Consider the following 107,384-nt stretch of genomic DNA (forward strand, 5'->3'; position numbering starts at 1 on the left):
TGGATGCCATCGTATTACATCCGAGATCTATGTTGAGTGCGCGAGACATTCGAGGAGTTTCGATTGGAGCGGAGAAGACCGAGGCTCCTTAATGGGGAGCGGAGTAGACCGAGGTACAGTGTAATAGCGAGCCAGTATGGAGCGCCAAATATACACAAAAGCAAACAATTGAAGATATTAATTATTTGAAGATACCATTAATTCAATTATTGCGCGCAGTAATTCAATTGATCCACCCGCACTCCTCTCATCCATTGAAATACTGCGCGCAATATTTGTTTTATTCTTTCATGTCTCGTGTACCATTGGAAAACTCTGCCAGACAACGCCGACAAGCTCGCTTTAGCCTTTGGCTCTGGTGAGCTATAAATTGAACAAAAATCACCACAAAAGAGATTCCTCTCGAGTTTCAATACAGTGATTCCGCAAAACAGGTTTACTCTTCTGATTGGTCAAAAATCCTCATCTTTGATTGGTTGATACTATTACGATTCCTTATCACAGATCCACGTCTGTGTAATTATGAACATTAATAAACAATAAGAAATCGTTGTTAGAATTTTACTCACTGAAGGCATTATTCAGAGTAATATTATTTCTAGACATTTAAAAAAACCCAAACGCACTTTAAAGCATATTTAGAAATATCATTTTAACAAATAATGATGGCTTTCATCGTTGTACAAACTGTAATTTACAATCGTGCGTATTAATAATATCAACGGTAAGTAGAAATGTACATTCAGATGTATTATAAGAACTATATATGGAGATAAAATGCTGAAATTCATCGATACCAAAACCTTGAGCTTCAAGGTGTATAGATCTACCTGGATCGATTGACTATCATTATAAAGCAGGTAAGTAGTGTACACGGGCAGGAAAGCAATACTGTGTGTGCTACATGTATAGACATGGATGGGCGATACCGTGTGAGACGCATATATTATTTTAACACCCACTTTGGTGTTGGATAACGGAAGCTGCTGTAATGCTGACCAAGCGTACTCATTGACCGGTAGTCTACCCGTCGATTCTGGCCACGAATTCTTGAAAGGTAATTTTTCCGTCGGAATTTGTGTCGCACTGTTTCAAAATTTCCTCTACCGATGTTTCGGAATCTTTTTCGGCGAACTTTCGGATCTCATCTGCAGTCAATGACCCCGATCCATCAGTATCATTTGCATCGAAAAACTCCTTGAAGGCATCCCTGAAAATATATTCCTGATGTTTTAATGGTGAAATTGATAGTTTTTTCTATTCCGCTAGCATGTCTTATCATTACAGGCATAAAGTATCGATTTTCAAAATAGAGGGGTGGGGAGGGGAGGGGAGGGGGGGGGGGGGCAGAAGGCCGAGTAGTATGCTTCACTATATTGTCCAATATTCTTGACAAGCAAAAAATAAATAAACAAACAAATTAAAATACAACATAAAAATAATATGAAAAAACTGGAGAAAACCCTTTGAATTTATCTTTTCGCCAAACATTTCAAAATCCGATTGGGGGAGGTGGGGGGGGGCATTCTTATTTTATTACATGTGTACAAAGGTTCTGCATCATTAGTTCAATCTTATACATTCTTACCATTTAATACCACTACCTGTATAAAAAAAAGGGGGGGGGGGGCAATGAAACAAAAAAGGGGGTGCAATATGCATGTAAAAATAAGTAATAAAGGAAAATGAATGTAGTCAAAAATACCCCCCCCCCCTTGGCCCGCTTCAATGTGCCTGCATCATAAATCAAATATTATCATATAAACCGGCCCGTACTTTCTGTTCTTCTTGGTCATTGCTCTGATGAACTCTTCTTTGGGAATGGCTTTGTCGTCATTTGAATCAATATCCATAAACATGTCCTAAAAAGAGATTTTTAAAAAGAATTAAACTATATGTTTCATTTTATCTTTAGCTTGGTGCACTTTGTTTTGCAGACGATCTTGCACAAATCTAACCCTAACCACATTGTTGCTTTTATGAATAAAGTTATTACGTACTGACGGTGTGGCGTCAAAATTATTGATTTTTGTGGTCTAGAATACAAAAGAGTTCCACATCATGGCGGCCTCTATAGATAGCGGGAATTTCAATTTTTAACGTTTTAAAATTAGTACTGAGGCTTATTTAGGCCGTATATCAACAGAATAGTATGACAAATCTGTATCATATAATTAATCCTATCATTTATCACGTAAAAATCTTTTGGGTTGCCTTCCCCTTAAAAAAAACATATTAAAGGGGAACTACCATACAAAGAACACGTACATTAACATCGATGTCACGAAGACCAAACTCGTGACCAAATAACAAAGCCAGACCCCCAAAGTTCGCACGACATTCGCCGAACAACAACTGTTTATTCAAAATCCGCTGAAATATTTCTGTCGAATGAAGAATACTAATGGAGATCGGATCCAAAGACTCAATAATCAAACAATGACGCTGCAGATGGCTAGGTCAGCCACAGGGGCAGCTTATATAAATACAGTGTATTGTATTTATGTAACAGAGCGGATAAGATGCCCCTGTGGGTCATCTGTTGAAAATGCCATTGAACTGCTAAACACTAAACATACAGGAAACTAAAGGATGGAGGAAATCTGGAAGACTTTCTACCACGTGGGTAAGATGCGGTGGAGGATGCTTGTTGCAGCATCATGTTCCACTATAAAGTATTATAGATTATTTAAATTACTCGGACAATCTAGACGAAAAAGGTGGAAAACTAATTCGTTTGTTTGTTTTTATATGTTTGCATGTGCATCATATGCGGGCATTTTCAGTAAACATGTCTAAGATGTAAAACTTATACGGTACCAATTTTGATGCACCAGATGCGCATTTCGACAAATAATGTCTCTTCAGTGATGCTCAACCGAAATGTTTGAAATCCGAAATAACTATGAAGTTTTAGAGCTACATGTATTATAGCGAAAAACAGTGTGCCAAAAAAAGTGGAGTCAAATTCGTCCAAGGCTAAGATATGTACACTGTAGTATACCTGTGCAGACTTATTTATCAGGATCATCTGATGGTGCAGACTTATTGCAGATATACAAGAAACGGAAATGACATAGACAGCTGACAGACATTGACAGGCACGCTATAAGAAAACGCATCGAACGCGGCGGACTATTTTACTTTGGATTGCTGCATCGAAAAGACGATGGGCACTTTTCGTCGAAAATATGATCTTTATTCCGTTTATTGATAATGTTCACCATGTATTTTGTGACTATTTTTTGATATCCTTATTGGCTTTTTGGGCATACACATGACATTTTACATGTATGTACAACAATTGTGTTTCCCCCAACCAATACATTCGGAGATCTGCACTATGTTTCCATGTGCGTGCAGGCATTTGCAGTAAACATTCAAAAATATGTAGCTGAGGCGCCCAACTAGAAAACCGTCCAGGCATAACACACGCATCTGGGGTACACACGCTCGTACACTAACGCAGCAAAACCGCCCAGGCGTAACACACGCATCTGGGGTACACACGCACGTACATTAACGTAGCAAAACCGCCCAGGCGTAACACGCGCATCTGGGGTACACGTATGTACATAGCTGCAATAATATAGCCCTCTCTGATTTTTTTTTTTTTTTTTTTTTTTTTTTTTTTTTTTTTTTAGGGAGAGGGCTACAACTCCTTAAGATCTCCGTAATGGTGCAAATGCGGGAGTGATTCACTCCCGCAACATTTGCGCTAATTCTAAACATTTCCTGACTTTCTTTACGTAAATAAAATGATATTCTATGTTTCTTAGTCAATATATAAATTTACAACCTTCAATTTTAGATTTGTAAGGCTCTATTCTACCGTTTTCAACAATTTCGATAAATTCCAATTCCTCGATTCATATTTGTGCGCCATGTTTGATGTACTGAAGTTTCAACTTCCGATTGTCAAGTCATTTGCATATGCCATATAAGGTAGTATTTACATCAATGGACAAGTATGGAGGCGAAAGCTATTTCGTCGGTATTGAAAAGGTTTGAATTTAATATCAAGTTAAAAACCGAACAGCAGAGTGTAAATTCTTTCTGCAACAATATGATTTTCCTTTCTTTGTCGAAGTGGCTCGAGTAACTACATTTTCGCGCTGATTGTCAATGTTTAGGTTTTTCATTAGATCCACCTACGAGATCTCGCGATAACAAGCATGGCGGAGCAGACGAAGAATTTTGCATGCTGTACATTATATTTAATGAAAAACACCTTTATTAGACATGCCCGAGCACAAAGTTGGTACTCCTTTTGGTGTAAACAACATTTGGGACTAATACACAGAGTTTATTATCGGTTATTCATAAAATTATTTTGCACCATTACGGAGATCCTATGGAATTGTAGCCCTATCCCGAAAACGTCAGAATAAAAAAAAAATGGATAGGGCTACATTATTGCAGCTAGTATGTACATTAACGTATCCCTAGAGTCATTTCTGTAGGGTTACGCAAGATAACATTTATACTTATAAAGAATGACAATCATCTCAATTCCCAACAGAAGCCATTTGCTTCTATCAAACTCAAGATTCAGGAGCATTGCCTGGTAAGCAGATTTCAAAAACAAAAACACTAACATTTTTCTTCTTTCATCATGTTTAAATTCAACTTCTTGGATATACCGGTATTTTGCCATCAGTCCTCAATTAGTCGATCTCGGACAATTAATCCATGGAGAACGTGAGATGTTTCGGGATCCTCCCGAATATGAATATTTCAAAAGACGAGGCGTATAAGAACTAGATACTACAGCGCATCGTATAACTCCACTCCTACAGTGTGCCTTGTGTGTGGGAGTCTGTATAATGCGGCAATCGATCCTAATTTGGTCTAACAGTGTCCAAAACTATTAAGCATGGTCGTACACTAGTATAGTGGTGGGATCCGCCTACGAAAATGGAACTTACACCCATTTAAGCTTTGATCAACGAATAAAAATCACAACCGACGAGGTTGACTTATTCCGCGAGGCCGTACATATTTAAAATGCCAATAAATATTTATGAGATCAAAAACTTGTTTTAAATATAGCTTTAAGCCCAGTGGTTTACACACAAACGTCATATTGTTGAGTAGGAAAACTTTTACAACATGAAATTAATTTATTTATGACTTCGTAAAGTTATCAAAATCATGCTCGACATGGGACATGCAGGTCCGTATGCAATACCATAACTAGCGCTCTAATATATAGCAATTGCCGTGCGCTGTTCACGCTCGTATTTTTCATATAAAATGCAATTAGGTAAATCAGGATAAAATCTGTAAATTACTAGCTTTCGGTTGAAAATAAACTGTTAGACTGTGTGTAGTTGCATATTATGACATTTATGTGTAGTTTAAAGTTACGATGCATGACGTATACACATTCTTGAGCGGACTACACACCTTCTTTTTCCAACATGAATGACCGAATCTCCTGCATACCTTTACGCAATGACTTGATAAACGACGCGCCTGGAGACACGGTGCATGTTTTACAAACCTTGTGAATGAAGACGTTGACCTGCAAATTTTGTTTTCATTGATAACGGTGTATATTGATTTACACATAATTTATCACCCTCTCCTTCGCCCTGCTAGTTACAACTGTACATGTAGTATAGCATTGGTAAGAGGGGCGGGGCGGGGCAGGGCGGAATGAACCGCCGATTGTTAAAGCAATCCGTAAATTTAACGATAGCGTGAAATATTTACTATTGTCCCTGTAGATCAAGTAACGGATCACATACGTTATAAAAATGTCAATTAGGTCAAGCTTTCCAAAAGATTCAAAAAATGAAATAATACTTTACACTTTATCTAAAACTAAATATATTCATTTCTAGCTTCATAACACGTATTTATATTCGTTATACACTTAAAATGCAAGGCTTAAAAACACTTACAACAACTTCTTGGTCGGAGAGGCCAGCGTCCATACCTTCCAGAGCCGCCTTCAATTCTTGGACCGTCAATACACCATTCCCAGATGTATCAAACTTGTCGAAGGTATCAGCCCATTGTTTTCTGACTTCGTCAACTTTCGACATTTTCTCTTCTCAATCGTTCACAACTTCACAAAATTTGTCGGTAATCGATGCGAACTTCGCGCTGCCAAATATCGTCTGCGCGGTTTGTCGTCTGTAACGCCAAGCCAGTGATTCGTGTGAATGGGGGCGCTCGGACTAGTAAGTTGTAAGGAATGTCAAAATTATGGATGTGTGGTGATAAAAGAGCGTTGTTTTCTCTCTACCTGCGACCACATGTAAAATGATATAAATGTTAGACAGGTATTTAAATCTGAATTAAATCTTGATCCTTACGGTCGTCTTCTTTTCCATAGGAGAGTGGGCAGGCATAACCAACATCCATGGATGTAGACTATGTAAGCCTATCCAGTTCTCTAAATAGATCAGGGTTGTGTAAAAGTGGAATACAATAAATTTGTAAATATTATTTCATTATTTTCATTTATCTTCATGCATGAACTCTCAATAGGCAAAAATTCCGTATATGCTGAGACCCGGGGGTCATTTCCATTAATGGATGCGCCGCTGGCATTAGGCTCGTTGATCGATCTTTGATAGCTTTACATCTTTCATTCAGAATACTTCTATATACAAGAAAACTTATTGACGTAAGCGTTAAATTGGGCCGGAAGTACTTGGTAACTATCAAAACTATGTAAAGTAAAAAAAAAAAAAAAAAAAGCAGTGACCAATCTCATAAATTTATACCCTAAAGAATACCAAATTGAGAGTCGGACAAACACGGACCCCTGGAAATATCAAAGGTGGGGTCAGGTGTCTGGGAGTAAACATACCCTGTCAACTATTAAACTATTCAAAGTAAACCAATACGGAAGTTCCGAGTTCCCCAAGAATTATTTCCCTTTGTCGAACTCTTCCGTAAATTATGACGTAAAATATGATGACAGTGGGTACATTTGCTAATTACTATTGTTGCATTATTTCTTAAAAGATGATATCCAGAGTTTCTGAGACCATCCTATCTCAGGGAAAAGGCAACTTTAGTGAGTTTATGAGTATTGGATAACAAAATGGCATAAAAAATACTGTTAATTGCCATCTTTCTTTGATAAAAGCGTCACTCGTGTAGAAGAGGAAACGAATAATGATTTAACAGCCAATTTGATGATCTTATTCAAACAGATTATGCTTGATATGGCCAGAATATTCATGCCAGTGATTGATATAAACAAAAGTTACGCTTTTATTACATTAATCGTACGTAATCGTTATGTACAATGCCAGTCTACGATATAATGTATACATTGTGTACCCACCATACGTCATAAAATGCGAAAGAGTTCGACAAAGGGAAATAATTTTTGTGTAACTCGGAACTTGCGTATTAGAAAGCTTCATGTTTTCATATCGATGTTTTCCCCGTATATCTGTCCTTCACTACATAGTTCATTTTGGCAGGCGAATGGTACGTATGTAATGCATGTTCACTTTTTCATAATATCCTACTGCATTAGATAAAAGCTCACTGTATCAAATACATTTTTTTAAATACTAATGTAGAATGTATTTAACTGGGAAAAAAATAGCCGTTTCAATTTTTTATTGAACATTATTTTTAAAAAGTAACGTATGAATAATGAAAAAAATATACAGCGTACAACAAAGAGAAAAGAACTACTACAAACTCTAATCATTTGAAATAAAACCATGAAGTTAAATATTGTCTCTTTCTGTGCGAAAATAAATAGTACGAGTTATATCATAACAAAATTTATTATTATTATTTTTTTAAATCAAAATGATGATTAAAGGAACATTAGCTGCCATTTTGTCACCAAAAATTGAATTCAATGAAAATTGCTTAAAGAGACACTATACCGCTCTTTTCAGTAATAACACCAGTCCAGTATTCAATAATTTTAAACACTCTCAAAACAGGCACACGAACATGTAATTTTGGTGATTAAATAATTATTGTCATGCAAGACAATAATTCTTCCTTGTAGCCTATATTCTTTACACCAAAGCGGTTATCTAACGTGCTATTATTAGTTTTCTCTTGTTTTTGTACAAATTAAATGTTTTCCTTAGTCATTAATATATATCCCTACAATGCCATTGATAGATTTTGAGAGAACAAATGGTTGCTATCACTTTCACAGCTAATGTTCCTTTAGAGATATGTACAGGTACTGCAATCTGATTTAAAAGAATAATAAGATAGCGATGATCGATTTGGATATGTATATTTGAGTTTATTAATCACCGTCATGTTTCGAAAACTATAACCTTCAAGTCAGCTGTTAAAACAAGGTTTTCATTTTAACGAACAATCGTTTAAAGAAATGTCAAAGAGGCGAATTTAGGAATCGAACGCTCTACCGCTGAGCCGCTGTGACCGTTATACAGTCATTAGGTCAAATGCTGTCTGGCGTGTTTCATACAAGTTGTTAACTCGTTCTTTACATACTGGTTTTGACTACGGACTACTCTGTTTACTTGACCCAGATAGAGCGGATGTGACCGGTCGACAGGGGATGCTTACTCCTCCTAGGTACATGATCCATCTCTGTTGTGTCCAGGTGTCCGTGTTTGCTATCATCTTAATTTTGTGTTTTTTCTGGGATTTTTGAGATTGATCACTGTTCGTTATCTTCACCTTTTCATCACGGGCTATTAGATCCGCTAGTTTGTTTATAAACTTTTGGCAGGTGGCTGTATATCGCTTGGGTTCGAATTTACTACTCTTTGATAGTAAATTCGAACCCGAGCAATATACATGCAAGTGAATGTGTTTTTCATAGAAGGGATTAAAACCTACGGTCCGAGAATAATTCAATATTCAAATCGACAGTCTAAAGATCTATTGTTTTGAAGCTTGTAAATCAAGCAGCAATTTTCAGTAAAGGCACTAGTCACCGAACCACCAACCAATTCAATCAATGGTAATATAGCGTATCATTTAGAATAGCAGGTAACCTTAAAAACGTCTGGTCGAAATTGCTTTCCGCAAGGGATTTTAATCCACTTGGACATGTTCAATTGGAACATTACTCGGCCTTTTCCGGGGAATGAATTATTCCCCGGAAAAGGCCGAGTGATGTTCCGATTGGGATGTATTTATGGCCGAACCTAGAAGAATAGGTTTTTTAAACGTTTGCATTGGAGCTGCCGAAGCTTTTCATCGTACAGTATAGGTGGTATATTAAAAAGCTGCATTTATTCAAATCGTAAAGAATTATATCAATGCAGTTGAATTAATTTGAAAACTTATCAATTTTCCCCAAATCTATATGTCTGAAAACGTTAGCATTTAAAAGAAAATGGTGGAAAGATTATCTATAAACTAAATATCTGTAAGCCATTTCGCATCGTCGGATACCCACGTCTGATCTCTTCTTCTACTTCTCAAAGGCTCTCTGACGAAGGACATTTCAATGTAAATCGTGAAGAATTGATTGAAGAAAGAGATCTGCTCACAACTTTGTTCAGATGTTCCTCGTTGAGGTCTGAAATGGTCACGTGATTGCTACAGTTGTGATGATAAAAATGTTCACTAGATATAATACAACCTGCTAAACCTCAAACATGATAAAGAATTTGGTAATGTAAGCTTGCTATACTGTTTGTTAATACTATTTCTATGAAACTTTGGACGGCAATGGTAAGCACGCCCCTGTGTTTAGAAGGGAAGGAACTGCAAAAATGTAGACCATTGAAAACCGCAATGTGCTGCGCGCCCTCTGTAATCAGGGGGAAATAACTCCCATATCATTGTGAAAAATACAGATTTGTATAACAAGCAAGAAAAGCCATGTACTATGTATTAAAACACATATCTAGAGAATCATGTTTACCTATAGATATATTAATACAGTTTTTTGATTCAATGATTGCTCCCACCTTGATGTATGGAGCAGAAGTATGGGGTTAAGAGGATAGTATCAACAGATTACATTCTGAATTTTGTAAGTATATACTGAAAGTTAAAAATGTACATCGACATATGATATATGGTGGATTTCGTAGAAGAACTATATCAATTCCTATCAGTGTAAGAATCATTGGTGTTTGGGATCGCATTATAAATAGTAAACATGAAAAGGTCAGGATTATACTTTATACAGCATCAACATGTTGATGTAAGCCTTCATTTATCTAAAACGGTTGAACAGTCTTTTGTATGACTTTTTTTGAAACCTGGAAAAATGAAATATATATAACTCGTCTACATGTTCTACTTATAGGATGAATAAGAATTAGATGATGAATTCCATTATCTGTTCAACTGTACTTATTCTATTCCAGATATAGCGCATAACTGATTGGACGAATACTATTAGCAATAGTGAATTGTGAAAACAAATTTACTATGATAAGCCTTGCCAAATTTTTCAAGATAGAACGTCAATACTTTTATCATTTTTATGATATTACCTTCCTGTTGTGGTCATTCATTGTGTTCAACATTGCTTATAAAAGTTGAAATATGACATAGGGAGCATCTTCGCTAGCCAACGGCTTCCGTCTACTCCGTTCCCCATTAAGGATCCTCGGTCTACTCCGCTCCCCATTAAGGATCCTTGGTCTACCCCGCTCCCCATTAAGGATCCTTGGTCTACTCCGCTCCCCATTAAGGAACCTCGATCTACTCCGCTCCCCATTAAGGAACCTCGATCTACTTCGCTCCCCATTAAGGAGCCTCGGTCTACCCCGCTCCCCATTAAGCAGCCTCGGTCTACTCCGCTCCCCATTAAGGAGCCTCGGTCTACTCCGCTCCCCATTAAGGAGCCTCGGTCTACTCCGCTCCCCATTAAGGAGTCTCGGTCTACTCCGCTCCCCATTAAGGAGCCTCGGTCTACTCCGCTCCCCATTAAGGAGCCCTTGGCTAGCGAAGATGCATAGAGGATTAATGTTACATGCATATGATACATTTTTTTTTAATTGTCCAATAACAACAGACCTTAGGGAAAATCCTAATTGTGACTTGTGTCAAATAGTCCTGAAACCACACTTCACTTTTTTCTGAAGTGTCCAAAATATTGTACACAAAGACAAATACTGATACAAAGTCTTAATGATCTACAATTACAATTACCTTTATCTTTGAACTTATTTTGTATTGTGACAATAATCTCAGTTATAACCAAAATGTTGCAATTTTCAGAATTGTACATGAATTTATTTTGTCTACAAATAGATTTGTTTAATTTCTTAAAATCTTTCATTTTCAAATCATAGAACCAACTTGTTTATATCTTTTTCCTGTGTAGTAAATTTCTATATCCATATCTAAATTATATTTGTCAGTCATACATCAAGCTGTAACTTATCATAGAAATGGAAACTGTTAAACATATCAATGTATTTTAAAATATTATGTTGCTTCATTATCATTATATGATAACTATATCTGTATTACCTTGACCATGTATTTGTATGGAGAGGGCTTGAATAGGCAATGCCTGTCGTCCAATCCTTTTATGCATTATACATAATAAAATATTGTTTAAATACGAAAAAAAAAAAAAAAACCAAAGAAAAAAAAAAGAAAAAAAAAAAAGGAAGACCCTGATTGCTTATATTAATATGCAAGTATCCCAAGGTAGTACAGATTAAAGGTTGTTTTTTTCTTCAAATTATGACCCCCTGGGGTAGGATGGGGCCACAATAGGGGATCGATTATGTTTTACATGGTGGATATATAGGATAAAACTTTAAAAATAGGAACAATTGGCCCATGGTTACTCATAAATTAATATGCACTGTACAAGCATTCCCAGGTTGTGCAGATAGCTCCAATGGATAAATTAATATCCCTGTCCTCAACTGTACTTCGCAAATATTGACGACAACACATCTGTGAAAATTGAAAATAGTAGAATATATTAATCATCTGTTAATATAGATTACACATTCTAATACGCTCGCACATCGATTTCATTCATAAATCTAAAGCTCGTGATCGTTATCTTTGTAGCAAGTTCCAGTAAAATTTTATTCGATCTCGGGGCGACATATGACTAATGCAAGCTTACCTCGTGTGTGGGCGTGTTTGCTCTTTCGCGATGGGGACCGCCCAACATCCGTTTTGCATTTAATTTTCAAGATGCATGTACTCGAGCATGGATACACAAAAGTTTAAGTAGAGATCAATAATTCACCGACCTATTCATAAAACACTTACCTTTGTTTTCTCCAGGGGTGAAATGTTCAGGGGCGGACCCATGGTTTTTTGGTACAATAAATCGTAAATGTAAATACCTCAAGACCTGACAGTGTATTAAATATGGGATTATTTAACTAGTTCTGACCATTCAACGATGGTCTTCACTGAAACTACCCCCCGCCACATGATGATATATTGTATAAGATTATTGATTACCATGTACAAAATTTATACTAAACAGTGGCGGATTTAGAGGGGGCACAGACGGCGCCCCTCCCCCCCTAAAATTTTCGAATTTAAGGTAAATCGCGGTATCTTGTTTCGGAAAATGTACTAAACGATAAAAGAAGCAATAATTTCTTCCACTCCCGGAGAAATAAATGATAAAATCCTTTGATTTCTTAAATTACTTTATTGGGAAAACTTAATTTTTTCCAAAACCCCCTTAAAATTTGGGTCATTTTATTAATTTCACCTTATTAAAATGATAGAAAATAGTACAAATGACTTAATAGGAGAAATATTTCAAGCCCCATAAAATCTGTAAAATCCAGGAGCTTCCGGGGGCTTCGCCCCAGACCCACTGCCTCATAAAGTGGCGTCCCCCGTAACCGCAATTCCTGGATCCGCCCCTGCTAAATCCATATCTCGTAATCGTTATCACTTTTACCTGGCTCCAGTAAAATTCATTCGATTTCAGAGTGACCCCAGACTTTGTACGTGGGTGTGTTTGTTTGTTTAGTTTGTGTTTTGGTTGTATTTTTTGGCGATGGTTCCATTCATCGTCGCTAACCACGCTTATTGAGGGTATGTACTCCCGGACTCAGTCAGTGTGGCTAGCAACGATAGGGACAATCCGACATCCGTTTTGCCTTTCGTTTTCGAAATGCATGTACTCGGACATGGATATGTAAAAGTTTAAGTAGAGATCAATAATTCGCCGACCTATTCAAAAGCCACTTATCTTTAATTTGTCGCTTTGGTACACGTTGTGCGCTTCCAACAATTGCCATGAATCTTAAATATTGCTGCATGTTGTTTTATTATTTTAATGTTGATGTATATGTTTTATATTCGGTAAAAAGCTCTATAGAGCTTATGTTATTTGTGTTTTATACATGACGAATTGAAATAAAGTTTTCTTATCTTATCTTATATATTTTTTTCAGAGGAGAAATGTTAAGGGGCGGATCATTGATTTTTTTTTGTTTTTTGGTACACGTTGTGCGCTTCCAACAATTGCCACTTACCGCACAACAAAATAAAAACAAATAAACAACAAAAGCAAGGCCTAAAAGACTTCACAGTGCATTAAATGTAGGATTAATTAATAAAGAAGCACACCCCAATCACACAACCATGATATGTGGGTGTTCGATACTAGTTCTGACCATACAGCAACGCGCTCAACAAACTTACAGGAATCATGGATAAGGAAGTATGACACACATAAGAAAATGGTGTTAGACAAAAATGAGAAGACATGCACAATGATATTTTGACATTGAGAACGTAAGTATTTACAGTATTTTGTGAAAAAATGCTGTTTTATCAAATGGTCACATGGACCCTCTTGATTTAGATATCGACAACCTTAATTAAAGCAATACAAGCCGTATAACTGACGGTAAATAAATTGAAAATAAAAGAATAAATAGAATAATACATAATAGTGTATAATTTGGGATTGAATATATATATATTTTCATCGAATCAGAGTGAATCTGAAGCAGGAAACTCGTCAAATCAGCAGAAAATGTAGATTCATGAATTACTGTTTCCCATTAGGGTCTGTAACAAACTTCTGCCAGAGTTAGTGTAATCTCCGAAGTCATTTGGCCAACCTCGGCTGATTCCGGAATCTACATCAAATATATTAGTATGAGGTATGAATATTCCGAGGTTGGTCGAATGTCTCCGATGTGCATTGGTCTCGGAGGTCACCAGTTCCGAATAATGCGAAAGAGAGGCACTGCGCACATGTCAAATATGTTAACAATTTAACACGCCAACTTTAAAGAAAATTCATTATCAAAATTTCATTTGAGTAGTACATTTGCGTAATCATATATTTCTTACACTTATAATGCTTCACATTCGTGCAACGATGTAATATTTTAAAACATTTGTGTAGTTACTCACGTCAGTTTCCATCTTCGTATGACCTCCGTCACAGCAACCCGATTGTGTTCGGTAATTGTCGTTCCCGAGTCCCGAGTACATAACGATTTCGAATGAGGCTGTGGCGGTTTATACGAAACGCTCATTGTAGGTATGCTCTCAAGCAATATTCCCTTGTTTATTTTGCTGAATTTTTCGACAGATCTTAAGGATTTATATTAGTTATACCGATAGGTGTTAATTGGTACATACTTGGATAATGTCCCGTGGGGATCCGGGTTTGAATAGGTCCTCAGTATTCCTTGCTCGCGCATACGGCCTTTGAGCAGGGAGGGATCTTTATCGTGCCACACCTACTGTGACATGGGGCATCGATTTTTGTGGTCTCGCCATGTACATGCATGGTAACAGTCGAGTTTTTACTCCTTCGTAATGTTGGTAAATATTACAGTTGGTGTCCCCCCCCCCAGTACTTTGGGGTTGGGGCCCTTAGAATTGGGAATTTCAGCGTCAATTCAGCTAAATTTGGAAGTTTAAAAAAACCTAGTCACATAAAAAGCATTGTCAAAAACATTCTTATTGTCTATGAATCGCTTTCACAAAGAATGGTTTAAAACAAATCAAGACTATTCTTGTTATGAATTTTCTAATTACTTAAATAACAATAACAATAGTGGTATGAATTAACTAATTATGAAGGAAAATCCAACATGGCTGATCAACATATCCCGCTTCAAATTTACTGAGAAACATGCAATAAAGAAATTGAATTTGATCACATATTTTGTAAAGATTTTCTTTGGGAAAATTTCCGCTTTATTTTGGGAAAATACAGGAATATTTTCAATTGGGACTAGGGCCGAATAACGGCCCTTAAAAATCACTGTATTATTATATAGTGAAATATGGATAAAAAAAGAGAGAAGAAAAACAAATAACATATTTCACTTTGTTGATTCTTCGTGTCTTTGCTCTATAAAACGCGACGGAGCGAAAAAGCAAGCGGCCTGAAGAAAATCCCATGCACGTTTGTAAACCATGTACATGTATATTGATATCAATACCTCTGTAACCTCAAGTACTTTGCCATCGATGTTGATTGCTGGTGATAAGAGGGCGTCCTGGAACATGACGTTTTTTAATATTCTGATAGTCAGCTTTAATTCTCTGCAGGCGTAAGAAAATCTGTCCAACATCTGTTAAAGGACTTCATCGGTATGCGTACTTGGGGCCGCACCATCTGCGAATAGCATTTCCTTAATGAGAACTGTACGAATCTTGGTCTTTGCTCTCAGACGTTTCAAGTTAAATAGCTTCCCATCACTTCTGGTGTGCAGGTGGACTCCTTCAGTGAACTCTCCAAAAACGAAGTTTAGCAGCAACGCGAGAAATGTGCCAATCAGGGCCGGTGCGAGTACAATCGTTGTTTCACTCTGCTCTCTATCTGGAAGGGTTCTGAGGCGGGTCGGTGCGAGGACAATCGTTGTTTCACTCTGCTCGCTATCTGGAAGGGTTCTGAGGCGGGTCGGTGCGAGGACAATCGCTGTTTCACTCTGCTCTCTATCTGGAAGGGTCCTGAGGCTTCGCAGTCACAGCTAATGGTGCCTTTCATGTTGTCATGGAAAGAGACGGTGATGCTGAGTAAATGGGGTGGACAGTCGATCTCCTTTAGCAGCTGGAACATACCTTCCCTGCTGACAAGATCAAACGCTTTCGTTACATCAATAAAGGCGATGTAAAGGGGAATCTGTTGTTCTCGACATTTTTCTTAGAGCTAGTTCACCGAGAAAAGCATTTCCACTGTTGCCCTATTAGCTCTGAAACCACACCGTGACTCTGAATATATACGTTCAGTAAGGACTTGCAGGGGAGCAAGGACCACGTGTGCGAAGACTTTGTCCGCAATGCTTGACAGAGAGATGCCCCTGTAGTTATTGCAGTCATTGCGATCACCTTTGTTTTTATGCAGGGTGATGATCTTGGCGTCACGCATGCCCACGGGTACTTTGCCTTATGATGATCTTGGCGTCATGCATGCCCTGGGGTACTTGCCTTCTCTCCAGCAGAGACGTTAGCAGTTAGTGTAGTACATGTGTAGTTCCAATGGGGCATGTTTACCACATTTCATGATCTCAGGCGGAATATTGTCTGCCACAGGCCAGAGCGTCGATGGATTTTGCTTAGGTCTACCGAAGTAGGTTCAGAGTCCAGCTCTTCCATAATGGGCAGCTCTTTGATTTTGTCAAGCGTATCCTGTGTGATAGTTTTCTCTGGAGTAAAGTTCCAGGTAATGCTCTACCTATCTCTAAATTTACTTGTCCGGGTCCGTGATGGCATCCCCTGTCTTAGATTTCAAGTGTGCAATCTTCTTTGTTGGTTTACCTGTTGCTTGTTTAACACCCTCGTACATGCTTCTGATGTTGCCGCTGTTAGACGCTTTCTGGATGTTACCTGACAACTGTAACTCTCGTACATACTTCTGATGAGCTTTCTGGATGTTACCTGACAACTGTAACTTTCGTACATGCCTCTGATGTTACCGCTGTTAGACGCTTTCTGGATGTTACCTGACAACTGTAACTCTCGTACATACTTCTGATGTTGCCGCTGTTAGACGCTTGCTGGATGTTACCTGACAACTGTAACTCTCGTGCATGCTTCTGATGAGCTTTCTGGATGTTAGCTGACAACTGTAACTCTCGTACATACTTCTGATGTTGCCGCTGTTAGACGCTTGCTGGGTGTTTATGATCTATGATTGGTTCCATCTCAGTGATACTGGCTTCAAACCAACACGTGTTCTTGTGTTCTTTGTTGTCGTTGGTCAGACCTGCAGCACCTTAGATGGCTTTCCGTAGAGAGTTACATCTATTCTCTGCATTTTGTTTACCATCACTGTGGGCTGTCGTTCAGCCGTCCATTGGGGTCGCGGTTCTTGTCTGAGTAGGCTGTTTTGCTGGTGTTGATTCTGGACTGGCCTTTCCTCTTTGAGTGACGAAACTTCTTTGGTTTCAGATTCACCTTTGGTGCAATTAGGGATTGGTCAGTGTTGGAGTCAGCACTGTGGTAGGTCACATTGTTAAGAGAGTCACGCTTGGTGATGGTCAAGTCCAATTGATGCCAGTATTTTGACCGTGGATGTCCTCATGATACTTCGTGACATGCATTGTTCTGAAAGTAAGTGTTCATCACACATAGATTGTGATAGCAGCAGAGTTCAAGAAGCATCTGGCCATTTTCATTCATCTTTCCTATGCCGTGGTACCCAAAAACGTTTGGACTTGATTCTCGGTCTGCACCGACTTCAGCGTTAAAGTCACTCAGAGGGTAGATCTGCTCTGCGTCTGGGAATTTGCTTATGACAGTTTCCAATGACTCGTAGAACTAGTATCCTTTAATTCGGACGAGGCTTGTAGTGTTGGGGCGTAGGTGCACACAAAATGCACGGGGTCTTGTATCGATGAGAGGCGCAGCGTAAGAATTCTCTCTTACCATCTGTTGGAGCTCAATCATGTGAAGCAGTGTGTGCTGTACTACAAATCCAACACCATGTTCTCTCACTTTCTCCGTGCCTTTTCCTTGCCAAAAGCATGCGGAAGGCCGGGGTTCGAATCCCGGCCGCGACAGATCTAAGTCGTTAAAACAGGAAGTGACAGCTCCATCGCCAAACACTCGGCACCAGGTGTGAATGTCACGGGTCCTTGGAGATGACCTTAAAAACGGATGTCCCGTGTCACAGTAGGTGTGGCACGCTAAAGAATCCTCACTGCTCAATGGCAGTAAGCGCCGAGCATAGGCCTAAATTTCAAGCCTTTCAACGGTCTCGGTGACGTCTCCATATCAGTGAAAAATTCTCGAGCGAGACGTTAAGCAAGATACAATCAATCAATCAATCAATCAAAAGAAGGTACGTGTATAATGTTCTTCCCTAGGGACCCAGTCTCTGGGAGTCGCGTCTCCTGCAGGGATGTTCAGTATATGTACAGCTCACGATCGATCACTGCTGTCTTCCGAGCGTCGTCAATGACCCCTAAGGTCATCTGTCAGTCCTATTCGCATGGTTCTGGCATTCCAGTTTGCAATCTGAAGAGCTGGGGTCTTATTTTTTAATTTTTCCTGGTGCGTAGTTGACGATCTTGTTGAGCTATAAGATTCCAGGCATCCACTTAAAAAGGTAGATCGTGGCAGGTCAACACCTTACTGACCGGGTCTGCCCGGCTTGAGGCGGTGATAGCTGACCAGTGGAACTACGATGGTTCATCCCGGAGACAACCTTTAGCGTCCATCTCTACGCCATTCGAGCAAGGACTTTAAAATTAAAACTCGTAAAGTTTTGCGGTCTGCTGTGTTGTGATCTCGCCGCGTGGTGAGGCTGGAGTGACTTCCCCAGGGCACGGGACTGGACAACTGTGTATGGAGACCTTGTGCTGCCCAGAGGACATGGTCCCCCTCTCTGTTGCACCGACGAATTCCAACAGAATGCAAGGCATTGCATATGGAACCGGCTTAGCTGCAGATGTGGGACTAGTAGTCGACCCGACTGCCTTATAATAGGGGCTCCACTCAGGATTTCTGTAGGGTTTATTATGTAGCATCTCCTCCTCCCAGAGGTATCCACAAGGCAGTGGAGCCATAATTTAATAGCCCGGGCCTGGTTACTGGGTGGTCGGGCGACACTGGACTCTGTGTCTGTAGCATTGTCCACTCCCATGGCCTTCTGGATGTTATGTACATGTATCATAATTAGTCCGTAGATGGATTCACTGTGAAGGATATAATAATAATAAGGGTGTCTAGCTCCATCTGGAATCAATCGATATACAACATGCATAGGTTCACTGGTTAGATGATTAGCATTTCAGAAATATCAACACTTTCCCCTATTTCAGTTAAATATGCTAATATGGCGCCCCATAAGTACTAAGTGCACAAAAAAGTTTAGGCTAATATACAGTAAGTAGCCTAGATATACATGGGCTATACTAGGTGTACGATTAACTTAAGTACAGTACTAAGTGTACCGGTAATTAAGTAGTAAAGTACTAGTTTTACGAGTATTACGTAGTGAAGTACATGTAGGCCTATTACAAATGCATTAATTACATGACAGATCTAGCACACGAGTTATTCCTCTTTGATACTGTTGATTAGCAACAAGATGGCCGTCGTTGCATCGCGCTTCGATCCAGCGCGTGAATTTAGTCGTTCAGAAGCAGAATTACAAGATCATGTACTTGATATTTATGGTACTAAAGAGCATGAAGTGGATTTATTCAGGTTAGACAAGTGTAGTTTTCATTGATATCCGACGGGGTACTTCGCTTCGTTACTTTTTTGAACAGTTGAAGTTGACAGGAATTTGATGAAATACATGTATGAATGTTTTACCGTGGTAAAATGTTTTGTTGCTGTCAGAAATGAAAAGAAAGAGTATTGAACAAAACTTCCATCATTTTATAGATTCATTTGATCTATTCTCCGTATGCACTCTATTCTTTCTAAAGAACTAATGACGGCTTGCTGTTTACATTCCGAGTTTCCTCCATATTGAACAAGATGGAAGGAAAATGCACGCGCATCACTCTTTCGTAAATGACGTCAAAACAAATCATAGGCTTACATTCTTTATCATGTTGCGATGTATTGAAGCTTTCCCCTCAAATCAAAACCAGACAGGAATATACGGGGGTTCTTCTGATGGAAGTGGAGAAGATTCATACTCGGAGTAGGATTCTTGCTAGACCTAACGCAATGAGGGATTTTTAGTGCTACTAGTATCTTCTTTTAACAAATATATTCTAGATCCTTGTCATATTTTACATAAGGGACATAGCCTATCTATCACCCCCCCCCCCCAACAGTGTGTTGGTTGGGGGGGGGGGGGGTGTAGTGTGAAATTAGATAAGGGATTCTTTTTTCAGCCAAAAATGGGGTTACATTGTTGACGACCCACAAAATGATGTAAAATAAATGAATCATTTTTAATTCCTGATTAAAAGTTCTCCAACTATTGAGGGTTTCAACATTTCTTGCAGAAAAACATGACGGTAACATTACCTTGCATGTGGTTGGCCTATAATACTTCATAGGAACCACTAATTTTGTCTGTAATGATAATAGTAGGGGTGTATACCATACCACTGCCTAATATTATTTTTATTAGGGGTGGTATGATATGGTATAGACCCATACTATTTTCATTACAGTCAAAATTACCATGCAGTTTTTGTGAGTAACATGTTGTTAACTTGTTATAGTAAACTTATTTTTTATTGATCAAAAGCATGCCCTATGTTGATTCTTGCTTCTGTTATGCTACTGAAATATATAGATGGCCCCTTATAATAATATTCATGTCCTATAATAGCATGAAATGCTATAATTACAATTAATTTAATGCGATTATTTTTTTGTTAGACCAAATATTGCTGATCAGCACAAGGTGGGATTCTTTACGCTGGATAGATGTTCCCAGACAGAAGTATCCGAGGTTGTGGACCTCAAGGAAATGACCGAGGTCCTACAAATCCTGCTGCAGGTTAGCGCTATATCTCTCTGTCAGTTTCATGGCAATTCTTGTTGAATCTCAAAACTTTCTAGTATATTGAAAGAAAAGCTGGAAAAATGATCAATTGTCTCCCTTGTTTATATGCCTTTTGTTAACTTTTTTTGACATCATCTATTGTTATACAAAGGCCAATATTCACTATATTGTACCCTTTGGTATATATATACAAGTGACTCTCGAAAACTCGGAAGTTATTTGTAATTTTTTATATTTCTAATGGTCAGCAATAATTTGAATGTCAGTAAATTGTTGAGTTACATTAAGTGAGATACAACACTCACAATTTTTTTGTTATGTAAGCAACGCTCGACTATGTCATGTTTTTATTTACATTTAGATTGCTTAATAGAAAATATCATGTTTAAAACATTTGAAATGAGGGGTGGCAAACACTAGAAACTGTTTAATTGTGTTCAGAATTAATACGTAATTTGAAAAATCTGCTTTAAACAAAACTTTGACTAGTGTATTAAACCTATGAAAACTAAAACAAGACACAAGCCTTGTTTACATAACAAAGAATTGTAAGCTCTGTATCTCTCCCTTAACTCGACAACTGACATTCAAATTTTTGGTGACCATTAGAAGTAACTTAGATTTAAGCATGCATTGTAAAGGACAGAACAAAATACATTTTCGAATTTTGGTTTATTTCTGTATTTGCATTCTATAATTTTCAATTCATATTGCATTTATCATTTATATTGTATAATTTTCATATAATACACCATTTGTATTCTGTAATGTTTCAGTTTATATTGTATGTGAAGCCCAAAACTATACAACATGAATGGGAAAATATAGAATACAGATGAAAAATTATACTGTACAATACAAATAGAAAATATACAATACACATGATCATAGAATAAATATGGAACGGGTGTCCGGGTAGCGCAGAGGTATAGTGCCCATGCTCCTCACCTCTGCAGCCGGAGTTCAATCCCTGTGATCGAAAGAAGTTGTATGTGAGAGGGTATGGCGGTCGCCCGCTCGGACACGTGGGTTTCTTCCGGGTACTCCGGTTTCCTCCCACATGAATGACCCCCTAGCACAAACATCCATGCATCAAAGGACCCCATTGGAAATAAGCTTTCGAGCTTTCATGGATGATCCTTGGTATTTATGTTTGTATGTATGTATATACTGAATAAACATTTATTTATAGAATGCAAATGGATAATCCATTATATTACAAATGAAAAAAATGTACACTACAAATTGTGATGTATACATTACAAATTGTGAAATATACAATACAAATGGACAATTATACAATATGAATGAAAACCATAGAATACAGATGGACAAATAAGATTATGCAAAAGGAAAAGATCGAATATTGCAACATTTTAAATGCTGTAGTACTGTACAGAGTATTTAAAATTGATTTTTTTAACCAGTATATGGATGTTCATACAGCAACTCTGCATTTGAATTATGAATTTATTAGGTCATGGCTCTCAGTGGTAGAGTGTTTGTTTTGTAACTGGGTCATGAGTTTGAGCCCCGTTTGTGCCATGGCCATGTCAGACTTAAGACATAAACACATGGATTGCTCCTTCACCATATGATTGGCATGTAGAAGTGAGAATCACTCGTCTTTCAGATATGGCCTTATAAACATAGGTTCCTTGTCGTGGCAAGCGTTGGCACATTAAAAAAAACAAACACTCTTATGGCCCTCAGAGCACAAAGCAGTGGTCCGAATTTGTGGTACTTTACCTACAGGTGGTGACGTCTCAATGTGAGTGAAAAATTCTCAATGGGACATAAAAGAAACAGTCAATCAATTATTATTTGAATAGCAATGAAAATATTCAATGTTTGACATATTTTATTACATTTCATTTGGTGATTTTAATAAAACATTGTGAACCAGATTGATGGTGTTTTTCTCAAAATGAACATAGAAAACTTCTGCAACATTGAGTTGATGAAGCTGAGAAAAGAAAATTAGAAGTATTTGAGCAATTTCCACTTTCCAGACATAAGATCTTAAAACTTCCAAATTGATTGTAATTATCACTTATAATTAAAGTAATCCATACTCTGTCCTTTCAGGATGTGACAAATCTTCGTCGAGACATTAACCTAACCAAGCATGTCATGCAGGCAGACTACGAGTCCAAATTACAGGAAAAAAGTCTGGAATTGTAAGTTTGTCAGTCTGACAGTCAACTGTAACATTGTATCCCACGAAAGCTGAGATACGATACTCTATGTATGCAAACAATATTTACGTAGTATATGTATTTGTAATTTACATTTATCATACATTTGAATGATGATATGAGACTCTTAACTTTTGGAGCAACAAACTGGTGGAAATTTGACTCAATCTGAGCTGTTAAGTTCTGACAACTGTTCAGCAAAGTTTGCACTCAAGGCCATGCAGTAGTGCAAACTTTTGTCAATCTAAGTAGTGCATCGTGTCACTTGAGTAATGTGACAAAACTGTTGTATATACATGTATATAACATTTGAAAAATTTCAACTTCCTTTTGGGAACTACATGGCCAATGTAGACCAAAAATAGCATGTTGGATCTTTTAGGGGAAAGGGAGCGTGCCATGTAATTATCATGACCCCTGTCCATGAGGCATAATGGGTGGGGCCAAAACTTCTAAAAATGTTACAGTCTCATCTTCACAAGTCAAGGGTTATTGATTTATTACCTTGTACTAACCCTTGACATCAGTCACCTTTCAAAACATGAGTTCGAGTCGGAGCATATGATTGGTTTTGCAGCCTGTAGCGTGGAGCCAATCAGAAAATGGTTTTTATAATCGGTCGAAAACGAAACGAAACTCGCATAGCGATGGCAACATGGTGCAGAATTTGTGGCCAGTTACCAGTAGACAGATACCATTGATTGATTTTCGGAAATTTATTTTCTTTGAAGAAACAATTAGATATAGTTTTATATGCTTTCCGCTTATCTTTTTGTCAATAGATGCCAATTTTTACTTTCTGTTTATGTTCTTAACCAAACTTGCATCTGAATCAAGGAATCTCATTGGATGATTAAATTTTTAGCTTATTGCATCTGTAGCAGGTCTGGTGTTCGTATAGTCTGTACTTCGCGTTGTGTTTGTTTTATTTTATTTTGATATTGGCGACTTCGAAACGACCCAACTACACCATGATTTTAAACTTGAAAATAAATTCAAATAGAAATGAAAATAAGATAAATAACACTTTACAAATTTATTACCAGTATGAATGTGACAAATACACACTCCTAAAGCCTAGAACTTAGCCTAGAAACTATCAAGAAATTTCCCAACCCAAAGGTAATATAATGATTTAGTAGGTAAATAGGGCAAAGTAGACGAACAAAACGTAATTCCAATATAGGAAGAATGGAAGGAGAAGAGTAGCTAGCAAGGCCAGCTGTCTCGCTTCGACGAATAGTAAGCTGCATGGCTTTATATAGCAAATTAAACAATAGAAACTGTCATTAAAGTTATTGGCTGAAAGATAAAGTGGGCGTGGTCAAATACAACGGGTGAATAACTTACATCGGGATCGAAATCCAGAAATAAAAGTAAAAGTAAAACCCAAACTACCACATCATCCTCTGTCCCAAACCCATGTTTTGAATGATATGACTGCTGTCAAGGGTTAGTGTGAGGTAACAAATCAATAACCCTTGACTTGTGAAGATTTTACAGTCTTTGAAAATCTTTTCCTTTACTCCAGAACATTTAGCAGACAAATTGGGTCCATCATCATGGTCAGTTTAATTGATTGCATTGAGTACTCATTAACTTTGATTTGATTATTTGAAGCAGATACTGACTGCTCAGGAACACTGTAGCTTTATCAGAAGAAGTGGGGGAATTTTTTTTTTTGAAATTTGTCCAATGACTGCTCAAATAGACAAATGACTGCTCCAATAGACATTTGCCAATTGAATTTCTGTTGTATACCAGTATACATTTTGTATTTATAGGTATGTCAGAATAAATGAGAAGGTGAAAGAATTGGAGAGAATCCACGAGGATGTAAGCTCATTTTAATTACTAGTACCTGGTACATGTATATAAAGACTTTTATAATGGTATTGAAAAACTGAAAGCAGGTCACGGCTGTAATGTGTTTATATAAAATCTATCATAAACTGAAAGCAGGTCACGGCTGTAATGTGTTTATATAAAATCTATCATAAACTGAAAGCAGGTCACGGCTGTAATGTGTTTATATAAAATCTATCATAAACTGAAGGCAGGTCACGGCTGTAATGTGTTTATATAAAATCTATCATTTTTTTTTTTTGTGGATGCACAGTTATGATATTTACTTCAAATTTAAACTTCAAGTTACAACATTGGAGATTGTAGACTTATGGATGCATGATGTACATTTTACGTGGCCGTTTTATTGGATTGTGATAACTTTATACATGTTTTAGAGGGTGTCCACCGTCAGACGGGCCTTCCGACAGCAGCTGTCAGATGCCATTGCTAGAGTCGCTGTTCTGTACAATGTAAGTTCAAACAAAATCTTCCTCAGTAATTTTATAAACTTGCTGTTCTTTACAATATAAGTTTATGCAAAATCTTCCCCAGTTAAGTTCAAACAAAATCTTCCCCGGTTATTTTATAAGCTCGCTATTCTTTACAATGTAAGTTGAAACAAAATCTTCCCCAGTTATTTTATAAACTCGCTGTTCTGTACAATGTAAGTTCAAACAAAACCTTCCCCAAATATTGTATAAGATGTGTGTGTTTTCCAAACATAGACAGAATACATTTCAATTCTGAATACAGAAAAATCTCGAATCAAAGATAAAGAAAGAGAAAAGAAAGCAAGAGGAAGGTCAGGACAAACACGACGAGAAATACAAGGAAATGCAGGCCACAATCCAGCGGAACGAGACCGTTATACAGATGCTGAAAATGCAGCTGGCACAGTTCCAGCAGCGACGCAACAGTGAAGTAGAGAGCGTAAGTTTGTTGTTGCGTCAATCTGTAGAAATTCAAATTTTTGTGTTTTTATTTATCCCCCTCCTTTTTTTTATTTAAAATTTAAGGTTTTATTTTGGCCCACATAGGGAACGATTTGTTTTTACGCCTGAGTGATCAGCAATTTGTTCAACATAATGAGGATTTTTTGTTCATTACCCGAGAACAGCTACATGTAGTATTAAACAAAATAAAATGGAGTTGTCATTCAAATGTAAGATTCCATGTAGATTAATATCTTTAATAAATTGAAATATAAATCCAAATTTTTTAAATCCAAAATCACACGTTTAACATGTTTTTAAAAAAATATTGAAAATTTATTATGGAGTGCATGAATTATAAAGAGTGTATAGCCCAAACCATATATATTTTGCAAATTTTAAGTTCGTTTAAGTTTTGATAGAACTATTTGCCTAATAATTTTATTTAATACTTAAAAAGGCCACATATTACAAGATGTTGCAGCAGAGTATTTTACAAGAAACAGTTTAAACAGTTTAAACTTTTTTTTTCTTTTTTGTTGTTGCTATTTTGAATTTGAATTATGAATTTGTAGAGTTAATTTGTTTGCTAAATAATATCAGTTGATTTATGTTAGCTAGAATTTGTTAGTATAGTTTTCACCATTTTGATGGAATGCTTGTATTCTGTAATATAGTAATTTGTAGACAAATTAAATGCTTTTAAAGTTCAGACTCTATAGTACTAGTATAGAAAGCTTCGTTGCTGTTGCACAGCCTACATCATGATATCAGAATATGATATACCTTAAGTTATTGATGCATTTCATATCCAAATGCATGTCATTTTTTTTTTAGCTCATCTGAGCAGGAGACTAGTGATTTTTTCTGATCAAAATTTGTCCAGCATCTGTTTTTGTTGTTGGCGTTAACTTTTCATATTTTCATCATCTCCAGAAACACTGAGCCAATTTCAATCAAACTTGACGCAAATCATCCTTGGATGAATGAGATTTAAGTTTATTCAAATGAAGGGTCATGTCTCCTTCAAAGGGGAGATAATCAAGACATGACATGAATAGGGTGTGGTCATTTAAAGATCTTCTCAAGAACCTCCATGCCAAAATAGTTGAAATTTACATGAAAGCTTCCTGACACAGTGTTGATTCAAGTTTGTACAAATAATGAACCATGAGATAGGGTGAGGCCACAGTTAGGGATAAAAGTTTTACATGGGGATATATTGGGAAAATCTTTAAAAAATTTCTCAAGAATAGCAGGGCCATGATTACTTATATCAATATTCAAGCATCCCCAGATTTTGCAGATTTAAAGTTTAGTCAAGTTTTGGTCCCTGGAGGACGGGTGGGGGCTGCAATTGGGGATCAAAGTTTTATGTGGGAATATATATGAAAACTCTTTAAAAATCCTCTTCTCAATAATAACAGGGCCATGATTATATACTAAAAAAACTTATTCTTGGACGAATTTGGCTCCATTTTTTGGCCATCTAGTTATCCTTTTAGCTCTTACAATTAAGTTTATTGTTATTTCGAATTTCCAAAATTTCAGCTTGAGCATCACTGAAGAGACATTATTTGTCTAAATGCACATCTGGTGCATCAAAATTGGTACCTTATAAGTTTTACATTAATATGCAAGCATCCCCAGATTGAAGTTTCTTCAAATCATGACCCCTGGGGGTAGGATGGAGCCACAATAGGGGGTCAAAGTTTCACAGAAGAATATCTTTAAAATTCTTATTCTTAACAACAGTAGGTCTATGACTTGTCAAGCATGCACAGGGAGTGCAGATTCATGTTTACAGGCTTTCAAGCGGGCCCTTATTTTCCTTATTTTTCTACAACAGCCCTTATTTTCCTTATTTGAGCTTTAGAATCCTAAAAAAAGCCCTAATTTCTAGATTATAGGAATCACTCTGTCTGTCTGTCTGTCTGTCCGTCCGTCCGTCTGTGCAGATTCGTGTCCGGGCCATAACTTCTTTGTTCTTTGACTTAGGCATACCATGTTTGGCACACAGGTAGATCACCATGAGATGATGTGTCGAGTACCTTCATGACCTCTATATGACCTTGACCCTTGACCTCAAGGTCAAAATTAAAGGTTTTTTTCAATGGATTCGTGTCCGGGCCATAACTTCTTTGTTCTTTGACATAGACATACCATATTTGACACATGAGTGTATCACCATGAGATGATGTGTCATGTACCTTCATGACCTCCATATGACCTTGACCTCAAGGTCAAAATTAAAGGTTTTTACAATGGATTTGTGTCAGGGCCATGACTTCTTTGTTCTTTGACATAGGCATATCATATTTGACACATGAGTGTATCACCATGAGACGATGTGTCAAGTACCTTCATGACCTCTATATGACCTTGAACTTTGACCTCAAGGTCAAAATTGATTATAGGGTTTTGACACAGTCATACCATAAGACATGGGTGTATCACCATGAGACTATGTGTCATGTACATTCATGACCTCTTTATGACCTTGACCTTTGATCTCAAGGTCAAAATTATAGGTTTATGCCATGGATTTGTGTTCGGACTATATCTTCCATTTTCTTCTACTAAGGCATACCATATTTTGACACTCAGGAAAGAGGTACTTTATACCTATTAACAACACCCTTTGGGAGATTGGGGTAAACGGGGGGTATTCTTAGTGAGCATTGCTCACAGTACATCTTGTTTTTTGATAATTTTGCCCTAAAAATGGCCCTTATTTTTTGCAAAATGTCACTTGAAAGCCTGTGTTTGTACAAATCATGACCCTTGGGTTAGGTTAGGGTGGGGTCACAAATGGAGATGAAAGCTTTATATAGGTATAAAATGAAATTAATCAAATAAATTATTTTCAAGAAGCAAAGCCACACTAAATGATATCAAAATGCAAAAATTCCAAAGTTGTGTGGGTTCAAGTTTTTTTTGTGCCCCCTTGACTAAAGTTGGGTGAGGGAGAACATGTTTGTTTATCCAGTTGGTGTAAAACTTTTAACTCCTAACTTTTAAATGGTTAGTGATAGGTCTCTCATATTTCATATGTGCATTTCTTGTGATGAGACCTTTTTTGTAAAATCTAAAGTTTTTAACCTTGTGATCGTGACCTTGGAGTTTGACCTACTTTTAAAAAAACCTAACCTTGGGCTTTCATATTTTGTATATAGATTCCTTAGGAAGACCTTACATCTCATACTATGATCTTTGACCTTGTAACATGATTGACCTCAGAGTTTGACCCAAATTTCAACACTTTCATGAAACCTTAACCTTGCTCAAAACTTTTGAGTGGTGGGTAATATATCTTTCATGATGTTTACATTTTTTGTGACAAGACCTTTCTCTTGGTTTCAAAGTTTTTGAACTTGTAATCCTGACCCTGGATTTTGACCTCTTTTTAAGAAAATTTAACCTATTCATTATCTCCTACACTGTTTGAGATAGGGCTTTCATATTTTGTATCATCGTTATATATGTCATTAAAATTTTTCATGAGAATAAAGATGGGGAAAAAATCTTTTTTTATGACAAGAAATTTCTCTTGGTTTCAAAGTTTGAACTTGTAGTACTTGTAATTTATATAATATGTCGGTAGGTGATGTTTGATCTTGCATAACTCTATTCACAAGAGCTGAACAACAACAGATCGAGTCAAGGTGACTCAGGTGAGCGATGTGGCCCATGGGCCTCTGGTTAGGACTGCCTGCAGTTTCACTCTCTTGCAATATAAGATTTTCAACTTTTATACCTTCATGCAGAATGATTGACTTTAGGATTCCATGGTGTAATTCACATTTTCCATTTGAAGGAAATTACTAATGACACAATTTTAAGTAAAAATGAAATTGAGGGAGTCCGTCCTCCATCACCTATGCAGATAGTTATACATTACCTTCAGCCTCAGGAAGGCCTAAAATCCTTCAACAACTTAGTATTAAGATGTGTCATTTGATACATGAGAAATTTAAAAGGATTAAAATGTGAAATAAACGTGTGTGAATTGATGCCTGTTAAAAATATACAGATGTGTCAGGTCGCCCTATTCTACAGATGTGTTAGGTTGCCCTGTTCTACAGTATCGCTAATCGTTAGATTGTTATTTACACTTAGAACACACAAATGTAGGCATGATATCAGACACTTTCACATTTTTCGTAAGACATTGATATTCTCATTTTACATGTACATGGTATGTCGGTATTAAAGTGATGTCTGATCATGCATATCTCTATTCACAACCAAATCATCAACATGAAATGCCATAATCTTGCTGAAAATTAAAAAAAAAAGACATGAGGTCATTCCTATGGTTGTGACACCACTAATTACATAATAATAATTACATTTTGAGTATACTATTCCTAAATGTAGTCAGAGTTTTGACAAACTATGCATTAACGACTCAAAGGGGAGAGCACTCTCTGTAACAACCCTGACTTCTATTTTGGCATACTTATACAAGAAATGTAGTATTATTATAATTATAATGCTGACTTTCCATATTTTTTTTAAAATGTAGATGCAATATATAGAAATTAAGGGTGATCACTCGGAATGCAAATCCAATGTTGAGTAATGTGATGGCGATATTTCAAATGTGGTATTGATTACTAAGTTTGACGTTATATTCTATTGGAAAATATAATCATAAAAATGGATGATAACTCATTTTTGTTGAAATCAAATATCTGGACAAATTTTCTCTATGTATATTTGTTAGTGGTAAATTTCAATAGTTTATATATATACATTGTATATGATTTAACCTCGAATAGAGAAGAAGGGGCCTCCGTGGCTGAGTGGTTAGAGCATCGCGCTCAAAATCACATGGCCTCTTGCCTCTGTCGGCGCGGGTGCGAATCCCGTTTGCACCGGTAAGTGAGAAAGTTTCCCAGTTTACGTTCGGAAGGTCGGTGGTCTCTAATTCCAGGTACATTGTGTCTGGGTTTTCTCTTCCACCAATAAAAACTGGGTGCCACCAGATAACTGAAAAATTGTTGAGTGTGGCGGAAAACATCAATCAATCAAATAGAGAAGAGCTGTGGTAGCATGTTTGGTTAGCAAACATGCCCTGGGTTCAAATCCGCAAATGAGTACATTATTTTTCTGAATAAATCACAGGCAATTGTATCGCTTGGGTTCGAATTTACTATTAAAGAATACTCTTTATTAGTAAATTTGAACCCAAGCGATACATGTATAATTGTCTGTAGAATAAATGGAGTTAAATGCAAAAAAAAATTAAGGAAAGCAAAAAAGTAAAGTTTACTCAAAAGAAATAATGATACATTATGTATTCTGTGCTCTGTGGGAAAATAGTAAGGTGTGAAATATACATATGTATAGGAAGAAATTAATAGCAAAGGAAGTGTAATAATTTGTCACATAATGATAAGAATGGATTTTTAATTAACTGTTTTAATTAAGAGAAGGTTTATATGTATATAGCAATTATATAATTCTATCTCAAAATGTACTATGTAATTTAGCAGCTAGGGGACAGCAAATGATTACTGCCGCTCATGGTCAACTTTTCAAATTGACTGCAGAGACAATTAATTAAATATTTGGAATTATTTGTTTTGTAGATTAAGAATGTAGTTAATATTTACTTCCAGTCTATGAACTACTTATGATATTCTGAGCAAGCTTTTCAATAGAAGTGCTTTATTTTTGATTAGCCGGAAATTTCCTCCGATCGACCATCGAACACGACAGCAGCCTCTCCTGTTCCATCACTGGTAATACGCAATGTGGAGAGTAGATTAACATTTCTCTAACCAACGAATGTACACTGAACTTTACCCTCATCTTGATTTGTATATACCCTGTTAATATGTATCTATATGCATTTGGTGTTAATCTTTCTCTAAGTAAAGCATGATAACTACATATGCCTATTATGCAAATCTTGGATATTGTATTTCAAATTCTTTGAACTAAGATTTCAAATAACTTTTTTGCTGCTTTAATGGATGTTTTTTTAAGTATTTGCTTTCGTAAGTAATTTTCTAATATCAATGGATCGATATTTTAATGCATTCTGTAATTAATTTTGTCAATAATTTTGTTGATGACAAAAGGTAATTAACTAATGCATCTGATTTGGTAATGCATCACATTTTCTCACATTTAAGCCATATAACAGTTGTAACCAAAATTTCATTGCTGTATGTATCATATAAGCAAAATCACTATATGATTTGCCCTGTATTAATTTTTATCCTCTCAGGTATTAATTCAAATCTTTGACATAATTCTGAAATCACAGATGTCATCACTTTTTGTTTGTTTTCTCACCGTAACTAATTCTGACAATACAGGACCCGCAGAAGAAGTCAAAGAAGGAGCCATCACCCACAAAGGAACGTGCCCCTCCCCCACAAAAAGCCAAATCACCCCCTCCTTCTCCCTCCCCCAAACCACCCCCAAAACAAGTTGCCAAAAAGATGCCCCCAGTGGTATGTGCATAGTGTTTTACAGCTATATTCCTGGGTTGTCCTGATTCTAACAATAGACTGTGATATGTCCTGTATCCCTAACAACAGCTGTTGCTAAGTACAATGGTGTGTTCGTATTATATGTGAATTTTTATGTAGCTTTCTAACATCTACTAGAAGATCAGAATTTTATTGTGGGTATAAACTTTATTAGTATTTATATTTTGATGTGAATTTCTGGCGATTGACGATCATTATAGGCACATTCCTATCTCTCCATGCAGTTTAAGGCAAACAGTCGTAATGTATTAATGCTGGTTTTTGAATATGCTTACAAAATATTTCATCATTTTACATCATGGATAAACAAGTAGTTCATTTGCATAGTCTTGCAAATTTTTCACTACAATGAGTAATGAAATAATCAAATTATTATTTTTATGCCCCCCTCCCCCCTTGAAAAAGAGGGGGCATATTGTTTTCTTCACCTGTCAGTCGGTCAGTTTATATACCATTGGTCTTGTCCACCCTATATCTAAAGAACCCTTTACTTGACAGTTGTCAAACATTATACAGTGGTTGTCCCAAGAGAGTGGATGGCCCTATTGATTTTCAGGTCTAAGGTCATCATCAAGGATCAGTCTTTCGGTCTGTTGACCAATCTGTTCAATATCTAAGGAACCAATTGTTTGACGGTTACCAAACTTGATATAGCAGTTGCCACTATAGAGAATGGATTACCCCTAATTGATTTTCAGGTAAATTGAGGTCAATGGTCAAACTTGAGATGGGGTCAAACCTGATATAATAAGATATTGTCCACTCAATATCTTGAGAACCATTTGTTTGATGGACATGAAACTTGGTACACTGGTTACTGTTAAAAAATATATGTCCTTTATTGAGTTTCAAAGACATTGTTCGATCAATATATCTTGAAAATGCTTTGCTTGACAGACTTGGTACACTGGTTCTACTTTAGAATTAATTGACTCCTATTGATTTTTAGGTCACTAAGTCAGTGGTCAAACTATTCTGGATATAAGATATTATTCACTCAATATCTTGAGAACCTTTTGCTTGATATAGACATCAAATTTGGTAACCAGTAGATTCTGAGGAGTAGATAAGCCCTATTAATTTTGAGGTCAAACAAAGGTCAAAGGTCAATGATCAAACTACTCTGGACATAAGATAGTGTCTGTTCATTATCTTGAGAACCCTTTGCTTGATGGACATCAACCTAGTACACTGGAACCCCCTTAAGAATAGATGACCCCAATGGTTTTCAATACACAAGGTCAAAGGTCATGGCCCAAATGACTGGTTATTTGGGAATGTCTGCTCGCCATCTTGAGAGATCAAACTTGTCATTATTATTATGGTTGTCCCTGATTAGTAGATACAGTTATATAACTCATATTTATCACTAGAGACATTCAAATCCTTTTTAAATTGCCATACAGGGGGCATATATATTTCTATTAAAAATTTCTTGTTTTTGAAATTGAATGTAATTTATAATGATTTCATTGGACATAATTCTGTAATTCTCTTTGTTTGGCGGTTGGATCTCATTGTACAGGATTTAGTAATAACTTTATCCACCTTCAAATAGAAATCCATTAGCAGCGCACTAGTCATGGACAAGAAGATAATTCTGCCTCTATACCTACATATATTGGATTAACATGATTATACTATATTGGATTAACATGATTATACTATATTGGATTAACATATACTACATTTATACCTACATATACTGGGTTGAATTTTCAGCAAGATAGTGCAGAAGAGGAACCTATGACTTTAGTAACAACAGCAACCCAAACACATAACCTTCAAAATAACGAAGATGTGGTATTAATTAATTTAATGTCTGTAAACTTCCTTGTTGAGTATAGAGCTCATCAATGAATGCACGCATGGTGCAGGGAAACGTAAAGTTTTAATGTCAAACTGTAAAGTGATTTAGATAGTGAAAAGCACGATGGGACTTTGGTAACCGTGTTGTTTATTTCATAAATGAAATCCATGTTGTTTGTGTACTGCTTATTGTAATGTGTATATTATGTGTAATTACAATTAGCTTAGCTTGTCTGCACTGCAGTATTGCTGGAGTGTGTTGTGGTGTGAGGGGTGGTATTGTAGGAGTGTGTTGTGGTGTGAGGGGTGGTATTGTAGGAGTGTGTTGTGGTGTGAGGGGTGGTATTGTAGGAGTGGTGTGAGGTTGGTAATTGTGTTCTACAGAACACTGAATATTATCAAGTACATTAAATGAAAACTTATGTGTATAACAATTGTTATATTGTCAACATTAACTTTAAATTTGAATTGTTTCAACAACAAATATTGAAAAAGAGATGAAAATCTAGGTGATGTACATTTTGTTGATGAGCTAAGTGTTTACATTTCGTCGATGAGCTATGTGTTTACATTTTGTTGATGAGCTAAGTGTTAACATTTTGTTGATGAACTAAGTGTTTACATTTTGTCGATGAGCTAAGTGTTGTTTTGGTGTTTACAGATTGAGGAATTGTCTGTGAAGTCTAAATCCCCCAGTGTGAATGAGGAATTTGAGGCACTCAAGGAAGAATGTGATGGTCTTCACAGGAGGGTGGACCGCCTCGAGGAGGCACTGGATATCAAGGACAATGAAAATGTCAACTTAAGTAAGACTTACTGTGTACAGTAGTTATACCCCCCGAACGAAGTTCTGGGGGGTATATAGGAATCACTCTGTCTGTCTGTCTGTCCGTCCGTCTGTCCGTCCATCTGTCTGTCTGTGCAGATTCGTGTCCGGCCCATAACTTCTTTGTTCTTTGACATAGGCATACCATATTTGGCACACAGGTGGATCACCATGAGACAATGTGTCGAGTACCTTCATGACCTCTATATGACCTTGAACCTTGACCTTAAGATCAAAATTAAAGGTTTTTATACGCCCGTCTTAAGACGGGACGTATTATGGTATGGCATTCATGTCCGTCCGTCTGTCCTTCTGTCTGTCCGTCTGTTAGCTTTTTCGTGTCTGATCCGTAACTTAAATACTACAGGGCCTATAATCATCAAACTTTGTCTGTAGATACATCTTGGGTAGAAGGTGTGTCGCACATTAAAACCAGGTCACTGTGACTTTTCATTAAGAAGATATCCGTCTGTCTGTCCGTCTGTTAGCTTTTTCGTGTCCGACCCGTAACTTAAATACTACAAGGCCTAGAATCATCAAACTTTGTCTGTAGATACATCTTGGGTAGAAGGTGTGTCGCACATTAAAACCAGGTCACTGTGACTTTTCATTAAGAAGATATGGCCATATATGGCAAAAACTTTTCCGGCTCATAACTTGAAAACTATTAGACCTAGAATCACCAAAATTGGTCAACTAATGCATCTTAGGTAGAAGGTGTGTCACATCCTACTTTAAGGTCACTGTGACATTTAATTAAGGTGATATAAAAAAAAATGTTTTAATGGGTGCAATCTATACTGTTAACAATATGTGACGGGTGTATCATGTGCCGTGGCGGTGCACTTTATTTACAATGGATTCGTGTCCGGGCCTTAACTTCTTTGTTTTTTGACATAGGCATACCATATTTGACACATGAGTGTATCACCATGAGATAATGTGTCGGGTACCTTCATGACCTCCATATGACCTTGACTTCAAGGTCAAAATTAAAGGTTTTTACAATGGATTTGTGTCAGGGCCATGACTTCTTTGTTCTTTGACAGGCATACCATATTTGACACATGAGTGTATCACCATGAGACAATGTGTTGGGTACCTTCATGACCTCTATATGACCTTGAACTTTGACCTCAAGGTCAAAATTGAATATAGGGTTTTGACATAGTCATACCATAACACATGGGTGTATCACCATGAGACTATGTGTCATGTACATTCATGACCTCTTTATGACCTTGACCTTTGATCTCAAGGTAAAAAATATAGGTTTATGCCATGGATTTGTGTTCGGACTATATCTTCCATTTTCTTCTACAAAGGTATACCATATTTTTACACTCAGGAAAGAGGTAATTTATACCAATACACAACATCTTTGGGAGATTGGGGTAAGCGGGGGTATTCTTAGTGAGCATTGCTCACAGTACCTCTTGTTAAAATAGACTAGGCTTGGACTAGGGAAGGTTTACTCTGAAATCTTCATTACAGTTTTCATATCCTCTTGTGCTTTGCTTATTTGCATGGCCAGGGCATATAGTGCTGGTCTGTGACATGTCTGCCTTCCATCTTCTGTTGTTCCTGCTCTGTATAGTGTTTTGTCCCTTTCTGAATAAACTATATATAGGGAATGTCATGGATCAAACTTTACACAAAGATATATAAAGTAATATTTTACCTTATGCCATTGCTTTTACTGGAAATAGAGTCCTCTCTATATATAATTCAAATTCCCCAGACCCAATTTTAGCATTAGTGAAAGCATGGCAACTATGACCTATAATCTTATATTACCTTATTATTCATATGACCTTGTGAAAGAACCTTCATATGACCTTGTGAAAGCATGACAACTATGACCTATAATCTTATATTACCTTAACCTTCATATGACTTTGTGAATTAATTAAAGCATGCCAACTATGACCTATAATCTTATATTACCTTAACTTTCATATGACCTTGTGAAAGCATGACAACTATGACCTATAATCTTATTTTACCTTAACCTTCCATATTATCTTGACCTCACATTTCTGGTGTTGCTTTTAGCTCAATGTAATCAAACTAGCCCATTGAGGGTGCTTTCCTCAAACTTCACACACAGATACATGTTTGGCTGAGAGTAAAAGAACTATGCTGTTTATTTGCCTTATATTCTGCATGCATGGCCGTTAATCTCGGTAGTTCTGAAGAAACATGGTGGGCCCTACACGCATGTAATTCTGGTTACCCTGTATTATTATAAGGGCGTGTTCATCCTACATTGTCCGTATGGAATTTATTCATTGCTGCAGTGGAATATTTACTCCTTGTTGCCATAAAATTAATCCACCTTTTGTGTCCGATTTTGGGATTTTTCACTATGTGTCATATCCCCACAGATATATGATGCTCTATGTTTTTCTAAAGTAATATTTCATTTAAGGAATTTTGAAACAGAATTTTAGATTATTTGTCACTAAAAACTTATTGGCCATCCACAATGAAAATTGTAGATTTTGATTTGTAAAATCAATTTGAATCTTTCATCTAGATTATCTTAAACTTTTCAACTAATGCAAGGTTTTAATTAAGGGTGTTCGGTCATCTCAACAGTTACACTGTTAAACATATTAATCAAGATATGAAATGTCATTATTCTAGTACAAGTACAGGTTCATGAAATTATCTTCAAGCTGTGATATGATACTAGGGGGGAAACCCTGATGTATTCTGACCCTTACAAAAGCTACGTTTTAAGGAGGTACTCTACATTGTCATAATGGCTGACTTCCTTTTAAAACATGGATGGAAATATAAATATCAGCAATATTTTTCTATTCATTTAAAAAGTCATCACCTAGATGAGTAGCTTTAGTAGGTTAGTACCTCGACTACTGAACTGTAAATCGCGGATTCGAGTCAAGCAGGGTTTTTAAATTTTTTTCAGATTGCTTTCTACTAAAACTGCATTTTTTGACGAATTAAAGTAAATTTGAAATTTAACTTTTCAATTTTAAAATATTGTTGTGCACATCCTCCACTTTTCATCCATATCAAATTTCTCTGGTGTAGCATACATGTACCTCCTTTAACTATAGGCTTGAAAAATACAGCTGAAGATTTTTAGTTTGATCTCTTCTTTTTTTTTTCTGTAGTGGAGCAAGTAAATCAGCTAAATTCCAATCTAGAAAAAGAGAAAATCATGGTGGATCAGGTATTTAAACAAAGAAAGAAATTTATTCAATTTGTGTCATTTGTGCAGGTAAACTACATGTAAGTGAATTCAGATTTTTATTATATCTATTTGATTTAAGCCAGTATTTTTGAGTGTGTTTTATTCATCTTCAGCTGAAATATGAAGCAGAGGAAACCAAGAAACTGGCAGAAAAAGAGAAAGAGTCATCAAAATCTCAGGTTAGATAACTCAGCTATAAATTTTTAGACTTGGGTTATACCTTTCTTTCAGTTGTTTTAATTTCAACAGTTCATTGTGTTTCTTTGTTTGTCAATATTATGGATGGCAATCGATCAAAAGTTTTATAACTGAATAGTGTTGTAAATTCTTTCAACTAATTAATTGGTTAATCAAACAAAAAAGCTCTTTTTTTTCTCGTTAAATTTATTGAAAATTATTCCAGTCATATTCGGGTAGAATTTTTCATATGAGGGTACTTAAATTTTGATTAGTATTTGTGTGATAATGACTCAGTGGTTTGTTGCGGCCGTATCTCGATAAGTAGCTTCAGTTTTGTAAATTTAAACACGTTACATAGCTTCCGTTTGAAAGGAAAAAATAATATTAAAAAAGTACCAATACTGTAAAAAAGCATCGACTAACTAGTTATGAAAGTTTTACCAATCACGAATTTTTCGACCGATTAATCGGTTAACCGGTTAACTGTTGCCATCTCTAGTGAATAGATATCTATTATTGTAATGCTTGTGTAGAGAATGGCAGTGGGTTATAGTGGTTCAAAAGTGTGAGGCCATTCAGGGATTTGATTTTGTGGACAAACTTTTAAAATAGTATATAGATCAGCTTTTACAGTAGTTGGGATGAACAAATGTGGTTACATATGTTAACAGAAATTTTGATCCATCAATTAAAATCCATCCAACCAAATATTGACTATCTACGAAGTCTTCAGAATGTGTTTGTAAAAAATGAATAAATGTGAAAAGTATACATGTACATAGACACAGCCCAGAAGGACCCATGCATCCTGTTTACATATGTAGAGTCACTCAGGTGACCTATTGCTATTGGTCTGTGTCTATTGTCGTTTATCATGTGTGTTAACAATTGAACATTTATATTATTGATAACTACCATTCCAATTCTTTTCAAATTTGGTATGAAGCATCTTTGGGATAAGGGGGGATTTAGATTTTAATTTTTCAAACTCCTGCACCCCCAGGGCTTTATGGATGGGACAAAAACTGTCATAAATTGACAGATTTTCAAAAATCTGCTCTGCAACTGCTCACATTTGTAATAAGAACTAAATGCATGCATATAGTCATATAGAGCAGGAAGGCTTTTACCAAAATTGCGAATTTTATGATCCTGGGGGTAGAAGTTATGACTTCAGGGCAGGGCCAAACTTGGCATATAGTATTTATGTGTAAAACATTTAAATAACATCTTTAATGGTATTAATATCAAATTGAGACTAAATGGATATTTAGAAGGAACAGATAGCCCTTTTCCAGATATTTTAAATTTCATGATCCAAGGAAGAGGTATTTTGGTATCAGGGTGGGGCCAAAATAGTCGTGACTAAATGTCTTTATCATTTGAAGGACTTCTTTTATATTTTGCTGAAATTTTGCTGTAAAGTCTTTCATCAGTATGGGCACGTCCAGAGGCATATAAGCTTTTTAAAGCACACATCTTGTTTTATACTGCTGCTTGATATTAGAATTTAGCTTAGAAATGCAGAACAGGAAAATCATAGATGTCCCAGCCCTTGGGAGCAGTTATACTCAGGTGATGGATAAGGCTTGTGGGCCTCTTGTTTTTACTACATGTATATATCGTAGCTCAATCTGTAATGGGTATATGTATAGATCGTGTAATGGGTATATGTATAGATCGTGTAATGGGTATATGTATAGATCGTGTAATGGGTATATGTATAGATCATGTAAGGTACAGGTTGTTGTTACAGCTGAAAATATATCTAAAAAATTTCAAGTTTTTATGAATTGCTTTTTGTTAACTCTATTTAAAAATATTAAGCTTTGTTACAGTAAATTAATTATGTATATGAACCTAATTTTAGATGGCAATGGAGGTAAAGATATTTTCACTTTTCATGTCCTCACCACAGTAATCTCTACTGATACTCTACATCTCTAACCCTCCCTCCTAATCCTACCAGCTCCTAAATATAACGGATACCTTAACTGTACAACAGTCAAATGATACTCAACGTACAGGCTGTTTCAATAAACGTGCAACCAATTATTTCATTTGCTTATATTTCCTTAAAATTAAGACAGATTTTGAAAGTCTGCATATCGTCTAAAAGAGTTGGATGTCAAGAATTATTCATACATATATATATCATGTTAATCTAGAAGCTGAGTTGCTCCCTAAATAAAAAAAAAAGTAACATCTTTACAAACCACACTCAAGATGGCGCTGTAAGACATTTCCACTTTTGTCATAAATTGCATTCTGGGTAAAAGTTCATTACTTGAGTACAAGTGTCTTGATAAGTGGTGACTTTCAGGAATGGGTGGGGGTGGCTAACTGGAGTCCACATTTACTCAGAATTTCATTTTAAAAAATTATACCTATGACATCTGAAACACTTTTAAAGATCTTGATTTGCTAATTTGTGGCTATATAGTAATATAAACTCTACTGCTTTTCTTGGACATTAACACTTCTCTGTACCTATTTAAGCCTTTGAAGAAAAAATAACAGTGCCATGTCTTTTGCATGCATTTTTTGCCTGTTAATTGTCTTTTGAAATATATTTCTATATATTATTCACTTCCCTAATTAACTCATTATCCTTTAATGAATATGTACAATGTATTTCTCATTGTCCTGGATTTCATTAGTACATAAATTTGATAAAGAAGAGACAAATTTAATTTGTTGATATATGTAACATTACTTATATAAAAGTGCTGTTTATATTACTTGTAAATTGATGCATTGAAAATTCAAAATTTGTAGTTTTTCATATTTGTTATATATGATGTCAAAATTGAATAACTGAAAGCTAATTTGATAAATTTTATTGACAAAAGAAACTTGTAGTTGTATTCTATAGTTTGATACAAAATATGTTCATAAATGATTGTAAGCTTCTGAAATATTTTTCACAGACAAAAGAAATGATTGCATCTTTTCCTGAAACATCCTGTACATTCTTTAATCAATTTGACCAATTTAACACTCCATGTATATTCATAATTTTGTGACTTCAACTGTAACATTTACACTAATAATTGTAAACTTTGTTATGATTGGTCGAAAAACATAATGATTCTCTCTAATAATTGTAAACTTTGTTATCATGATGATTCTCTCTGTGAGTAACAACCAATTTAACAGGTCTTCCATGGTGATGTTACCTAGCAATGAAACACAAACATTACTTACCAGCAGGTAACATAAAAATCATTACATGCACCAAATTTATTTGTGTATTGCATGTTCACTGTAGTTTTCAGTGAAGAGTCATCTGAGAGCTTGAATTGAGCTGCTATATTTGAAAAGATAAACAGTCACTTTTTACGGTGACTGCTAAAACAAATATAACAAAATAAGATTGTGAATATGTATGTATATGTAATATTTACAGTATGATATCCTCATTAGAAGATGTTTACAAACTTTTTATAAAAGTGTGAATTTTTTTATTTAGCTAGGTAAATTGAAGATTATACATTGTTATTATATTACAATGAGATTAATTAAGGTTACAGTGGAGATTATATACACCAAGTAACTTGCTACTATCTGTGTATGCAATATGATCATTGGTTCATTACTGTAGAGCCAATTATGTTTCTTCTCCAATTGACCAAACTTTCAGTGTTTGCTACTTTGCATGAATATCTGCATGGGTTCATTTTTTAATCGGAAATTGCACCGTAGAGGAAATATTGATATGCATATTTTGCAATGGGACTACTGAGGAAAATTTGACTTGTGGTTATTTAAGGGTATCATTTTATGCCCTGCTATGTGGAGCTTCTGTTGATGTCCTCTTATATGTGCATGAATCAAAAGCACAAAAATTGTCTTTGTTTTCAGAAATCACACTGAAACCATTCTAACACCATGGAATTTTAGTTAGCAAACTAATTAACGCAAACAAGAATTAACGTTGTCACATGACGTACCCTGTAAACCGTGTTCAGACACTCGTTTTATCAATAATACTGAAGTAAAGTTATTCATGAAATTTTCAATTTCATAGAGCTTAACTATTGGACAGATTTAATATCATTAAAATAATGTGATTCTGTTTGTATTATAATGTCAAATTCAGGATGAAAGTATCAAATTTAACCTATTGGAGTGTTTTTGGTAGGGGGGGGGGGGGTTATTTTTGTAACAGAAGCTAATTCACTTAAGGATACTGAGATTTTTGTTTTAAGTGAAATGTATTTCCTTTTTAGTTGACTCTATACATACAATTTATGCAATGATCAAAATTTTATCAGTGTCAATTTCCAATAACTGTACAGTCTTTGTTATAGGTCTTCATGATTATGTTTTGTATTCTTTGCAGGCAGAGGCTCTGGTAATATATGCAAACTTGTGTATAGATTTAACAAGTCATTCCCATTGCAAGAAATTAATCTAGATTGTGATGTGTGCAGTTTTTGTTGTTGTATCATACATGTAGTTTGAACAGCTGTATTTTTACAAACAATTAAAATAGCACACCTCTGTTATAAACTGAAATTCAAATTTTGTTTAATTTAGATAAAAAGTCTGAACAGAAACCTTATAATACATTAATTCACTCAAAATACTGGTGTGGCTTTCTGGCAGTTTATCAATAAATCTAAATACATCTCAATCATATTTTGTGTTGTGGATAATTTTGATATTAACAGTAAATACAAATATATTAAAATATATTAAATAGGTGTATTTCATAGATAATGTGTTGTTTGTAAATAATATGTTCACAATATGCAACAAATTCAGATCTGATTTTTCTTAATAGATGTGTAAAATCAATCCATCTAAAATTAGACTTGTAAATATCACTCCATGAAATATTGTATTACATGGAAGAGCAGATTGGATTTTGATTAGATTGGTTTAAAAAATCCTGCAAAGATGTAATATATTTTATTCCTCTGATTCAAATGAATAATAGATGGAATATCATTGTTATACTGATTAAAATCTTTATTAAATTACATCTTAAGGTTTTAAGACACGTTTTTTTGTTTTTTTTTTAATAGAGTTTTACATTTTATATTTTCAGGTAATCTCTAGAACAGATTTTTATTAAATTTTTATCAAATTTTCACACATTCCCCACAAAAATCTATCCCTGTAACCTAATGATTTTTTTTCTAATGATGATGATAGAAACTATTTTATCATACCTGTAGATCTAAATCAAAAATTGAAATTTCTATTGAGGAGAGGAGTTAAATTCAAACATTATCATTCATTTATACAGTCTTCAAATGAATTAATATCGCACGAGTGGCGCAATAATCATAGTTCGAGAGGATTGTATCCAGCTGTGTTCATCTTAACATTCATCTGTATTCTCTCATTATCACTTCTTACATACAGTACATATGCTTTTAAATTCAGATAATAATTGAACAAAATTAGGAATTCTATGAATTGCATAGATCAAATGATTAAAAATGTGGATAGCTTTGATAATTTTGTTAACTTTGATCTAATTAACTTTGCTGCTAACCATTTGCAGTTCTGAGGAGTTCAAACTCATCTGTAACAGATATTAATATGATCAATATTTCAATTAATGCCTACACCCTATAAACATTTAAATTTCAAGTCAAGCTTCAGATAATTAACAACTTTTAAAATAAGCTTCCAAACTTTTTTCTATTAATACAAAAAGAGCAATTTTCTTGAAAATAAGCTGCTCATCAGATTTTAGGACATATATGTCAATGAGTCGTATGTTTTCTGTACTAAATCTAGATGTGTGTAGTGATTAGAAAGCCCAAATAATCTAGCTGGTAGTATATTATTCAATGATAACCATACAGCCCGTCTTAAATTCTAGATCGGCTCGTGCTGTATGTAGTATGTTATTGATATTGCATGATATGTATATTATTTGTTCATTACAGAATTCTGGCGTAAGTTCCACACAATTCGCTTCAATAACTAATGCTCACTATTGTGTAATCAGAATTGACACTGACTTGTAATCACAACTACTCTCCAAATTATAACCATGACATAACAATCCTCAGTGTGCTTTATAGCTCACCTGAATCTCAGGTGAGCTTTTCTCATCAATAGTCACTGTCTGTCGTCAGTGTTTTACTCTTCCATAGAACCACTCCACCAGTTCAATGTGCCAATTTCGAGAATTTTTGATTTAAAAAAAAATGGCTTTCCAAAAAGGCAAAATAATATTTTATCAATTAAGTCCTCTATAAAGCCAGATTAGGCCTACCATAATTATTTTTGGAAAGTCTTTGTAGTTAACAAGAAATTAAGATACTCTCTCAAAATAATATTCAAGAGGCATCTAAAGTATGCATACATACATACATACATACATACATTGTACATACATACATACATATATTGTACATACATACACACATACATACATACATATATTGTACATACATACACACATACATACATACATATTTAGTTGTCCCATGACAGATGTTGCGAGCCCCATGACAGATATTGCATGTCCCATGACAGATATTGCGTGTCCCATCATTGACAGATGTTGCGTGCCCTATGACAGATATTGCGTGCCCCATGACAGATCTTGGCTTTATCATTGTTTAGCCACTTTTGGTGTTCTAAACTTACGAGTCGCATCTAGATCTTTGTGAGCAAAATGACCCAGGTGAGCATTGTGATCGGAATTCTTTGAGTGTATATATTCCCAATTAATATAAAGATAGTCCCCTACTGGCAAAGCAGCAAAAGGAGACCACTACTGTGTCAGAATCTGAACTTTTTTCTTCAATTATGCTTTGATTTAGGAAGCTGAAATTTGGTACTGTATATGATTTGCTAATGCAAGTTTGTGTTTTGTCACAGTTGACTGATTTTTACAAGATTCGTGCCATATGTATAGTTTTGCAGACTTTTATCTACTGTGCTTTCACTTGTGAAGCTCAGGGGGGACGTGTATTCCATGGTTTTCTAAAAAGTACAGTGTAGATAAAGAGTAAATTTTACTTTTGTCATGGATGATTTATTCTATGAAAAATTTGGTTGATTGAAATTTTCCAGACTTTATTTTACCATATTTGGACTATGTTATTTGCTAAAATTGTACACTACATTGTATAAGTTTTCAGGTCAAGTTTTGTCACAGTTGACTGATTCATACAAGATTTATCAGACTTTGTGCCAACTATAGTTTTCCAAACTTTTCTCCTCTATGTTTGAACTTGGGAAACTTATATTTTGATATAGCCATGTGGTTATCTAATGAGTGATCAGATCATAAATTTTACTTACGGTTGACTTAATTATTCTAACAGAAATTGTAAGTCTTATAGTTTCATGGTTGACTGAACTTCTTTAATTTTTGTGCTCTATCTTGCCCTGGGTATCTTTTATTAAGTGAGTTTCACTTTTATTTTCCTAATTTACATTTTCAAAAAATCATACATGAACTCCTGTCTGTTGACATAAGATTACTTGTACAGAATGATACAGTACTTATAGTGCCGGTAGGGGACATGCATTGCTCTGCAGTATGTACTTACAGAATGATACAGTACTTATAGTGCCGGTAGGGGACATGTATTGCTCTGCAGTATGTACTTACAGAATGATACAGTACTTATAGTGCCGGTAGGGAAAATGCATTGCTCTGCAGTATGTACTTACAGAATGCATGTGTAAATACTAACAACCACTGAATAAGCACACGTACTACCTGAGAAGTCATTGGCCTATATAAGCATACAGCTTTCAACACATGTCTAACATTTAACCTGAATTCAGCAATACTCTCAATGTCCTTCACCCAAGCATGTTGCCATAACTGTTGTTATTGTGAAGCTTGTATAAGGCACATATAATGGTGCAATGTTTGTGTGTATCTAATATCTATACTCTGCTGAGAACCCTTCATTTAAAACAATATTGAATTTGTGACATTTTTTCCATGGTTATTGTAATACACATCACATTATGAAATTACAGGCATGAAAAGAAATGAAGACAATTAGATCATTTTCAAGTGAAATTTAACTTCCATGGGAGATGTCACCAAGTTCAATGTGCTCTCTTATTTTAACAACTGAAGTAATGAAGTTATACGCAACAGTTATGTTGATTATACGTGTACATATATTGTTTGAAAATCTCCACTCATTCTGTGAGAGAAAGAGGGAAATTAGGAAAAGAAATTAGAAGATATACAACTGAACTTTGGTATCTCGAACACCGATACCCTGAATACCTTGGATATATCGGAAAGATTCGGAAGTCCCATCTACTTTTAAGTTTTTTACACTTGATATTTTGAATCCTCAGATATTTCATGAGTCCCATCGAGTTCGAGATAACAAGGTTATATGACTGTATAAGATAAGGAGATATGAGTATGATATTAATGGTTTGACGTTCTAATTCTATATAAATCATATGGACTCTGTCACTTGGACACTGTCAAATGAAAGCTGGATTACTATGATTATGACAGATATAATGGGGTTGAATTTTATGATTTTGTTTTACAAAATTGCTTTAAAGCAGTCATTTGTGAGCTAAAGTGCTGAATGTTAATTAAAAAACCCTCAGTCTTAGAGTTTTTCATGTTTACATTGCTTTGATACAAACTTGAAGACAGCATGCTATACCTCCGTTATATTTAGCTGGCGAAACAGAAACAGGAAATGCAGAGGATGATGGATGAACAGATTCGACGAGCAAAGGAAGAGGTACAAATTAAGGCCACTTCTCCAATGGAGCTTATTCATAATGGGACTTATTCATAATAGCTTATTCATAATGTACTCGACAATCTCTTCTGAGACTTTTATTGTAGCAAAGCATGTTTTATTTGTTTGTTTTGTTGTTTTGTCCCATTCAAGAATGTTTCACTCATATAGGGACTTCACCAGTTGTAGTTGAAGTGGCACATATTCTATGCATGGTGCTCAAAACTGTAGCAGTGAGGGTTCTTTACTGTGTCAAGGCCTTCTTTGACACAAGACCTCAATTTCAATTTTAGATTATTTTTCCTGCTTTAACATGAGTGTTTCATAAGTGTAACATTCTATGATTTTCCTTTAAATAGGCTGAAAATGCCAGACTAGAAGAGGCAAGATCATTGAAAGAAGCAGAAGGTGGTAAAATCAAGTTACTGATGGACCAGAAGAAACAGCTGGAGCAGGAGCTGATGCAGGTAAAGGGCGGACATCAATCATAACACATCACACTTAGTTAATCATCATAACCTAGTGATGATCTGACATAGTCCTTATTGTAGATAGACCTTAACACTCCAATATAATCTGACATAGTCCTTATTGTAGATAGACCTTAACACTCCAATATAATCTGATATAGTCCTTAATGTAGATAGACCTTAACACTCCAATATAATCTGACATAGTCCTTATTGTAGATAGGCCTTAACACTCCAATATAATCTGACATAGTCCTTATTGTCTAGAGGCCTTAATACTCCAATATAATCTGACATAGTCCTTATTGTCTAGAGGCCTTAACACTCCAATATAATCTGACATAGTCCTCATTGTCTAGGGGCCTTAACACTCCAATATAATCTGACATAGTCCTTATTGTCTAGAGGCCTTAACACTCCAATATAATCTGACATAGTCCTCATTGTCTAGGGGCCTTAACACTCCAATATAATCTGACATAGTCCTTATTGTCTAGAGGCCTTAACACTCCAATATAATCTTATACAGTCCTTATTGTAGATAGTCCTTAACACTCCAATATAATCTGACATAGTCCTTATTGTCTAGAGGCCTTAACACTCCAATATAATCTGACATAGTCCTTATTGTCAACAGACCTTAACACTCCAATATAATCTGACATAGTCATTATTGTAGATAGACCTTAACACTCCAATATAATCTGACATAGTCCTTATTGTCAACAGACCTTAACACTCCAATATAATCTGACATAGTCCTTATTGTAGATAGCCCTTAACACTCCAATATAATCTGACATAGACCTTATTGTAGATAGGCCTTAACACCCCAATATAATCTGATATAGTCCTTATTGTAGATAGGCCTTAACACCCCAATATAATCTGATATAGTCCTTATTGTAGATAGGTCTTAACACCCCAATATAATCTGATATAGTCCTTATTGTAGATAGGCCTTTACACTCCAATATAATCTGATAAAGTCTTTATTGTCTAGAGGCCTTAACACTCCAATATAATCTGACATAGTCCTTATTGTCTAGAGGCCTTAACACTCCAATATAATCTGACATAGTCCTTATTGTCAACAGACCTTAACACTCCAATATAATCTGACATAGTCATTATTGTAGATAGGCCTTAACACTCCAATATAATCTGACATAGTCCTTATTGTCTGAAGGCCTTTACACTCCAATATAATCTGATATAGTCCTTATTGTCTAGAGGCCTTAACACTCCAATATAATCTGACATAGTCCTTATTGTAGATAGGCCTTAACACTCCAATATAATCTGACATAGTCCTTATTGTCTGAAGGCCTTTACACTCCAATATAATCTGATATAGTCCTTATTGTCTAGAGGCCTTAACACTCCAATATAATCTGACATAGTCCTTATTGTAGATAGGCCTTAACACTCCAATATAATCTGACATAGTCCTTATTGTCTGAAGGCCTTTACACTCCAATATAATCTGATATAGTCCTTATTGTCTAGAGGCCTTAACACTCCAATATAATCTGACATAGTCCTTATTGTAGATAGACCTTAACACTCCAATATAATCTGACATAGTCCTTATTGTAGATAGACCTTAACACTCCAATATAATCTGACATAGTCCTTATTGTCTGAAGGCCTTTATACACTCCAATATAATCTGACATAGTCCTTATTGTAGATAGACCTTAACACTCCAATATAATTTGACATAGTCCTTATTATAATTGTCTAGAGGCCTAATGCTAGACCTAGGTAATGTCATGTTGTCTTTATTGCCAATAGGCTTAATGTTTATATATATGTGTTTGTTGTTGTCCGTTGATTCGACAAGGACCAAACTAAAGTGCTCTTGAGGTTGGGGTCGGACGATTTTGTGTTTTTAAACATATTGTATTATTCATTCATTTCAGAAAAAAAAATGTCAACAGCAATCTCAATTGCCGTTTTGAATTAAACATTCTACATAATTGAAAAGAATGACATTGATATTTTTGTTCTATAATGCAGGCCCCCAGTTTTACACAGTATCATAAAAGTGTGAGTTGTAGGTGATTACTTGCAGTTGTAAAGGTTTGGTCTCTGACACTCAAACTGTTCTGTCATTATGTGCACAGTCTCTCCATTTGTCTTATCAGACTTGTCAGTAGATACAAGACCCTTTCTTTTGTACAACTTATCTTGTCAATAGATACAAGACCCTTTCTTTTGTACAACTTATCTTGTCAATAGATACAATACCTTTCTTTAGTTCAACTTATCTTCAGTTTTAGAACACTGTGTTTTATTTTCCTTCCACCTCTGTTCTGTCATTTTTATCAATGTATGTTTATATTCATGAAAAATGCTACACTTAATTATTTATTGTTAATACATATTTCTATAATCTCTTTGCTAAATAATCGCAGGAGATATTATAGTAACTTGCCTGTACATTTGTATGTGATAGTAACCTGTCCTTGTGAGGTTGCATCTGGAAAAATAAGTTGTTGATACATTTGCACCATGTGAAGAATACTATTCCATTCTTACTTCAATGGTAAATGGTGGAAATGAAGGGTTGATTTTGAGGTCAAAAGGTTGTAGGTCAAGGTCACAGCAATTAAATGTAACAAAGTTGTGGGTATGCTATGAGGAGTACCTTTCCAGGAGCTGTCTTGTATGTGATTAAATACGTGGAGATATCTTTATATCTCCAATTCTAATTAGAGAGATAATTAATTTAGAGTTTTGAATTATGCCAAGCTTATGCTCTCTGTAAATGAATTAAAGCTCTCTCTGACTGAATTGTTGCTCGAGATCTGTTAATTGTAATGAATGAATGTGTACATTAATATTTAGCTCACCTGAGCTGAAAGCTCAAGTGAGCTTTTCTGATCGCCTGTTGTCCGTCGTTTGTCCGTCTGTAAACTTTTTACATTTTCGACTTCTTTTCCAGAACCACTGGGCCAATTTCAACCAAACTTGGCCAAAAGCATTCTTGGGTGAAGGGCTTTCAAGCTTATTCAAATTAAGGGCCATGTCCCTTTCAAAGGGGAGATAATCACAAAAATGCAAAAATAGGGTGGGGTCATTTAAAAATCTTCTCAAGAACCACTGAGCCAGAAAAGCTGAAATTTACATGAAAGCTTCCTGACATAGTGCAGATTCAAGTTTGTTCAAATCATGGCCCCTGGGGGTTTGATGGGGCCACAATAGGGGATCAAAGTTTTACATTCCAATATATATGAGAATTCTTTAAAAATCTTCTTCTGAAGAACCACTGAGCCAGAAAGCTGAGATTTACATGAAAGCTTCCTGATATAATGCAGATTGAAGTTTGGTAAAATCATGGCCCCCGGGGGTATGATGGGGCCACAATAGGGAATCAAAGTTTTACATACAGATATATAGGGAAAATCTTTAAAACTCTTCTTCTCAAGAACCACTGAGCCAGAAAAGCTGATATTTACATGAAAGCTTTCTGACATATTTTGGGTTTAAGTTTGTTAAAATCATGGCCCCCGGGGATAGGATGGGGCCACAAGGGGGGATGAAAGTTTTGCATACAAATATATAGGGAAAATCTTTAAAAATATTCTTCTCAAAAACTATATATATATCAGACCAGGAAAGTGGAAATTTACATGAAAGTTTCCTTACATAGTGCAAATTAAAGTTTATTAAAATCATGGCCCCCGGGAGTAAGATGAGACGACAATAGGGGATCAATTCTTACATACAAATATATAGGGAAAATCATTAAAAATCTTCTGATGAAAAATCGCTTGACCAGAAAAGTTTACATTCATATGAAAGCTTCCTGACTTAGTCCAGATTCAATTTTGAAAAAATCATGGCCCCCGGGAGTAGTTTGAGGTCACAATAGGGATCAAAGTTTTACATGCGAATAACATGCACAATTTATTCCACTCGATTTAGTTATGCTTCCAAATAGCAATATATTATATATATACCATTTATAAAACCAAAATCAGATAATAAACAAAACAAAACAAAAAAGCAACAACAAAACAAACCAACAAATCAAAGATCAAAAGCATGCATGCCCAGTGTTATATTGTCAACATGAGACAGTTAAATTTCAGATTAAGGAAACTTCTAGGATAGGTAATTCTGTTGTTATGGTAACTGTTGTAGTGTAGTTCTGGGGTATAAATCTTTTGTTCATGCAGTTTAAGTTTTGAAACCTTCACAATTTTAGGAGAGGAAGAAGAACTCTACAAAATCTCAGGAGGTTGTAGACGAGGAAAAATACAAAAAGGTGGAGCAAAAACTGAGGGATGAAATTCTAAGGTACGTAATCACAAATTAAAAGAAGTTTATCAATAATGCACAAAAAACAAAACACGACACTTCTTCGTTAATTATTACAATGCCGTGTCACATTCTTGAAGCTGAAGATTTGTCATTGTTTTAAAGTCATTTGAATTCTTTTGTTTGTAAAAAAAAATCTGAATTGTTTTGCATGTTCATATTTGGAAACAACAAATTTGAACTTCATGAAGATTAATTATTATGCAGCATCAGTGTATATACAGATTAAGGATGAAAAACCTTAAATTTGAATTTTTGCATATAAGAACATCAAATTAATGTGTACATTTTTTGTTATATTCTTCAGTAAATTGAAACAGATTTTTATCTACTGGCAATTTTGGCATGGTCCCTATTTAACTTAAGGAAATTTTTAATTCATTTAGATTATTGAAGTTTACCTATGTGTTAATTACTTATCTGTAAAATGTGATACTGTTTAATATATAAAACAATACACATAAAAAAACCTAGTATTATTTGTACCTCCCAAGCTGAAGAATGCTACAACAGTTATCTTTCTTGTAAAAATATGCACTAAAATGAAATCTTGGCAGACACAATTGGGTGCAAATTTAGCTGCAGGATACCAAACCACTAAATGAACCAGAATTATCACACCACGGAACAACTGCCAATATTATTGATTGAAATCTATGTTGTAGATAGAAATACATGTACTTGTATTTAAAAGTTAGTCATGTTTGGTTGAAGATAATGAAAGGTTTTTGAAATAGGTTGAAATATTATCATTCCATTATTTCCAGACTTAAAAAAGAGATAGAAAGAATACATCGCACATGGGAAAAGAAGTTTGCCATTTTACAGCAAAGGTATGAATCAATTTCTATCTTTGATAATATGTGATTACTGTTTCTGTTGTATGCTCATCAACACTACACACTGTACATACATACTTCACATTGAGATTTATCATGTCAATTGACAATCGTGTGAGGGAAGAACATGTACATGTATGCTAGTATAAGTTTTGAAATTGGAAGGGTCAAGGTCATTATGAATGGTTTTTATATTGAGTTTGTCCTAACCTTTAAGAAAACCTAACCAATGCAATATCTCCTGAATTATCTAAGGTAGAGCTTTTATATTAGGAAAGAAATTTGAATTGATGCCATGATGTTTGACCTTGTGACCTTGACATTAGAGTTTGACCCCCTTTTTCTTATCTTTAACTGAAACTGTAACCTTGCTTATAACTTTTGAATGGTGAGTGATACATCTTTCATAGTTCATGCATTCCTTGTGACAAGATCTTCCTTTTGTACCAAGGTTTTTTGTAATCTTGACTGTGGATTTTGACCTACTTTTAAGAAAGGTTAACTGAGGCAATATCTTCTGAACTGTTTAAGACAGGGTTTTCATATTTTGTATTTAGATTCCTTATGGCAAGACCTTATTTTTCATATACCATGATTTTGTACCATGTGACCTTGTATCATATGGTTATGTTGTGACCCTATATGGGTCTAGGTTTGGGGATCAACATCTTTCCATAGGAATAAAGAATAAGATTGCAAAAAATCATTTAGAAATCACAACAGTTGAACAACAGCAGGGGCCAAGGTGACTCAGGTGAGCAGTGTGGCCCATGGGCCTCTTGTTCAATTTTTTTTGTGTGGAAAAGCATGAGAATTTGTTTCCCATGCATATGAGTGTGAGACAGCTTGAATAATTTTTGTACCAGGCAGAGATTCTTTGTAAAATGTCAGTCATTAGATATTGTAATGTTTAGAAAGACTTAAACATATACAGAGAGAATTGCCTACAGAACTTTATACTCTGTGTGGTTAAATGTGCACTTAATAGGTCAAATTTTAGAAAATAAAATGATGTTACATGAATTATATATTTATTAAGGATAACATGTTGCAGGCAATATTCCCATAGAAACATGTTGTTTTGAAATATAATGAAGGAGACTACCTCATAATTTTTCTTTGTTTTCTTTTTTACAATCAATAGATCATTTGAATAATGTATTTTTCTCTGTGTGTCAGCTTGCATGCCTTGAAGGATGAGAGTTACATCAGACAGACTCTGCAGAGACAGGCTGCAGCGTTGCACCATGCTGCTGTCAGCTATGCTGTAAGTTTCACATTGTTGCACTGTAAAATAAGTCATTGCAGTTTTGAAGTAGTTGTTTTTTTTTTGGGTTTTTGTTTGGGGGTGGGTGGGGGGTGGGGGGGGGATGGGTGATGCAAAACTAGTATCACAATTTACTCTTGCAGTCAGTATAGCACATATAATAGAAACATTTCCATTCATGCCACCCAAGATATTTTTAGCTTCACCAAGGAAAGTCTGTTTTCTGACCTCTGTTTAGGTCACCGGAGTCACTTGAGTGACTTATTACTATTGGTCTGTGTCCGGAGTCATCTGTCGTGTATTAACAATTCTTAACATTCTTCTTGATAACTACCATTCCAATTCTTTTCAAATTTGGTATGAAGCATTTTGTGAGAAGAGGGATAGGAATTGTAAATTTCAGGACTCCTGCACTCCCAGGCTCTGGGGGCAGGGCAAAAACTGTCCAAAATTGACCAAACTTTTCTTCTCTACAACTGCACATTTTTGAAAAACTAAATGCATAGGCATGTAGAGGAGGAAGGTCTCTAACAAATTTGTAAACTTCATGATCCCCAGGTAGAGGTCCTAACTCCAGGACAGGGTCCTGCAACCCTGGGCATTTAGGGGCATGGTAAAAACTACCAAAAATTGACCAAGTTTCAAAAATCTTCTTTACAACTGCATGCTTGTAAGAAAAACTAAATGAATAGTCATGTAGAGCAGGAAGGCCTCTCCCAAAATTGTAAATTTCATGATCCCCAGGGTAGAAATTCTGTCTCCAGGGCAGGACTAAACTTGGCATATAGTGTTTATGTGTAAAATATTTAAATAACATCTTCTCTAATGTCATTGAAAGTGAATGGATATTAATAAGGAGCCAATATAGCCATTTGTACCAAAATTGTAAATTTTCTGATCCCAGGGGTAGGAGTTTTGGTGCCAAGGTGGTGCCAAAATGGTCACAGAGATTAAATTTCTTTAAATCATTTGAAAAGCCTTCATTGATTTTACTGATACTATATACATGTAAAAACTAAATGTATATTGAAAAGCAGAAAGGGATGTACTTAAATTTGGAATTTTACTACCCCAGGGTTCTGGCTCTAGGGCTGATCCAAAATAGTTATACATTGTTAATATAACATTTATATTACCAGCCTATAAATACCAGGTATATTTTGTAAAGTATTTCATCAGTATGGGCACTTGTGTGTTTTTTTTTAAGAACACATTTTGTTTTATACTGCTACTGGATATAAGAATTTAGCTGAAATATGCAGAGCAGGGAAATAGATTATATTGAATCTGCAGCCCTTGGGGCTGGTGATACTTTTAATACTCAGGTGACTGATAAGGCCTATAGGCCTCTTGTTATACACTCTTTGAGGAAGAGCAGTGCATTGGACCAGATGATGTCTGACTGATAATGATATCCTGAACATTTTAGCTGATAAGTCATCAAGCATGAACAGATATATAGCTGTTAGATAATCATCAAAGTCAGGAGTTCAAGGTCACTGGCATTTTACTCTTCAATACATAGATGCATACAACAATTGTGTTTACATAAGTTCTAACCCTTTACCTGATAGTCATCAACCTTCATAGGTTTGTTGTGATCGCATTCAATTTTTAAGTTGAAAGATCGTAAGACATATTACTATCTCTGTTTTACCATCCGACCAGTTGTTGTTACTTACCAGACAGCCATTCAACTTCATAGCTATATTACTTACCAGACAGCCATTAAACTTCATAGCTACATTACTTACCAGACAGCCATTAAACTTCATAGCTATATTACTTACCAGACAGCCATTCAACTTCATAGCTACATTACTTACCAGACAACCATTCAACTTCATAGCTACATTACTTACCAGACAACCATTCAACTTCATAGCTACATTACTTACCAGACAGCCATTAAACTTCATAGCTATATTACTTACCAGACAGCCATTAAACTTCATAGCTGCATTACTTACCAGACAACCATTAAATTTCATAGCTACATTACTTACCAGACAGCCATTAAACTTCATAGCTTCATTACTTACCAGGCAGCCATTCAACTTCATAGCTGCATTACTTACCAGACAGCCATTAAATTTCATAGCTACATTACTTACCAGACAGCCATTAAACTTCATAGCTGCATAACTTACCAGACAGCCATTAAACTTCATAGCTACATTACTTACCAGACAGCCATTCAACTTCATAGCTGCATTACTTACCAGACAGCCATTCAACTTCATAGCTTCATTGTTGTTACTTAGCAGACAGCAATTAAACTTCATAGCTTCATTGTTGTTACTTACCAGACAGCCATTAAACTTCATAGCAACATTGGTAATGACTAGTTGCTGTAAATGAATCCTATGAACTTCACTTTTAGAGATCATAAAATACCTTTTTTATGTCTGGATTTCAATTTGTGGTGAAATGTGCTTTACAATATTTGTCAATAAAATTTGTGTACTGGACAGATGCAAACACAATGTCAAATGAGGGGAACATTTACTTAGATTTAAAAAATATCTGTGAATCCAAGTATAAGATTGATACCTTTTATTTTTACAGGCAGACACTCCGGCAGGAATTGTACCCCAGAAGCCTCAGTCTTACCCCAGAAAACCTGTCATTGTGAGTCAAAGCATTTTTTTCCCTTGCAAAGAAAATTTGATTGCAAATCATGTTTTATATTTATGTATTTTTAAAGCCCCCCCCCCCCCCCCCCCCCCCCCCCCCCCCAAAAAAAAAACAAACCTCTGGTTTCTTCATGAAATAGCATCATCACTCTGATAGTTGATTTGTAATTAATTAACCAACAACATGTTATCAACTTTGGACTTATCCCCAGTCAACATTGTGTCCTTGGTTGTTGCAATGAGATACACATGGATCAACCTCAGTTAGCTAAAGGAAATGTTTGTAACAAATACAATTGAACTTTGGTATCTCAAACACCAATATTTCAAATATCATGGATATGTCGAAGTGATTCGGAAACCCCAATCACTTATTTCTTAAGTATTTTACCCTTGATATCTCAAATCCTTGGATATCTCGACGTGTTTTCCTTGGTCCCATCAAGTTCAAAATTAAAAGGGTTGACTGTAACTGGAAAGCATTGAAAGATCTTTTGTATCATTATTGATAATTATGATAATAATTTAATGTCAATTTTAGCCTGATATCCCAAAGAAACCCCAACCCTCCAATACTCCAGCCATAAACGTTAATGCCTCTGCTGGTGGGATGGGGATGCCCGACAAGGATTATATCTCATACACTGTCTCCGCCCCAAGTGGGCGGGGCACTGCCATGCTGTCCGTGGATGGTAAGATACACCAGTGTTATGTACATGGGCTCAATTAAATCATCAAATATGATAAGGTTAAAATGTTTATATGATTTTTATTTTTAAGGTGGCTCACTACCCTTAGAAATAGTTTTTCAGATCAGTACAAATTGATCTAATTATAAAAGATATGATGATATACAATAAGTATATATGCCAAAAAGGCAAAAAATATACAAATTTGGATAAAAACATGATTTTCAAAAAAAAATTATTTCAACACATCTGAACAAAAGACTGGTGGATTTGAACACGAGACCTGTGGTTCACCAGCCCAATGCTTTAACCACTGAGCTACGATGATAGGCAAGCAAATCGATCGATACAAATAATTTCACAAAACATTTAAATCGCCATCTTGTGGCATAATGTCATAAAGAGTATAAGCTTTAGTGTAGTGAGCTACCGTAAAAAGATTGATTTTCATTTATACAATCAACACAAGTGTGTTCATCTCAGATTTGAGAAAATTTCGGCATTTATGGCCCTGAAGCCGGGTGAGTGCTGTGGCCTACAAGCTTCTTATCTCAAGCCATTATATGTCTGATACTTTCTGATACTTAGAAAATCAAGTGATGTCAGATGGAGAACAAATGCCAGAAGATGTAGACCACATTCCCCCTCCACCAATACGGTACATAATATATTTTACTCAAACTAGTCTCTCTAATAATTAAGATATTCACTTGGTACATGCATATTGCATTCTAAGAATACAATATTTAGTTTTGAGATAATATAAAGAACACTTTCAGAGCCTTTGTTTGTGGAGTGAATGGTTTATCTAAGGAATCTCTGCCTAGTTTGATAGGTATATTTGAGGTATTTAACTACAATGGAAAATGTGATAATTTGCGTAATGGAAAAGCTGTTATACATAGATTTTCATGTTTTAAATTGTAGTTAATGACCTCACATTATAACCAGACAGTGATCCTTTATATTTAGAATATCAGATGAAAGGTTGTGCTGAGACACACACTTCTTAAATGGGGGACACTGTTAGTGAACACTCGTAAGGTTTCCTGTTTCTATAAGAAACTAGTTATATTTGAAATGAAAATGGAAATATAAAATTGACATATCAAATAATACTGCCTAATACACAGGTAAATGTGCCTCACATGAATTTCATGTGAAATTCATGTGAGGCACATTTGCCTGTGTAGAAATTGAAATCCATGTTATTTCCATAGTCCCCAACCTCTGTCCTTTCATTTTGTATGAACTGAGAAGTTTACATTCAGTTGTAAGTTGTGGGAAAATTAACACATCAGAGCTTAAAAAGGTAACTTTGAAAAAAACAGTTGGAAATGTAAATATTTGGATGTCCGGATCCTCTTCTTTAAAAGTGGTTATTTACATATGGGGAGAATTAACACTAATTACGCAGTCATGTAATAAGCGCGTAAATTTCCCCCACGCATATAGTTAAAAATTGTTGATTTAATGTACACATATATATTATATTCAGTTACAGTGTAATTTTTCCCCATGCGTAAAGTTGGACGTGGAAAACTGCGTAAATAACCGTTAGTGTAAATAACCACTAGCGTAAATAACCACTAGCGTAAATAGCCACTAGCATAAATAGCCACTAGCGTAAATAGTCACTAGCGTAAATAACCACTAGCGTAAATAACCACTTTTACAGTATCCTTATTTACTCGTTGCATTCCTGAATATATTGTGGGAGGGGTGTATTTTACTTTGTGAGCAATTTGTTCTTGTTAGATACATGTATGTAACCTTCATGTTAAATTTTGTAAAGTTGATTGTAAAAACATCTCTTTTTTTATTTGAAATGCCAGTCGTCAGGAAAGTCCTGACAATGCTTTCACCAAGACGGAGGATGGACTCTACTCATCACAATCACAACCAATGGCAACCCCAACAATATCTGGCCAATAGAAACAGACGTTACAATAATCACTGGTGACAGACAACCAATAAAAATGAATGTTATATGAGCATCTGTGATATTGATGATGTGCATGTACAATTATTATCCAATGATGGTTTAAAATTATTGGAGCTTCTAGACCCTGGAAAAAAAAGATCCCAGCAGAAAAATAGCATTCTGTCACTGTCAGAGGAAGGAACCAAACATCTAGTTTCTTATATGACAGTAAACTTGCCAGTTCTGCAACGTAATATTGAAAAGTCAGCTCACAGGACAGATTTCTGTGATGTAAGCCATTTTTGAATTTGGAGATTACGATGTATTTGATGTGCAAGATGTTGAAGTGGAACAATGTACTCCAAAGTAATAAATTGTTAATGAGAGGTAGCGTGATAAATCGTCCTGTAACCCAGTGTGGGGATACTGACTGTTGGTCATTTGGGAAAATGATAAAAACCTGTGATATTTCAAGCCTGTAATTTTCAATTCTGTGTAAACTGTAAAGGATTTTATGAAAACTTGTATAGTATATTTCATGAAAGTATTTTGCATTAATGATATGAAATCTAGCTGATCAATCTACTGCTGAATGTCTTGTTGACCCCCTTTTTGTGATACTGATATATGTAATATTGCTGTGATATCTGTATTACAGGTTTTTTGTTTTTACACCATGTATAATGCTACCTTTAATAAATTGTGATATCTGACACCTGTGTATTGTTGTATTCACATGGAGTGTTGTGATATCTGACACCCGTGTACCTTTGTATTCACATGGAGTGTTGTTAGTGCAGCTTTTGTTACTATTGAAGTTCCCCCTGGTACTATTGAAAGATTAGGCTCAGTCTCTCTCTCTCTCTCTCCTGGTTTTGGTTTTTATTTAAACAATAAAATGCTTCCTTTGGTTTGTTAAATGGTATATAAGGTCACATACATTGCAGAAAAATACATAACCCGCATTCCTATTTAACATTCTATTATTTATATTTATGCCCCCCTTTGAAAAAGAGGGGGCATATTGTTTTGCAACTGTTGGTCGGTCGGTCTGTAGAACACATGTTGTCCGCTCAATATCTTGAGAACCATTCACTTGATGATAATGATATTTCATATGTGGGTTGGTTATGAGTGGAAGATGACCCCTATTGTTTTTCAGGTCAAAGGTCAATCTACTCTAGACATAGGAATATAATGTCCGCTCAATATCTCGAGAACCCTTTGCTTGAAAGACATCAAACTTGGCACACTGGTACATCCTAAGGAGTAAATGACCCCTATTGATTTTGAGGTCATATGGTCAAGGGTCAAACTGGGCATAGGAATATACTGACCATTCAATGTCTAGAGAACCCTTTGCTAGACAGACATCAAACTTGGTACACCAGTACATCTTCAGAAGATGACCCCTATTGATTTTTAGGTCACATGGTCAAAGGTCACTGGAAATAGGAATATATTGTCCGTTCAATATCTTGAGAACCCTTTGCCTGACAGACATCAAACTTGTTACACTGGTACATCTTCAGGAGAAGTTGACCCCTATTGATTTTGAGGTCACATGGTCAAAGGCCAAGGGTCAAACTGGACATAGGAATTTACTGTCCGTTCAATATCTTAAAAACCCTTTGCTTGACAGATATCAAACTTGGTACACCAGTATGTCTTCAGAAGAAGATGACCCTTATTGATTTTTTGGTCAAAGGTCAAGGTTCAAACTGGAGATAGGAATATAATGTCTGCTCAATATCTTGAGAACCCTTTTCTTGACCGACATCAAACTTTGTACACTGGTAGATCTGCAGGAGAAGATGACTCTTATTGATTTTGAAGTCACATGGTCAAAGGTCAAGGGTCAAACTAGACGTGGGAATATACTGTCTGCTCAGTATCTTGAGAACCCTCTTCTTGACAGACATCAAACGTGGTACACTGATACGTCTTCAGGAGAAGATGACCCCTAATGATTTTGAGGTCACATGAGCAAGGGTCAAACTGGACATAGGAATATACTGTCCGTTCAATATCTTGAAAACCCTTTGCTTGACAGACATCAAGCTTGGTACACTGGTACATCTTCAGGAGAAGATGATCCTTATTGATTTTGAGGTCACATGTTTAAAGGTCAAGGGTCAACCTGGACATTGGAATATACTGTCGCTCAATATCTTCAGAACCCTTTGCTTGACAGACATCAAACTTTAAATAGTACTCTGGTGTATATTCAGGAGAAGATGACTCCTATTGATTTTGAGGTCACATGGTCAAGGGTCAAACTGGACATAGTAATATACTGTCCACTCAATATCTTGATAACCCTTTTACTTGACAGACATCAAACTTAGTACATTGGTACATCTTCAGGAGAGGATGACCCATATTGATTTTGAGGTCAATAGTTGAACTGGACAGTAATATATTGTCTCCTATATTTTAAGAATTATTTGCTTTGATTGACACATACCAAACTTGGTACACTGGTACAGCATAAGGAGTAGATGACCCCTATTGAATTTTAGGTCACATGGTCAATTCACTCTTGACATAGGAAGATATTGTCTGCTCAATATTCAGAGAATAGAGCTGATAACTCAGAAAGAAGTAAGATCTCGTGTTACAAACTTACCGTACAAATTACACCCGGAAGTCTTGAATGAACTGGGTTCTATGATAGATGTATGAATGGTAAAGATAATTAACAGTGATCATCAATCCCATAACTCCTATAAGGAATACAAAATGAGCAGTTGGGCAAACACGGACCCCTGGATATACCAGAGGTGGGATCGGGTTCCTAGGAGGAGTAAGCATTCTCTGTCGACCGGTCACAAACACCGTGAGCCCTATGCCTTGATCAGGTAAACGGAGCAATCTGTCGTCATTATCAGTGTGTCATGAACGGCCTAACAATCGGTATGAAACTCGTCAGACCACATTTGACCTAATGATAGGTTATATTGGCAAACTAGATCATTACATGTATAACGATCACAGAATTTGCGACCTGCTGACTTTAAATGAGATTGTTGAAACCCCTGCACCATCAACTTATTTGTCATTAGCCTTTCTCGATTTAAAAACTGATTATACGAAGAACAAGCTCGTGCGTACTGAATCAGTTGAGAGATATATACATTATATGCAGGTGATAATGGAATATTGCTACATAAATAAGGCAAGTTAGCGATGGAGAAGCTGAAATCATCCTGTTTGACATAAAGTTGAGTTGTTAGTTTGCCGTTAATATCCATTTTCAACAAAATATCTAAGTACGACGCAGATGTGGAGGACTCCGTGGTGGATATAACGAATCAACATATGAATGAAAATGATTATTATTAATGGATAAAACGTCGTCAATATATCTAAATATCGAGTTGAAGTCCACAGTAAGAAATTTTTTCTTCTGATGTAGAAGCTTTTGAATAAACTCTGCTTCATAAGAATATAAAAACAGGTTGGCTAACAAAGGAGCACAATTCGTGCCCATGGGAATTCCAACAGACTGTTTGAAGACCTGATCACCAAAGACCAGGAAGATATTGTCAATGAGGAACCCCAGCATATTTTTTATTTCAACTTCAGAGTACTTGTGCGTGGAATCAGAGTGATGTAACAGTAACCTATAGTATACATTTTCTTCCTTTGTAGCCCAATGAAGTTGGAGATTTCAGCAAAACGAAAAACGATACCTTAGATGTGGTAATTTTTATTTGAAACAAGCTGAAAAGTCATTCGATTAACAAAACATAACTTAAGGTGAAGGCAAGACATTGTGTTTATAAAAAAAACCAAACTCCACGTCAGTTGACCAGCGAACGGATTTCCTAGATCAAATGATGTTTCGATGTACAGTTCGTACAATGTAATAACGCATGCTACTGGTTATAGCTCTGAAGTTCTATGTAATATACAAAACTAGTCTTTAAAGTTATAAAAAGTTCCATTCATAATTTTGAAATCATTTTTATCATGTACAATGAACTTGGATTTTTTTTTCCAGATCTATTAAGTCTGAAATGTTTCAAATGTATTGAAAATTTGGAAATACCGAAATCTAAACAAGATATGAATGAGCATAGTAAAAACGAAATAATTGCAGCGACCACGTGAAGCTTTACACCGTGACCCCGTCTGTTTAGAAGGGTTTAAGGCACACTACTCTTCAGTAGGTGATATACCAACAATACAATATCTACGTCCAATAGTTCTATCTTATCAAATAATACAAAGGAGGAAAAACCGCACTTCATAAAACCTATAAAAACTATTAAAGCAACTGAATGACTACAACAAATATCTACAAGTTTTAGAACACTATGGTATAATGAGTAGATTGTATAAAAGCAAACTACTTCAGTACACAGCTTTTTCAAATTCTTCACAGTCTAAGACACCGTCTCCGTTTTTGTCCGCCTTCTTGATCATTTCGTTGATTTGGTCCTCCGTATAATGACCAATATCCCTTAACGCAGCCGCCACTTCGTCTCGCTGTAACTTTCCGTCTCCGCTTTTGTCGATTTTCTTGAATGCTTCTCTAACGGCAGTTCTGCAAATGAGAGTGTCAAAACCTAACATATTTACTTCAACAAGACATTGCATGGGAAATTCCATCGTCGGAAACCTACGGTTGGTCGCACTTCTTTTACTTCCCGTGGGACACAACGCCGATATTTTCGCTGGAAGGTGCGCCTCGGCTTCTTTATGTGATTGGTCGCATTGCCATTCCTTATTGCGATATTCAACCAATGAAAAAGCCCCTTTTTCCAGTGTTTGGGAGCATAGAAAAACATGGCATTCGAAGCGAAGATTTGGATTATGTTTAAGTTGGACAAGTTACAAAGCTTTCAGCGAGATGCTTTACAACTTCTTTGTCAGTTTGTTTTGAAATTAAATTCAGTCAAAGTATAAACATACCTAACAACTTATCTCTTTCCTCCTTCATCTGGTCCACTTTTGTGACTATTGACTCGTGTTTGCATACCCAATTTAATTTATTCGTACAAAGGCTGCACGCAAATGATGCGTGTGTTGGGTGAACGTATAGGCACTCTAGCGTATAGCTGTGTTATTCAAATGAAGTTTTTGACAACATAGCCCTGTATTCCTGATCTTTGATAGTGGCACAACAAAACGCACATACTTTCAAGGGTGCCGCCATTACTGCTGACGTTTAGGGTTTCGGAAATACTTCGGCGATTTCCATTGGTCCTCGATAGGTCACGCAAGGTAATGCATTTTGATAAATTATATAAAAATATCGGCGCTGTGTCCCACGGGAGGTAAAAGAAGAGCGACCGACCGCGGGTTTCCGGCGATGGGGAGGTATAAGACCAAAATACTGTAAATTCCATGTTATTCCACGACATGCGACTTGATGGGAACTATATGATACATGTTAGCTACACAATGCATTTTACTACCCCTACATGAGATAAAGCAGCGTGAGCTGGGTTTTTTTTGGTGAAAATTCAATTCGCGTAAATTCATAGCATACACTCTTAGGGTCTGATTCGCGGAAAAAAACATTGCGCAAAAAAAACCCTAATGTACAATACACACTAATGTTATAGTAATAATATTATTACTGTAAGTATTCTATTACTGTGCGCTATTCCGTTCAGATGGCTGACTTCGATCTTTCGTGCGTTTTCAGAGATACACTCTGTACATTTCCTGCAATGTTTTTTTTTTTATACCTCCTTTATTCCTCAAATTACCGATAATCACGAAATTAGGAAATGCCTTTTAAAAGTTGTTTATGCTACATTACAGTTAAATTTTATCTCTTGAAAAGGGTATAACGGAAAGAAAACCCTTGGGCTTGAACTATAGTTGAGATAAAAATTTCTTGCAAATACACGCGTTTCAATTTTGTAAACATAAAGTCTCACAAATCGACAATAAAGTACAGAGACATGGTTTGTTTCACACTCATACTTTCTCTCAGTCTTCATCATTTCGTTCAGGAACTCCTCCTTCGTGATCTGGCCGTCACCATTCTTATCAATATCACGGAACATCTCCTGCAAAAGAAATAATGTAAGGTGAAGATAACGAACAGTGATCAATCTCATAACTCCTATAAGCAATACAAAATAGATAGTTGGGCAAACACGGACCCCTGGACACACCAGAGGTGGGATCAGGTGCCTAGGAGGAGTAAGCATCCCCTGTCGACCGGTCACACCCGCAGTGAGCCCCATATCCTGATCAGGTAAACGGAGTTATCCGCAGTCAAAATCAGTGTGTCAAGAACGGCTTAACAATCGGTATGAAACACGTTAGACAGCATTTGACCCAATGCGATGTTGTATTGACGAACTAGATCGTTATAACGACCATAGAATTTGCGAAATGCTGACTTCAATCGAGACTGTTGAAATCCCTGTACCATCAACTTGTTTGTCAGTAGCTTACCTCGATTTAAAAACTGACTATACCCAGAACAAGCTCTTCCATATCGAATCAGTTGAGATATATAAACACCATATGTAGGTGATAATGGAATATTGCTACACCAATGTGGGAAGTTGACGATGGAGAAGCTGAAATCATCCCGTTTGTCATACAGTTGAGTTGTCAGTTTGCCGTTAATGTCTACTTTCAATAAAATATCTAAGTATGAAGTAGAAGTGGACGACTCTGTGGTGTCCTTTATTTCGAGCTCACAGGGATATATCAAATCGACATATGAATGAAAGCTATCATTGTTAATAGACAAAACGTCATCGATATATCTAAAAGTCGAATTGAAGGTCACAGCAAGAGATTTTTTCTTCTCACGTAGAAGTTTTTGAATTTGTTACGCGCCCATACCACCTAGTTATTCACGTGTCTACACAAATCCCCAAAAATGTTTTGAAATTTTACATTCAGTAGAGCACATCTTGTCTTGTATCTTAATCAAGAATATGTGGTTACGTTTAATACTTGCTGGTTGGTTGTATATTGTTTAAAGACTATCTCAAGAATCTTTTACTCATATGGAGACGTCACCATTGCCCGTGAGGACGTGCAAAATTTAGTCTATGCTCGGCATTTACGGCCTTCGAGCAGGGCGGGATCTTTGTCGTGCAACATCTGCTCTGACACGGGGCTTCGGGTTTTGCGGTCTCATCTGCATGACTGCTACATTTAGTCACCTCTTACGACAAGCAAGGGGTACTGAGGACCTATTCTACCCCGGATTGATTGATTGTTTTTACGTCTCGTCGACAATTTTTCACTCATATTGAGATTTCACCAAGTACCACAAATTTAGACCTATGCTTAGCGCTCAGGGCCGTAGCAGTGAGGTTTCTTTATCGTGCCTGCCGCGACACAGGGCCTCCGTGTTTAGGGTTATATATCCGAAAGATCCGTGATTCTCACTTCTAAATGTCGAGCGTTTGGCGAAGGAGCAAATCATTACCCATTTTAACGTCTTAGGTTTGACAAACCTAAGTAGTTAAAACAGGTAGTGACAGTTCCATCGCCAAACGTTCGGCATGAGGTGTGAATGACATGGGCCTTAAAAACGGATGTCCCGTGTCACAGTAGGTGTGGCACGTTGCTTAACGGCCGTAAGCGCCGAGCAAAGGCCTAACTTTGAAGCCCGTCACCGGTCTTGGTGACGCCTCCATATGAGTGAAAAATTCTCGAGAAAGACGTTAAACAATATACAATCAATCTTTGCAAGTTACACGAGTATGACAGAGGGTATATTTCAAGGCACACACCTACGTGCGGCTCTTACCGTCTTCTAACAGCATCTACTTCAAAGTGTAGTTCAGGGCCGTTACAGCCAAATGTTTCCTATTCTCTTTAGAGAAGTCGAGAGGCATAACCTTCATCGAATAAGGCTATGCCTCTCGACTTCTCTAAAGAGAATAAATGTTTCCCAAACAGCCTCTCATTTACAAAGTGGAGGCATTTGTTTTAGTAAGTTATATTGAATTCTTCAATAGACACTTTCATTACATACAGTAAAAATGAATTTCATTTTATTTCCTCCATATGAGTCAAAGTATGACCCAATCAAATTTGATTAGATATGCATGTACTTCCTGCTCAGTAATTCCTTCCGCCAATTCGTTAAGCGCCTCGGTATAAACATGCTGTGCAATTATTGAGAACACTCGATCCCAGACAAATAAGAAACAGGGTAAAACAAATATGTTCCCAATCTTTGTTTGGGAACATTATCATTGAATGTCATTCAACCCTTGAATTCACGAATCAAGGGTTCTAATCTACTATTCTTGATTTCTTGTAAAGATGAGAGTGGCAGATCTGAACTCTTGACTAAAACAAAGAAAATGCATCATTAAATTCCAGTTCTGTGGGGTAAATGTTTGAGTATTCCACGGTCGACATGGATTATGTTACATTGCGTGGATAAACGAAGCAACACGTTTTGTACTGCTCAACTATAAATGAGATGCCACTTTGTCTTTATAGAGCGTTTTAATATTGTGAAAATTGAATTGCTGAATTATAAAACCTTGACAATAGTGGATTGGTTTGTTTTAAAAGCCATTCGGGATTACTTCAGAATTGGGATATTGATAATCAGGTCCTGTTATGAATAAATTGGTTATCCCCAGGGGTTTTTATTGCTGGTTTTGCCGCCGATGATCCGTTTGTCTTCGTTATTGACATCATTTGTTGCAATTAAGCACATTTGTTTGTTAAGCGTGTTAATTTGGAATTCGTATCGATTATTTACAGAATGATATATATATATATATATATATATATATATATATATATATATATATAACATTGCAAAAATAATTTATATGAGGGTTATGTAATTTTTTTTCCTGCAATGATTGCTACCTTCATCACCCGATAAAACAACCAACAAAAAAAAAAAAAAAAAAAAAAAAACATTTTATTAATTATATTTATATTTTTATATATTTTTTTAAAAGAAATATAAACTGAACTATCGTATCGTTACTTTAAACGGAACAACCTTTGACCTTGTCGACGCTCCATATATGGTAGGGTGATACTAAATATCCGGATCGAGCTAGTTTGCAACAAACAGATGAAAGCAACGTCAATTTCAAAAGAAATATAAGAAAAAAGATTCAGTGAATGCATTCTTTATATCGTATAAACAAAGATGCCGTTTGGTCCCGTAATATATGTCTCCGCAATACGTTTGGCTGTTCAGTTTCCATTTTGTTGCTCGGGCAATATTGGTCCGCGTCATATAAAATTCGTATTTTCTTTAGACTTATTCTGTTATGTTAAACATTTAGTTAACTTTCTTTTGTGATCTTGATTCACAGTGCATAATAAGAAATTTTACCGGGTACCTAGCACAAAGGTCTGAAATTTTGATTTAAGGACCAGAAATTTCAAAAGTAGGTTCAAAATATTCAGTTTAATTGTGTGGTGCCTAGAGCTTTGGACGAATTTTAAAGAAATATTTCATATTCACTATAATCTATATACATGTACCAGTGAGCCTGGCCATACCACCAAAATCCGTTACATAAGGAACTACGAATTTCATAATGTTTATCGAGGCTTTTCTCTCCACATGATTATGTGTACTCATTTTCTTTTTTTTTTTCCTTTTTTTTTTCTTTTTCTTTTTTGGTTTGATTTTTGAATTTTTTTTGTTTTGTCCATGAATAAAGAAGATTTTTGAGGAAATGGACCCCCAAAGCAACAGACAGTGGAGTAGCCTGAGTTAATTAATGTGTACGCCTGTTTCACAACTTGCCGGAACAATAATAGAGAAAAACATGCCGTAACGACAACGGTTTAGACCCGGAAAGGTGTAACACTAACAAGATATCCAAGATATCAGAACCAATAGGGAGACTAATGTACCACAGATACTGCAGACACTAACAAGATATCAGTACCAATAGAGAGACTAATGTACCGCAGATACTGCAGACACTAACAAGATATCAGTACCAATAGGGAGACTAATGTACCGCAGATACTGCAGACACTAACAAGATATCAGTACCAATAGGGAGACTAATGTACCGCAGATACTGCAGACACTAACAAGATATCAGTACCAATAGGGAGACTAATGTACCACAGATACTGCAGACACTTATTTTTCACCTATGTTTGTAGCATTTAATAGGTTTTTTTTATGTGTACGCCCGGGCGTTTTGACGCGCCTGACAGATCTTGCATTTTACATATACATGTATATTATTTCCATAGATGACGAGGGGGGGGGGGGGGGGGATCACACCCCTGATGCAGATCCTAATTTATAATTTAGTCAAATAAGAAAATTTAAATCCCATATATAGAATATTGTTTAAATCTCAAAGGAAATTTATTGTTCCTGTACGAAATTGACAGTTTGTTGGGGTTCCCATTCCCACGGTGAGAAAATTAAAGAAAAGTGCATTTTACCGGAAATTGGTATTTCAAGGACGAATTTCGCGGACCATTCGTCACAGCACTATATCCTCGCTATCTTACACATGCGCCTAAGTGTTGAAACCTGTTTTGTAATTTTCATAATCAATTAAAATAAGTTTTATTCCTATCTTCAGGTAGGCCAAATTGATTGCACAGTAGGAATATAACGATTATCTGATGACATAGCAGGTAAATACATTATATCATATATAGATTTACCTTTAGTGCACGTGAACAGTCGAAGCAATTGTATCCACCCTGAAATTAACGAATTTAAAACACGGAGCAGGCCATTGGAGGAATTTTTAATCAAAGGCTTGAAGGGCCACAAAGAGGTCGAACTTTACGTCTTTCAAGCAAATCTTTTAAGAGACATTAGTGCACAGAAAATAATGTTCTATTAGCGATTCTATATACAATGTTCATGAGAAAAAGAAAAGCAATTCATGCTACAAGGAAAAAGCCCTGCCTGCGTCTTTAAATGTTAAATATTTGGGCCCGAGAAACTAAAGAATGTATCTGTTTGTTTGGGTTTTTTTGTTGTTGTTGTTTTTTTGTTTTTGTTTTTTTTGTTTTGTTTTTTTTTGTTTTGGTGCCAGGAATATGTATTTTCAATATAAATGTAATCTATAGACTTTTGAAATATAATATACTTCGCCAGAATTTCCTTTAATTCACATAGAGACGTTGTTGAAAGCACTGTACATAGAAAACTGATCTGACTTCTCGTGTGATTTTAATTTCCGAGAGCTGTTGACTTATGGTCAAACATTCATAACAGGAAAATGGACGTCACTGTTAAAAATAATTGTAAATAAGATACAAGTACACTGGGTTACATAGTACATTTCGCTAATGATAAAGGTACATATTTTCATTTGTTGTTGGTGTAACCAACAATTGATTAAATAAAACCTAAAAGGTCAAACATGAATGCGAGCTTCCTCCATGGTTAAATGAAGAAGTGGAAAATCTGAGAGAGAGAGAGAGAGAGAGAGAGAGAGAGAGAGAGAGAGAGAGTAGCTTACAGCGATGTCGGAGTCCGTTAAATCGGTACGTTTGTAGTCCTCTACCAGCGCTCTCTTTAGTTCACTAATACAGAGAACACCATTTCTGTCCTGGTCCGTTCGCTCGAAGAAATCCAACCAGTACCTCTCGGTTACAATCTTTAGGGACATTTTTTTCTCTCAATTTTTCTAAAATCCCGGACGTCCGTGGTATCGATATCCGAGCCAGATATAAAATTCTATTTTGAAAGGGTGCCTTTACTTATGTAGCTAATCAAACCACCTTTTTAAGTTTTAGGTATTGCTGAAAACACTTTTCATCCGTAAAACTTTAACGATATATGCGCATTACACCACGATCATTAAATGAACGCACAACGATTTCAAGTCGTCAATAATTCACTGTGTTTTTACATTCGATTTTTGTTTTGCTTTTGAGCGTTGTACATCTGTTACGTAAAGTCGATGACTGATAAACGGCAAATGCAATATTAATACAAAATATTATTTTGATATTTTGTGTCGACATAATACCGATATTTACATATGGAATTATATACTCACGGGATAAAGTTAACTAAGCACTGTAGAAGGTTCATTTCAGGGTAACAAAAGAAGAAAAAACTATTGTGTCGGATGTGGTTTCGAATTGAAGTCAAAATGAAATCGAAATTGGTTTCGTATTTACGAAAAGCCCATCCATATTCCTTCTAGTTTGTGACAAATGCAGTAAGTTGTTTTTCACACATCGCAATACGTTTAGCTGTTTAGTATGTGGATATAGGGGGGAACTTGCTTTATACATATTTTTTCTTGCAACAGTAAAACATGTCGCTGATGCATGATATTGAAATGATAAAATGGAAGTCCGAGGAAGCGTTGCTGCTGTTGTGTAATCAATCTTTCTATACTCAGCATGTTTTTATACGCGGCACAGGTACTCGAGACATTATTGTCCCCCGGAACAAAGTCGAGATGTAGTTCCACTTGATTGCTTTTGTGTGTAGGTAGTGCCACTTGATTGCTTTTGTGAACTGGGAATTTGCTTTCTCATAAATAACTCTTATATATAAAGAATGGACTTGCCTCTTATATTGAATAACAATATACATATTTTTATAGTAAGCATAAAAAAGGTGTTGAAACGGTGAAATTAAAAGAAGTGTTGCGCGAGTTGGATTCGAACTATGACAACGAGCGGAACCCCTGCAACGCACTTGTTTTATCACCCGGGTCAAGCCGCTTGATACTTCCGGAAGCGGGTAAGTAACTTGTTTCAACTGGAAAGTAGCCCGGATCGCCCGATAAATCTAGAGCGGGCACATGGAAAACAATATGGCGGAAAATAGAGATAAACATTTTTTTTGCTCGTTATTTATCCATTTTTCACTCATTAAAAGAGTTTAAATTTCAATTAGCATAAAGTAGTGAGTTAAGAGGTACGTTTTTTGAAATTTTTGTTTCCGTGTGCTTGATGATGTGATCAACACTGCTTCTATGTGGAAGTTAAGCTCAGTCTGAAATTTTTGTGAACAAAATATTAGAATAGAAAACTGATTATCAATCATGATTTATAAACTGACATGGGTTACATTTTATGAAATCTATTTTGCAGATGACCTTTGAAAATACATAATTTTTGTTTTTATATTTTGATAGAAATTCGGCTGATTTCCCACTCGTTTCGCAAGACAAACCGGGTCAAAAAGTCATGTGATAAAAGTTAACCGGGTCGTCGCCCGGATGTCCGAAACAAGTGCGCCCCGCACGACAGCTGACTGAGCTATTCTATAAGATGTACGGAAACGTTTACATGCCTTGTCTTATTCACTAAACATCAACATATCGATATCAAGAAGTCAATAAGTCGCTGATTTTAACAATTTACGGGGCAAAACGACAACAAAACGAAAGGACGACAAAAAGCGACTTTTCGTCCCGAAAGAACGAAAATACAACAAAATACGGGCGAAAAGACAACAAAGAAAACATTTATTGACCAATTTCATCGTCTTTTTGTTTTTGGTTTTTCAAAGCAAGGTCAAAGTGATGTATAAATCCGTTTGGGTTAGGTGTTAATTTATTTACATAATTTGTAAAATGTGAATTTCTGTAAAAACATGTCACTATAACAAATTATTTACATACTGACTTAACCGTCCAGTTTTAGACATCGACCCTTACGTCAGACATTCGACTGTTATACGAAAGAACCAGAGCCACAAAGTACTAAAATTTGCCCTTTCGCCAAAATAAATGAGACTTTCACAGTTGATGCTCTGGGATTTATAGGTTATAGAACAATTTATTTTATAACTATATCTTTTATAGTTTTCGTTTTACAGTTTAAACTTTGTGTTGTTTTCAACAGAAGAACGTTGGTGGAGGTAGTGTGCCGTACATTGTACGGTCTGGGGAGGCATACCTAAACAAGGAAGAACTCCATTGGTGAAAAGCTTACAGGTATTCAAATAAAGGGACAAAATCATTCAACATTGTCCTTTATCTAAAATCTCAGACAACAAATCACTTTGCAACAGGACAACGCACGACCCCATCTTGCACGAGTTGTTCTTGACTTCCCTAGACAACAGAACGTAAAAGTAATGGCTTGCTGTTTCCCCTGACCCAGACAACAGAACGTTAAAGTAATGGCTTGCTGTTTCCCCTGACCTTTTAACTATTAAGCATGTTTGGAATGGAGTGGGACGCCGTCCAAACCCTGCTCTGATGCTGGTTGTTTTGTTTTATTTGTCGTCCCTTCAAGAATTGTTCACTCATATTGAGACGTCACCAGCTGTAGTGAAGTACCATAAATATAGACTTATGCTTAGCGCTCAGGGCCATGACAGCGACGGTTCTTTATCGTGCCAACGCCTGCCGCAACACGGGACATCCATTTTTAAGGTCATATCCGAAAGACCTGTGATTCTCACTTCTACATGCTGAGCGTTTGGCGAAGGAGCAATCTTAACCCAAGTTAACGTCTTAGGTTTGACGTAGCCATGGCACGAGCGGGGCTCGAACTGACAACCTTCCGGTCACGAAGTGAACGCTCTACCACATGCTAGATAGAGTATGTAACACACACCCCCCCCCCTCACTTTCATCAGCGGATCATAAGAAAATATCAATGCAGTGCACTTGCATTTCAATTCACATGTATAATTTATTCATTCAGATTTCTTAAGAGGTTAGCTGGTTGTTCTCTTGGGCGAACATTGGTAGGTAGATATCTATATGTAGGTAGGTAGATATCTATATGTAGGTAGGTAGATATATATGTACATATATGTAGGTAGGTAGATATTTATATGTAGGTAAGTAGATATCTATATGTATGTAGATATCTATATGTAGGTAGGTAGATATTTATATGTAGGTAGATATATATATGTAGGTAGGTATATATATATCTATATATAGGTAGGTAGATATCTATATGTAGGTAAGTAGATATCTATATGTAGGTGGGTAGATATATATATGTATATAAGTAGATAGATATGTAGGTAAGTAGATATATAAGTAGGAAAGTAGATATCTATGTGTAGGTAAGTAGATATATATGTAGGTAGGTATATATATATATAAGTAGGTAAGTAGATATATATGTAGGTAAGTAGATATCTATATGTAGGTAAGTAGATATATATGTAGGTAAGTAGATATAGATATGTAGGTAGGTATATATATATATAAGTAGGTAAGTAGATATATATGTAGGTAGGTATATATATATGTAGGTAAGTAGATATATAAGTAGGTAAGTAGATATATATGTAGGTAAGTAGATATATATGTAGGTAAGTAGATATATATGTAGGTAAGTAGATATATATGTAGGTAAGTAGATATATATGTAGGTAAGTAGATATATAAGTAGGTAAGTAGATATATAAGGAGGAAATAAAGAATATCTTATCTTATCTTATCTTATATGTAGGTAAGTATATATATATATATATATATATATATATATATATATATATATATATATATATAAGTAGGTAAGTAGATATATATGTAGGTAGGTAGATATATATGTAGGTAAGTAGATATATTTGTATGTAGGTAGATTAAGAGAAAAGCATGTGAAGGCCAATATGACTTAAATTGAGCTCTTGTCGCAATCCGAAAAATGGAGACTTTAACTTTCCGAGCGCATTTTAAATTTTACTTAAAATATATATAGCTATATATATAATCTATATTGCTATATAGCAATTTGTTTTGCTTATAATTTTTATACAGAATTTAGTGTTGAATAACGACTATTTGTTTTGGTTATAATTTTTATACGTAATTTAGTGTTGAATAACGACTATTTGTAAGTGCATAATTTCACAAGACATTACTAATTTAATACAGAGAAGAATGGAAGTTGACTTTTTAATGCACACTTACTACAATTTCTTGGTCGGAGAGTTTTTGGCCGTATTCCACAGTTAAAACGTCTCTCAATTCCTCGATGCTGACCGACCCATCAAGATTCACGTCCGCTTTTTCGAAAAAATTCAACCAAGCTGCTTCACTCGCAACCAATTTATCAGCCATTTTTTAACACTTAATTGTATACCAAATGTGTTCCACACTCACAAATTTATACTCCTGTGTTTTTGTAATTAATTCTCTCCTTTTATATGCGGTGATAACTAAAATTAATATAAATGAATAGTTTCCTCTTGATATTTTCTTTGAGCATAGAGAAGTTTTTAGATCACTCGGGCGTCGTATCGCCGGCAATTAACTTCTACAATCAATAGGGGTAACTTATAGGGCTACTGAATCGCGATTTCTCTTATATACTAGGGTATCCAAAATACCAACACACCAAACCCTAAAATATATTACATTTGAAATTCAAAATAAGGAGCAACAAACATTTGATTTGCCAAATTTTCGTGTATTTTTTTTTTAATAAAACTTGGATTACGAAACCAATTTCCCTTTCTCCATTAGAATACCTTGCGTGAAAAATTCTGTTTATTAAACAACATCTTATTGATTGTAAATATTCCCTAGGCATAAAATATGGTTGTCTGTCGATATTATGTTGGGGCTTAATACTTTCCACCAGGGGCAATATATCATGATATAACGAGGGATAAAGGAATATAGACAATGTAAAACCAAACAGTTCATCTCTTTTTTATGGGAGAAGAATAAAAGTTAAACATGTTTGTTTCTGAGATCACGGTGCGGATCGTTTGCCATTCACAACCATTTTTGCGAAATATTAGCTCATCCCGTTATGTGTTCCTGTCAGGGCCGTAAGTAGGGTTCTAAATCAGGGGAGGCAGGGGATTGGGGGCCGCCGATTGACTTTACGACTGAAAATGACACTTTTTAAATCCCAATTTATCATGTTTGTGTTTCATTTGTACTATGTAAAGAATCGTAATATGGTGTCAAAGACAAAGGTGCTTGTCTTCATTTTAAACATATATCCTATAATATAACATTTATATAATTTTATTTTCTTTTTTGCCAAAAAATCAGACGAGGCAGTTGCCTCGTCTGCCTCATCGGCAGTTACGGCCCTGCCTGTGAAGAAAATAAGAAACAATTTCGATAATTTACTCGTTTGTAACCGAGACAGGGCTTATGAAATCAGTTATAACACATTTGTGTTTCTTCTCATCTGAGAAGCTTTGTGTGTATATATATAAAGCACTAAATAATCACAACTAGGTACTGAAAATTTTCGCCCCAGCCCGGGGTCGAACCAGCGATGGCACCCACCGCCTAGCAAGACTGTCAAACCAGTGCGTAAGTCCATGTTTATATATATATATATATATATATATATATATATATATATATATATATATAACTGTATCCATTTTTCATTCTATATATATATATATATATATATATATATATATGACTGCATCCATTTTCCATTCTCAATGACCGTGTAGCTTGTGACAGCGTGGCGAGAATTCCATCGTCATCGAAAGCATTTTTTGTGCATGGTCTAGCGCCCTTGTCGCTCGCTAATAGGAGATTTGGTTCCGCAGGCCCTGAGTCTATCCCCGGACAGAAGTGGGTCTCTCTCTCTCTCTCTCAATGATTTTGATATATTAACTTTTAGTCTGCTAAAATAAAGGCACGGCATCATAGCAATGTTTTAAATCCGTGGAGACACGGTTGAATATATAATTTAATCGCCTTCAGTATTTCTCTTTCTCACGGTATATACTGTATTTGCAATGTACAGACATTTTACATGTTCCGATAGATCTAGATATCTGACGAATATTTGACAGGATTAAAGGATGAAAAGATGACACCCATTTCATACAACGTGTGTGAACGATCGCATTCTCCTGATTAGGGTGACCAAATTATTTTGTTTCGGACACGGGGTTAAAAAAAAGCATTTTTAGTGAATATATAGATTAAAAAATGTGCTGTCCTTTACTACTTTGCAAGTATATGTTAATATTTTTCTTGGTTTCAGGGTAAAATAGACAGAATATGATATATAGATTCAAAGCAAGCGTAGCGTGTACTTGTAAATGTATGGATTTACAGAGGCACTGTTTATATGAATTACGTGGGGGGAAATCGCTCATGCGAATTAACGAATATTGTTGGTCTTATGCAGCATGTGTGAAACTCTGAATTTAATGTAAAACATGTAAATCAAATCTTTATCAATATATATTATACTTTCACCAATTTATCACTCAACAGTTAAATGTTGACTAAGTTTTAGGATAGCCACGTGGTAGTAAACAGTCACGCGGATGATGACGAATCTGAGGCGATGACAGTGTCCGGTGTCATATCTTACCGCCCGACCCTCGGGGGCAGCCAAATAGGTCAGCCATGAAGGCATACGTGACGTTTCTCAATGATATATATAATTTTTCATGACATTTCCGTGCAATTCACGCGTAGTCCATCTTTTCTCTACAAAACATATTGGAGTTATTCCCAAGTCTGTTTTAGAGTAATCATAGTTTGATAGTTCATTGCCGTTGCAAGTAAAAATGTAAAATCAGCTCTTACTTATTACTGTAGCAAAGAAAGAGAGACACATCTTTACATCAATCCAGAATCAAACCCCAGGACCCTTCATTACTAGTTAGGTGATCTAACCATCCCGATCTACAAGGTAACCGAACTACACTATAAAATTTAAACATATTTCGGAAATCATTTATAATAACTCTTCATATCGAGGAGATATAAAGGTGATTTTAGAAGAAAAAAAAACCCTGATAGAAACGTCACAGTCTAATTAGAATTAGGTCCTTTGATTCGCTCACTTATGATCGCTACACATATATAGATAGATATGTAGCGATCATAGGTGAGCAGATCAAAGAATCTAATTGATATGTAGCGATCGTAGGTGAGCGGATCAAAGAATCTAATTGATATGTAGCGATCGTAGGTGAGCGGATCAAAGAATCTAATTGGTGAGCGGATCAAAGAATCTAATTGATATGTAGCGATCGTAGGTGCGGATCAAAGAATCTAATTGATGTGTGACGGTCGTAGGTGAGCGGATCAAAGAATCTAATTGATGTGTAGCGATCGTAGGTGAGCGGATCAAAGGATCGAATTCTAATTAGATTGGAAACGTTGCGTATGTCCTTAAGAGAAATTTTTGAAAGTCTCACTGAAATATATTGTTTTGTTTGTTTTGAACATATTTTATTGATGAAATCAAAAGGATTGGGAACAAGTTCTGACAACTTACAAGTCCCTCTCCTAAAATATTACAATATGTCATGCAAGGTAATTAACGGGTAAAATGTACAATGATTAAACGAATCTACAAGTTTCTTCTATAAATTTATGAACAACTGAAAAAAAAATTAGTTATATTAGTTTGCAGAGGTAAATTGATATTACCGCATAATAACATTTTTGTATCAATATTAACCAAGTTAAGCATGGAAAGGCGATTAAAAAGATTATTTCTAGCCCTAGAGTAATTTTTACAAGCAAAAAAGAGATGTTATACATCTTCATTAATATGTCCACCAAAATTTTACTAACGCATGATGATAGCGAGACAGGTCTACATGTATAATTAGATACTATTGACGATATATGATAAATACATTAAAGGCCACCGGAGAGGTGTTTTTTAAAAAAAAAAAAAGTATTTTGTCTTTACAAGCAGCCAAGGTGAATACGTGTAAAAATACATGCATTACACCTTTAAAAATTTTTTTTGGTCGATATCGAATACCCGTTCTCTGTCTTATCTGAATATTAAATATCTGTCCCGTTTCACAAAACCTTGGCACAAAAAGTATGTCTCTTAAGGTTGGAATTTTAAGTAGAGTGCGCGCTGATGCTTCATGAAACGTGTATATCGTGTGAAGTGTTGCGGTTCATAACCTCATGTGTTTTCAAAAAGGATATTTATTTTTCATATTTACATTCCACTTTCATTTCTGTCGGTATCTCCAGCCGCTAAAATAGACATCTTCATCGATATTCATACGCGCAGCATTGTTCAACACATTTACGAGGAAGTGGCTATCATTAATTTCAAAAGTAACGGAAATATTTACAAGCAAAATTTTCAAAAAGCAATTATAGCATGTATCAGTTATATCCGCGAGTACTTGTATCTATGCTGTGTTCTGAAGATTTCTGAACAGGTGTGTAGAAATCTAACCTTCACCTCCCACCATACAAATAGTTTGCTGTTACGAGATTAAATATTGATTATGGGATCTAAACTTGTCAAACTTGTAAAAACGCATTATGTAAATTGACTATTCTGGGGTGAACAATAGGGTAAACAACTTCTTTTGTAAATCATCGGTGGGGATTAGCTATTACCCTCAATACACGCGTTGACATTTAATCTATATACCCAAGGTCTTTAAATGAATGTAGAATAAACCACTCTAAGATTTATTATGAAATATCACATCTAAAACGTAATACAAAACATCCACTCCCCTAAATCCGCCACTCAGTAACACTCCCCTAAATCCGCCACTCAGTAACACTCCCCTTAATCCGCCACTCAGTAACACTCCCCTAAATCCGCCACTCAGTAACACTCCCCTAAATCCGCCACTCAGTAACACTCCCCTAAATCCGCCACTCAGTAACACTCCCCTAAATCCGCCACTCAGTAACACTCACCGCAATTTCCCGATCAGTTTTGTTCTGGCCCAGTTCTTTCACTAACATTTTCTTCAGCTCCATGATGGAGACATTGCCGTCCTTTTCTCCCATTGCATCCGTCTTGTCAAAAAAGTTCTCGTACATCTTCCTCTTCTCGGCAGCCATTATTCTAATCTCGTTAAACTCTAGAACTTCCACAAACTGTATGTATGTCCAACTGCTTGCACGGTGTCGGTCTATTTTATGAATAAAGTAAATAGTACGTATTTTCCCATTCAGTGTAATCGTATTGTAGTCAGTCGACCAAATCGGACAGGTATGAAGAGGGAAAACCCAGGTATATTAGTTTAAAATCTTATCAGTGCCGAGGACATTGTGTCACACCCAACCAAGCAATAAATTACTCTGAACCATCCTACCAAATACTACATGTTTACATACACCTAGCAGACCAGTGACAACTAGACTGACCCGGGGAAACTGACTCACATTTGCTCAGTGCATCGTATTGCTGGAAGCAATTTATTTTACTCAGTGATGAAACCTGTACGTGCATTAAAAATACGCCATGAAAAAAAAATTGAACCAATTAATCAATTCTAAGGATGAGCAGACTATTCATAAGATCTTGAATACTTGTTTGACACTTCAGTTGCTAGAAGCAATTTATTTCACTAATTATTAGTATACATTATTCAGATTTTCTATTTTCGTAACACTCAAATATCTTATTAAAATCAACTCCTACATCCGTTCCTTCATTTATACTGTTGTTAAACGCCGATTCAGATCCGCCTCTAGCGACAGTATAAAACAAGAGACCCATGGGCCACATCGCTCACCTGAGTCACCTTGACCGTCTTTAGATTTTTAAAAGGCTTTTGTTTTATCAATATCTTTATTTTGGTCCCACATTGTGCCCAACTTAACCCCAAAGGGTCACGAAATAACAAATTTTAAACTTGAATTCACACAACATGGGTATATCCCCAATCCTAGTATGACTAACACGACCTTGTTGTTCTAGAGAAGAAGTCTTTATAAAACATTTTCTTACCTGTATATATATGTTATGTAAAATTTGATCCAACCTTACGACTATAATAGTCTGAAGGGGGAAAATTTGAATCAAACATCGTATTATATGAGTTAGTGTAGCCCAGCTACTCTTTAAAATAATTTGTTTGCATATATTCTCTGTATACGGTATTCTAATATAAAATTTTGATCTCATATTGTGGCCCCACCCCACTCTCAGGGACCCTGAATTGAACAAACATGAATTTGAGCTCGTGAAGATGCTTGCATTAATACTAGATGCTACATAATTAAGAGAGTAATACCCGCACGCAAGTGTTTGCCTTTAAATAAATTTTATACCATATATACTCTTTCTGCTCATGTCAAGATGCATTGAGTATTCTGAGTGTCCTAAGGTCATCCAAAACCATATTTCTTAATTGTTGAAATATATTTAAACAGTTGGGGTGATGACCCCTAAATCATATATGTCCCTGCTGCATATATCGAGATGCATTGAGTATTCTGCTGTTATCTGCTGTGTTCTGCTGTTATCTGCTGTGTTCTGCTGTTATCTGCTGTGTTCTATTGTTATCTGCTGTGTTCTGCTGTTATCTGCTGTGTTTTGCTGTTATCTGCTGTGTTCTGCTGTTATCTGCTGTGTTCTGCTGTGTTCTATTGTTATCTGCTGTGTTCTGCTGTGTTCTATTGTTATCTGCTGTTATCTGCTGTGTTCTGCTGTTATCTGCTGTGTTTTGCTGTTATCTGCTGTGTTTTGCTGTTATCTGCTGTGTTCTGCTGTTATTTGCTGTGTTCTGCTGTGTTCTGCTGTTATTTGCTGTGTTTTGCTGTTATCTGCTGTGTTCTGCTGTTATTTGCTGTGTTCTGCTGTTATCTGCTGTGTTCTGCTGTTATCTGCTGTGTTTTGCTGTTATCTGCTGTGTTCTGCTGTTATTTGCTGTGTTCTGCTATGTTCTGCTGTTATCTGCTGTGTTCTGCTGTTATCTGCTGTTATCTGCTGTGTTCTGCTGTTATCTACTGTGTTCTGCTGTTATCTGCTGTGTTCTGCTGTGTTCTGCTGTATGTCTCTAGCCATTAGTATGTGCATTCTTAAGTAAATTTGGACCCCTATTTTAGGTCCACCCTACCCAAAGGGGCCATGATGTGATTAAACTTGGATCTACACTATGTGAGGAAGCTTTCACATAAGTTTAATCTTTTCTGGTCCAGTGGTTCTTGAGAAGATTTTTAGATTAGACCGCCTTCTTTTGAACAAGCTTGAATTCCATTCACCAAAGGATGATTCATGACAAGCTTCATTGAAGTTGGTTCAGTGGTTCTGAACAGGAGGTTAAAAAGTTGCAAACGGACGACGACGGACAAAAACGGATAGCAATACTATTTTTTAAAAAAAATCATTAAAGTCTGTCTAAAATAAAAACATGTTTACACACCGTGACTTAATTTTTTATAAGCGTCTTTTTTACATGGAATTATTCATGTGGAAAGTAAAAGAAAATGTATCACTTTTTATGTTTAGTATGTTTAATTAATTATGTGTGACTAAATGTCAATGGTACTTCTATTTTCCCATTTGGTTTATTTCTTTATAGACTGCTTTGTATGACAATTATATCGATTTAAATGTAGGGGGGAAATTTTGTAAGGTGAAGAAATTGTTCTTGAGTCCCTCAAATATACCCCCGGGACTGCTCAACTTTTATCCTGTTATCACCCGAAAAAAATCTCTTATATTTTTTACTATTCCATATCAAGTCTTCAGGTAAATGAACCAAACATCCAATTAAAACAGTAGCCATATAAAAAAGACATTTTCATATAAAGTTTAGGCATAGTTATCATAGAATAATATTGACATGGATTACTGTCTGCAGCATTTCTGTATTCACAGTGGTTTCACGAGTGAACGAACAACACCACATACATAAGTGACGGGTCCAAATGTCACCATTTTCCTCTCAGTTGAGCACAAGGAATGCTAATATTTAAATTGAATGAATTTTGTTGAAAGAGAGAAAGTTTCTGTAGTGCAGTAAACCCGCTGTAGGATGCCAAACAAACAACAGGCTAACATGTACACACGGAAGCCCTCCCCAGACGCGTGTCTAAACAATGAAGCTTAATATGCCATCATTTTGGTCCTCGGAGAAATCAGTCTACAGGAGGCTAAATTGTCTTCCATAATCATGATCAATTGCAAACACTTATAATTCCCTGGCCAGATGTGTGCAGTCGCTGTTTAGAATACACTAGGAATCCGTAGAGAGCAGGAATCAAAGTACTGAGAGTACTGAAGGGAAAAATGATGAAAGCCCTACAATGCACTCAGAAGTGTAGAGGCCATGTTTAGAATACACAAGGACCCGTAGGGGACAGGAAAAGTGATGAAAGCTCTACATTACATACAGTGAAATAACAATTGCAGCTTCAAAAATTGTTTTAATTGGCTTGTAGAAACCGCTAATGATACAACTACTCTTAATGATACCGACTACGTTAAGGAGTGCAGTTGCAATGCTAAATGATACAAATTATCGCATTAACGATCTACAGTATAAAATATTAATGATACAATTCCCCCTAATGATACAATTATATCATTAAGCGTTCCACTTGCAGTGTTATTGCAACGCTTAATGTTACAACCACAAATTTGCAATACAAACCGCTAATGATATAACGAGTTGTGTCGCAATAGCAACGCTTAATGGTACATGTACTTTAAATCAGTAAGTGAAATCAAATTTTGATTATTACGTTGACAATATTTAAAAAAAAAAATCAAATCGACGTTCATTTTTAGGTAACCTCAGGTGAGTTTAGTTACTTACAGTTTTTCAATAATCCTCTATGTACAATTCTAAGTATTCTGTAAACTGTAAGTCAACTCAGGTCACCTATTGCAATTGGCAGTGCATTAACAATCGAACGTTTTTAACTTCTTCATGGCTACCATTGCAATTCTTTTCAAATTTGGTTTAAAGCATCATTGGGACAAGGAGGAAAATTTGTAAATTACAGGACTTCTGCACCCCTGGGGCCTGAGGGGTGGGCAAAACCTGCCAAAAATTCACCAATTTTCAAAAATCTTCTTTATTACAACCGCAAATGTTTAAGAAAAACATTATGTATAGTGATGCAGAGTAGATAGGCCTCTACCAAAATTGTAAGTTTCGTGATCCCCGTTGGGGAGGTTCTGACCCCAGGGTTGGGCCAAACTTGGTACATAGTGTTTGTGTGTAAAACATTTGAATAACATCTTGCTTAGTGCTATTGATACTAAATAAAATCTAAATGGATGTTTAGAAAAAGCAGGTAGTCCTTTATCAAAATTGAATATTTAACGATCCCAGGGGTAGGGGTTTTGGTATCAGGGGGGAGGCAAAATGGTCAGTTATTAAATGTTTAACAATAGAACATTTCTAACTTCTTGATAACTACCATTCCAATCATTTTGAAAGTTTGTATGAAGCATTGTTGGGACAAAAAAAAGGGGGGGGGGGGGGGGGGGGGGCTAAATTGTACATTTCTGATTCCTTTACCCCTAAGGCAAAAATTGACCTATTTTCAAAAATCTTTTCTACAACCGCACATGTGTAGGAAAATGCATCTTCCACAATTGTAAATTTCATGACCGGGGGGGGGGGGGGGGGGGGGGGGGGGGGGGGGGGGGGGGGGGCTCTGACTCCAGGGAGGGGCCAAACTTGGTGTGCGACCTTCTAAAATGTCTTATTTAAGATAAATTTTATCATGTTCACCATTAATCATGCATGACTAAAAGAAATGGTCAATTGTCTATTTAAAAGACTTCATTCTTGTCTTACAAAATCACTAGAATACAAGAGCTTCTGGGGACAACACAGTGCATATGTGTAAAATATTTAGATAATATCTTTCTTTTTAATGTTATTGATAATGAATTGAAACTAAATATATATTTAGAAGGAGTATACATTCCCTTGCCAAAATTGAAAATTTCATTATCCTAGGGTGGAACCAAAGTTATTACAGTGATTCTAATGTCTATATCATTGGGTTTACGTCTTGAAGTCTGTTGATATGATATAAAAGCTAAATGCATATTTAGGAAAAACAGAATAGGATGTACCAGACTTGTGCATTTCGCAACCTCAGACTTTAGGATGGGTCCAAATTAGTCATAGTGTGTTAATGTAAGGTACATTATTATGTAATGCCTTTCATCGCTACAGGCACTTAAAAAGAAAGATGTGATCTTAAAGCTTATAGATGTACGTTTGTTGAATATTAGTATTCAAAACAGGAACCCCCCCCCCCTAGATTCCACTGGCTAGTAATACAAGTCGTATAACTAATACTTAGGTGACCGATAAGGCCTGTGGGACTCTTGTTCCTTATATACATGTACTTTTTCCAATTGAGAGGAAAAATAATTTTTTGAAGTATTAAAATGTGTTCATAAGAAAAATAGATAAATTGATGTTAAGAGACGAAATTCTCATATACAGAATGTAATTATCAAGAATTAGAGACAAAAGAACAAATAAGTATGAATTTACGATTTAATTTTCAACTGTTAGAGTGCTGGAGTTATATTGGCTGGATGCCGTACCGGCAGTACATGTGTTTCAACCATTATACGGTTGTATTCAGAATCTATTTTTCTAATACTGGTACACGTAAATGAATGGCGCGGGTCGGGAGAATTGTCTCTTTGCTTGAATATTATACGCATTGCATTTAAATGAAGTTTTCAAATAGGAGCTTATAGTTTAACTTAATCAATATATCCGAGAGGTGAGGATGAAAAAATCATAAAGGAGGGATGTCCGATGAGCAGTTGTGGAATTATGGCGGGACCGCACCCAGCGTGCAACCTTCTAAAATGTTTTATTTTATAAGATAAATTTTATCATGTTCACCATTAATCATGCATGACTAAAAGAAATGGTCAATTGTCTATTCAAAAGACTTCAGTCTTGTCTTACAAATCACTAGAATATAAACTTCTGGGGAGTTCACCCCCTGACCCCTCCAAGGACCATATCCCCCTCCCCCCTGAAATCCTGGATCCGCTCCTGGCGAGGAGAAAATCATTGCTTGAATATCGTATGATTAGATTTATGATTCACGAAATCTGGATGTTGTACACAAACTCCGCAATAAATTCAGTGCAGTTCAAGAAAGAGAGAAGAAGGGAGAAAGACACAAAGCATAACTACATATAAAGATAACTTCTCATTTAAAAGTAATTAAGTATTCATTTAAAATAAGTGTATTTTCATATATGCACATGTATCTTACTTAACACGTGCATGCAAGGGTGGTATCTCGTTAACAATATGAATAAAAACTTAACACAAGAGGTCCATGGGCCACATCGCTCACCTGAGTGACCTTCAACTTGCCGCTGTTCAGCAGTTGTGATTTTTAAAAGATTTCTTTTTTATTAATCTTCATTCCCATGAAAATTTTGACCCCATTTGTGCCTCAACCTAGGCCCATAGGATCACAACATCACTGAAAATAGATTCGCATAACACGGGTATGCCTACACCAATATGACGAAACATGACCTTGCTGTCATACATGTATATCATGGCACAGGGGCTAAGCTCGTTTTGGGCCCGAACTCTGTGATACCATAAATATAGAAAGGGTCTAGCTCTGACATATAGATAAAAAACTAACCACTCGCTTCAAATGCCTAAAAAATCTTAAACTAGGTATGCTATGCGTAATTTGTCGTTTTCCTTGCATAGATTAATGTTTTAACTACTTGTATGCCAAATTTCAAGTCACAGGTTCTTAAAATAACAAAGATATACGTCATCGTTTGTTTATTTTTACTAGGACATTTACCGGTCCAGGTCACAGAGTCGTTTCTCGCCTATGACAGCAGCGAAATTCAGACTAGTGTGGAAGATTTCGGACCTGTCAATTAAAATTTCACATCAATTATACGCTAGTTACTTCCTCATATTTTAATAATGTTCTTCGGGTAGACGTTACACGACTTATACTTCCTCAGCAGCATCAACTGTTGACGAGATCTGCCATTTTAATGAACGCACTGAATACCCAATAGAATTAAAATCTCAAATACCTTAAAACTGACCAAAACATTATTCTTGTGATATTTCACTTGGAGAAGGAAATTGAACATTATTTTTTTGCCTTTAAATTTTTTGTTTTTGCTTATTCTATTTCATTTAGATTATTATTACCCATTTTCCCCTTCTTTAAAGTTTTAGACATTTCAGGTATTTAGTGTTTTCATTAAAATGGCAGATCTTGTCAACAGTTGATGCTATTATAACTGAAATATATAATATAGAACAATTTCCATTGAATTTATTTTTTGTGACAAAAAGACAGCTTTAAGGATTTCCTTTCTATCTAATTTACTTTCATTTCTAGATAAACTGATGTTTTTTCTTGAGAATGTAGAACTATTAAATTCCAAATCATCAATAAGTATATTTCTAAACGCATTTGTTTTCCAGCTGTCCATATTCAATGGAAATAGTGAGAGAGAATTTTAATTAAGAGTAACAGTAAAGAATATGTAAATGATGTCAGGTAAATATTACATGAGAAATGTGACTTATTTCAAAAAGTGTTTCTCTTAGTAAAACATCGAAGCTTCATTTCATGATATACTTGTGATCCGTTCTTGAATTAAAATTGTTTCGATCCAAAGGACTACAGATATGACAATATGTAATAAAAGAGCGATAACTCAAAAGCAAAGTGACAATTCATTCTCCCACACTCACAGTGGGTGAGTGATATATAATATACATGGTATTTAGAAATTAGCAACTTCTACAAAATAACGTCTGCTTACAGGAAAATGGAAGAGTGTAATGATTTTGATGTTGAAATTTTTTTATTTAGTCGAGAAGTTTTAGCAGAATTTGATGCAGTTTCCAGCGAAGATATATAGACGACCTCTTTTCCACCAACGATTATCACTCCAACGTCACTCCAGCGATTACCACTCCAACGTCACTCCAGCGATTATCACTCCAACGTCACTCCAGCGATTATCACTCCAACGTCACTCCAGCGATTATCACTCCAACGTCACTCCAGCGATTACCACTCCAACGTCACTCCAGCAATTAGCACCCCAACGTCACTCTAGCGATTATCACTCCAAGAAAAAAAATGAATAAAGAGCCCTTACTGAAGCAAATTCCGAAAACAAGCAAATTTCTAAAGGATTTTAAAAAAAAAAAACTCAGACAAAAAAAAAAATTACGGGAGAACCGACAGTCAGATTCAACAAACTGCCACACAAAATGGGGTGTTAAATCATTCAAGTAAGTCCAATAATTATATTCCTGTGAAATTAGAAATTCCTTGAATAAATGTATGCTTGTACTTAAAATCTATTGTAACACATGATCATTTTATGAATGGTTTGTGTTAACAAGAAATTTGGTATATTCAATTATTCTCAACTACATTATACCTTGATTAAAATATTGTTTTAAAATGGGGTACCGAAACTTTTAGAGCAGAAATTAAATTTTTCCACCATTGATGGACTCGAAATTGTGCAAACGTTATGCAAAAGAGCTACCAAAAATTACACTGTAGCTTCATATGATGGGATTGGGTAATTTATCACAAAAACACAATGAAAAATATAGGCACGACAATGAACAGACACCTCAGGGAGGTTGTGGCTAAATTTCAGAGCAATACCTGTGACCATACCAAAAAAATCTGGGAAAACTACTTGACCTACTTCTACCGCTAAAGTAGGTCATAGTGTGCCAATCCAGCTGAAATGCTAACTGCACTTCTATACCACCGAGTGGAAACCTTTGACTAAATATCAAGACAATGTCTGTAATCGTAAAGAGAAAAAAAGCTTCGAAAACTGTTTGACCTATTTTTAGCCCAAACGTAGGTCAAGGGTGGACTAATCCAGCTGAAATGCAAACTGAAATTGTATTCCTCCAAGAGGAAGCTTGTGACTATATTTCAATGCAATATCTGTATTCGTAATGAAAGAGCCTGGAAAACTGATTAACCTATTTCCAGCCCAAAGTAAGTCAAGGATGAACCAATCCAGTTGAAATGCAAATTGAACTTGTATTTCTCCAAGAGGAAGCCTGTGACTATATTTCAGCGCAATATCTGTATTCATAATCAAGACAAAACATGGAAAACTGTTTAAAGATCTTTTTTGCAAAAAAGTAGGTCAAGGACGGACAAATCAAGCTGAAATACAAACCGAACTTGCAATCCTCCAAGAGAAAGCCTGTGATTTTTCAGGGCAATTTTGTAGCCCAAAATAAGGTCAAGGGTGCGCCAATCCAGCTGAAAGGCAAAATGAAGTTCATATTCCTCCAAAGGGAAGCCTGTGACTAGATTTGAGGGCAATATCTATATCTATAATGAAAAAAGCCAGGAAAACTGTTTGACTTACTTTTAGACCTAATGTACAATTGTAGGTCACGGACGGACGGGCAATCCAGCTGAAATGCAAACTTGTATTCTTCTGACAGGAAACTTATGTGTAAATTTCAGGGCAATATCTGTATCACCATTTCCATTGAATATAAAATGTTCGAAACACTGTTTGAATTACTTGTAGCCCTAAAGTAGGTCAAGAACGGACCAATCCAGCTGAAATGCAAATATTGCGGGAGAAATTGTGATTAAATTTCAAAGTCGTACATGCATCTGTTACAAAAGTCCGGAAAACATGACCTGGGACGGACGGACAGCCAGACGGAGGGACGCATGGACAGCGCCATAACATAATATGTCCCGTCTAATGACGGGCGTATAAAAATTGTGAAGGATAATTTTTTTTAAAACGGCAAATGACACGTTGGATTCAGATTAAAATGAGATTGATGACTGTTCCTTATCTTCACCTTTCATGATATAGTTCCTCATTGACAATATCGTCGGAGTCTTTGGGGAGGATTATTCCATCAGACTCTTGGAATTCCCTTGGGCACAAATTATGCTCCTTTACTAGCAGATCTGTTTTTATCTTCTTACGATGCAGAACTTATTTAAAATCTTCTACATGAGAAGAAGACAATCTCTTCCTGAGGCGTATTTTGATGTGATGTGTCACAGTGCACTCATACAAAGGACACCACAATTTGTCCACGTCTGCTTCATACTTCGCTGTATTACTGATCATTGATGTTGACAACAAATTAACAACTCAACTTTGATTATAGATATTAAATTTGTCAGGCACTAGAACCAAATAAAGAATTACATATCTATTCCATCAGCTTTATTCAATTTAAACAAGACAGGATTTAATTGTGCCGTTAGTGCTGATGAGGTTGCAGTCGATGTCTCCACGTCACTATGACGTCAATCCGCCCAATACTACGATTCCAGGAAAAAAATCATTTTATTAAAAAAAGCCAATACAAGGACAGCTAGACACAATATTTCACACACAACGTAGACTCATATTTCGTACAACAACAAGCTTCGTCAGTTTAGTAGGTTCCATCACCTCACATCCATTCATATGGAGATCTATACTCCATCAACTTCATTCAGTTAAAACCAGATATGTTTCAGATGTTTCTTTAGCGCTGCAAATGATATTGCATCTAACGTACAGGTTTCCACATCACCATGACATCACCTTTCACAAACTCTTCGATGTGACCCACATTTCCAGAATTTAAAACAAAAATGTTTTGTTACAAATTTTAGTAAATACGAGAAAATTTAGATAATAATATCAAGCACAATAATACACTCATATTCAAAACAATATTTACAACAACAAGTTATTGTCTTCCATTAAATTTTCCAAATACGAACATCACGATACTACGGACACACACCATAGTAACAATAAATCAAAAAAATCAAAACGTGGACAAATTCCATCTTAAATCTCTGTAGCAAGTATTATACCGAATGAAATGTGCAACGGTGTATGTTCTCTTTGTGTCCTGTACAAAGTCATAGTCAGGACGCACGCACCAGTACACCTCCGTGTAACCGCCCACATGGGAAAGGGCGGATCCAGAAGCGATTGGGGTTGGAAATGCCACCCGTTCTCCGTTTCGTTCGGACTCGTGAATTGGATTGTTTATATATTACTTTGTAAGTATTAACAATTGTACAATTCAAGCAACACATTCAATGGGTAAATACTTTCGTTAATGAAGCCTGTTCCCCGTTAAAAAACTTGCTGATGTACATGTGTTAACAATCAATTTCGGGTCTATTTTGCTTTGATTTATTAGTTCCATTTGCTACATAAAAGGATGTACAGTTTTACTAGGGGAGCTCACGTTCTTCCCGTACCCGGTGTTGTTCAACAGTGGAGATAATTATGAAGGAGTAGATCAGGTTTTCATGATAACTGAATCTCCAGTCAGGTAAAGCGAATCTTTGTTACAAATTGAATTGTACGTATTTACCTTGCCCTGTTTCATTTCAGTTCTATTGATTGATTGATTGATTATATTGTTTAACGTCCCTCTTGAGAATTTTTTCACTCATATGGAGACGTCACCATTGCCGGCTGCCAAATTTAGGCATATGCTCGGCGCTTATGGCCATTGAGCAGGGAGGGATCTTTATCATATTACACCCGCTGTGACACGAGACCTCGGTTTTTGCTGTCTCATCTGAAGGACCGCCCCATTTAGTCCCCTCTTGCGACAAGCAAGGAGTACAGAGGACCTATTCTAACTCGTATTCTCACTGGACATTTCAGTTAGAAACATTGCAGTATAGTAGCTTGTGTGTTGTAATTGTATGTATACGGAAGAGTTTTTTCCACGTGCACATGTGAATTTTAATGTCTGAAGGAGGTATTCTACATCGTCATAATGGCAGACTTCCTTCTAAAACATGCTGGGTACTGAGTAGTTCAGTAGGTTAGCACGTCGACTGCTGAACTGTAGATCGCGTGTTCAACTCCAGCAGGGGTTTTAATTTTTTTCTCAGATTGCTTTCAAATAAAACTGAATTTTATTTTTACTAAATTTGAAAATTTTCAATTTCAAAATATTGTTGTACGTATTCTCCACTTTTCATCCATATCCATTTTTCCTCCTTAAGTAGTAACGTGTTTTGATTTTAATGTTGTTACATTAACTTGCTTTGCTACCGGAAACGTTGTAAAACAGTTAAACTTTTAAAAGTATAATTACCGTATGTTTGTTTCTGTACTTTAGTGTTGTACGACAGCCCTGTTAGGTCTTTGCATTATTACATTTCAGCATTTTTTGAAGGTTTCTCTATGTACCTACATAGATTTGTTGTGAAGGTCTGGCGGTGGCAACCTGGTAGACAATGCTTATTCGAAGGCGTAGTACATGTAATCTGAAGCTAGACTGAAAGTTTTCTGACATAGTGCAAATTTAGGTTTGTCAAAAGCATGGCCCCTGGGGGTACGATGGGGGCCACAAGGGGGATCAAAGTTTTACATACAAATATATCGGGAAAATCTTAAAAAATCGTCTTCTCAAAAACCACTGAGCCAGAAATTATTTCAGCTTTTTTAGCTCACTGGTTCTTGAGAAGAAGATTTTCCCTATATATTTGTGTGTAAAACTTTGATTCCCTATTGGGGCCCTAATGAATCCCCGGGGGTCATGGTTTTAACAAACTTAAATCTGCACTACGTTAGGAAGCTTTCATGTAATTATCAGCTTTTCTGGCTCAGTGGTTCTTGAGAAGAAGAATTTTAAAGATTTTCCCTATATATTTGTATGCAAAACTTTGATCTCCCCTTGTGGCCCCATCCTACCCCCCCCCCCTCCTGGGAGATGATTTCAACAAACTTGAATCTGCACTATGTCAGTAAGCTTTCATGCAAATTTCAGCTTTTCTGGTCTAGTGGTTCTTGAGAAGAATATTTTTAAATGACCCCACCCTATTTTTGCATTTTTTGTGATTATCTCCCCTTTGAAAGGGACATGGTCCTTCATTTGAAGAAACTTGAAAGCCCATCACCCAAGGATGCTTTTAGCCAAGTTTGGTTGATATTAGCCCAGTTGTTCTGGAGAATGTAAAAAGTTTACAGATGGACAGCCAGACGACGGACAACAAGCCATCAGAAAAGCTGACTTGAGCTTTCAGCTCAGGTGAGCTAAAAATATACAGATCGACGTTACCTCATCAACTATAGGAAATTACAAAATTACAAAGCATTCTGTATGTAAGAGGGTGAAAACAATCAACATGTAATCATAGTAGGTCTTTTCTGTCTACCTGTTATGAAACTTATTTTCTGAACAAATAATATATCAATATCATTCGTTTTAATTTAACACTTGGAACCAATGTTTTTCATTTTTTCACAGGGTACTTGATTTAATTGGATAAAAACAATCGAAGTAAGACACAAGTGTGTAATTAATCATTCGAGAAGTATTAATGTAACTATATTTACTTAGGTAAGTTCAGAGAATCGCTATAAGTAATCTTGATTGAATGAAAGTAACACTTTCTACCTACATAGTAATCAAATATTGTTTACCTGTTTTCATACCTAACGTGTAATCAATCAGACCAAACAGGACGGGGGTGTATTACACTCTCCTGTGTGTTACTATAGCACATTATGGTTCATTACTATTCCCGAGTAATCTAGGTCTAAGCCATACATGGATGTAATTAATCTCGTAACTAAAACAATGAAGATCAAACGTGTGCAATTGATTTGCAGGTGATATCAAATATGGACGTACATGGCAATACATATTCTCTTTAGAGAAGTCGAGAGGCATAGGCTTCATCGACTTATTCATATTTTGATTCTGGAAAACGTGTAAATGCCGGAGTCGGTGACGGTTTATGCTTCGACCGACGTTTCGACTCAGTTGTGCCTGGATTTACGCAGTCTTAGACAAGTTGTTTTCAAACATTACAAATTTCAAATATTAGAGGGCGAAGCCCTCTCACGACCCGAAGGGTCGTGAGGGCGGTGCTCTCCCTATAGGTAACACGTATATACATGTTTGAAAGGAAAATGTAGAAAACTAATGAAAAATTCAACCATACCTATGGAACTTGAAAATTTTGGTCCCAATGGCGTCGATTCAATTACTAGTGCGTGGACACGTATTTCTCCATTTGAATCTCGTGTACCCAAGTTCACTTCGTTCAGAGATATTACATGAAATCCGTAAAAGCATGTAAATCTTATTTTCTTAATCATATATAATCACTCTTCGATTAACGCGATTGTACCAGGCCATGTCCCCTATGTTTGTGTAATATGTTTTACGGCGTTACCGTGTTTGAGGGCGAAGCAAAAAAGTTTTGGCATTATTATTTATATCCAAAACAGGACAAAAACAACCTGAAGTTAGCACGCGGACGGAGCTGTATCAAAGCATCCTAATTTTGGACATTTGATCCGCCTATATATTGAACGCGGGAAATATAACGCAATCGATGTAAACAGTACATTGTGACGTTATATTCAGCGTCGTTATTAAGCAAATTTACAAACATAGCGTTTGAACCACAACAAAAAACATGGCATAAATCGTGGAGTGATTATATATGATTAGGAAAATAAGGTTTACATGATTTTACGGATTTTATGTAACATCTCAGAACGACGTGAACTAGGGTAGACGAGATTCAAAATGGAGGAATACATGTCCACGCGCTAATATTCGAATCGACGCCATTAGGTACCAAACTTATCAAGTTCCATAGGTATGGTTTAATTTTTCATTATTTTCCTTTTAAACATGTATATACGTGTTACCTATAGGGAGAGCTCCGCTCTCACGGCCCTTCGGGCCGTGAGAGGGCTTCGCCCTCTATAAATTGCTGAACACCGACACTGAATATGACGTCACAATGCACTGTTTTACATCAGTTGCATAGAATTTCCTGCGTTCAATGAAGAAGCGGATCAAAAATGTCTAAAGTTAGAATACTGTGATTGAGCTCTGTCCTAACGCGTTAGATGCTAATATTTTGGGATATTTTTGTCTTGTTATGGATCTAGATACTTATGCTAATATTTTTGCTTCGCCCTCAAACACGGTCACGCCGTAGGGCATAATATGATTACGGTGTGACCGTTGGGGCGAGCACAGCATATCTGAATACATTTTCAAAAAATCTATGTTGAAAACAAGGAAAACTGATCTGGTTCACTGTCAATACGTAGGATTACTGTCTTGCTCTTCTCGCCAATGTAGGAACCAGTTTAGCGGGAAATGCAACGAGCGTGTTGTGACGTAGCCTGGTAGTTGTGACGTGACTGTTTACATTTCTTTAGACAATATTTTAAAAAGAAAAAGAAAGGGGGAAGAATATGATTGTCATCCTTTCCTTTCAAATAAGAAAGGTTTGTAGTACTTCAAAGATTTTTTTTATTATTATTATTTTACGAATCGAACCATCCGCCATTTTGTACGAGGGACTTCTGGGATTGGTGTCAAAAAAAATTCTTGTTAGAGGTTGAGATTTAGCTCGGATTATTTCCCGCGCTCTAGTCATTAGAGCTCGCAGTACGAGCCAGCGCTCCGCGCTGGCTCGCTGCGCTCGCTATTATAGATAGAAGACACAGACTAAGAGAGAAAAACATGAAAAGAAAGAAAATCGGGCAAATGCTCTATGAGAATAAAATAAAACTGGTTACACAAATCTCTTTGTAGACTTAGCTGGAAAGTTATATATAAAAGGATTACCTAGTTCCGATAGCCGAACCATACCATTCATAAAGTCAATCATTTGAATAAAAAATAAAAATAAACAGGTCAAAGCCATGTTTCGCAAAACAGGATATAGTTTTACCTTCACTAAATACAAAACCAAAACCGTACTATTATGAAAAAAAAGAAACGATTAAAGTAGAAATAAATTCGCCTCAATCCACGGTCCATCGTTCGATCACACCTTGCGACGATGGGAGAATGATAAAAATTGTGTCAAATTGAAAGAAATGCAACAAGTAAAGAAAAAGTAAACAAACAGATGTGAGAAAACAAAGAACAAATATAAATAATACTATGCAAGTGCCAGATTGGAGGAAAGTTCTGTAAAAGATGAATATTTTTTGTTCCTCTTACTGTAAAATACTATGAAAGCTTGTGGTTGACATATTTTGAGATCCTTAGATCCTTTCTTTTAAAAAAAATCTTTATGTTGATTCATACAAAGCTGTTAATCTGAAACTCCGGTCGGTAAAGAAAAACGAAGAAAATCACATTCACAGTACACTCTTTTCATAATCACGTACACTCACGTGCTAAAAGTGATGTCAGTATCTACTTTTTCATGTGTCTTAAATGTATGTATTTCAATGATATCCGTCTTTTTGAAAGAAAAAAAAACCTTAATTTTTTGCAAACCGGAAGTAAGCATACATAAAAAGATCGACAAATTAAATGACTTAGGAAGATTTTAAAACACAAAATTTGCACGGAATGGAAGAACCCGAAAAACCCCTATTAATCAAATATGTTATAACTTTACAGTGCTTTTACAGTGCAGCAGTGGTACGTAATAAATTGATTTGAATCAAAAGAAACAAATTAATGTTAATTGTTCACAAATAACATAAAATAGATAACAGAAATTTTCTATATTTTCGATCTATCGAAAATGTCATACTTCTTATGAATATTTGTGATTTCATTTTCAAGGAGGTCCGTACAAACCGGTATCCGTTAATTGGTGGAGCAAAATGTCCAGACATTTTTATAGTTCCTAATTTTCTTTTTATCGTTTTGGATTTCACATCAGTAAAAGCAATACAATAAAAGCCTCAATCTGAATGTATTTCCGTCGAGACTGAATATAAATCAGAGTCATTCGAAATTCACACGACAACTGAATGTAAATTGGTTGGCTATGTTTTAAATCTATTTCGCATCAACTGTTCTTCTTCTGAATAGTCTATGCGAATCTGAACAGAATTGAATTCGCATTACCTTCCGAGTGTGGTCGAGACACTGGTGATTTCTCTCGATGATTCAGGAATCCTGCGTGTACGTCTGCTTCTAAGAGGGGTAATCCAATATATAACGGGGTTGCTGGCATAGTTAATCAGAAATACAATGATGCTGATATGGAGAAGGATGTCGAGGTATTCATAAGGCCAAGCGATTAATTCAAAATGATCAAAAATAGATATGACGTCAAACATGAGGTAGGGGATCTGAGACACGATGAAGATGATGACTATGACGTAGACGATCGTCGTCAAGTGTGGAAAATGTTGCTCATTTCGCGTGTGACGTCCTTTCACGCGTGTCGATTTTCTCAGCTTCGACACTTTGGAGCAGTGAAAGAAAATCAACGAAAGTAAAGAGGCAGAGATCATAGGAAAGGTTACGAACCCATAATGCGAAGGCACCAGAACGAAATCGGGGCATTTTGATATTCCGGTCATAACGACTGTTATGAGCGCATAGGCAAGGTTAACAACAGTGACAAGCATAAATACCACAAGCGCTCTTATGACCACGTCTTTTGGAGTATGGACGTTTATGTATACAAACGGGTTGGTGACTAAAACATACCTCTCATATGCCAGAAAAACGACATTCCAGCACGCACTCAAATATGGCGTGTTGTTGAAAACGAAGAGTGCGATACAAGAGGTGTTAGAAAAGCCGAATTTTTCCACGAAGTAAAATTCGTTTGGAAAATATATGCACTCTCTAGTAATGATCACAAACAGACACAGGACGTCGGTGACGGCTAAAACCAGGATGGACATGTGTGACGTCTTCCTGTAAAGTTTCTCTTTAACCATTGACGCTATGACTGCTATGTTTTCGATGATTCCAAACGTCGCGATGAATATGGCTATGATGGCCACTGAGCAAAGGTATGGAAAGTCTGGCGAACATGGAAACACAAAAAAGGAGGGGAAATTGTCTTCCTCCGTCCAGTAGTTATCCAAAGAACCGTTGTAGTCACTTCCATTGTCGGACGAATTCGCCATGATTACCCAGAAGCTGCTGACTGGTCTAGATGAGAACAGCAACTGAAGTAATGTAATAACATTTATCCTTTGTATACTGAGTGGTGATCAAGCAGCGGTCGTGTCTCATCTGGATTTAGTTTACATGTAATTCCAAATGACTAACCACCCAGAAATGTTTATACAAGCAAGATGAATACCACAAATTAATTTGTTTCACATAAATACGGAATATACGGTGTTTAACTATGAAATTCTGGGTTTGGCGTTGTAACATGCGTATTCATTCCGCTCCCCGTTAATCTACACGTTGCACAGATAATGTACGTTGAAATACCTGAAGAATTATAGCATCACTGAAGAATTATGGCATCACTATTATGGCATCACTGAAGAACTATGGCATCACTGAAGAACTATGGCAGCACTGAAGAACTATGGCATCATTAAAAACACGGAGAGTAGATTGAAAATCTTCATGTTAAAGCAAAGGCTGTATGCGTGGTAGACGGAGGCCAATGACCGAGGTACATTAAGACGCTGGCAATTGTGATTAAATTCAAATAAAAGTACATGTTTAATGGTCGTTATTCACTAATATTTTGATGCGATAAAATCGAGTAGTTTATAATTTCTTAATGGGATATCTCCTCCTTAGCTGGTTTCATATTAAAACAGAAATGTTCTATTTTTGATGATACACCAAAGAAAATCGTCTCAGGTGTATTAGTATTGTGATTTTAATTGATTCTTATAAAACCAGTACACAAATTTAATGGTTATTATAAACCATTGTCTCTTCTTAACAGTCATTACAGGTCTCAAAACATAAACTGAGTAGACTTAAGATAAATCCAAACTTGAAGTTTTATCTGAGGAAAGTTTAAAATATGTATTTATTTCAACTCATTAGATCTACTAGTAAACTACTAAATTATCAAATAACATGTATGAGGCATCGCACTGACAAACAAGTTGATGGTACAGGGATTTCAACAGTCTCGATTAAAGTCAGCATTTCGAAAATTCTATGGTCGTTTTTACGATATAGTTCGTCAATACAACCTCGCATTGGGTCAAATGCTGTCTGACGTGTTTCATACCGATTGTTAATCCGTTCTTGGCACACTGATTTTTACTGCGGATAACTCCGTTTACCTGATCGGGATATAGTGCTCATGGCGGGTGTGACCTGTCAACAGGGGATGCTTACTCCCTCATGCATAGCTCTTATCCTTGGACGAATTTGACTCCACTTTTTTGGCACGCTGATTTTGGCTATATTGAGCTCCAAAACTTCATAGTTATTTCGGATTTCAGACATTTCGGTTGAGCATCACTGAAAAGACATTATTTGTCGAAATGCGCATCTGCTGCATTAAAATTTGTACCGTAAAAGTTTTACATTACTCCTCCTAGGCACCTGATCCCACCTCTGGTGTGTCCAGGGGTCCGTGTTTGCCCAACTATCTATTTTGTATTGCTTGTAGGAGTTATGAGATTGATCACTGTTCGTTATCTTCATCTTGCATAAGAACGGTGAAGATAACGAATAGTAATCAATCTCATACTCCTATAAGCAATACAAAATAGAGATTTGGGCAAACGCGGACCCCTGGATACACTAGAGGTGGAATCGGCTGCCTAGGAGGAGTACGCTTCTCCTGTCGACCGGACACACCCGTCGTCGGACATATATCGTGATCAGGTAAACGGAGGTATCCGTAGTCAAAATCAGTGTTCCAAGAACGGCCTAACAAACGGTATGAAACATGTCAGACAGCATTTGGCCCAATAATAGGTTGTATTGGCAAACTAGATCGTTATAACGACCATAGAATTTGCGAAACTTTAAACGAGACTGTTGAAAGCCCTGCACCACCAATATGTTTGTCAGTAACCTGCATCGATTTGAAAACTGACCAGACGCAGAACAACCTCTTGCATATCGAATCAGTTGAGAGATATAAACACGTACATTTTCAAGTAATAATGGAATACAGGTGTCGCTACATAAATATGGGAAGTTGACGGTGGAGAAGCTGAAATCATCCCGTTTGTCATGAAGTTGAGTTATTAGTTTGCCGTTAATATCTATTTCCAATAAATATCTAAGTATGAAGCAGAAGTGGACGACTATGTGGTGTCTATTATTTCTAGTTCACAGAGATATATCGAATCGACATATGAATAAAATTATTACTGTAAATAGATAATACGGTGTCGATATATCTAAATGTCAAATTGAAGACCATGACAATATTAGATTTTTTGTTCTTACGTAGAGGTTTTTAAATAAATTCTGCTTCATAAGATTTTAAAAACTGGTCAGCTAACAAAGGAACACAATTCGTGCCCATGGGAATTCCAACAGACTGTTGGAGAACCTGATCACCAAAGACTTCGAAAATATTGTCATTGAGGAACTCCAGCATATTTTTTATTTCAGCTTCAAAGTACAAATTGTATTGACAAACGAAATAATGGTATACTAATGATTGGTTTTTATATAGCGGTTTTTCAGCGTATGCTGCTCAAAGCAATTTACAATGCATTATTACCCCGGCAGACCTTATATCAATCTAGAAACTTTCTCAGCTTCCTGGAAAGCATACAGTGCAAGCTGCCGTTATAGGCGCTAGAGCACTAACATTCTAACACTATCTTGAAATGCTATATAAATGCTCAAGATATTCGAAAGGCTTGAGGAAAATAACCTAACGGCCCAAGTTTTCACAGATCACCGAGTAGTGGTTTGTTTGTGGATAGGTATTAACGAATGTGCGCTTCGTCGAACTAATGATATAAGATTAATGACGCTTATAAATGTTGTTTGCATCGGGACGGTGTCTAAGCATGTTGGAATTGCAGATAAGCGACATAGTTATACTTCGTATACATAATCTGTAATCTTTAAGTGATAATAAACAACGAAAATTGATCCACATGAAATCGTATTCAATACAAAAATAACGAATTTTCCCCGCGAAATTAAATACATCTACGGTATTACTTTTAGTGAAAAGTTGCGTCTTAAATCATTTCATTAGGTTTTATACTTTAGCAATCGACTCCCTCGCTCTGTACCCGTGCCAAAACGAACATCGAAAGAGCGAGGTGTTCCAAATGGCACTCTAGATGAAAGACCAGGCCTCTCTGGAGACAAAAATTGGACTTGGGTCTGAGATTTTACTAAACTTTTGACTGCTCATATAAAAGAGAATCCAAATCTAAGTTTGAGGTTTTTTAAATATAGAAATATAAGCCTTGTATCGTTTCGTAAGCTTTCGTACATGTAGCCGATTTTGAATTAAATAATAAATGAATAATTGACATTTTATCAGTAAATACGATGCCTTAGCTACCCGAGAAGTAGAATATTCATCGATCAGGACCCGGGGAATATCAATAATAGTATCGTAATATTAATGGCATAAAATGTTAATTTAGATTTATCGAAACCTTGATTTATGTATATGAACTCCAAATGTGAATAGGAGATCTAGCGAATCTTCTCAATATCTGGATTTTATTTGTATATGTTAAGAGCTTTTAAACAACGCTCGCTGTATTTGGATGCTCCATTGATCTCTGGAGAATGTGGTCTCCGTATGATCCATTAAACTCAATCTTGATAGACATCCCTGAAACCTGAATGTCAAGATTTAAATTGCCTAGTAGGCCTTTCTCATCTTTAAAGAGATTTGGGAAACTTTATTTTTCATAAATGCTGTATTTAGAATGGAAAATTGAAACCTTTGCAGGAAAAGTTCTAAAGTAGCACAACTTTTAACTTGTATCTGTTTAATGTAAAACTTATAAGGTACCAATTGTAATGAACCAGATGCGCATTTCGACAAATAATGTCTCTTCAGTGATGCTCAACCGAAATGTTTGAAATCCGAAATAACTATGAAGTTTTAGAGCTCAATATAGCCAAAAACAACGTGCCAAAAAAGTGGAGCCAAATTCGTCCAAGGATAAGAGCTATGCATGAGGGAGATAATCCTTAATTTTGAAATGAATTTCTAAATTTTATAACAGCAATTAAATATACATCCGTATTTTCAAGCTAGTAACGAAGTACTTAGCTACTGGGCTGTAGAGACCCCCGGGGACTAACAGTCCACCAGCAGAGGCCTCGACCCAGGGGTCATAATGTAAATCTGATACGGTACCAATTTTGATGCACCAGATGATGTAATGGAATGCATGCTAATACTCTGAAAAATATTCATTTTGAAAAGTATGTTATTTTTAAATTCAACTGTGCCTGCGTGTGTGCATAAAAATGTATGTGTGTATTTGTACCCGCGCGCATGCGTGAATGTGTGTGTGCGTACGCGTATGTGTGTGTGCTTTTGTAAGCGCTGTCAATTGAACCAGTGAATAAAAAGGCACACGTGGAAATTAACACGTGGTAGGCCAAAGGAACACGAAAATGGTGGTGTTCATTTGGATTTGTATAAAAATCAGCATAAAATCATTCAATAATTCATCTTCCATCAAAATCCTGAAGTGTTTTAACAGGATTTATGAGATGTGTGTAACAGGTGTGTAAAGATTTAGCACTCGTCCATCTTATTTCCTTGTCAGCATGGCTTACACACATTCGAAGTGCACATGCTCTGTTTTAAATAACGTAATTTGTGATATCATCATAATGGAGTTTTTCGAGGTAAGTAAACACGGTTGAAAGAAAATATGTGCATATATTAACCGTGGGTTTTCTATTAGGTATATGACATGTCAAACGTTGCAATATTTGATCTTTTTCATTTGTATTGTATAATTTTCCATTTGTATTCTATGTTTTCCATTTGCATTGTATAATTTTTCATTTGCGTTGTATAATTTCCATTCGATTGTAATCTTTTTTTTTTTTTTTTTTTATTTCTAATCTATATTTTCTATTCATATTGTATAATTCTCCATTTCTATTCTATATTTTCCATTTGTATTATATATTTTTTTTTCGTTTGCATTGTATAATCTATATGATATTTAATGAAAAACACCTTTATTAGACATACGCGAACACAAAGTTGGTACTCCTTTTGGTGTAAACAACATTTGGGACTAATACACAGAGTTTATTATCGGTTAATCATAAAATTATTTTCAACTGTTACGGATATCCTATGGAATTGTAGCGCTATCCATAAAACGTCAGAATAAAAAAAGGATAGGTCCACATTATTGCAGCGAATCCTGACGTAGAAGGGTTTTGATAATGGGTATTTAATCTGGTATCTAAAATAATTTGGAAATTGAGAAACCTGAATTTCCAGAGTTAGAAATCCAACGAATAAATATCGGATTTACCTATTGTAACAACACTTTACTTCCATTTTAATTTTAACGTTGGATATATTTTCGCTATCAGCTTGTAAATCAAGACATTATGAAAGGGGATCATGTGAGATTTCGGATAACAAAGAACCTAGGACAATTGATAAGAAATCAAGAAATGAAAAAAAAAAGAGACCTCGGTTTTCCTGGACTCATCCAAAAGACCGTCCCATTTTGTCACCTCTTACGACAAACTGGGGGGTACTGAGGACTTATTCTAACCCGAATCCCCATGGGAAAAGAAATGCAAACTGGGTTACGAAGGGTGAATATAGACCCCTCAGACATCGTTGTTTAATTTTGACAATAACCCATTGTTCCATCCAATCCTGATTCATAGAGTGGTTTCGATGTTCGTCCTGAATTACATTGTACCTAAGGTGTTCGACATAATCTGAAAATGGGGCAAGTTCAAATAAATCCTTATTTACTTTCTATATTTTCAGAAATTTATTTAAAATTTTCAAGATATTACCTATATGGTTTACCCTTTATTAAGTGACTCAGGTGACCTAAATATATTTGCCCCCTCCCTACGATGTACGACTTTGGGGTGTTTTGGCTGAACTATTCCCTTTATCTTCTTTACGTTATTCATCTAGTTTACTGTTGGGGAGGGTGGGGGGTAGCTTGTCAAAAATTAAAGTCACATCGAACTGCAGTAGTGACGAAATCTCTACTATTCGAAGTTCTTCGCAAATGGTCTGAAACTCTGTGGACCCAAACTTCTGGTAACCGATCACCAAGCTCAGGTATTTTGCAAGATTTACAGCATTGATTTACACCGTTTTAGAAAATCGTATGTTAGAATTAAAAGTATTTCAAGCTTTGAACGTACAGTATACCAAAAAGCAATGTCCTCTTACATGCAAGGTGAAGATAACAAACAGTGATCAATCTCATAACTCCTATAAGCAATACAAAATAGATAGATGGGCAAACACGGACCCCTGGACACAGCAGAGGTGGGATCAGGTGCCTAGGAGGAGTAAACATTACATGTTATATATACACAGCTCAATTCAATCTGTTGGTTTTGCCTCTTTGATATTTGTTTGCAATATATATTACATGTAATAATAACATACACATAAACTGCTTCAAGTACAGTCCCTGAAACGTTCTACTTTACCATTTTCCCGTTCGCCGTTCGCTCACCGTGCGTTCGTGTGCTCTCCGTGCGTTCATCGTGTGCTCTCCATGCGCTCTGCGTTTACAGTTCTGCGTTCACAAATTGTTCACCGTGCATTAACCGTTCACAAAGCGTTCACCGATCATTGTCTTTCGGAACCCCAAAGTGGAAGGATGGATCTTGATAGCAAGGCAAAAAGGAATCAAAGTACGGATAGTACTGGGAATCGCTAGGTTTGGCTTGTAATGATGGTGTATGGATATACAAGTTATGATAGTACTATTTACATATCAAAACAAAATTTTCAATAATTTACTGAATTCCTAATTAAGGAAAGGATAAATATTGGAAGTTTGGAACACTTTTCTAAACAATTATAAATGTATGCTTTACTAGTATTTAAGATGGGAATCTCTTTATGAAATATTTTTCATTAAGTGGAAAAATGAAAATGTTTTATAGTAATTCATATTGCTGTTCGACTTAATTCGATCCTTATTGTAAAAAATGATTTATAACGTAATGGGACTGTTAAATTAATTAAATGACCGCATTTTGCAGTGATATACATATTATGCATAAAACCTTTGCTGGAATAAATTACAAATTCGTTTTTATATTAAAAGTGTCCCATTTTATTAAATGACATCTAAGAAGACGAATATTTGCTTGTCCTTAACATAATGCTACGACACAATACCACTCTGAGAAACATTAAAAACCATTAACCATAAAGAATTTTCATTCCTGTGATAAAATGTTAGAAATACGTCTCATCATTTCATTTCGATCAAATGTAATTGTATTTCTAGAAGATCTCAAGAAAGTTCTCAAATACTTCGAAAACAATTCTAAATCCTTTGATAAATTCTCACATATTTGCCTCATAGCATTCCAATGTTCTCAAATGATTCCGACGGTATTTTCATTCGCCTGATGAAATTTCAAAAGTATATTCCATTATCTAAATCAAATGTAAGTGTATAATCTCAATATTGAACTGATAACTAGTGAAAAAATTGTATTGAAGAGTAACCTCTCATTTTAGCAGCAAATATTGAAGAAGAAAAAACACCATGGACAAAACTGCTTTTTATTTAGGTTCATATTTCAGCTACAGGAGTGATATTGCGAATTTCTGAGAAAATATCCTTTTTATTTTCTTTCATCAGTATAAGAACTATAAGGTTGAATTCAATATAATTACAAGAAACGAAAGGTTTTAAAATACAGAAATGCTGATATTTACTACATTCCTACAAACACTTTTACCGTAAGTAATTTTCCTTGTAAGTGAGTTGGCCTCGATATCTTGTACGACATATGCACTCAAGATTATTAGAATTAATATGATAGGGAAATTTTTCAAAAGATAATAAATCCCGTTTTAGCAATCAAAACTGGTTCCAGCAGAAGCATACATATGAAAGGCACAAGTGCATGTGGACAGATGATTAAGTATTGAAAACATGAACACCTCAACATCTTATTGTCTTTATTGTCATTGAACAGCTTTGTGAAATGTAAACCATCATACCTGAAGAAATTATTATACGTCAAACCATGCTCAGTTTTAATAATTCCATGCAGACATCACAAATGTTAAGTGGTTGGGAATCGAACATAGTCTACATGTGTATATACAATATAAATGTATTTGCTTCTGCAAATGAAGACTTTTCAACATGTTGATCTTCGAGAAAAAGGCTCCCTCTAACGTGTGGCAGAACTTTAGATTCATGTGCGCGGTAAAATTCTCAAACACTTCAAGATTTTCGAGCTGGCTCTTCCGGCTTACTGATTGTTCCTTGCTCCACGTGCTCTTTTAGGTTTGTCAAAACCATGGTTTTAGTAGGAGACAAAAAATAGAACACACTTCATTCACTTGCAACTTTTAAGCTTAAAGACGTTCGCTCCTGACTGGATCTGTAAGAAAAAATGCATGTATTTAAGAAAGGGTCCAATCCTGAACCAAAATCGAGGTCCAATCCGGCACGTTTATCGTAGAAACGACCATAGTCCAATCCTGTACATTAGCAAATGTTCAAGTCAATATATTTATTTAACCAAGGCGATTTAAGGGACAAGTCGCATACACTGGTTCAAATTTTCATCAAAAGATAAGTGCAGTCTATTTTACCGAAATTATCTTTCTTAAAATGCATGAAAACATGATTAGAAACATCTTCGCCCGCTTCAAATTATATATATCGAGGCAACATCGTCAACTTCGATCAATGAATTTAGAGTTGTATGTGTACATGAGTAAGAATTCCAACAACCGATCAACTTAATGATGCCTCCCTGGCCAGGCAGTGTTTTAAATTCATAAATTCGTCGTCTGATAAGTCGGTGAAATAAAGATTTTTAAGAGCCTACCTTTGTTTGGAACTGCCGTATGCCATCTTGTTTTGTCCAATCCTGTACACGATCATGACAGTGGTACTTGATAATAAAAGAAAGAAAATCATGCTTAGATCTATATAAATTTGAATGCTTTTCAAATGATTCCAAAACAATATTGTGATTTTCTTTGATTTTCATATGAAAGTTCATTCTTCTCAATATTCACTAGAACAAAGAAAAAAAATATTTATATTTTATATTGGTTTCGTAGGATTGATTGGTTGATTAAATATTGTTTAACGTCCCTCTCGAGAATGTTTCACTCATATGGAGACGTCAACACTGCCGGTGAAGGGATGCAAAATTTAGGCATATGCTCGGCACTTATGGCATTGAGCAGGGAGGGGTCTTCATCGTGCCACACTTGCTGTGACAGGGGACCTCGGTTTTTGCGGTCTCATCCGAAGGACCGCCCCATTTAGTCGCCTCTTACGACAAGCAAGGGGTACTGGAGACCTATTCTAACCCGGATCCACACGGGATGGTTTTGTAGGATAATTGTATAAAAGAACAAGGGACGTTATTGGCCAAAATTGGCCGTACTTCAAAAACCGATCATATTTTGCAGGTGTAAAGGTGATAATTTTCTCGTTTCATTCATATATAACATGTACCATTTACTTGTTGCTGATATTGAGAAAATAACGTTACAATATTGCATTGTTCACTCTGACGCTATCTTCCGACGGTTGCTTTTTCGGAACGACGTCATCGACCTTATAGGATTTACAGTCTCCTGATTCTTCCAGGATATTTTTCTAAAAGTTACAATTTTAACTTTTTATTTAAAAATACTCGTTGAGATCAAAGACTATTGAAA

The 107,384-nt window shown here is 35.9% G+C and overlaps 3 protein-coding genes and 1 long non-coding RNA gene across 13 annotated transcripts; 2 read left to right on the top strand and 2 right to left on the bottom strand.

Moving 5' to 3' along the window:
• Positions 1–546: 546 nt before the first annotated feature.
• Positions 547–6,708, bottom strand: LOC125666636 (calmodulin, striated muscle-like). Its single transcript, XM_048899832.2, has 3 exons — positions 5,910–6,708; positions 1,777–1,862; positions 547–1,210 (listed from the first exon to the last, which is right to left on the bottom strand). Exons 1-3 carry the CDS (start codon positions 6,051–6,053, stop codon positions 1,024–1,026), a joined length of 417 nt encoding a protein of 138 aa, XP_048755789.2. The 5' UTR covers positions 6,054–6,708; the 3' UTR covers positions 547–1,023.
• A 12,714-nt stretch (positions 6,709–19,422) lies between these two features.
• LOC125666614 (uncharacterized protein C10orf67, mitochondrial-like) lies at positions 19,423–59,930 on the top strand. 7 transcript variants are annotated; one of them, XM_048899803.2, is made up of 21 exons: positions 19,423–19,560; positions 20,701–20,821; positions 22,916–23,007; positions 24,810–24,861; positions 25,269–25,343; positions 25,627–25,803; positions 31,496–31,555; positions 32,138–32,275; positions 34,785–34,929; positions 38,093–38,151; positions 38,286–38,351; positions 42,698–42,709; positions 46,998–47,063; positions 47,423–47,530; positions 51,750–51,841; positions 52,630–52,695; positions 53,881–53,968; positions 56,537–56,599; positions 57,146–57,296; positions 57,882–57,951; positions 59,129–59,930. In XM_048899803.2, exons 1-21 carry the CDS (start codon positions 19,442–19,444, stop codon positions 59,226–59,228), a joined length of 1,920 nt encoding a protein of 639 aa, XP_048755760.2. In that variant the 5' UTR covers positions 19,423–19,441; the 3' UTR covers positions 59,229–59,930. The 7 variants fall into 7 exon arrangements, with proteins under 7 accessions (XP_048755760.2, XP_048755763.2, XP_048755764.2 ...); XM_048899806.2 differs by lacking the exon at positions 32,138–32,275; XM_048899804.2 differs by lacking the exon at positions 42,698–42,709 and having other exon boundaries at positions 19,426–19,560.
• A 2,983-nt stretch (positions 59,931–62,913) lies between these two features.
• LOC125666635 (uncharacterized) lies at positions 62,914–80,117 on the bottom strand. 2 transcript variants are annotated; one of them, XM_048899831.2, is made up of 3 exons: positions 79,752–80,117; positions 65,161–65,246; positions 62,914–63,769 (listed from the first exon to the last, which is right to left on the bottom strand). In XM_048899831.2, exons 1-3 carry the CDS (start codon positions 79,896–79,898, stop codon positions 63,577–63,579), a joined length of 426 nt encoding a protein of 141 aa, XP_048755788.1. In that variant the 5' UTR covers positions 79,899–80,117; the 3' UTR covers positions 62,914–63,576. The 2 variants fall into 2 exon arrangements, with proteins under 2 accessions (XP_048755788.1, XP_048755787.1); XM_048899830.2 differs by lacking the exon at positions 79,752–80,117 and adding an exon at positions 70,644–70,972.
• Positions 71,318–89,351, top strand: LOC130050899 (uncharacterized). 3 transcript variants are annotated; one of them, XR_008799278.1, is made up of 3 exons: positions 71,318–71,884; positions 72,994–73,085; positions 87,654–89,351. It is a non-coding gene; the product is annotated as an uncharacterized LOC130050899 (long non-coding RNA). The 3 variants fall into 3 exon arrangements; XR_008799280.1 differs by lacking the exons at positions 71,318–71,884; positions 72,994–73,085 and adding exons at positions 77,129–77,452; positions 77,655–77,748; XR_008799279.1 differs by lacking the exons at positions 71,318–71,884; positions 72,994–73,085 and adding an exon at positions 77,129–77,748.
• Positions 89,352–107,384: the final 18,033 nt, after the last annotated feature.

Source organism: Ostrea edulis, chromosome 10 (assembly GCF_947568905.1).
Source record: "Ostrea edulis chromosome 10, xbOstEdul1.1, whole genome shotgun sequence".
NCBI lineage: Eukaryota > Metazoa > Mollusca > Bivalvia > Ostreida > Ostreidae > Ostrea > Ostrea edulis.

Coding starts and splice junctions, on each gene's coding strand:
- LOC125666636 (XM_048899832.2), bottom strand. CDS start 6,053: ATGTCGAAAGTTGACGAAGTCAGAAAACAATGGGCTGATACCTTCGAC. Junction 1,863..5,909: donor TCTCCGACCAAGAAGTTGTT/GTAAGTGTTTTT, acceptor ATCTCTTTTTAG/GACATGTTTATGGATATTGA. Junction 1,211..1,776: donor ATGACCAAGAAGAACAGAAA/GTACGGGCCGGT, acceptor ATATATTTTCAG/GGATGCCTTCAAGGAGTTTT.
- LOC125666614 (XM_048899803.2), top strand. CDS start 19,442: ATGGCCGTCGTTGCATCGCGCTTCGATCCAGCGCGTGAATTTAGTCGT. Junction 31,556..32,137: donor CCTCTCCTGTTCCATCACTG/GTAATACGCAAT, acceptor CTGACAATACAG/GACCCGCAGAAGAAGTCAAA. Junction 38,152..38,285: donor AGAAAATCATGGTGGATCAG/GTATTTAAACAA, acceptor ATTCATCTTCAG/CTGAAATATGAAGCAGAGGA.
- LOC125666635 (XM_048899830.2), bottom strand. CDS start 70,793: ATGTCCCTAAAGATTGTAACCGAGAGGTACTGGTTGGATTTCTTCGAG. Junction 65,247..70,643: donor TAACGGACTCCGACATCGCT/GTAAGCTACTCT, acceptor TTTCTTTTGCAG/GAGATGTTCCGTGATATTGA. Junction 63,770..65,160: donor ATGATGAAGACTGAGAGAAA/GTATGAGTGTGA, acceptor TCTCATTTGCAG/AACTGCCGTTAGAGAAGCAT.